Source organism: Vombatus ursinus, unplaced genomic scaffold (genome assembly GCF_900497805.2).
Source record: "Vombatus ursinus unplaced genomic scaffold, bare-nosed wombat genome assembly UNPS02014909.1, whole genome shotgun sequence".
Classification (NCBI taxonomy): domain Eukaryota; kingdom Metazoa; phylum Chordata; class Mammalia; order Diprotodontia; family Vombatidae; genus Vombatus; species Vombatus ursinus.
The window spans coordinates 6992284-7119215 of NW_020954687.1; the positions used below are offsets into that span (position 1 = coordinate 6992284).

The 126932-nt window shown below is 35.7% G+C and overlaps 2 protein-coding genes across 8 annotated transcripts; both read left to right on the forward strand.

Moving 5' to 3' along the window:
• The first annotated feature begins 12925 nt into the window (after positions 1 to 12925).
• ASPM (abnormal spindle microtubule assembly) lies at positions 12926 to 71341 on the forward strand. Of its 3 annotated transcripts, XM_027843438.1 has the most exons (28): positions 13151 to 13231; positions 17324 to 17440; positions 20181 to 20324; positions 20701 to 22222; positions 23796 to 23897; positions 26513 to 26674; positions 28862 to 29107; positions 29398 to 29465; positions 30053 to 30194; positions 30322 to 30452; positions 31796 to 31971; positions 36000 to 36145; positions 36230 to 36315; positions 40119 to 40340; positions 41420 to 41627; positions 41726 to 41871; positions 41969 to 42097; positions 46115 to 46309; positions 50100 to 54125; positions 59579 to 59745; positions 63124 to 63283; positions 64453 to 64662; positions 65918 to 66109; positions 66879 to 67071; positions 68814 to 68968; positions 69720 to 69896; positions 70814 to 70983; positions 71064 to 71337. In XM_027843438.1, the coding sequence occupies exons 3-28, from the start codon at positions 20244 to 20246 to the stop codon at positions 71164 to 71166; spliced, it is 9315 nt and encodes a 3104-aa protein (XP_027699239.1). In that variant the 5' UTR covers positions 13151 to 13231; positions 17324 to 17440; positions 20181 to 20243; the 3' UTR covers positions 71167 to 71337. The 3 variants fall into 3 exon arrangements, with proteins under 3 accessions (XP_027699238.1, XP_027699240.1, XP_027699239.1); XM_027843437.1 differs by lacking the exon at positions 17324 to 17440 and having other exon boundaries at positions 12926 to 13231; positions 26513 to 26659; positions 71064 to 71341; XM_027843439.1 differs by lacking the exons at positions 17324 to 17440; positions 50100 to 54125 and having other exon boundaries at positions 12926 to 13231; positions 26513 to 26659; positions 71064 to 71338.
• Positions 71342 to 84573: 13232 nt separating this feature from the next.
• F13B (coagulation factor XIII B chain) lies at positions 84574 to 120849 on the forward strand. 5 transcript variants are annotated; one of them, XM_027843380.1, is made up of 12 exons: positions 84574 to 84650; positions 87308 to 87508; positions 93844 to 94029; positions 95646 to 95822; positions 96348 to 96524; positions 102641 to 102820; positions 102915 to 103100; positions 103814 to 103996; positions 110400 to 110606; positions 113785 to 113967; positions 114982 to 115192; positions 120805 to 120849. In XM_027843380.1, the coding sequence occupies exons 1-12, from the start codon at positions 84587 to 84589 to the stop codon at positions 120818 to 120820; spliced, it is 1971 nt and encodes a 656-aa protein (XP_027699181.1). In that variant the 5' UTR covers positions 84574 to 84586; the 3' UTR covers positions 120821 to 120849. The 5 variants fall into 5 exon arrangements, with proteins under 5 accessions (XP_027699181.1, XP_027699182.1, XP_027699180.1 ...); XM_027843381.1 differs by lacking the exon at positions 120805 to 120849 and adding an exon at positions 120407 to 120798; XM_027843379.1 differs by lacking the exon at positions 120805 to 120849 and adding an exon at positions 116272 to 116423.
• The last annotated feature ends 6083 nt before the right edge of the window (positions 120850 to 126932 follow it).

A 126932-nucleotide genomic window follows, 5' to 3' on the forward strand; every position in this document is an offset into this window, starting at 1 on the left:
TGAGTGATTTTGTAATTGATATAGTATTTGAGGCTACTTGAAAAAATTTTGGTAGTTTAAAGTTTTTTTCTCACCAATATCATAGTAGTGACTTGCTAGCAAACTGCCAGATCTTGTATACTATTATACGTAAAATAATGCAATTTTTTTTATCACACTAGCAGGGCCAAGAACATCTTTGGTGAAGTACTCGAAAAACTGAGGTATTTTACCAGAGTGTTCATAGATAGATGTGCCTGCTCATGAAGATTAAGCAAAAAACAATAGAGAATTAAAGCAGAAAACGAAAACACTGCTTATATGCCCTTCTGTCCCCACCATCCCCAATCTTTCCTTCAGCAGGGTTTGGTGATAATTACATTAGACTATTTTTATTCATCCTGTTTTTAAAAGCTTTGTTTCCGACTATGAGGACAAATTTGTATTTGAGAATTGGATAATTGAGGTATTTTCGTTCTTTGAAGTTAAATTATAAGTTTGTTCCCAATTTCAGTTCCTTCGTTTATAAAATAAGGAATTTAGATTAGAGTCTAAAAGGTCCCTTCAAGCTTGAATAATATGTGATTTTGTGATTTAAGTAGACTTCTTAATATTAAAATTTTGACTCAATATAACAAAGATATTTGTTGATTTAACTAAAATACCAGTATCACAGAAACATATCACATCTGTAGATCTGCCCTTAATTTAAAGATATTTGAAGTTTTAGGTAATTTTTTTTTAATTTTACATTACAAAGGACTTTTTTGCTTCATAAAATTTTTGAAACAGGGTTCCTTTTAAATAATCACTTTCCCTGAATGCTTTAAAAACTATCATTTGGTTTACAATAATTTTATTTACATAAAACTTGTTTTGCAATGCATATATGTTGCAAATTGAAGTATATCTCTTTAGAATTTTGAGAAAATACCTTTTATTTGTGCAATGCTTTACAATTAATAGAGTTAACATTATCTCATTTAATTCTCACAAAAGCCCATATCATTAGGGGGGTTATACACACCCCTTCCTTTTATTTTGCTTTGGATAAACAAACTGGATCAGAGAGGTGAACTGATTGTCCAAAAACCTCTGTCAAGTGACTGAATGAGAACCCGTGTGTTCTGATGCCTTCTCTGGTTGGTTCTCTTTCCACTGTACCATGAAAAGATGTTCATTTTCTAATTTGCTGCCTCTTGTTCCCCACAGTTCTAAGGAATCCAAAAATCATTGAAAGCCTTACAGATTTGGACAAACTGAACAAACTCTCTAAGATGATCTCATGGCACAGAAGAAATGCAAGGAAGCTGGCATTTGTCAGCTGTCCTCCTCTTTCATATATTTGGAGGCTCTTTGGAGAAATGCTACATTAATATTACTGTAACCATGTCAAAATTTTTGACTCCTTCAACTGCTCAACTTCCTTCAGAAATTTGCATTCCAGAAACATAGCTTTGCTTTTAAATTCATTCATTCATCTGATAAGAGAAATTAGCACTTAATTAGCACTGTACATTGACTATTTTATCATATGGAAAAATTTGTCAACCTAGTTGATTCTGACTTTAAAACACCAAAGATCCTAGTAGATATTAAATAGAATGGAGAGACTTTAAATTCTACATTGTTTGAATAAGGACTTGTCCAAAGAAGCACAGTTGAAGTCCTAGTTTACTGACTTTTTTTTTTTATTGTTTGGTATAAGTAGTGAGCATTAGCATATTGTGTGTGTGTGTGTGTGTTTTATATGTGTGTATTCTATGAAAATAAGAGCAGAAGATACTTTGGGGATATACATATACAGATGCTAACATACTTTGCAAAATATATCAGATTAGAATGAGTAGAGGTTAATTAAAGTAATTTAATGTCTCTTAAATGGACACTATCAAATGCTAATTTACAAGTTTATTTTCTCTATTATACTGATGAAAAAAATGCCTTTTACTATTAGCTTAAAAATTTCAGTTGAAGCTATTTTCAGCTTTTTGACTAGAGTAAAATTAGGGTTTAAATTTGTGGGTTGTCTGTAGGCCAACAAGAGATTAGCAAGGCTGGTAACCAACAAAATAAAAAATGTACACTTGGAAGTTATCCAGAGGTTTAGTTCTGAATTAAATTGAAATGACAAAGGTAGATTTTAGAATAAGTCTGATTAGATTTTTAAATTCGTGTTTTCTTCATTGCTTTCTTTTTTAGTAGTAGATGGAGAGCCAATCTCTGAGCTAGGAAGACTCGGGTTGAATGCCTCTGACATATACAGGTGTGTTAACTTGGACAAATCACTTAATCTCTCAGTGTCGCAGGCAACTTGTTAGGACTATAATTTGCAGAACATTTGTGGATCTATGTTAGAGAGGGAGTTTTCTCACTGGAAGTTCCTCACAAATCCACATAGGGAATTTCTCCTGAAACCACAGGTCTAAACCAAAACAAAGATTGATAAGTCGTAAAATTGGTACGTTATATTCTTTGTCAATCCAGGAAAGATTCACAAATATCACTATAATGTGGCTATTTAATAGTGATTATTATAATAATCGGGCTATTTATAAATTGCTAGATAAAGGGATAAGGAATAGATAAGTAGCCTTGGCTTTCACAGAATTTTTATAAAACCTACAAAATTTTACTGCTTAGTATGTCACAGTTATATAAGCTTGTGCGTTTTTGCCACCAAGTTATTATATGTCACTTTCCATAGAAGTCAGATTTTGTATATAAGCTCTTCGATAGTGTCCTTTTAAACCTGACCTTTTCTTCATTGATTACTATGTGCCTTTTTGTGTGTTATACTTGCTGAATGTTCCTTCTGGTTGATAGATTGTGTTGGTGAATAAGAAATATATCAGTTATCTATCAATATTGTTATGTTTTAGTGAATTTTATGATTTAGCTTGTCTGCAGGTCAGGCAATGATTTTTGCAATTTATCTGAGGTTTATGTAGGTAGACTGGCACCAAGTGCTACTACTAAAATTCATTTTTATGATTTCAGCATCATAATTTCTATTTTCATTATAGCCTTATAGGTACCATGAATATACCTACTAGGCATATCTCTCAAAGGTAATCTTCCAAATAAGAAAAGTCCTTTTTAGTTTATCAGATGGTCTGTTTATCATAACTACATAGTTCTGAATTTAGCAACTGCCATACACACCATCTTGATGTAGTTGAAATGGAAAACGGAGTTATGTTTGGAAATTGTAGTGTTTTTTTAGATGTAGCAATATCCCATTGGTCAGACAACTTGAGTTGATAAGCTCAGGAAGAAATATAAATCTTTGTAAATGCCAGTTTCTGAATTATTTTATGATCAGTGCCAAATTTAGAATATTTCAAAAAATCACAGTGTTTATTCTGGAAAAGTAGCATTTTTCAAAAATATAAACTGTTTAAATAAATTTGTTACTTAGGTTGAATTATGGATGGTTTGTGGGAATTGTGCATATATACTACTAAGTATAGAAATTCTTATATTCTCATCTTTTTATTACATATTACTCATTTATTTCTTGGCATACATAGTTTTTTCTTAAGGTTGATTTTTTCTTTACTGTAAAATAATAACTACATTCTCTGCTTTTGCTCATTCAGAAATTTAGAAGCAAAAGAAAAAGAGTTGGGTTGTATTGGAGATGGGCAGTTCACATTTGGTGGAGATAAGTGAAATAATGTGTAGTGATTTTTAAGGCTTCAGCAAATCCAAAAATAATTTAAGATCATGTTCAATACACATACTAGTGGATATTGATTGCTTCATTTATTTTGGAAAGAGAAATTATGGATTACATTTAGAGCCAAGATGAATCAAAAGCAGTTGTAACTACAAAATTTGTTTTTTTCTATCTTAAAAATAATCCATTTTCAGGTACATGAATCTTTCTTGGGAAGCATGATTAAATTAAAATGGAATTTCGAGTGATTTCATTTAAATATAAAACTTTTTTAAAAATACAAGACACATACATATCTGATTATATCTCTTCCCTGATTGTTTAAAATGACAGAAAGAAATACTCTAATGTAGTCGTGGATCTATTTTTATCCTCCAGTAATAGGATGTTGTTTTGTTTTGTTTTGTTTTTTTTCTGTAGTAAAATATGTTTAAGGACTGGTGAGTACTACTGCCAAAAAAAAAAAAGTGTAGAGGTAGACCTAAGTTTAACTGCCTTGTCTCCATGTTTTATGGTGAATGTTGTCGTAAAAGGGATTTATGACTTGCATTTTTTAAAGTTGAAAATATTTGATAATTTCTAACTTAATTTGCAGACCTACATCATAAACTTTGTTTAGGATTCATTTAAATTTTTTTTTTTAAATAAAAGGCAAAGTCAAATTATAAGACCTATCTAAAGCCACTGTTTTATCAACTATGTAAAACATTGTGAATTTTGTAGATATTTAGATTGTCTTATGTTTTTAAGTGTCTTTAGCAAAAACTATTTGCCTTTCTCTGAAAAATAGCAAGTATACTGTACATTATAATCAGTCCTTTGTTTTACTTTGGAATTTAAGATAAATTTGGGATTATTTTATCCTAATTAAGCCTTTCCCAGGTTTTATTGCAGTATGAATTAAATTTTATTAACATGGAAATGCAGTACATTTGCATGACTTTAAAAAATTAATTTACAAGACCATGAAAAGTAGAAATCAAGTAAATTCTGCATAGTCGTGTTAATTTTCTCATAATTTACATTTTATTTTTATTAAAATTACTCAAAATATTATTTGACTTCTTCGATTGGCTTGTTAAATGCAAACTAGGTATACCTCATAAATGAAGAAACTAGAGTAAATTTTCTCCACTAGGAAGTACTAGTCCTTGGATGCTGAAGACTACAGGGAGCAGGAACTTTGGGGTTTAAACCTATGGATAGATTTTATATTGTGGAAGGTGGTAGGAAAAGGGCTGAGTGGAAATGGCTCAGTGGAATGAATTTTGAATCCTCAGAATTTGTGGTATAGATGGTTTATTTAATAGAGTAAGCAAAGAGAGTGAAAAATTTGGATGGGCAGATCTGTGCTGAGGTCTAGATTGGGAGACTATGACATATGACTAAATATGCTGGGCTCTAAAGAATTCAGTGACCCCCTAGAAATCCTTAACGCTGCTTTGGAGCTAACTTATGAGACTGGTTCTGATATACTCCCAGCTGGGCAAGCCTGATTCTTATGGTATCCGTTGTATTGTTTGTACAGTTCCCTTATTACTTAAGGCCAAAGCTTTAGAATGCAGTTAGGAGATGAGGGGCAATATTAGCCAGAGGTCATTTGAGGGAATTAGGTTTGCGTTTGATGTCAGGTTCTGGGGTGAGATGGAACTATACAACAGCAAGTATTCCCTGGTTAGTTGGGCCACTCCTTAATCATTTCTTCAAGCCCTACTTTTTCCAAGGCATCTTGGGGCTTTTATAATGTTTTTATAATTTAGCAAATAGACAAGGCTGTATCTGTGCCTTTGCCACCTCTTGTAGTCTTTAAATTGATAATTACTGAATGAACCTGAGAAAATCAAAAGATTTATTTTTGCTGTCAGTGTGCAGATCCATTCAGAGTCCAGAATTATTTCTTTTGGGTTGTAAGTACTACCCTCATCATCACCCCATTGACCTTTTAACCAGGATCTTAATATTGCATGCTTTAGTTGATGTTGACAAATTTGGGGCTTGTGTTTTTAACAATGGATATTCCTACAGCTCACCTCCCTGCATTGTATCAAAGCCTGCTCTACATGATTCTATATCTTTATATGAATCCCCATATAGTGTCCACTGAAAAGCAGGTAGGTGGCTTAATAAGCCAAGTGCCTGGCCTGGGGTTGGGAAGATCCAAGTTCAAATGTTATTAGCTGTGTGATCCTAGGCAAGTCACTCAACCCTTTTTGCCTCAGTTTCCTCATCTGTAAAATGAACAGAAGGAAACAGCAAACCACTTTAGTGTCTTTGCCAAGAAAACCTCAAATGGGGTCACAGAGTCAGACACGACTGAAATGCCTGAACAACAACAAAAGTGTCTACTGAAAACATTGGCTATCTTCTGGTGTCATTATATCCGATAGGTTACAATATGCCATAGGTCCATAGTCTCCTCACTATAAGACTGATTTTTCAATCCTTTTCCTGTCAAAAAAATGTTCTAAAAGTTTTCTTTAACATGATATTTTGAAATTTGCATTTGGTAATTTGTCTGCTATGCCCACTATGTCTCATCATTGCTTTTGGGTTACTTGTATAATCTTAATTCTTTAAAGATAGGTCCTTCCATGATTAGAATATTGATGTCAGAGATGGGCTTTCACAGCAGTGATCAATTTGGCATTGTTGAAAGCACCATAAAGTGTCCCAAATAAACTGCTGTCCTATTTCCTCCTACTCAGCTGTGACCTGAGAGCTGCAGCACCTACCTTACAGGCCACCAGTCTAGCCAGATGGCATAATCTGAACAACGTGTTTCCATACACTTTTCCTGGCATATGTGGTTGTACAATTTTCTGTCACCATGGATTGAATTGAGGAGGCTTTATTGGTGTATCCTATAAAACAAGCTTGTATATTCTCTGTTCTAATGTTTTCAGCAAAGTTGCTATTGATATGTTTATACACTGTATCAGTTTTGTTGGGACAGGAGAGTCGATAAGGGCTTGTAGTTGCTGATGGCTTTTTGTTGACCTTTTTGTTTTTGCTAAAAGCATCATCTGTGATTTTTTTTTTTGTAGTCTTTGACATATTTTGAAGATTGTTCCTAGGGTACTTTAAACATTTATCACTTCTGTAATTATTTGGCCAAGTACAGTCATAATGGTAATAATAGTGCCATTTTGACTTCCTCAGTTACATTTGGTGCTCACATGTTATAGTCCAGACCTGGTGGGTTCTGCCCTCTCAGATGTAAATAGTTGTCTAAAAATATCACTATATCTGTTCTGTTTTGCATTTGATTGTGCTCTATATGGTTTTATCTATAAATATTTTTAGAATGATTGATGCCAAACAAAATGTACTATGGCCTCCTTCTTTACTGACATGAGTATTTTGTGAGGTTATATGTTGCTGGTGGCCTTCCATTCTCTTTTTCTGTAATGTTTTGTAGATGAACTTGTTCTCTCAGCTATTATTGCCCCGGACTGCCGTATCTCCATTTGGTGAGATTGTACATGGCTGAATGGGCTTTTTTGGTCTCATTTTGATAGCTATTTTGCATTGGGAAAAACTCTGATGGTTTTTCCTTTTGTCATTTTTCCTAATTTTTCAAAGTCATCAGTCTTTTTTGGACTTGCTACCTTTATCCCTTTTTCCAATTTGGTGTTTAATTTAACCCTTGCTTTGTTCAGGTGAAGATATGACCCTACAATCATTGTTTTAGAGATAAATTCATCTGTACCAGTCTTTTTTTTTTTTTTTTTTTCAGAAAAAAATTAAAGAACTTTAGGGTTGGAAAGAACTTAAATGATGATCAAGTCCAACTTATACCTGAAAAGTAATCATCTGGTTTCAGTTTGAGAAGTTCCCATTAGAGAATCCACTGTCTCCCAAGGCACCTCATTTCCTTTTGGATAGCTCTTATTGTTAGGAAGATTTTCCTGACATCAAGCCTGAGTTTGCTTCTTTGCAACTTCCACCTCTTACTTTTCATTCTGCTCACTGGGTGAAATAGAAGCTTAATCTCTCTTCTATGTATCAGCCCTTCAGACACCTAGAAAGTTTTCACATACCCCCTGAGTCTTTTCTTCCCCAAGCTAAATACCCCTAGTTACTTTAGCCAGTCTTAATACAGCATGGGCTTAGTGCCCTTCACCATTGTGGTTCCCTGCCTCTGAATGCTTCCCAGATTATCAATGTGCTCCTTAAACTGTGGCATCCAGAACTGAGCACATTAATACAGGCAGAACACAGGGGAGCTATAATTATTTGTGCAACTCAGGATTGCATTAGCTTTTTACGTTGTCACCTCACACCACTGACTCGCTAAGCTTGTTGTCCACTAAAACCTCTAGGTTTTTTTCCACACAAACTGCTAACTTATGCTGCCTCTGTCTTGTAATGCTGTTTAAAAAAAAAAAGCCCAAATGTAATCATTTATATTTAGTCCTATTGAATTGTCATGTTCTTAGACTCAATCCAATGCTAACAACACCTATCAGGATCTTTTTGGATCCTTTTATTGTTGGTTGTGTTAGTTATCCCAGCCAGCTTTGTGCCATTTAATCTGGATGAGCATGCCATTTATTCCTTTATTCATTAAACACAAGGCCAAACAAAGATCTCTGTGGAACTCCACTGGAGACCTGCTTAGTGGATATTAAACTCTTAACAAATACTGTTTGAATCCATCCATCAAACCAGTTCTGAATCCCTCTAATTTTCTTTTTTTTTCACCCATCTTGTGCACATCTCTCTTTTCCAAAAGACTAGTATGCAATACCTTATCAAATGCTTCACTAAAAGCTTTGGTAAATTAAGTCTACAGCATTTTCATGATCTGATAGTTTAGAAAACCTCCCCCCCAAAAAGGAAATAGGTTTAGCATAACATGACCTGTTCGTTATGAAGTTACGTTGGCAGTTTGTAATCATTGCTTCTTTGTCTAAATAGTTACTATCTCTTTCATAATGCACACTAGAATTTCCCCAGGAATCTTGAGTCAAATTTACCGTCCAATAGCTTGTAAATTTTATTTTTCTCCTCTTTTTTTCTGAAAAACTCAACAACAGTTGCCTTTCTCTGGTTCTGCCATCCCTTTTCAATTTTCCAGAGTCTTTCAAATGCCATACATATTAGCTGAGTAATTACATTTGCCAGTTCTTAGAAGATTTAAGAATATAGTTCATCTGAGCCAGGTGATATGGGTTCATCAAGGGCATCCTTATTTATCTTGGGCATAAACTGTTAAAGTAACATCAAAAAAATGACATTGGCTTTGGCATTTCCACAATAGCCTGTGTCTGAAGAAGGTATTCATGTTGTGTAAGCAGAAGGCTGCAAAGTAGTTTTTTCAAGCCTTTGACATCTTTACTAATTTCTTCATCCTGGGTCATAGTTTCTAATGTAGTTTTCACTATTTCCCCCTATACCTAGTTTCACTGTGGGGTGATAAAGTTTCAGGACAGATATTTACTTATTTTGGAGGATCTTGTCAAGTTTGTAGAATTTCTTTACTTCAACTGCTGTAACAGATGTTGGTACCTAAATTATATTCATTTTCATGGTAGTTTGGTTTTGCTTTTGCTAGTCTTAAGCGCTGCAGAGTGGAATAATTAAGTATAAGGAATAGTTTCTTGTTGCCTTTGTGCACACATAGTGATACTAACTCCATTATTTATTTCTATTGGTACTTAAGAAGTTATCATTCTACTTAAGCTTATGCCTTCTCTATAGTTTTATTTATAATGGGTATATTACTATCATTGTGTTTCACTCTTTGCAGTAGTGTTAACTCACAGAATCTCAGTTGGAAGGAACCTTAGAAGCAATCCAATACAACTTGTACCCAAAGAATTCCCTCTGCAACATAGTCACTCAACCTTTGTTTGAAGACCTCCTATTATATTCCCCAAATCACCAATCTGTGTGTACACTTTGACCAAGCAATATCACTATTAGGCCTATACCCCCAAAGAGAAACGAAAAGACCTCTTTATATAGGAAGTTTTTGTTGTAGAAATCAATTGGGAACAAAGATGGTGTTCATCAACTGTGGAACGAATGCATGAACAAATTTTGATACACGAATGTAATGGAATGTTACTGTGTTCTAAGGAATGATGAAAGAGACAAGTTTCAGTGAAACCTGGAAAAAATGGGAAGACTGGTATGAACCAATTCAGAATGAATTGAGTAGAACCAGGAAAGCAATTTATGCAAAAACATCATTGTTACAAAAAACAGTTTTGAAAGACTCAAGAACTCTGATAAATGCAATGACTTAACCATAACTCTGCAGGACTGTTTGTGAAGCAAATCCCCATCCCCTGATAGAGAAGTGATAGGCTCAAGGTACAAAATGAGATGTAGATTTTTGGATGTCGCAGATGTGTGGATTTGTATGATTACTTATCTATTACAAGGTTTTTTTTTTCTTTTTTTTTTTCTTCAGTGGAAGGGACATTTGGGAAGGGGAGAGGGCTGGCAATAATTTTGCAAAAAAAGAAAAGAGTTATTGAACTATTTAAAAGGAAATGCACAAAAGAGAACAGAAGTTCAGAAGGAGGCAAAGACAAATAGGACAGCTTGGAAAGTAGCATGTTGAATGTATTATATACTTTAAAAAAGCAAGCTTTGCATAGAAGTTTGCTGTTTCATATCAACCATTTTCTGTTCTACTTTGTATATGGAAATGCTTTCTTTTTTTTTGGTGTTTAAATGGAGAATAAAAAAAAGTTAACAGACCTCTATTGAGGCAGAACCTATTACTATTGTTTTATTGGTTATTGGACATGGATCATATTAAAAACAGCCTCTTCCTCATTTTCTGCCACTTTGTCACTATCAAGAGTAGCAAGGAATACAAGAATTTGCATAGTCTCGAGGCACATTTTCTTTTTTTTTTTTTTTAATCTGTTTCATGGCCGGAAATTTCCATCACTGGGGGGCCCAATGTTTTAATTATAAGCTTCCTCATAGTCACTAAGGCTAATCCTTGGAGAAAAAACACATTGTTGCTTCTTGACCTGCTCTTATTTTGAATACTTGCTAGCTTGGTAGAACCTGTCAGAATTTGGACTATATTTTCATGTTAGAGAACACAAGTTCACCTCAGGGAAAGGCTTTTTTAGATGAACTTAAAGGTTGACATTTAAAAGTATGGTCAAAGTAGAGTGCCTTGAACAGTTCAGACATTCAAGTTCTGGGTGAATGAAATTTCTTTAGCTTTTAATTTTTTATTAGCTAATTATCTCTATCCTTTTTATTTTTTTGACTAGTTCCCTTATCAATTCCTTTTACCTATGATCTTTTAGTTTAATTTTTATCATATAACTGTTTAGGTTGGGGTCATCAAGATATGAGTATATCTCAGTAAATATTTTAAATTTGTCAGATACAAACTGTCAATTATTTTCTGTCATATTACTAATAAAATTTGTATAGTGCCTAACCTCTTTAGCATGAATGAATTTATCTGGGGTTAATACCTCCCAAAAGGTCAAAAGAAGCATCAGAAAAAATTTGGTTGCAGAAAGGAGTTGAAAGGGAGCTGGATGGAGGAGCTTGAGGAAAGGTTTGAGAGAAGCAGCTAGGTAGGTAGAGCACCTGGCCAGGAAGACTCATGTTGCTGTGTTCAAATCTGACCTCAGACACTTACTAGCTGTGTGAGTGTGGGCAAGTCACTTAATCATGTCTTTAGTTACTTGTAAATATTTACTGTCAGTATAGAGAGAATCCTTGTAATCAGTATGGGATATCTTGGTAGATGCTCAATCAGCATTGTATATCAGAATATTCGGAGTAGAGAACATTATATATTCAATGAAGGTAGGAAAGCTTCCAGAGGCCAAATAAACCTTATTTGTCACCAGATGATTGACATTGGAACGAAACCCAAAACATATATATATAATGGATAGAGCAGTGCCTTCATTTTAAACCATATTAGAGACCAGAACACAGAACACTTGTAAATGGAATATAAGTGGAAAAACATTCAGAAACATCACAAATTATTATTCATCTGAGAAGTCGTGCTGGTCATAAATATTAGACCTGTCATGATTGTGAGAAAACCTTCAGTCAATGTTAACCCATTATAGTACCTTAGATGGTTCATACTGGAGAGAAAACCCTGAAATGTAAACCCTATGGGAAGATCTTCAATCAGAGCTCTAACCTTATTAAACCATGAGAGAGTTCCTACTCTCCAGAAAACCTGTATAATGAATAAGGAGAAAGCATTTAGAGACTGATGATGAAACCTTATTCAACATCAAAAATCATATGGATGAAGCTTTTGTAATTGTGGAAAACACTTTGGGAATGGACATGCCTTAATCACCATTAGAGTAATTTTGCTGCAGAGGAAAGTCTCTATATTTAAGTTGACCTAGATGTATATTTTGGGGCAGCTAGGTGGCGCAGTGAAAAGAGTGACAGGCTTGGAGTCAGGAAGATTGATCTTTCCGAGATCAAATGTGGCCTCACACGCCTAGCTGTCTGTCCTTGGTCAGGTCTCTTAACCCTGTTTGCCTTAGTTTCCTCGTCTGGAAAATGAGCTGGAGAAGGAAATGGCAAGCTACTGCAGTGTCTTTGCCAGGAAAAGCAAGAAACGCAATAAGGTCACGAAGAGTCGGGCACGACTGAAAACGACTGGACAAGGATTAGAATTTGGGTTATTTGCGGGGTGGGGGTGGGGAGTGGTAGTTATTTTTTCCTATTCCCAGGGTTTAGCATAGTTGTACACAATAAGTGTTTAATAAATGCTCCACCCATTCATTCATTGAGAGAACAAATGGGAGAGGAAAGCAAGCTTCTGCTTGCCAGTATTACGTAGAGCTCGCCCTGGCAACGGCAATTTTTTGGAAGATGCGCCGTGGATACGCTTGCTAACGTTACTAAGCCTTCCCATCCACCCTTCCGGGAGTGCCCCCCTCCCTCCGGCGCGGGGCGGGCAACCATCAGTTTTAAAAAAGTCGCTGCCTCCCCATTGGCCGGAGGCTCTGCAGGCTCCTGTCGCCATTGGCCAGTGCCGCTCCCGGCTCCCGATTGGTGACCGTGGGATTTTTTGAAACTGGCCAGAGAGGGAGTTGTTTTGAGGTTATTCAGCGACTCGGGTGGAACTGGTCGCTCTGTGAGTCTTAGAAGACACCCCAGCAGAGGTGAAGGTGCCCTCCGTGGGTGTGCGGAGCAGGCGCGGGGGCCCCTCCGGCCTGCCCAAGCGTCTGCCTCCTCGCCCGAGGCCTGCGTGGCCGGCGCAGCGAGGCTCGGCGGAGGGTCTCCCGAGGAGCCATGGCTGCGAAGCACGCGGGGCGAGACGCCGCTGAGTGTGGCTGGGCGCCGGAGCTCGGCCCGGGTCTGCCTCTAGGGTCGCGGGCGCCGCGGGGCGAGGAGGCCGGCGGCTCGCCGGTGTTACTGAGGCTCAGCCACTTCTCTAGACCGCCTTTCCTCTGCTTCGGCGACGTCCGGGTGGGAGCCTCTCGGACCTTGGCCTTGGTCCTGGACAACCCGAACGAGGAGGTGGTGGAGGTGAGCGTGGCCCGGCTCCCGGCGGCGGACAAGGGCTTCAGCGTCTCCCCGCAGAGCTGCGTGCTGCAGGTAAGGCCGGCGGGCGGGCGGGGGTCTCCCGGAGCGACCATCCTTCCTCTCTGCGACCCCCCGCTGCGCCCCTTCGGAGTCCTCCCACAGTCACTGTTGGGGGATATTCCGAGAAACCTCTCTCTTAATGGGAGGTAAAGGAGAAAGCAAGAAACTGTCAACTGCTTCTTAAATGCCTGTTCGTGTTAGGCTTCTGGGCTGACTCACTCTGATTTCAATTCCTAATTAATAAAAGATAAGATTCGGTTCAATTCGTTGATTATCGATTTAAAGTACATCATTTACCATCTAGCTTTCTTTCAATCTCAGCTAAAATCCCACTGCAAGAAGCAGCTCTCATCCACCTTAATGTGAGTGCCTTGCCTTTGAGATTTCCTTTCATCTGCCCTGTAATAATCTTTTATGCACATAGTTGCCTGAAAATTGTCTCCCCCCAGTTCCCACCATCCTGTTGGAATGTGAACTCCTTGAAGGCTGGAACTCTTTGCTTTTTCTTTGTATCTCCAGTGCTTAGCATACTGCCTGGCACATAGTAAGTGCATAATAAATGCTTGTTGACTTACTGGCGGCAAAGCACCGTGGGAATACAAAGGGAGAAACAACCAGTCTTTGACCCTCGAGCTACTTATATTTAACATTTACACAAATAAGAATAACATAATTACTAATAAATAACATTGTTAGTACTAATTTGAGTACTTTTAATTAGTATTAGAATACTAATAACTATTACATATCATGCTATATGTAAACTAGCGTTTACACAAATATGAATAGCATAAGATAATTATTAGTAGTTAATGTTAGTTATTAGCATTAATCTTAGTACTAATTAATTGTCACTATTAACTAGTGCTAGTATTTGAACACTAATAGCTAAGTGACCAAGGAAGGGCTTTCCTGTAGAATCCAAGTACATCCTTGAAGAAAGCCAAAGATTCCACGAGGTGAGGCATGGAAGATAGCCTGGGAAAAGTTATGAAAATAGGAGATAGAACTCAAGTAGGCTGTTTCACTGGAATATAAAATCCATGAAGTACTGAATGTGTATTAAGTCTAGATTGGCTGGAAACAGGTTATTAAGGATTTTGAAAGCCATTCTTAGGAGTTATCATTTTTACCTCGAGGCAATAAGAGCTATTGGGAAGTGACATGGTCAGACCTCTGTTTTTTAGAAGATGGCTTTGGCAGCTATGAATGAACTGGAGAGGTGGGAGTCTCAAAACTGGAAGGCCAGTTAGGAGACAATGACAATAGAATGAATGGTGAAGGGTAATAGCCCAATGAGTTAGAGAAAAGAGAAGCCAGTACTAGCCCCACAAGCAACTGGCTATGGGAGATGACAGAGGGGGAAGAGTAGATTACTCCAAGATTATGAACCTAGGAGGCTGGAAAAATAATGGTGCCTCCAGTAGAAAAAGGAAATTCAGAGGAGGGGCAGATTTAGCAGGGAAGTTAGTGAGTTCTGCTTTGGACATGTTGAGTTTTATATGCCTAAGATGCATCTTTGAGGAGCTGTCCAGTAGTCATTAGGTGATGTGGGATTAAAACTCAGAAGAGAGATGAAGGTTGAGTATGTAGATATGGGAATCATCTAAAAAAAAAAAAGATGATAATTGAATCCATAGAAACTGATGAGATCATCAAGAAAGGAAGAAGAGAGCATGAAATAGAACCTGTGGAAACCCTATATGTATGATGATCCAGCAAAAGATACTGAGAAGGACAAATCAGATATGAGAAGAACCAGGAGATAGCAGTATCAGGAAAGTCAAGGAGGGGAGAGTAGCCAGGGAAAAGGTCCACAATGCTAAAGGTTGATGATATTGAATTGTATTTCAGCTTTAAAATTCCATGACACTATGAATGGCGTCACCAAAAAAAGAACTAATGAAACAGTATGTTTTAACATGTATCTCATATTTTAAACCAAACAAGTTGCTTTGAAAAGAAATTAACTTCTTTTTTGTGTTTTGTGTTTGACTTTTTCCTAACCCCTCTCAATCCTACATGTCCCCTTGGTAGAGACAATGTTACCCCTTTACCCCCACCTCCCACTGCAGCACATGTTATTTATCTTAAAAAAAAAAAAAGAACAAGCCTCATACTATCTTTCCTATTAAGATGCAGATGCATGGACTAAATCTTAATTATGGTATTACTTTTCTTAGTGTGCATCATTCTTTTTAAACCTTGTTTTAAATGTACCTATTAATATGTTAATATGTACTCTCCTTATTTAAGTCTTTGAGATCAAAGAGTTTTGGCGCTGAGCTGCTGATAAAATAATAATAGCTTACATTTATATTTTGCTTCAGTATTTACAAAGCACTTTACATCCTTTCATTTATTCTTTGTGACAATGTAAGAAAAGCAGTACAAGTGGTGTAGTAGGAAGAACGTTCGTTTTGGATTCAAAGGACCTGGGTCAAATCCTGGCTCTGCCATTTGTGTCCCCAGGATAAGTCATTTAATGTTTCTTGTCCTCAGTTTGTTCATCTGTAAAATCAGGGGGTTAGACTGGAGAACCTTTCCAGCTTGAAATCTATGATTTTGAGAATTCTTCACATTTTATAGTAACAACCCTGTCAGGGAGGTAGTACAAGTCCTACTGTTTACATTTTTCCAGATCATAAATCTAGAACTGGAAAAGACCTTCGAAGCCATCTAATCCAGTCCTTTCATTTTTCAGATGAACCTGAAAAAATAGCAGAGAGAGATTATACAGATTCTTGGCACTATCACTAGGCAAATGTGAGCTATTGTTGAAAAGAGTTGATATTTGTCTGCCTAGATGAGGTGAGGACAGGGAACCAAAACTGTAGTTGGAAGAGGAGCATTTATTAAGTGCCTCCTATGTGCCATGCACTGTGTTAAGTACTTTGCAAATATTTCATTTGAGAGAATATTTGTAAATAATTTGTAAATAAGTAAATATCAAGTATATACAAAGTCGCTTGGGATTAGGAGAGAACTAACAGTTGGGGGAATCAGGAAAAGGCTCTTGTAGGAGATGGCACTTGAATTTAGCTTTGAAAGGGTCTTGGGGGTGCAGCTAGGTGGTGCAGTGGATAGAGCACCGGCCCTGAAGTCAGGAGGACCTGAGTTCAAATTTGACTTCAGACTAAACACTTGACACTTACTAGCTGTGTGACCCTGGGCAAGCCACTTAACCCCAAATTGCCTAAAATTAAAAAAAAAAAAAAAGACTCAGAAAGGGTCTTGGGAATTCCAGGAAGCAGAGTTAAGCAAAAAAGTATTTGACGTACAACTGACAGCCTATGCAAAGGTATAGAGGCAGGAAACTCAAGACTGTAAGGAGAATAGCAAGTAGGCCTGTTTGGCTAGAAAGGAGAGTATGAGGAGGAGTTTAGGAGAAAAGAGAATAAATTCAGTTTTGTAAATGTTGAATTTGAGCTACCTGTGAGACATTCAGCATCATTGTGTAGATTTGGAAATTTGGAAAAGACATTTGGAAATATTGGACATGAGCTCAGGAGAGACATATGAGCTAAATAAGTAGATCTAGGGGTCATCTACATAGAGTTCATAATTGAACTCATGGGATCCAATGAGATTACTTATGAGAGATGAATACAAGGAGAGTATAGAGAGGGAGATGTCAAGAAAGATGAGGACTAAGAAAAGGTCACTGGATTTAGCAATTGAAAGATTATTTTCTTTGAGACAGAGGTTTTCATTGAATGGTAAAGACAGAAAACATCCAGGATGAAAAGTGAGTGGTAAACGAGAAATTAGAAGCAAGTTTAGACAGCTTTTTTTTTAGAAGTTTGACTGTGAAAGGAGATGAAAAGATTGATAACTTTAGGAATTGGTAGATTTTTGAAGATGGGAGGAATCTGGGCATATTGAGAAGGAGTGGATAAGGAGAGGTTGAAAATTAATTAGAGAGGAGATGATTTAAGAGCAAGCTCCTGGGAGAGGATAACAAGGCACAAGTAGAGAAGTTAGTCTTGTCAAGAAGGACCACCTCTTCCTCCAAAATGGGAGCATAGAGGAGACTATGAGATTCTTTTAGGGAGGAAAAGGGACTCAAAAGATGACTTTCTGGTTTTTTTGTTCTTTTTTTAGTGAATTGTATACTTCAGGGTTGTGTGCTGGGAGGAGGCAGGAGTGGTGTTTGTAGGTGGCTTGAGAGAAGAGAAGATTTGGAAAAGGCACAGTAAGGAGTATGAGAAAATCAGTCAGGTAAGCATAAATAAATTAATATGCACCACTGAGGGACCCCCAGTTGAGGGTCATAGCATAATTTGTATTGGACCTTGTCAGCATCATTGTGTTACTTCTTTCAGTTTTGAGCAAAATGAGTCCTTTTGGAAAGAGATGAGTGGCAATAGTACAAAGAGGTCCAGGGGCTTAAGGGTGGAGGGTAGTATAAAGTTGAATTGGTTTGTATATGATCAAGATCTTGAAGGGAAGAAATTGAAACAAGACCAAGAATTGGGAGTGTGTGTAGAGTGACTGGAGGTTGTTGTGAGGATAGAGAATAGGCTTAGGTATGTGAGGATAGAGAAGAGGGAAGGGCAGGTTATGGGCAGAGACATTTTAAAGTTATGGTTTGTGAAAGGGAATTTTCTAGGTAGTGATTAGATTAAGGATATGACCATCTCTCTGTGTGGCTGAGATGGCACATGAAGGTGCAGTTCATGGAAACTGAGGTGATAAACATTTGAGGGGGCATCATTGTGTAAATTAAGTTCCCAAGTGTGAAGGCAGGGGTTGATATGAAGAGAAATAGAGAAGTTCAAAAGAATAAGTTTTAGGGGAAAGATAATAACTTCTTTTTTGGACATGTTGAATTTGAGGTATCATGGGACAATCTATTTGAAATGTCTATTAGTCAGTTGGTATGTGGGATTGGAGCTCAGGAGAGAAACTGGAACTGGAATTGTAGATCTGGGAATCATCTGCATTCAGGTGCCACTTCAACTCATGAGACCTGATGAGATCACTAAGTGAGAGAATGTAGAGAGGACCACGGGTAGAACACTGGAGTACGTCTGAAGTGTAGGGGAGATGATATTGATGATAAGCTAACAAAGGAGACTGAAAAGAAGCAGTCAAATCAAGAAGAGGAGATGTAGAAAAGTGTAGTGTTATGCAAATCCAGAGAAGACAGAGTATTCAGGAATATTATGTTCAGGGGTGTCAAAGTTCTTAGAGAAGTCAAGAAGAATGAATGGTAAGAAAAACCCATCAGGTTTGGCAATTGAGAGATCATTGGTAATTTTTAGAGAGAGCAGTTTCAGCAGAGTGATGAAATTAGAAGCTACGTTGCCAGCAATTGAGAGTTGAGTCAGAGGAGAGTAAGTGGAGGTAATGAGTGGAGACAGTTTGTCTTTTGTAGCCCCAGGTTTACATTTAGGAATATATTAAGTAGGTACTTAATTTCTCGATTTGGAATCTTTGGCTTTGAAATTCCTAGTGAATGAATTTCCTTTTCCAATGAAGACCAGCAACTACTCTGGAACTTGTAGTCTTAGAGAATTTCCTGAGTTTATTGAAAGGTTAAGTGATTTGCCCAGGGTCGCATAGCTATATATATATGTCAGAAATGGGGCTTTAACACACCATACTGCCTCTTCTATACAGAAGTAAAATGTGATTTGGTAGTTGGGACTTGAGCTAAGTTTCGAAGAAAAGTAGAGATTCTAAGAAGTGGAAATGAGAAGGAAGGAAAGGGTGCATTCCAGGCTTGAAGGATACTCTTGCAAAAGCACAGATATGGAAGATGGAGTATTGTATTTAAGGTGATGCAGGGAGACTTGTTTGGCTGGACTGTAGAGTTTGGGGAAAGGACTATTATGTAATAAACCTAAAAAGGTAGATTGGGCCTAAGTTGTGAAAGGCTTTAAATTCCAAAAAGAGGAGTTTATGTTAGAATGTAAGCTCCTTTTTGGAAGGTGCTGTTTCATTTTTGTCTTTGTATCTCCTGCACCTAGTACACAGTAAGTGCTTAATAAGTGCTTATTGATTGATTTTAGAGGCATTAGGGAGCTATTACAGCATATTAAGTGGGAGTGGAGTGAGGGGGGAATGACATGATCAGAACTATCCTTCAGGAATATTTCTAGCACTGTGCACATAGTGGGCAATTAATGAATCTTTGAATAAAATTTATTGGTGAAAGGAAGATTGTTAAATTAGAGTTCTTTACCATTTCTCTTGACTTTTTATTTAATGAATTTGACTTAAAAAAGGTCATTACTGGCCTGAAAAAATAAGAAAAAGTTTATGAAAACTGTTATAATTTGTTTCAGAATTAGATTGCAGCAACAATTTTAAAAGAGCTCTTGAGACCTTTATTAAAAGCACTGAGATATATTTGAAGAGATTTGCCATATGCTAAGTACACAGGCTCTTCATAATTGCTCTAACATTGAAATGTTAGGCAGAAGAGAAGATGATAATCAGTCAAATGAATTGTGTAACACAACCCTAGATTTAGAAAAATTTATTTTTCTTAGGTAAAACTATTCAAGCTTCAGGCATTTAGTCTTACTAGATATCAGAATAACTCAATCTACTGAAAGCTGCAAATAGAATTAGAAGATGGCAAATTTCTTTTATTGTAACCTATTTTGCATGAATTTTCTTTGACATATTTTTCTTAACCATATATATTTATATATTCACCTAAAACTTAAAACAACTCTAAAATCTAATACAAATAATCTGATTATTGCTTCCATCATCAGTTTTAACACTTGATATTTATTATATTCCTGAATTTGTCACTAGTATCTGTAAAAGTATTTTTTCTTCTTCTCTATTGAAAATCGGCAACAGTGAAAGGAATCATAGCTTCTTTCATTACTTTAGAGAAAAGAGGGGATTGAAAAGGAAAGAAAGCAGTCTATTTAATTTTGAAATTCTATTCAGGTACAATATGTATCAATAGTGTTCTTTCTTTATTATCTTTTTGTAGTCTAAAGAAAGAATTTCTATTTCTGTAACTTGGACACCATTCAAAGAAGGCAGAGTACGAGAGATGGTAACTTTTCTTGTGAATGACATTCTGAAACATCAAGCAATATTATTAGGGAATGCAGAACAGTCGAAAAAGAAAAAGGTAACCATATTTTAAACTATGAAAATAGTGTTTGTTTTACTTTCAACTTATAAAAATTAACATACTAAGTTATTGAAATTATTAATAATTAATTTTATCTATAAATAATACCTCTTTATATAGTTTTATGTGTTCTGTTTATAATTATTTGTGTATGGCTTACCTCCCTGCTATCCTCCTCTTACTCTGGTAAACACACCTAAATTATCATCTTCTTGCCTTAAGTTCTTAAGGACTATCTAGTCTGTCTTTAGTATCTCCTACATATCCTAATATCTTTGCTTAATATAATTTTATTAGTTGCTTTATATGGTAGGTGTTTTATTAAAAATTAGCTTTCAACTATCAGCTAACTAATCTTTTGCTTTCTTTTCAGAGGAGTCTTTGGGATACTGTTAAAAAGAAGGATATTTCGTCTTCCTCGAAGCTTTCTAAAAGACGTTCAAATAGTCAAAATGTTAATGATGCCTTTAATGTGTCTCAAAAGGGTGTCAAATTAAGAAGCCCATTACAAGCTTGTGAAAATGTGGTTGCACTGGAAGACTGTTCCCTCTTGGGAAGTAATTCTTTAAATACAGAAGAGGATAAATTGCCAGTATCACCCGTTAGTCCTGTTTTTAAAAAAAGCCCCAATGAGATTGGCACTCCACTTTCTATTCTTCGATCTACCACCTATACCGTTCTTCATGCACCAGTAAACAGAGAATTGTTGGAGGAAGCACAAGATACTAGCCCTTTGAAAGATTTTCATTTGAATGAGGAAGTAATTTGTAAAAATATGTGTAATACTGTAACTAAATCAGTACAAGAAAATGGTATTAAGGGTCACCTGGACTTCAGTAATGTAAAATTACCTATTTTTACTCCAGATCATTCTTCAGCACCACATATGCCAAACCAAAGAACTTTTCTCAGTCCAGATTCTTTTGTAAGTGATAACTATTTGGCTAATAATGAACTAAAATCTATGGCAATTCTTTCACCTGATCAGTTAATGAAAGATGATTCAAAAGATACACATTTTGAGTCACAAAGAATATGTGAGATACACAAACCATTTTTTCAGAGGACGATTTTGAGTCCAGATTCCTTTGTAACTGATAGTTATGAGCTAAATGAAGATCTAGAACCAGTATCAGTTGATCCTATTCTCTCACCAGATCAGTTTGTAAGAAATAATATAGCAGAGTTACATACATCTCAGGAAACATCTGAATTTTCACAATTACCTTTACCAAATGAAAATTCTCCAATTTCAAAATTATCCCTTAATTGGAAGAACAGTAAAGTGTTACAGTTTGTGCCTGAGGATCAAGCCTTTCCAAATGGTATCCTCAAAGAAACCAAACTAGTAGAAATTAAATTAAATTACTCTGGCCCTTCAAATGAGAATCATCATAAGGTTCCTGCTTTTCAGAAAAATCCTTCCTGTAACATCAAGGAACAACGTAAGAGACGTCCAATACTTTCAACTACTGTTACTAAAAGTAAGCCAAAGTGTTCTGAAACAAAGAGAAATGGAACACATAATCCAAAGTCTAGACGGTGCCTTACTAGTACGATAACTGATTGTGAAAATACAGAAATATTTCATGCTTACCTTCCAAACATACATCCAGTTGTAAATGAATCTAAGATTTGTAAAGATAAAGTAAATTCATTTTCCTTTGGAAGTGTTTTTATTGGCCATAAAAGAAAAAGTGAAGGAAACTTGGAAGATGTAAATGCATTGGACTCAGCTAATGAACATATGGAAGTGAGAGAAACTAAAAGAATCCATTTTTCTTGTGCAAAATCCAAAGCATTGACTGTTGTGAAAACAAAAAAAGCAATTGTAAGATCGCCAGCCTCAAAACATGTTAGTATCAGAGAGAAACAAAACCGGAAGAAGAAAACTGGTGAGCTTAATTTATTTAGTGGAATAAAAACATACTTTAAAAAACTTTTCCAAAGAAAATTCCTTTGGATTTTGATTTTAAGGATTTTAGTAAAATTTGCTACTAGTTTCTATATTATACCTGTAAAAGTTGTGCTGTAATTCAGTCTTGTGTTTTTCTGCCCCACATATATTTAACTAAACCATTTGTTCCTTGCCAGATCTTGCTAACTTGACTTTAATTTTTTTTTGTTAAACTGTTAACTTATTAAGAATACATTTTCTCTTTTTCTTCACTGAATAAATCTAAGCTATCTATTGTTGAGCTAGAATTTTTTTTACTTCCATATTAATTCATAAATCTTTATTGGACACCAGCTAGAAGGGGCCGTAGAACTGAACTGATTGCACCTCTTCATTCTATAGGTGAGGGAAATGAGACACTAAGTGATTTAACTGAAGTCATACATGTATTAAGTATTAGAGTTAGGATTTAAATGCAGGTCCCCAGATTCAAGAGCAAACATTCTTATCACTATACCACATTGCTAATTCTGCTTCCACAATATCTTGTCTATGTTCTCTTGTTCAGTTCCTGGTTACTGATCGCCTAGTTTATGGCAAACCCTCCTAATTGATCTTGCTGGTTCCAGTCTCCCTGCAATCCATTTTCCCCACAGTGCCAAAATAACCTTCCTGATGTGTAGCTCTGACCCTGTCACTCCCCTGCTCAAGAAGCTTCAGTGGATCCCTGTTACCTCTAGTACAAAATACTAATTACTCTTTCCATAATTTAAAGTCCTTTTCAGTCTATCTTCAATCTGTCTTTCCAGGCTGATCACATCACCACCAGCACCATATGTTCCAGTTAAACTGACCTACTTACTGTTTTCTGCATCCTCTACTTCTATGCTTTTACGCAGGGTATACTCATGCCTGGAGTGTTCTCCCTTCTCACCTTCTCTTTATAGGGTCCTTAGCTTCCTTCTAAATGCACAGTTCAGGTGCTGTCTTTTATAAAAGGCATTTAATGATCTCCCAATTGTTAGAGTTCTCCCATTCTTAGAAATTGCTTTGAATTTACTTTATATATTTTTATATATTTATGTGCATGCGTTCAAAATGATGAGGTTGGACTAGAAGACCTCAGAAAGTTCCTTCAGTCTCTAAATCTATGATCCTAAGATTTTGTGATGTTTGTCCCTAGTAAAATGTAAACTTCAGAGCAGGGACCATTCATTTCTGTCTTTGTGTCTTTGGAGCCTAGCGCAGCGCAAAGGCCGATACATTGTAGGTAGGTGCTTAATAGATGTTTATTGTATTCAGGATTTGTGTATCTTTGGGATGTTGTTGCTAGTAGTCCTTATCATTGTTATTACCACTTAGTAGTCGTAGTGATAATAAGATTTTTGTCTGAATCTGCAAATGAGACATTGAACTGGAAAGGATATGGAATTATAAGTTTTACTACAAGAAACTGCAGAGTGTTGCATAATAATTGATTTTTTTAAGTGTTTATCACCTTACTAATCAAATACTTTGGAGTTTATTTTTTGATTATATCATTAACTTTGATTTTAAATTATATGTTTTAGATTCATTGGCACGTGGTACTTCTGGCTTTGTCAACAGAATAAATAAACCTGTTGTTGCTGTGGCACAGTCCCATTTGACTTTCATAAAACCATTAAAGACAGGTAATTTGATTGAAATCTTTTTTGGGAAGTATGGGAATTTAGACCTGTTGTTTCATCCATGTAAGAAAATCCAGGAGCAGCTAGGTGGCGCAGTGGATAGAGCACTGGCCCTGAAGTCAGGAGAACCTGAGTTCAAATTCGGCCTCACACCAAACACTTGACAGTTACTAGCTGTGTGACCCTGGGGAACTCATTTAACCCCAACTGCCTAAAAAAAAAAGAAAGAAAATTCAGATGTATCAGTCAATAAGTATTTATTAAGTGCTTAACAGGTGCCAAGTACTAGACTATGCTTGGGATATACAAAGAAAGGCAAAGACAGTTCTTGCCAAGGAGGAGCTTATAATCAAATGGGGAAGACAATATGCAAACAACTATATACACATGAGGCAAATGCATTGTAAATGGAAGGCAGTCTCAGAAGGAATGCACTAGGGAGCCCAGGAAAGGATCTGAGCTGAGTACTAAAGGCCAGGAAGAAGAGCTGAGGAGGGAGAGTATTCTGAGTAGGAAGGGCAGCGGGTGAAAAGGCACACAGTGGGGATTGATGTCCTAGGAGGGTCATTATTACTGGATTGTAGACTACAAGGAGGGGGAAGTATTTAAGGAGGCTGGAAAGGTAGGAAGGGGTCAGGTTGCGAAAGGTTTTAAAAGTCAAATAGAAAATTTTATATTTGATTCTTGACATAATGTGTAAAGTATAATGGGAGATAAGAGGATGTATCCAAGAGATGTTGTGAAGGTAGAAATAGTAAAATTTGGCCACAGATTGGGTATGTGGGGTGAATGCAAGTGATGACTTCAAGGTTGACTCCAAGGCTATAAGCCTGATTGTGTGGGAAAATGATGGTTCAACAGTAACAGGGAAACTGGGAAGAGGGGAGAATTTGAGAGGAAAGATAATAAGTTTTGTTTTGGCCATGTTGATATGAAATTTTTGTGGGACGTCTAGTTTGAGTTGTCTAATAGACAGCTGGTAGTGCGAAATTGGAGGTCAAGAGAGGTTAGGACTAAATAAATAGAAGAGAATCATCTGTATAAAGATGATTGAACCCATAGGAAGTGGGGAGGGAGGTAAGGAGAGAAGCATTCATTTATTAATTGCCTACTATGTGCCAGGCACAGTGCTAAGTGCTTTACTATTGTTATCTTGTGAGATAATAGGAGTTGATAAGATCACCAAGTGATATAGTGCAGAAGGAGAAGAGAAAAGGACCTAGGACAGAGTCTTGGGGGACACCCACAGTTAGTGGGTCTGACCTTTAGTACAGCAAGAGACTAAAAAGTAGTGGTCAGAAAGATAGGAGAACCAGTAGAGAGCAGTTTATGAATATCTAGAGAAGAGAAAGGTAATTATTAGTGTCAAAGGCTTCAGAGAAATAAAGAAGGATAAAGATAGATAAAAGGTCATTTTACAATTAAGTTATCACTGGTGACTTTGGAGAAAGTTATTTCAGGTAAATGATGAGGTTGGAAGCCAGGTTGTAGAGGATTTAGGAGTAGGAGCTGTTAGAGTTATAGAAACTTCTTCCTCTGATTTTTATTGTTTGGTCTTGTTTTCAGCCCTCTCTGACTCTTGCTGACCCCATCTGAGGTTTTCTTGGCAAAAATATTAGAATGGTTTTGCCATTTCCTTCCCTAGCTTGTTTTGAAGATGAGGAAACTTAGGCAGACAGGATTAAGTGACTTGCCAGGGTCACATACAGAGACTAGCATCTGAGGCCAGATTTGAACTCAGAAAAAGGAGGCTTTTTGACTCCAGGCCCAGTATTCTATCTACTGTGCCACTTAACTGCCCCCCTTTTGCTGAGCTGCTCATATAGTAATAATCTGTAATTTAGTCTTTGTTTCCTGAGAAATTGAGAAGTTAAGTAACTTGCCCGTGGTTACACAGGTAATATGCATTTGAAGCGGACTATGAACCTTGGTTTTTGTGACTCTAATATCAGCCCTCTAAACCATGTTGTCTCTAATTATTTATGAGGGGTTGTAGAAAATACTCATTTTTACAAGAAAGTTTCTCAAAATCATAATGATAAATTCACCGTTGAGGTAGGTTTTATCTTAAGTCATGAAAAGATTTAGGTGCATAGTAAAATTCCAGTTAAGGTTATTGTTTTCTATAGGCTACTAATCATTTATGAAGAAAATTACCCTAAATTGTGAAATCTGGCCATCTAACTGAAAAGTGTTGTTCCTACTGTCCCATTATATAACGATTAATATTGCTATCAGAAAAATGTGTAGTATACTGTATAGAGCATCAGCCTCAAATGGCAAGTCACAACCTCTCCCTGGCCCAGGCAATTCTAAAGCTCCTAGATGCAGAAAAGTTGTTGCTCTGCATTAGTAAAGGAAATTCTTTGTTTGGAGCTCTATACATGGATGAAATTACAAGTCTGATTTTAAAAAAACAAAACAAAACAAAAACTTACTACTGTTCTTAACATCAGCAATTTTTCTTGACATTCCTTTTTATTCTTTTCAGTGAATCAGATAATCCCATTAACAATTATTCTTGTTCCTTAATATAATGTCTTATGTCTCATTGCTTTTTTTATATGTATTATTTTGAACAAAAATGTTCATTTTATGAAATAAAGGTTTATTTTTAGTTATTCCTAGGCATCCTCTGCCATTTGCTGCCAGAAACATGTTTTATGATGAGCGCTGGAAGGAAAAACAGGAACAAGGCTTCACATGGTGGTTAAATTTCATTCTAACTCCTGATGACTTAACTGTAAAAGCAAATACTTCCCAAGGTAAAACAGTATCATGTATGTCTCTTTTTAAATATATCTTCTCTCTAATAATTGGTAATTTTTAATACAAATATGTAATTCATTAGATTTTTTTAATATTCCATTATAATTTAGTTTTGAATAGAAAATATATAACAAATTATGACACGTACTACAAAAGATGAATTTTAGTTGACTGAAGTTAAGAGAAATGTATCAGCACCAAAACACTCAGATGACCTAGATACAAAGAAAGGCAAAAATAGTTTCTACTTACAAGGAGCTTATGGTCTAATGAAGGAGACAACATGCAAACAACTATGTTCGAAGAAGATAATATACAGGACAAGTTGGAGATGATCTCAAAGGAAAGGCACTAGCATTAGGGGAGAATAGGAAGGGCTTCATTTAGAAGGCAGAATTTTAGTGTGTTCTTGGGGTGTGTTAGAAAGAACTTGTTCATCCTTTGTACTTGAAGAGGAACTAATGACAGCATGATGTTGGGGTCGAGGTACAGTGTGGTTGAGTGTGGCTGACTACAGAAGGCTCTGTCACAGGTTGAGCACAAATAGTTCTGTTTGAACATTTGTGATGGGGTTGCTCTGAATTTGCACATTTCACATTTCCTTTGTGTAAACTATGATTCTTCTTTGCCAGAAAACTCAACTATGACCTCAACAAACTGAACCCTGCTGTCATCTTTCTCCATCTCCCCCTTTCCCTTCCCCATCCTCATTGTATTTTCTCCTTCCTCCTCCCCTTTCCCACTTTCCTTTTTTCTTCTCCTCTCCTTCTCCCCCACCCAGTTATGATATTTCTTTGTTTTGTAGACCCTTGAGTTTGTTGGTATAGGGGGCACCAAATGAGAAACTTCCACCAGTGCAGATGGGCAACTTCGACTTGTAGAAAGTCACTTGGGACCCTGAGAGGTTAAGGAGCTAAGGTTAACCTGAGAGGTTAAGGTTATATGTCTAAGGTCACGTAGCCAGTATGTGTTGGAGGTGGTACTTGAGCCCAGTTCTTCCTGACTTCAATGTCACCCCCTATTCATGAAGCCACACTGATTTTCAATGCATCATAGTCTTTCTTAATAGAAGTATGGTATCTAGTTCATGGTAGATAATATTCTCCCTATCAAATCATATCTCTAATGTTAGGAGGTCTGTGGTGTTAATGTAAAAAGCACTGATTTTGGAATGAGAAGCAGCATGTGTTTGAATTTTGTCTTTGACGCTAGTTGCATGCCTATGGATATATCACTTAAGATTATATTATCACCTTAGCTTATATTTTGAGGTAACTTGAATGGTGGGATTCATATATCATGTCTTATGCAGAATGGTTGAGGGCAATTTCAGTGTTTAAACCTGAAAAAGAGAAGTGTTTGGGGGTACATGATGGTTGTCTTCAAATTTTTTAAGAGCTTTCATGTGGATAAGAGATTATATACTTAAACCTGAATTTCTATAAAGGTGAGATCTAGTTCTAATGGACATAACTTATAGGAAAGCAATTCAACGAAGCATGAAGAATGGTATCTTAATAATTAGAGCTGATATCCCTTCCCTCTTTGCAGAGGTAGGGACCTATGGGTGGGTAGTATTGCCTAACTATCAAATATGATTGAATTGTTGATTGGTTTTGTTGTCCTCCTTTTTCTTTTAAGAACTATTTGTTATAAGAGAAGACTTAGGAAATTAAGATGATGTAAAAGCAAAAGCTATTAATTAGACCTGAATAATAAAGAAATGGGCTTTTCTGAAAACGTGAGTTCCCTGTTACTGCAAATGTTCAAGCAAAGATATACTGACCATCTCTTAGGATTCTTATAGGAGATTGTGTGGTTCTGTTTTAGTAAATGTTTTTAAGTGTTTATAAATAACAGCAGAATTTAAAATTTGAAACTGTCTTCAGTTTTGATTAAACATATTCTCATAGTTCTTGCTGTATTAATTTTTGTTTTCCTAATTTTTATGCTTTTTATATAAAAACTGTAGAAACTATATGCTGCTACTGCTTGTAGTATATTAATCTTTATTTGTAAATTACTTTTTACTATATTACTCTATACATCTAAAAATTGACAAATTTTTGACAGATTGACAAAAATTTTGACAAATATTTTTAAAAGTATTTTAGTTTACTTAAAGGTTCAAACCCAAGTTCCACATAACTTTGTTATGACAAGCTAACCAGTCATGTGTTTCCTTTCTCTTTTGACAGTAAATGCTGTTACTCTTCTTTTGGGAGTAGAGAATCATTATAAAATAAGCGTTCCAAGAGCACCTACAAAAGATGAAATGTCTCTCAGAGCATATACCGCTCGTTGTAGATTGAATAGATTACGCCGTAAAGCTTGTCATTTATTTACATCAGAAAAAATGGTTAAAGCTATTAAAAAGCTAGAATTTGAGATTGAAGCTAGACGGTTACTTGTACGGAAAGATAAACATCTCTGGAAAGATGTGGGTAAGAAGACTGTAAAAACCTTGATTTAATATTTATGGATCATTAGTAATTAATGTTTTATGTTCATTTCATAGTTAAACATGCTATGTCTTTGCTGCTGAAAGCTGTATAGTTTTTTTTTTCTGAAGTGCTAAGCTCTGCAAGTATTTTATAACATATATATAATATATAAGTTCTTTTATTAATTTACTTTTCTTATAAAAGTTATAGTTGATTTCATTAATTAAACTGTGGTGCTAGTGGTCATCTTGGTGATTTATAAGCTTGTTTGCTTTTTTACAACATTTCAGGGGAACGACAGAAAATCCTCAACTGGCTGTTATCATATAATCCATTGTGGCTACGTATAGGTTTAGAGGTATGTTATTTTATCTGGGAGAGAAATTTTGTATTGAATTTTGTATTTTACTTACATTCATTATTTTGTATTTTATTTGTATCCATTATTGAATAGATCAGAAAATTTAATAATTTAAATATTTCAGTAGAGTTGAGGATAGAAATTATATACCCAGGAAGCAAAGTTATTATTTTGTAGAACATGAGGTTCATATTTTATTAGAAAGATCTATTCTATTTGTTAAGAAAAAGGAAAGTATAAAAAAAAGACACTTTGTATTTCACACTTTTAAAATTATTTTTTACCCAGACAAAGCTTATATTTTGTGGTTTGATTATATATTGTTGTCCTATGGCATAATTTGGTCTCCTATCTAAATACATACAATAAATCAGGGTATATAACTCAGTACTTGGATTTTTTTTTTAATGGAGATAGGAGGAATACATACATTTATTATGAAAATTTTAGGTTCTTTTAGCTAAAATGTGGATGAACTAAAAATTAGCTACAGATTAGGTAGCATGTTGTACTTTGAAGTACTTGGTGTGCAGAGAGGTAGAAAATTAAAAAGAACTTAAAAAAAAACTTCTTATTTATTTCAGACTGTTTTCGGAGAACTGATCTCTTTGGAAAATAACAGTGATGTTGCAGGTTTGGCCATATTTATTCTGAATCGTTTACTTTGGAACCCTGATATAGCAGCTGAATATAGACATCCTTCTGTACCTCATCTTTATGGGGATGGTAATTATTTTTATATTTAAAATGTTATTTCAGAGTTACCGCTTCATTAAATCAAAAATAATTTATTAAATACTTCCTTTACCAGGCATTGTATTAACAGATTTGTTAATTTTTGTTTCATTTTAAGGACACGAAGAAGCTTTGTCTAAGTTTACTTTGAAAAAGTTATTGCTACTGGTCTGTTTTCTTGATCATGCTAAACTATCTAGACTTATTGACCATGATCCTTGTCTCTTTTGTAAAGATGCAGAATTCAAGGTATGATTGTATTTATTTACCATTTTAACCCTCTTTGTCCTTTGTAATGCACTTAATTATTAGAAACAAATCAATTTTGATTTGAGGTCAAAATTCAACGAATTTGTACTGAATGCCTGTCTTGCTTGCAAGACACTGATTGGTGCTGACATTTAATTCTGGGGAATTATCGGTGGGAAAATTATTTTAACTTTTGACTGTTATTTTGTAGTTATATCTTATTTAGCAAAACTATACAGATCATTGTAGAGTATTTTTATTTTTTGTTTCACTTTTTAAAAAGTCCTGTTGTTATGTTTTTAATATTATAAACATTTAATTCTTCCAATTTTGTGACATCTCTTTTAGCAAAGTAAAATAGTTAAAACTAACCACACAGAGAGCTCAAAGTGCATGTAACATTTCACATCTGTGGAAACCTTCCACCTCTCTATTTGGAAAAAAAAATTAATAGAAACCCATTTTTCTCTTTCATTTCTCTTCTCACTGAAAACAGAAAGAAAAAAAATTCTTGTAACAACTATGCATTGCCAAATGAAACAGATTACTTCAGTGCAATACACAAAAATATATATGTCTCATTCTGCCCTCTAAACCTATTACCTTTCTTTAATGTGAACAACATATTTCATTATTGTCCTCTGGAATCATGAATAGTCATTGTATTGTACTGATCAGAGTTGTCCTAGCTTTCAAAGTTGTCTGTTTTTACAGTATTGTTGTTATTATATAAATTGTTCTCCGGTTCTGCTCATTTCATTCTTTATCAGCTCATAAAAGTCCTCAGAATTAGTCCCTTTTAAAATATTGATGTTATAGTATAAATTATTCTTCTGGTTCTTCTTACTTTATTCTGCATCAGTCCATACAAGGCTTTCCATGTGATTTTTTTTCTTACAGCACAATAGTATTCCACATTTGTATACCACAACTTATTCAGGCATTTCTCAATTATTAGACATCTTAGTTTCAGTTTTTTGCCACCACAAAAAGAGCTGCTATAAATATTTTTGTACATAAAAGACCTTGTGTTCTCTATTTGATCTCCTTTGGGTATAGGCCTACCTAGCAGTTTTTGTTAAACTGTTTATTTTTTCAAGTGATTTTAAAACCTAATTAATAGGCTACATTAAAAAAATGGTAATATTTCTGCTGCATGCAGTTTTGATTTGAACTGTGTGACAAATGGTTAGAATTTAAATGAGATAGCTAACCTTTTTCAAATTTTGCTTATATTGTTTATTTTTTTCCTTGCAATTTATTTTCAATAATTTTAAATTCAATATTATAATGCAAAAATATTTTAATTAGTAGATATAAATATTTGTATTTTTTCCCCTCAGGCTAGTAAAGAGATTCTTCTGGCTTTTTCGAGAGACTTCCTCAGTGGTGAAGGTGACCTTTCTCGCCACCTTGGCTTTTTGGGATTACCTGTTAGTCACATTCAAACACCACTTGATGAGTTTGAATTTGCTGTAACAAATCTTGCTGTAGACTTAAAATGTGGGATTCGTCTTGTGTAAGTTATGATTCTTATTAGCACAGAATAGAAATTTGGGGTAGCCAAGAAAAAAGTTCTGCCAGAAACTACCATTCCACTGTAGTACAGTTTCCTTCTATTTGTCTCCAACTTTTGTCTTAACATTCAGTGGTTTAACTTTGATTTTGGAATCATTCAAAAGTTAGAGGCATGCATGCTTTTAAAAAAATGGTGCATTGAGGTTCTTAACGGTCACCCATCTTTTTTTTTCTTTTCTTATAAAGCCCTTTAATGACAATACCTATTTTAAAAGAGTGGCTTCTTATAGGGTGTGAAGTTAAAAGATAGGCAGTACCTGGATGTTACCTTCCAAAGAATTCTCCATCCATAGCAGAGAATTGCTATGTCAGGGAAGAGTGCTTACCCTGGAGAATAATCTAGAGGTGAAAAAAAAACAGGATACAGATCTCAGCTGAACTATTTATTAAAGTAACTTTTTATATCTTTGTTTTTTTTTTAATAACTTTAGCTCTCTACAGAAGTTTAATCTTTGAAATATAGGAATACCGATGGTTACCTTATTTAATGCTTCTGACATTTGCCTTCTCAAGCTGAAGTAACTCTCCTTGATTTTAAAACACTTACCTGATATAATTTTAACTGTATAGTTTATCAAGAACCTCACATATATGAGTGTGGAAATTCACTTAACAGCACGGTATAATGGATAGAATGTTGGATTTGAAATCTCACATGTGAAGACCTGCATACAAACCCTGCCTCAGGCGCTTATTTGCTCTGTGACCTTGGGCAAGTCATTTACTCTTTAAGCTCCCCAAATCTCTAAAATGAGGGGTTTGGACTTGATGACTTGCAAGGATTATCCTCTCACCTCTGAATCATTAAATCCTATGTTTCTCTAGGTTTGTATAAGATCTTGGTTTAGCCTCTGCAGATTATATGTATATGTATATGTGTGTGTGTGTGTATATATATATATATATGTATGTATGTATACACACACACATATATAGTGTGTGTGTGTGTGTGTGTGTGTGTGTATATATATATATATATGTATATGGGAAGCTCTCTTCTGACATGAAAACTGAAATGTTGATGTTTCATCAAATAGTACCCTTAGTTACTTCTCTATTACCACATTCCAGGTTCGGTTCTGTTTTCATGTCCCTCTTCCCTAGTTCCCATATATACATACGTACATACATACATACAATATTTTAGGGGTATGTGTTAAACAATTATACCATTTAAATTCAACAAATCTATGTTAGGCACCTAGTATGCATAAAGTAGGTACTTCTACGTGTATACATGCATGGGGACACAGAGACAAAAGCAGGAAAACAATTCCTTCCCTTAAGGAACTTGTATTCTATTGGTCAGGTTGCAGTACAGCATGTAAATAAATGAATAAGAGATCATTTGAGCAGGCAAAGCGCATTAACAAACAAGGAGATTAGAAAAGGCATTATAGAGGATGTGACACATGAGCTAAACCTCTCATTTAGCTGAGAGAGCTAAGGTGTGGCTTGGCCTCTTGTGGATTTGGCTTTCTCAGAAGGCATTGAAGACTTCCTCAGAAGTCCATTAAGACTTGATTGGCCCAGGGCTGTAAGGTTTAAGTTGCATCTTTTGCAACTGACCAAGCATCCTGATAGCATTAGGTTATGTTGACTTGACTTCCTTTTCACCCAAGGGTATAAAAGGGGTCCTTCAAAAGTTTTTTTCTTATAAAGTATAATGTATGGTAAAATATGTATTCTATATAACATAGAATGTATGATGCAGAGAGGTAAATAATGTGAATTAAGGCTGGAAATGCAGACTGGTTCTATATTGTGAAATGCTTTATCCTTGAGACAATGGGAAGCCACCAAAGATTTTTGACTGGAAAGTGATATGCAAACCTGTGCTTTCAGAAGATTATTTCAGCTGCTTTATGGAAGATGTTTTGTTGTTGTTGTTCAGTAGTTTCAGTCATGTCCAACTTTTCGTGACCTTATTCAGAGTCCACTGAAGTGGTTTTCCATTTCCTTCTCCAGTTCATTTGACAGATGAGGAAACTGAGGCAAACAGGTTAAGTGATTTGCTCAGGGTGACACAGCTAGTTAATGTCTGAGGCCAGGTTTGAACTCATGAAGATGAGTCTTCCTGACTCCAGGCCCAGCACTCTATCCACTGTGCCACCTAGTTATTCTTTTATACAGAACAGCTAGAAAAACTAGAAACTGGAATACCAATTAATAATCCAGAGACACACTAAAGAGGGCACTGAATCCCATCCAATTCACCAAGTATTTATTTAAATGCCTACTGTATGATAGACATTGTGCTAGGTGCCAGAGATACATAGACAAAAATGAAACAGACCTTGCCCTCAAAAAGTTTGTTATACTGGCAGTGGGAACAGCATATACGCATAGAAGTTAGTAACGAATGGATGTAGAACACTAGGGAAGGGAAAAGCATTTGATAGGTGCCTACTCTGTGCCTGGCTGTGGACTAAGAGCTTTAGAAATATTATCTCATTTGATCCTCACAACAACCCTGGGAAGTAGATAGTAGTATTATTTCCGTTTAGCAGTTGAGGAAACTGAGGCAAAGGTGAAGTGATTTGTTTGGGGTTTCTCAGCTAGCAAGTGTGGAGGCTGGATTTGAATTCAAGGCTTTTGGACTCAAGGCCCTGTGTTCTATCCACTGTGCCAAACAACAGCGTTATGCCTCCCAGATGGGGGAGTCAAAAAGAGCCTATTGAGTTGAGACCCTTAAAGAAAGGTATAGGGGGTTTCTGACTGGGAGCTGAGAGAGCAGAGAATTTCAAGCCTTAGGCTTCCAACCTCAATGCATGGAAATCAGGAGGAGGGAGTGTTTGGCTGGAATGTACAGTTCAGGGAGTAATGTGAACTTACCTTGGAAGATGTGATGAAGCCAGATTGCTTATGGCTCTAAGTATGAAATAGAGTTCAGTAGAATTTGTATCTTAAGCTAGAGTTAATGAGGAGCCACATAAGCTTTTTTAACAGGAAAGAGATATAGTTATATGCTGAAGGGGACAGATTAGAGAAATTTTGTGAATATGTACATGAGTACTCGAGAGAAGGAAGACCATATTTATTAAATGCCTACTATGTGCCAGGAACTATGCTAAGCACTTTACAAATATCTTTTTTGATCCTCACAACAACCCTGGCATTTAGGTGTTATTATTATCCCCATTTTATAGGAAACTGAAACAGAGGTTAAGTGACTTTCCCAGGGCTACACAGCTAGTAAGTGCCTGAGTCTGGATTTGAACTCAGATTTTCCTAACTCCAAATCTAGTGCCCTATCAACTGTGTCACCTAGATACCTCTAAGGGTCTTTGATTTTGTCAAAGTGGGGAAATCTCTCCATCAGTGATGGAAATTGAGGACATGTCATGACTTAGTCCCATCTATGACTTAGTAGATAAGTAACATCATAGATTGAAAGCTGAAAGGGTCCTGAGATGCCATCTAGCCTCCTCTTAGAGATGAAGAGTCTGAGGCTCAGAGGATAAAAGTGATTTTCCCCAAAGCATGCCTGTAGTTGGCAACGAAAGTGGGTTTTGAACCCTGGTCCTCCAGCTTCAGAGTCTCCAATGACCTCTTTCATGAAGAAAATAGGACTTAAGTGATTTGCCTAGAGTGTTCAGGATGTGGCAGAGGTGAACCTGAACCTAGCTCCATCCATCATCAAGCTTAGCACTCTGCATCCCAGGCCATTATCAGTTAGCTCGACTTTTGTCTTGCCATTGGACTTTGATGACTGGAGGGCAGAGTGAAGCTGACAGCTTTGGAACTGCCTCATTTAAATCCAATTCATGTATAAGTCAAGACATCATCCTTGAGATGTCATTGGTCCTCTTTAAGAACAAAGGACAAACAACAACAAACAGCACTCTATCCATTTTCTGATACTTTCTCTCATATGTGGAAGTATGTATTAAAAAACTACAACATAGCCTGCCTTTAAAAAGAAAAAAGCTACAGTTTGATGTTGAACCTCCTTTTCATCATTGATAGGAGAGCCATGGAGCTTCTCACAAAGAACTGGAACCTTTCAAAGAAACTCAGGATTCCTGCAATAAGTCGCCTTCAGAAGATTCACAATGTTGATATTGTTCTTCAAGTGCTGAAAGAATACGGAGTTCCTTTGAATGATGAACAAGGTAATAGCTAAATAGAATTCAGGTTGGAATTTTCCTTCAGGAAAAATTTATGCATAACTTTTCTGGCTGTCTCATCATTTACAGGTAATACAATTCAGTCTAAGGATATTGTGGATAGTCACAGAGAACGAACTCTAACATTGCTTTGGAAAATAGCACTTACTTTTCAGGTACTGTGGATTTAATACATTTTTGTAGTACTTTAGAAACAACTTTTAAAATTTATCATTCAATTTAACTAATATTTAGCATTGTAAGAGTAATAAAGCACACAGTCTAGAATGGAAGGGATCCCTGTGGTCATTTAACTAATACCTGAAAAGGATCCTTTCTATAGCAGTATTAACGTGTAGTCTTCCATCATCTACTGGAAAAAACTGCAATAAGGAGGTAACTCACTACTTTCATGAGGCAGCACATTCCACTTTTGGACCACTTTAATTGTTAGGAAATAGTCTGTAGATCAAAGTAAATCCGATTATCTATTATTCCACCCATTGTTCAACAAATCTAATCTTCCTTCACTTGAAACATTTTCCAATACTTGAAGACAATTGCTAGTTTCCCCCTCAAAAAACCCAGCAATACTTCCTCAGTTTCTTTCCCTGCCATTCCCCCCAATTATCAAGCATTTATTTCTGCCTTCCTCTCTCCCCTCTTCCCACTGGTAAGAGGAAGAAGAAAAACAAAAACAAAACTCATGTGATATAGGCATAGTTAAGCAAACTAAATCCCTACATTCTGCAAGTTGCCTTTTGATGTTTTTAGCTCCCTCCACATTTCTGCTCAAGAGCCATTTCCTACTCAAGTCCTTTCTTGATTTGCCCTAGTGTTTAATGCTTTCTTTCCCTCAAACTTACTTTTATTATTTATCCTTTTCAATAATTTATTTTAATTTTTATTAATTTGCCCCTTCCAGTGTCCTTTCAACTTCACTTCCTTGAATAAAAAAAAATGAGCGAGTCACAATACAGAGTTGCATTGTCGACTTCAGAGTTATGAGTTGGAAGAAGTATGGCTAGGAATTAGTTTGAAAATGATTTGGGAGTTTTGGTAGAATATAAACTCAATAAAAAGCAAAATGTTCAAGACTAGTGGGTGATAGTCCTACTGTACTCTATCTTTTAAAGACCCCACCAGATTATTGTGTTTGAGTCTGGATTGCATTTGATAGGAGATGGAGAGTGACCGGGGGTGGGGGGGTCAGCTCTGTCAGAGAAGGATCCCATGTTCATGTTATGAGTATCAGTTGAATGAACTGGGGTTGTTTAGCTTCAAGAAGAGAACACTTCCTGGGGGACATGATAGCTTTCTGTTTTCAAGGATCTGAAGGACCCTTACCTGGAAGTGTAAATAAACTTGTTCTGTTTGGCCCCAGAGGACAGAACTAGGTACAATTGGTGGAAATGACAAAGAGCTGAATTTAGGTTTGATGTAAAGAGATAGCACCTCATAATTAGAGCTGTATATGAAATATGACTCCTGTGGCTATCACAGGAGGTAGTAGGTACCCCTTTATTGAAGGTCTTCAAGCAAAGGAAGGAAATAAGCAATAATTAAGCACTTACTATGTGCTGAGCACTGTACTGGCACTTTTCAGATATCTCATTTGATCCTCACAACAACTTTTATAAGGCAAGTGCTATTATTATCCCCATTTTATAGTTGAGGAAACTAGAGCAAATAGAGGTTTAGATTAGTGACTTGTCCAGGGACACACAACAGGCTGGATTTGAACTCAGATCTTCCTGATTCCCTTGTGCCACCTAGCTGCCTCAGTCAAAGACTTATTCATTGTAAAGTAGAATCTTCTTTTGGTATGAGTTGGAATGGATGATTTCCAATCAAACAGCCTTACCAACTTTGAGATTCTTTGACTTCATTCTAAAGTGTAGCTCTTCTGTTACTATTCTTACAGGACCATGCCATGCTTTTGTATTTATCCTTCATTGTCTGCCCTATCTCCTATTTTCTGTATGTGGATTTTTTTTTTTAGGCAAAATCAGTTTGTGGTTGAGTTTCCTATAATATAGCTCCTTAGAAAAGTCTCCCTTTTCCTCTCTTTGGAATTGTTATTACAGAATTTCATTTTTTGAGAGCTCTTCTTTCCTCTTGGTTTACCTGACTCTTTGGAATTTTAGTACTCTGAACCCTTTGAAATCTGTTATTCCCCTCAGTCTAGATTTTAGATCATTCCTGGTTTTGCTTTCCTTTATCGAAAGTTCCAAAATAGAGTGATTATTTCCCTTCATCACCTAAGCTTACCATTGTTTACTGCCCTGAATGAAACTAATGAAAATCAGATCTAGAATATGCCTTTTGAAGAATCAAATAACCATTAAGACAGGTCAAGTAAGTGATAAATTTTTCTGGTTTGAGCAGAATGAGTCCTCTGGCAGACACCCATGTAACTGAAACTCCCATCCCTCCTGTGCCATGTTTCTATGCCAGGCTTAGGATCTTGATCTGTTTTCTTTTCTGTGTCCAATTGGTCTGCAGTATATACCAATGACATTGCTTATGCCTCTGCTGATTTTTTTTTCTAAAATGATCTTCATTGTATTTCTTTCCTAGATCACATGAATATATGCCTTGCTATTCTCCCTCCCTTACATCTTTCTCCATTTGAGTGGATGTACCTTTCTAGAGACTTATTCTAGTAAAAGTTCTCATCCCACGATGTGTCAGTGTTATTAATGATGTCATCTTTGCCTGATACCATTAAAATATCTGGTTCACCTTGCCTGTCATTTCTACTTTGTACTCTTTGTATGTATGCATCAGAGGTCAAGGGGTTTGAAAAAAGTTGGATTTGGAATCAGTCCTCCTGGGTTAAAATTCTCACTCCAATACTTACTACATGTGTGACCATGGACAGTTCGTTTAACTTTTATGATGTCAATTTCTCCTTTTGTGTGAGTTATTTGGACTAGATGACCTCTAAGATCCTTTATGAATCTAAATTGATGGCCCTGTGATGATTTTAGTGATTTCACTGATTTTGTGTCCTGTGAATTTTTGGTCAGTCTCTGCTGTTGTACGTCCTACGTTGTTAATCTCTGTTGCAGTTAGCTTCTTGACTAGTCCAATATCTCCTTTGCTTTTTTAGATTAAAGCCATTTTATTAGATGTTCAAGACTACAGACAAGTACATTACTACTAACTCTTTTTAAGAACACTCATCCCTGGCCAGGAGCCTATCATTCCTAGATTTAAACTGTGGTTCAACTATCTTCTCCAATGCAACGTTAAAAAAAAATCCTTTCTACTCTTTCTGCTTGTCATTCTTTCTGCCTGTATTTTTTCTCTTGGTGTCTTAACTTCTGTTGAAATCTTCCTTCAATTAAAATATGTCTTCTACTTGACTTCATTGATACAACCTTTTGTGGCAACCTGAAATAGAATGTCCTTACTACAGCTCCTCCTAGCCCAGCCTGGCTCATTCCTCACTAATTGCTGTTTGACTCCCAGGTCTCTATTAATATTAATATTAATATTAAATTTTTGTGCTTCAAATTTTAGGACTATGGGAAAATAATTTCTGTTTAGTACTGTACTGCTGTAAAATTAGCTAACTTCTACAGTACGATTTCACTTATGAACTTATATACTGTTTCACTTAAAACTGTGTTTTCCTGGAGCTAGTTAACTGTGTGTATGGGAAAGAGAGCAGCGGAAAGGGGGGTGTGTGGGATGGAAGTGTAATGCTATGCTTGCATGTTAATAATTTATCTTTTTCTTTTGGAACATATCAATCTTTTCTGGCCACTTATATTTGATATAATTTCAAGAGATGGTTGCGAGGATATTCTTAGGTTAAGATATCTATTCAATTTAGGGCATTGCAAGTTCATTATATTTTGTGTAACTTTTCTTTAGGTAGATGTCAGAATTTTTAGTTTCTATATTAAAAAATTATAGATTACCATAATATGTAATTAAGCCTTTTTTGTTGGTTTGTTCTCTCTTTCAGGTGGACATTTTGCTTAATTTAGACCAATTAAAGGAAGAAATTGCATTTTTAAGGCATTCACTAAATATAAAAAGAAAAATTACTACACTATCATCATATTCTAATGGCCTGACCTGTGTGAAAAAAAGTAAGCGGAATAGTTTTTCCTTGGAACACCATAGCGAAAATGTAAAGTTGCTGATGGATTGGGTGAATGCTGTTTGTGCATTTTATAACAACAAAGTAAGTTAATTTGTGTATTCACCTAAAATTTTCATTTCTTTTTAAAGTATAAACTTTCTCTTTGTTTAAGGTATGCTTAAGAGTAGTATTTAAAAATTTTAATCCTCAAATAAGATTTTGTTTCTAAGGTCGAGCCATGTTTATACATTGATGTATACAATTATATTTCTCTTTTTCTTTATTTGGGCACTTTTCCTTAGTGGATTATAACTTATATGCATTCACATATATAAACACATGCAGAGATTTTGTGCAAGGGCCATGTGTCCTATTACCCAAAAAGCAAAATCATGGCATTTTTATGATGTTTTAGAGGACAAGATGCTTAGTTATTCTTGTCTCTAATTAGTTTTCATTTTAAACTATGGCAAGATAGTAATAAAGTTTAGCATTTTTTCTAGTTACCTATTGTAGATGTTGTTTGTTTGTTTCTTTAAATATATCTTTTAAAAGTTAAAGTAATTATTTTTTTTAAGTCCTGCTGAATAGGAAAGGCAGTATGCTATTATAGATGCAGGGAGTTGGGAAGATCTGGGCATGGATTCAGTAAGACCAGGACAGAAGTGTTGCCTTTTGAATATAATATGCTTGTGACCATGAGCAAGTGATTTAATCTGTTATTGTCCTGTACAAACTCTAACTTTAAATTGTAAAACGAATATACGTTTCAGTGGAGAGACTTCTTTTTGGAGAGCTTAGCTCTAGTGAAATCACAGGTCTGCATTTACCAAAAGAAAAAAAAAACAATATATATTTGGATATATACGTACAGTAAAGAAAATATGATGAGTTAAAGAGAATGTGAATAAGAATAAATGTTGAAATTACAATTTTTTATTAAATAATTTCAGTTTTAGTTTCTACAAAATAACATTTAAAACTTGTCAATCATTTCCCACTTTTTTTCTAAATATTAGAGCTCCAGAGGCAATGTTGTTATCAAATCCATCTTTCTCAAGCAACAATTTTCCTTTAGCTTTTAAAAATTACCTTCAAAGCCAGTTAAAATATGTAATTGATAATACATTTTCAATAACTGAGAAAAGTAAACTGAATTTTTTTTTTAAATTTTCAATCAGGTGGAAAACTTTACAGTGTCATTCTCCGACGGACGAGTATTATGTTATCTGATTCATTACTATCATCCTTGCTATGTACCTTTTGAAGCGATATGTCAGCGTACCACTCAAACAGTGGAATATACAAAAACTGATTCAGTGGCACTAAATTCATCTTCTGAATCTGATGGAAGTGGTTTGGATATTTGTTTTGGAGTATTTGATCGTGGTTAGTCATTTTTTGACAAGCTTTTATGTGATTTCTTTGCTATTTCAAACTGTTTTGTATTGTGGTCATTCTAATTTGCCTCTTTTTGGACTACCTAGCAACAGACAGCTCAGTGTTATACAAAGAGCTCCTAGACAATGAGAAAAAAAACTTTCAGTTGGTCAGCACTGGAGTGAGAGATCTTGGTGGAATACCTGCCATGATTCATCATGCAGACATGTCTAATACAATTCCTGATGAGAGAGTAAGTAAATGAGTTTTTCAATACTAATTAAATTTTCAGCAGTTAATATTCTGTAATCTCTATGCTCCTTTGATCATCTCTCATGTTTTCTTTTTAGGTTGTTATTACCTATTTGTCATTTCTTTGTGCAAGGCTTTTAGATCTTCGCAAAGAAACACGAGCTGCTCGAGTTATTCAGACAACTTGGAGAAAATACAAAATAAGAGCAAATCTAAAACTCTATCAGGTATACATAAATAAAAATGGGATATGCTGATTGGTAAATTGGAAGATAGCAGGAAATTGGTTTATGGGATGGCACATAAATATTATATTCTCACAAAAATAACTGATAAACTTTCCTGATAATGAGTTTTCAGTGGCTTCCAACTACCTCTAGGGTAAAATACTAATTTTTCAGCTTGATATTTAAAGTCCCCCACAGTCTGAAATCAGCCTATTCTTTCAAGCTTGTTTTACATGACTCTCCTTCACATAATCTATATTCCAGTTAAAAGGGTTGCTGCCTAGACTTGACATTCGATCTCTTACCTAAGCAAGGTCCCTTTACACACATTGCCCTGTATCTCTGGAATGGGTTTGCTTCTCACTTCAACCTTAGAGAAGCTTTCAGTTCCTTCAAGGCTCAAATTTGGTGCTCTCTCCAACAGGAAGTCTTTCGTGATTCCTGTTGTTTTTAGTATTCTCTTCTCCATAAATCATCTTGCACTTTTCCATGTAAGTGCTTGTCCTTCCAGTATAATCCAAACTTCATGGTGGCAAGGACTGATTGTCATTTTGTCTTTGTATCCTCTGTCCTTAGCTCATGAGATATCTATCATTTCCTGAATAGATTAAATATGATAGATAGATTAAAATGATTTAAAATGAGTTTGAATACTTTGTGGGAAGTTTTTAAAGTTCTAATGCTCTGATTTAATACTCATTGTGAAAGACATGTCTTTGTTGGTGGCACCACACATGTCACCCACATACATGCCACTCAAATTGTGATTAAAATTTTTGTTTCTTTTCATTTATGACTAGAAGCTACTAGGCAAAAATATTACTCTACTGGGTACCATTTCTCAGTTTTGTAGTGTACACTTTGTGCATTTCACCAGAATTGTGCTCCTGTAAAATGATGGAATTTGTGTAGCTAGAAGCTACAAGGTAACTGGATTTCTTTTACCATATGACCCCATAAATTTTTGTTGAAATAAGTTTGTCCTCTTGAAGAATAATCTTTTTTTAAAATTAAATTAAAATTTTTTGTTACATTTTAAATTTCAAGCTGTCTCCCTGCCTATTGCATCTTCCTTTATAGGTCCTTTGTAGTTGATTTGAATATTTATAATACTTAGAATAGCTTAGTCATTCACAGTTACTCTTTGAACAATATTACTGTTACTATATCAGTGTTCTCTTGGTACTACTTGTCTCACTCTTTATTATTTCATGCAAGTTTTCCCTTTTATTCTAAAATCAACCTCCTCATCATTTCTTACAACACAGTAGTATTCTATCACTATCATATATTACAACTTGTTTAGCCATTCCCCAATTGATGGACATCCCTTCAATTTCCAGTTCTTTGCTACCACAAAGACAGCTGCCATAAACATTTAAGAACATATGGGTTCTTTTCTTTTTTCACTTACCACCTTGGGAAACAGACCTAATTAGTGATATTGTTGGGTCAAAGGGTATTCACAGTTTATAACTCTTTGGGCATAATTCCAGATTGATCTCCAAAATGGTTGGATCACTTCTCAGTTCCACCAACAGTGAATTAGTGTCCCAGTATTTTTATATCTCCTTCAATATTTGTCATTTTCCCCTTTTATCATTTTACCCAATCTTATAGGTATGAGATGATATCTCAAAGTTGTTTTAATTTGCTTTTGTCTAATCAATGGGGTTGAACATTTTTTCATATGACTATGTAGCTTTGATTTCTTCATCAGAAAACTGCCTGTTCATATCCTTTGACCATTTATCAATTGGGGAATGACTCATATTCTTATATATTTGACAAAATTCTGCATATATTTGAGATACAAGACTTTTGTCTGAGAAATTGTCTAGAAACACCCCCTCACTCCTGCAGTTTTTTGCTTTCCTTCTTATCTTGGCTACATTGGATTTATTTGTACAAAATCCTTTTAATTTAATGTAATCAAAATCATCCTTTTTACATCTCACAATGCTTTCTCTTGTTCATAAATTCTTCTATTCACATGTCTGAGAGTTAATACATTCCATGTTCTTCTAATTTACTTGTGATATCTTCTTTTATGTCTAGGTCATATATCCATTTTGACCTTATTTTGGTAAATAATGTAAGATATTGCTCTTTATCTAGTTTCTGCCAGACTACTTTCCAGTTTTTCCAACAAGTTTTACCAAATAGTGAATTCTTATCCCAAAAGCTGTTGCTATCATTTCTAAATCAGTATTGAATAATATTGGTGATAATGGGCATCCTTGTTTCACTTCTGATCTTACTGGGAAGGCTTCTAGCTTATCCCTGTTACAAATAATACTTGCTGGTGATTTTAGGTAGATGCTTATCATTTTAAGGACAACTCCATTCAAACCTATGCTTTTAAGTGTTTCTGATAGGAATGAGTATTGTATTTTGTCAAAAGCTTTTTCTGAGTATCGATATGATCGTGTGATTTTTTTTGTTCCTTTTTTTATTGATATAATCAATTATGTTAGCAGTCTTCCTTATATTAAACCATCCCTGCATTCTTAGTATAAATCTCCTTGGTCACAATGTATAATTTTTGTGATATTGTAGTATCCTAGCTAATATTTTATTTAGGATTTTTGCATCCATATTTATTAGTAAAATCGGTATATAATTCTCTTTCTCTGTTTTCTCACTTTTTGATGTAGATATCAGTACCATATTTATTTTATAAAAGGATTTTTTATTATTTTTTATTTTTGTACTAATTTAGTAATTATACTAATAATTAGTAATTATACTAAAACTACTGTAGTTTTACAATCTATTTCCACCTATAATTTATTTAGCTTTACCTTTAAAAAATTGAATACCATAGCATTTGGTGCAAATAGGCTTAGTATTGATATTATTTCATTCTCTATGGTACCTTTTAACAGATGTATGCTATTCCCTCTTTAACACAGTTATGAGAATAAGGTTCTAGCACTACCAGTCCTCCACCCCCTCCTGCCCTCCCTTTTAACAGTTCTTCCATTCACGCCTCCTTTATATGAGATAATTGCTCCACTTTACCTCTCCTTACCCAATTTTATTTTTTAGGACTATCCTATCATAAATCAATTCAACCTCAGAAATGACTTGATTTTCTGTACCACCACCCTATGCTATGACATGACTGAGTGCATTATATTTCCCGCCACTCTTCATCCCTCTCCTCCCCCCAATACAACTCTCTTCTGAAATTCTCAGTTTCAGTAGTAGATGCTACTGTGCTTCATCATCTAGGTTTACAGCTTAGGGTGTTATATGGAACTCCTTACTATCCCTTACTCCATGTACATGCAATCAGTTGCCAAATTATGTTACTTCTACTTTCATTACATCTCTTGCACTGCTTTTTTCCTGGACTATCTTCCTGATTTGTTTCCTTGCCTCAAGTTTCTCTCTTTTCCAGTTTGTTCTCCATGTAACTGTCAAAGTGATTTTCCTAAAATGAGGTCTGAACATGTCACCTTTCTACTCAGTGAATTGAAATGACTCCACATATTGCTTCTATGATTAAATATAAGCTCTTTTTGTCTTTTAAAGGCTTTTACAACCTGGCCCTAACCTACCTTTCTTGCTATAGTATTCCCCTTGTCATACTCTGCAATTCAACCCTGCTGGCATATGTGCTATTATACTAAACATTTTATCTCCCATTATCATGCCTTTGCACTGACTTTTCCAGAATTTATTACCAGAATATATCCCTTCCTCATCTCCTCTTGGAATTCTTTTTTTTTTTCTCTTCAGAACCCTGCTCAAGCATCAAATTTTACATGAAGCTTTGTTTTCTCCTTCTCCCTGCCCTGAAACCAACCCAGTTTACTTTCTATTTTGTATATGCTTATTTATGTACAGGATGTTTATTTTGCAAAGATATGAGTTTCTTGAGAATAGGGACTATTTCATTTTTTGTCTTTGTATCACCCATGCTTAGCACAGTGCCTGTTATGTAGTAGGTGCTAAATAAATGCTTGTTAATTGATTATAATATGGTTATCTTTTGTAATCTATTTTCAGGAGAAAGATAAAGCTGCTAAAGTAATTCAGGCAGCTGTAATCAAATTCCTGGCCAGAAAACAAATGAAGAAACTTTTTAATGCAACAGTAATTATTCAGAAATACTGGCGAAGATGCTTAGCACAGAGGAAAATGTTGATGTTAAGGAAAGCAAAACTGGAAAAAATTCAAAATCAATCAGCAGTTGTTATTCAGGTACAGTAAAGTATTTTGGACTGGTATTGTAACATTTAAATCATCTTTTTGCAGTGCCTTTGAAGGAGGAAGTTAAAATTATACTTCGATTTAAGTTTAGGTTATTGAATTGCTATATTTCTTGTTATATCCATTGGAATTTCTTAAACATCTAGGAGTGGTTTCATTCTTATAGAACTTACTCCTGGAGTAACTGAGGTTGGTGGACTGCTTGAGTGTGGTAGTTCTGAAATGAAATAGGGCTAAAGCCCATAGGGCAGTAGAGTATTTGTACTAAATCACATGATCTTCTGGGAGTGGAGAGCCACCAGGCTGCAGGAAGGGGATCTGTTTTGGGTTGGAAAAGCAGCAAGTTAAAAGTTCTGTGCCAGTCAGTATTGGGGTGTGTATGTGTGTGTGTGTGTATATGTCTCTGTGTGTGTACACAAGTATGTGTATATTTGCACATGCATGTGTGTGTGTGTGTGTGTCTAAATCATACTAGGGATTCCTGTAGGTGCGTATTTATTTAGAAAAGCACATTAACATTTTTATGTCCTATTGTATTTTTATTTTCTTAGATACTTCTCAGTTACGTTTTAATCTGTTTTGGACCACTTCGATGCTTAGGAGTAATTCAGGTTATATTTGGCCTGCTGTCTGTTTGTTTGACACCTCTGGCCTATAATTCATAGCCATTTACCATTACTGGGAAAATCTTGATAATAAAATTTTTTTCTTTTGGTTGGGGTTGAGGATGGAGTAGGGATGTACTTGAAATTAGCTTGGGATTACTGAAAAGTGAACTATTTCCCAGATGCAATCTAGCCTGCTCTCTTTTTGCTATTTAGTTTTGAGACAAGGATACTATATGGCTTTGAATTATGAAACACTACAAGCTCTGAAGAATAAAAGTTTTGGAAGAGGGAGTCACCCAACTGGCACTGGAAAGATCTATGATTGGCATAAGGGTGTAGCATTATTTTCCAGCACTTTATGAGTCTTGTGGTATAAGAGATGTAATCAAAGAAATGCATAACTGGAAAAGAGATGGGCCTATTATGTGGTGAGAGTAAGGGATATGACAACCTGATTACTAGACTGATACACATGGGATGTTAAAAGACGTAGAGAACTACCTTCAGTGTTTTAGGTAGATTCTTCATGGAGATGCTGTGGAAGGGGATGTAAGAATCCTGCAGAATGAGCAAGCATAGGTGGGTTGCTGTTTGCATTGTTGGAGGTAGTGCCTACATTGACCTCAGATTTATTGAAGTATTGAATGTTTTAGTCATACAACATGATTGGAGAAATGTAGTATATTTCAGATAAGTATAGTTTACCACTTGAAGTAAAGTAATATAGCTAAGCTAACTTATTTCTATCATAAAAGGTTGAAATAACTTTTCAATGTAAACGAAGTATACTAAATATAATTTTAACTTTTTCTTGATGACACAAAATATCTGTTTCGCAGCATTATGTTGTAATAAAGTGACAACCCCAGGGATTACGGAGGAATATAGGATTATTTACCAGGAGCCAAATAATCCCAGAGGACTATGATTTTCTAGCTTTATTTTCTCTCCCCTTTCTTCCTTTCTTCCTCTCTGTCTCTATCTCTGTGTCTTTTTCTTTGTTCCTGTTTATCTGGGGAGACTAGATAAGAAAGTTTGTTAAATCAGTTATCTAAATTTTCCATATGCAAAGGGCTCCATAAAGTAACCTCCATGGAAGTGCATAAATTTTCTTGTAAGTACTTTACTCCCCATTTAGAAAAGGTCTTTTTTGTTTGTTTAGTGTCTTATATTGTTTTTGCTCGCTGCAAATATAGAAGTTCTATCCTAAAAGACTGAGGTACTAGGGAGTTTGATGGATCTGTTTTCAGTTTTTGTAAGGTGGGACACACTGCAGACTGTTGTGATGAGTAATAATTATACCCTGGAAAAAGATTGATGGAATATTCTTTGGAATAGAAATGAGAAAATTTTTAGATTTAATACCATAGGGTTTGCTTTACAACCTTTTCAAGTATGAGTATCCTTTTTTGACATCAGAATTTTGCAGACCTTGAAGTGATTGCTGTTTTTGCTGGGGCTGTGTTGACTGAGAATTAATTTATATTTTATAATCAAAATAGTATCCACAGATATCTGAAGAAGAGTTACACATATAAATGGTGTGTACCTGAGACATTCAGTTTACACAAAGTATATTAAATTGTCGCTTGAAATGTCCAGGTGTGTGCTCATGGATTGGTAGACTTCATACTAATGAAGTCTATGCAGTGTGCATTGGTGTGTGGCCCATAGGTTCTGAATTATTGGGTTAGAACAAAGAAACTAATAGAATCATGGACCTTTAGAGATGAAACAGGGCTTGCCCCTTCATTTTGAAAATGAGGAAGCTAGGATTGAAGCCTTAAAGCTTCCCTTGCTCATTTTAAATCTGGGTTGAGTTGGAATGTTTAAAGTTGCTGTTACAATACTGGGTATCCTGAGGCTAGTCCATAGATACTTGATTAATGTAATGGTGATGATGACTGTGACTTTAGGGGAAAGAAATAATCTTATCTCATATTGATGATCAGTTATCAAATCCTTAGATTTGCAGAGAGAACTACTATAGCAGGCTTCCACAAAAGTTTCTTATATCAGTACATATTGGCTCATTTAGGTTACCCTAGAATTTCCCAAAGTCATTTTTCTAAGGAAAGTAACATGAATGAAAACATTTTATCTTTATGATACTCTTATTGCCATTTATACTTGTGTCTTTCTACTTCTGATATGAGGTTGAGGTGAAAGTGATAGACAGCTAGAAAAGTGTTTATTTTAGTTATTATTGCAAGCTTTCTTATTCACTTTGGAATTCACCTGAAAGGCAAATGATGAGACATACTTAACTCTTACCAGTTGCATTTTAAATAGAAACATTTATAATCTTGAGGAAGATTGAAGGGAAGATACTTATTTCTAGAGTAAAGTCAGCAATTTAGACTTTGATTAAGTTAATGATATGATACTTATTTCCAAAGTATTGGAAAATATTAATGTTCTACCATGATGGCATAGTGCATCCTCATATCACGTGGTAAGGTGTTGTTGAAAGTTGACTATTCTTGCATTTATATTTGTATCCCCCACACCTGTCATGGTGACTGGCATGAATGAAAGAAAAGCATTTGTTAAGTCCTTTATATGAGCCAAGCAATGTATTAAAGACCGGGGATACAAAAACAAGCAAGGAAGGACAGCACTTGCCCTCAAGGAACTTACATTTTAGTAGGGAAGACAGTAGATATAGTAGAGTTAGCCAAAGAGGAGTGTTTTGAACCAGGAATTCAGAAGGCTGTTTATTGGAATAGGGCAATTGCTTGACATAACAATTCCAGGAATGATAGTATTGATTATAAGTGATAGTTTATTATTGGAACATAGAAGACACTTATTACGTGCTTATTATTATTTGATTAAAAATATATTTACGAGGAGTCATAATCATTATTCCATACCATCCAGAGTTAAAAAAACATTTCTAGATCTTGCATTATACTTTTTGACATTATATGAGAAATAAATTTACATTTTCTTATAGTTTTGAAGTTAGGCATAGTGAAAAGAAAGAGAATCCACTAATAGTTCACGATGTCATTACGACATTTTGATATAGGTTAGAGAGATGAATGTCTTTGCTTATTTGGATTATTACTTTAAAATTTGCCTTTCAGAAAGTAGGAAAAGGTAGCTATTTAGAAATAATAAAAATGAAAATGTGGTACATATTTACTTTACTTTGTTTTCTCTTTTAGGCTTTTTGGAGAAGATATTCTATTAGAAAAAGGTTTCTGAAATTAAAATATTACACCACCATTCTTCAAGCTAGAATAAGAATGTCGGTGGCTATGGCTGCTTTTAAACAGCATCGTTGGGCTGCTATTATAATTCAGGGACATTGGCGAGCTTATTTGAGAAGAAAAGAAGACCAACAAAGGTACAAAATGCTCAAATCTTCATCATTGGTAATTCAGTCTGCTTTCAGAAGATGGAAAAGACATAAAATAGAACTGCAAACCAAAGCCATCATAGTGTTGCAAAGAACTTTCAGAAAATGGAAAGTCAGGAAACTAGCTAAGGAGGAAAAAGCAGCTATTATAATTCAATCATGGTATCGAATGCAGAAACAGATGAAGAAATATAGACACATCAGATTGTCTGTAATCGTCATCCAGAGCAGATTCAGATGCATACAGGCCCAAAACTTATATACTGAAAAGAAGAAATGCATATTGACTATCCAGAAGCATTATAGAGCTTATCAGAAAGGAAGGACTGAAAGGACAAACTATTTACAAACACGCAAGGCAGTTACACATCTTCAAGCAGCTTTCAGGGGAATGAAAGCTCGTCAGTTATGTAGAGAAATAAGAGCTGCTTGTGTTATTCAGTCATATTATCGTGCTTACATTATGAAAAAGAAGTTTCTAAGAGTGAAACATGCCATAATAACATTGCAGGCATTTATCAAGATGCAACAAGCACGTAAACAATATTTAACTTTAAGAAAATCTACGCTGTGTATCCAGCGACGGTACCGTTCCAAAATATATGCTGCACAATACAGAGATGAATATCAGCTATTATGGGAATCTTGCATTAAATTACAAGCCATTGTGAGAGGACACCTGGTTCGTAAGCGGTTATGTTTACAGAGAAAAGCTGCTACTTTGCTGCAGTCTTACTTTAGAATGAGAAAAGAGCAACAACACTATCTTCGCGTTTATAGAGCTACAGTTTCTATTCAGAATCATTACCGTACATACAAAGTACAAGTCTATGAGAGAGAAAAATTCTTAGAAATAAAAAAGGCAGTTGTTTGCTTGCAAGCAGCTTATAGAGGTTATAAAATCCGTAAAATGTTCAAGCAGAGATCTGCTGCTGCTCTTAAAATTCAAACTGCTTTTAGAGGTCACAGCAAAAGATTGAAATATCAAGCCATACTTAAGGCTTCTGTCAAGATTCAACAGTGGTATAGAGCACATAAGACTGGTTATGAACTAAGAATGAAATTCTTAAAAACAAGAGCAGCTGTGATTTTTCTTCAGTCAATTTATCGTGGTTGGAAAGTTCGGAAGTGGGTCCAAAGGGAAAACAATGCTGCAGTCGTCATTCAGTGTGCTTTTAGAAGGGTCAAAGCTCAGAAGAAATTCAGGTTGATGAGACATGCTGCATTGACCATCCAACAACATTTTAGAGCAAAAATTTTAGAAAAGAAGCAGTGCAAAGAATACACTGACCTTTATTGTGCTGTTTTGAGGCTTCAAGCAGCTTGGAGGGGAAAAGCAGTAAGAAGACAAATTAAAAGACAAAACCAATCTGCTGTCATCATACAGTCATGCTTTAGAATGTATATATACCAAAAGAAGTGGAAAACCATGAAAACAGCTGCTCTTCAGATCCAAAGGTATTACAAGGCTTACAAGAGTGGAAAGAAACAGTATTCTCTATATTTAAAAACAAAAACAGCTACGATCATTTTACAATCTGCTTATCGTGGTATGAGAGTAAGAAAACAAATGAAAGAGCTCCACAAGGCGGCTATAATTATTCAGGCTAAATATAAGTCTTATAGTGCCAGGAAGAAATATTCATCCCTTCGAGCCGCAGCTGTCACAACACAGAGACGGTATCGTGCTCTTTTCAAAGCAAACCGCCAACGCTGGGAATACCTTATTTTAAGGAATACGACTATTAAAATGCAAGCTGTTTATAAGGGTGTACGAGTAAGAAGACAAATTCAACACATGCACAAGGCAGCCACTTATATTAAAGCTGTGTTTAAAATGCATCAGTTAAAAACAAAATATAGAACTATGAGAATGGCTGCTATTGTGATTCAGGTGAGATACAGAGCTTATCGTCAAGGTAAAGTACAGCGTGGAAACTACTTGACACTTCTGCATTCTACCATTATTCTTCAAGCAGCTTTCAGAGGCACAAGAGTACGCCAGAAATTAAGAAAGATGAAGGCTGCAGCAACAGTGATACAGTCATACTATCGGAAGTACACACAACGAAAGTATTTGAGTGAGTTATGCAAGACGACTAAACTTTTACAGCAGCAGCATTGTGCTATCAAGGAAAGAAACATATGTGTTTGTAAATACAGTGTTATGAGACATTCAGTGGTCTGCATTCAGGCAGCGTTTCGGGGGATGAAAACAAGGCAACACTTGAGAGTAATGCAGTTAGCTGCAACTGTCATTCAGAAGAGGTTCAGGTCTTCAATGATAAGAAAAAGATACCTTTCTCTGAAGAAGGCAACAATTTTAATTCAGCGAAAGTATCGGGCAACAGTTTGTGCCAGGCATGAATTTCAAGAATATTTGTGTTTACGTAAGGCAGTTATTGTTCTTCAGTCACATTATAGACGATATATGGTAAAGAAAAAGATGAAGGAGATGCACTGGGCTGCTACTACTATCCAAGCTGCATTCAGAAGGCACAGAGCATATGTTTCATATCAAACCATGAAACGTACTTGTATCATAAGTCAGCAGCTTTCCTGTGTGTACAGGGAGAGAAAACTACAAATGGAAAATTATCTAAAGCAACACAACTCTGTTGTGGTAATCCAGGCTGCATATACAGGAATGAAAGCTCGTCAGCTTTTACAGAAAAAGCACCATGCAGCAGCCATAATACAAAGCTCTTATAGAATGTATAAACAGTATTGTTACTATCAAGATATACAGTGGGCTACTAAGATAATACAGAAGAGATACAGAGCAAATAAAGTGAGAAAGAAAGCACTTCAGCATTGTTTCATCATGAAGAAAGAAGCAGCTTGCATTCAGGCAGCTTTGGGGGCCACAATGACTAGTAAAGAAAGACAGGAACAACATCAATCTCTTGTTGATGTCCAAAAACATTTTAAAGTACACCATAGCGATCTCTCCCTTAGGGAAGCAACAGTTCTTCAGAGAGACAGAGCATCCATTGTGACATCTGCACCCACCAAAGGACTTACTTATATACAGCCTATTTACAAAGGCCTCTACCTACAAAGGAATTTTCTCCATATGCATCAGGCTGCTATACTAATTCAGGCCACCTTCCGAATGTACAAAGCCAGAGTTGCCTATCAGACCATGAGAACTGCAGCTATTGTCATACAGACTCATTATAGGTTATATTCCAAAACAAAAATTGAGCAAAACACATTTTTAATGACGCGAAAATCTATCCTAACTATTCAGGCTGCTTTCAGAGGCATGAAAGCTCGACAGGAATTTAAAAAAATGCTAGAGAGAGAGATGGCGGCAATTGTAATACAGTCAGCATTTCGTCATTATAGGACAAAGATTCAATTTAAAGTGGCTCAAGGTGCCTCAGCTGTGTTTCAGAGTTGGCAAAAACCCTGTCAAAATACTCCTTTACAAAAAGTGGCATATCCACAAAGAATAGCTGAAAGGACAACTCATCATACTTTTCATGAAATGATTGCAAGAAATTTAGTAAAGCAAAATGATGACAACCAAAGAATTAGGTCTTTCCTTTGTATGACCATGTATCAGAGAAAATTTTTCCAGCAAATAAGATCTGCTATCATATTACAGGCATATTTGAGGAAGTGGCAAACCAGAAGGCAGTTTATATTGTATAGAAAATCAGCACTGATTTTAGAGAATCATTATAGAGCATATTTGTCTGCAAAATACCAAAGGAAAGTTGATTTACAAACCCAGAACAATATTATAAGAATTCAAGCTAGAGTGAAAGGATTTATTCAACGGCAAAAGTTTCAGAAAATTAAGGAGAGCACCATAAAAATTCAGGTATTTATAAATGGCATTTCAGAAAATACTATCATTTTTTTCTCCTGTGATAGGGTTATATCTGCTTCATTAGAAACCTAGGGATAATTGTTTCATCCATGTATCTCTTTCAGTGACTTAATATGATTTGTGATAATGTGGCTTGAATGCCTGGGAAGGTTTTCTCTTTCAAGACAGAGTTCCAACTAATCTATATAGTTATACTACATGCTTATAGGTCAAATAGGATTGTTACCACTCCTTTACTAGTTTTCACTAGACTTCTGCTACTGAAAGGCAAATGATAGGGTAGATAGAGAGCTATCCTTGAAATGTGGAAGACCTGGATCTGGTTCCTGCCTCAGCCTTTGGCTTTGTGACTCAAGATAAGTCGCTCAGTGCTCTAGGCAACTTTCTAAGACTTTTAAGTTTCAGAGACTTTGCTTACTTGCATTTGTAGAAAGACCTTCCTCATCTAGGACTTTTCTATACTGATGAGATCACAGGTCTAGTCTCTATTCCTATCTCAGTTCACCTACACTGATCAGAAATATTTTTTTTTTTCAGGACAGTGTGAATCTCTAGCATTCCACTGAACCTTCTATTTAAAGTAACTCTTTATATTATTCTAATTTTACTTTTAAATTTAACTTCCTTAAAAAAAATAAACTGGACCATAGGATTTAAAGCTAGAAGGTAGGAATTTGACTAGGTGATTTTTGAAGTAATTTTATAGGTGATAACTAAGGTTCAGAGAAGTAAATAACTTATTCAGGGTCATATAGGTATTAAGTAGCAGAATTGAGGTTTGTAGCTAGGTTCTTAGACCTAAAATGCACTGTTCTTTCTCTACGAAAAAGTAGAAATGTATTAGAGGTGTAATAGTTGGGTACATTTAATGTTTCAAATAAATAAGATATGCTAATGTAATTAGTATTAAATCAGAAATCAGGATACAGATTTTAGAAACTATTGTGCCACAGATGTTATCAAATCAACAAGCATTTGTTAAGCACCTACCAGGCACTGTACTAAACACTCAGAATGCAAAGAAAGGCAAAAGATGGTTCTTTCTCTAAAGGAGCTCACAGGCTAATGGGGGAGGTAATATGCACACAACTATGTGCAAAAAGATTATACAGGATAAAGTGGAACTAATCTCTGAGGGAAGGCACCAAGGTTAAGGAAGATCGAGAAAAACTTCTTTCAGAAGATCAAACTTTAGCTGAAATTTGAAGGAAATCAGAGAGGTCAGGAGGCAGAGATAAAGAGGCAGTCAGTTCTAGGTATGAGGACCAGTCAGTGAAAATACATGCAGTTGAAAGATGGGAATATTGTGTGCAAGGAAGGGACAATGTTAAGGGAGAGAAAGGTATAAAGAAACTGGAACAGTCACTTAACTTTGGGAGAGTTGTAATGTCCCCATCGTCCCTTCCACGTCTCTTCCCTCTTGAACAAAAATCCTTAAAACAAATAGTCATAGTCCAGAAAAATAAATTCCTGTGTTGGCCATGATCAAAATTGCCTCTCCATCAGGAGATGGGTAGTGTATTTCATCTTTAGTCCTCTGGTATGAGATTTATCATTGTGTTGATCAGAATTCCAAAATCTTTCTAAGTTGTTTTCTTTTTAATATTGTCTTTATATAAAATTCTTCTCATTTCACTTTACATCGGTTCATAGTCCTCTGAAACTATCCATTTCATCATTTCATATGTCTCATTAATATTACATTGCAGTTATATACTATAAATTGTTTAGCCGTTCCTCAATAGGTGTGGGCCCCTTTAATTTCCAATTTTGTCTACTATGAAAGAGTTGCTATTAATATTTTTGGATGTAAAGGTCATATTCTTCCTCTAAGCCAAGAGCCTATGATCCAAATAAAATCAGATTATAGTAAAATTTAACAAAACCTTTGGTTAAGTACAACAGTTCTATTTTGGCATATAGGATTGGGTAGATGCCTCTTATGCTTAAAAATGTTCCAATTTCCAAGATGACTTCTTTCCTCCTGCTTAATCAAACTACCATTCCCACAATACAGATTATCCCAGCCAAATGTTAGGAAGAAAGCAGTCATAGAATCGTGAATTAAAGTTAGAGGGCAATTATGCCTTAGACACCATCAAATTCTGTCCCCTTTATTTATGAGAAGATGGAGGTCCGGAGAGACTTGTCTCAGAGTCACATAGTAAGTTATTGAAAGTTGGGCAAGAGGCAGTGGGGTTAGGGTTAAAAGAACTACAACCTAGGTTCCCTGATCCCAGTCCATTTCTCTTTTATGATAACACACTGGCTCCCAAATACTACCGCCTCTCATTACGTTAATTTATGCTAGAATATCAATGGCTGACATTTCATCAACCCTTCTAAATGTATTTTATATTCTTCTTACCCTAAATAAATATCTGATTGGATGACATTTCAGTGGACTATTTGAACTGGAACTCTAATAGGTTGATGAGTCCTTCCTGAGAATGACCCAAGTGTGTTATCAAAGATTCTTATCAGTGATTTAAATGAAGGCATTGATGGCAGGAATAAGGATGTCAACCAGAAATTGGATAACAGGAAGAGAAGGTGGGCAAATCATGTGACAAGAAAGAGGGATGATTTGTGAAAAGCCGGAAATATCCTCCTGATGTCAGGAAAAAGTGAGGAAGGCCTCCAGTGCTTTGGGTTGAACCTCCTCCCTTTCCCTCCCAACTCTAGTAAACTTCTGGGAGACATGAACAAGCAAGCACATATGGTTTATGATCTTCAACACTAGAGTGATCTCCCAAACTGACAAGATCTCAGATCTATTTAAATATAGGTGGAATATTGATGAAATTTACAGATGTCATAAAGCTGGGAGGAATAGCTAATAAAGGATTATAGAGTCTGCATGTAAAACTTTCTACAGGTTAGAGCAGTGGACTTAAATCTTTAAAAAAAAATTATCATACTCTAGGCTCAAGGTGGGTGATGCATAACTAGACCACAGTTTATCTGAAAAATACCTTGCATTTTGGTAGACTGCAAGTTCATAAGTCAACAGTGTCTCCTGACAGTCAAAAAAACCAAAGTAATCTTAGGTTGCGTTAACAGAAGCAATTTCAACAGCCCTATACTCAGCTAGGTAACATAGTGGATAGAGCATTGGGCTTGAAATCGGGAAGACTTGAGTTCAAATCCAGCTAGACACTTATTAGCTATAGAACCCTGGACAAGTCACTTCACCGCTTCCTGCCTCAGTTTCCTCAACTGTAAAATGAGAGTAATAATATCACCTCCTGGGTTTATTTTGAGGATTTAATGAGAAAATATTTTTAAAGTGCTTTGCACAGTGTTTGGCACATAGCTGGCCCTTAATAAACGTTTGTCCTTCCCTGATCCTCCCCCAACTTTTCCTCCCCAACATATCCAAAATAGAATTCTTATTTTTCCCCACCAAAACTTAACTCTCTTCATAACTTCTCTATTTCTGTTGAGGGCATGATCATTCTTCCAATTACCAAGGTTTGAGTCATCCTCAACTCTTCTTTATCCCTTCTCCAGGCCCTTTATTCTCTCCCTTGTATCTCCCCTCTTTTCTTCACTCACAAAACTGCCAACTTCTTGCCTGTACTATTGCAGTATTTTCCTTATTTGTGTCCGTGCATTAATTCTCTCTCTTCCATCTATCACATCTCTACCAGACTAATAATCTTAAAGCACAGATTGTACTGTCATTTGCCTGCTTAAGATACCCCAATATCTCCCTGTTGCCTCTAGAATAAAATCCAAACTCCTCTATTTGGCATTTGAAGTCCTTCATATTCAGGCTTCAGCCTCCTTTTCCAGACTTATCCCTATTACCACTCCCTTTCTCAAGCTCTGTAACAGCCAAACTGGCCTTCATTGCTTTTCCCTCTTTACAACATTCTAGTTCCTGTGCTAACTTGCCTTAGATCTCTTTAAGGGCCACTTACGTGCCATCTCCTATATACTGTCTGTCCTTATCCCTACCTCCCCAGCTCAAGTTACTAGTGCCTTTGCCCCCATTATTTACTCTGTATTGCCTTAGAGTCAGCTGGTGGAAGAGTGGGTGGGACCCTAGGCTTGGAGGCAGGAAGACCTGAGTTTAAATTCTGTCTCAGACACTTAATAGCTGTATGACTGTGGGTAAGTCAACCTCACTCAGTCACGGTTTCTTTGTGCAAAATGGGGATAGTAGTAGCATCTATCTGGCAGGTTTGTTATGAGAATGAAATGAATGGGTGAAAGTGTAAAGTGCTTTGAAAACCTTAAAGCACTATATGTTAGCTATTATTATTATGATGATGATATATTTTGTAGTTATTTATCTGTACATGTTTTGATTTCTATTGTTTTCTCTCACTAAAATTTAAATTTCTTAAAGCAATAGATGATCATTTTTGTTTTTTATCTGTAGTGACTAACACAGAGTACATACTTAATAAATTCTTGTTGAATCAGTGGCCAGATTGAGAAGCAGAGGGGAGGAAGGGAGGGAACAAGCATTTATTAAACTATTATGTGCCAGGCATTTTTCTAAGTGCTTTACTATTATTATATCATTTGATCCTCACAACAACTTTGGGAGGTAGTGGTATTATTACCCCCATTTTACAGTTGAGAAAACTGAGACAGACAGGCAAAAAGGGTCACACAGCTAGTTAAGCATCTGAGGCAGTATTTCAACGCAAGTCTTCCAGATTCCAGGCTTGTTGCTCTCTGCCTGGCATTACTTGCTGCCTTTCTCATCAGAAGAAGGCAATAGCCCCTTAGAACTCATGTAGTTTTAGCAAGAGTGCTGGCTTTGAGAGCAGGAGGACCTGGGTACTAACTTCTACCTCTAACAAACTGTCTGTCACTGAACCTCTCTGATGATCTCTACAAAGCACTCCACAAATGTTCCAAATGTGTTGTGTAAATGTTGTCATCATTACTCAGTTCTGCATGTGTTTGTAATGTTGCCTTGAGTTCTGGGCATCATATTTTAGAAAGGATGTTGGCAAATTTAAGAAGAGAAACCGTAATTCAAGAGCACTGGAAACCCTACTGTATTGTCTGAAGAAGCTGGAAATGCTTAGTTTGGAGAAATAATGGGTAGCTGTGTTCAAGTATTTGAATAACTGTCATGTGGAATACTGTTTCTGTTGACTTCAGAAAACAAAACTGTGAAGCGTGGGTAGAAGTTGCAGAGGCCAATTTCAATTTCACATAAGGAAAATTTCCTCATAAATAGGGTATCCAAGAGTGGAATGGGCTGCTGCAGAAAGTAATGGGTTCTCACTATCACAGGTCTTTAAGCAGGGGCTAGATGACCATTTGTTAGGATGTTCTAAAGGGAATTCTAGGTCAGATAAAAGTGGGATCATGTATGATACAGATGATTTATTTGCTTTATTGTCATCTGTGTATTATACTATTTTTTCCATGAAATGAGTTGAAAAATTGATCATGTATTCCATTTTTTTTAATAGGCTGTATGGAGAGGATATAAAGCCAGGCAATTCTTGTGTAAAGTGAGAGCTGCCCAGAAAATCCAAGCCAGTTTCAGATGCTACAAAGCCCGCAAAGAATATCTAGCTTTGAAAAAAGCTGTTCATATCATTCAAAATTTCCTCTATACTAAATTACAGAGGATCTGGTAAAGTATCATTTACTCATTCATACGTGAGGATGTATATATGTTTGTATGAGAATATTTAAGATAATAATTGATCTTCTTTTGGTCTGTTTTACATTGATTGTTGTTTATACGCCATATTTCATTATTCCTGTGCCAGAATGTTCTTCTCTCAAAGAGTAAAGGCTGATCAGTTTCTGTTTCATGGTAGCACTTCTTTCATTATAAAAAAATTATATAAAATTCAACAAGCGATTATCAAAATGCACTGTGTTCAGAGACTTGTAGGTATTAGACTTAAAGGGTTGGGGGTGGAGTATGTAATTTATAATGAGTCTAAGGAATGCTTCCTGGAGGAGGTTGTTGCAACTTGAGTTGGGATGTAAAAGATGGGCAAGATTTCAAAGGGAGCAGCTAGGTGGCAGAGTAGATAGAGGACTGGCCCTGGAATCAGGAGGTCCCGAGTTTAAATCTGGCCTCAGACACTTGACGCTAGCTGTGTGACCCTAGGCAAGTCACTTAACCTCAACTGCCTCACCAAAAAATTAAAAAAACAAAACAAAAAAATATATATAAATTTGCTGTGTGGCTCTAGGCAAGTCACTGAACCCCAATTGCCTCACTAAAATAAATAAATAAATAAATAAATAAATACATACATACATAAATAAATACATAAATAAATGAATGAATGAATGAATGAAATATTTCAAAGGGAAAGATAGGTAGTCTCTCCTATTAGATGTCAGCTCCTTGAGGACAGGGACTATCTTTTGCCTCCTTTTGTATACCCAGCACTTAACGCAGTGCCTGGCACATAGTAAGTGCTAATAATTGTTTATTGATGTATCAATATTCTCTCTCTCTTTTTCTTTCTTTCCTTTTCACACACACACACACACACACACACACACACACACACACCCCTCCCTTGAGCCAAATCCCATATCTCTAGCTGCCTGTTGAATGTTTCAAATTAGGTGTCCTGGACCCTGATTTGTAAATTTATAATTTACTTTCCTGTACTCCCAAGATGCAGCAAAACTTTCCTTCTCTTCGTTCTTCACACATGATGTCCTATTTTCCATCTCCATGCCTTGGCTTCAGCCATCCCCATGCTTGCAATACGCTTGTTGCTCTCCTCATAGAATCCTTCCTTCCCTACAAGATGCAGCTTAAGTATCATTTTCTACATATATAATATATGCTATAAATATACTATATACTATACTATAAATCTTTACAAGTAGGGATTGTTTCATTCTTTGTATTTGTATTTGTATGCTCTTTATAAGTAAGAATTAGCTTCATAAAATTGCTAAATTAGTATATCCTTTGGACCTCTTCTTCTGTTCCCCTAACGAATTTCTCTATTCTTTTTTTTAATGCCTTTATTCAATTCAATAAACATTTATTAAGTGCCTACTATGTGCCAGGCACTATGCTAAGTTCAGTGATAAATGAACAATAATCATTAGATATGCTTTTTTTGAAAAAATGCAAAAATATTTGACATGTACAAACATTATCTTTTGATTCAAAATCCAGATTTGAAGTGTGTGTGTGTGTGTGTGTTCATAAATTAAATCAGCTGATTTGGCCACCCTCCTAAAATTTATTTTGTCTGTTCTTCTCACTCTGTGATGCCACCTCATTTAAAGCAGCTCTGAAAGATAATAATGCCTCCAGTTTCCAAAAGCTTTCACAGAAGAAAATTCTTCTTTATACCTAAGTTAAAACCTCCTACATTGTTGGTTGAACCTTTTTTTTTTCTTGTTTACCATATCTATAAACACTTGAGGAGCTTATCCACTCTAAGTTTCAACTATCACTTCTATGAAAATAACTTACCATATGCATCTCTAATTCTGATCTCTCAGCTTCTTTCTTGTTGTTGTTCATCCTTCGTTTTTGAGAAGGACCGATGACATCATGGGGTGTTGTCTTGACTTGCATATGAATTGGATTTAAGTGAGACAGAATTGCACAGAGTTGTCAGTCAGCCATTGAAGTCTAGTTGCAGGACAAAAGTCAAGATGACTGGCAATGAGGGACAGCTAGGTGGCACAGTGGATAGAGCACCAGCCCTAGTCAGGAGGACCTGCGTTCAAATCTGGCCTCAGACCAAACACTTGACACTAGCTGTGTGACCCTGGGCAAGTCACTTAACCCCAATTGCCTTTAAAAAAAAAAAATTGACTGGCAGTGGCCCAGGATTCAGCAGATGATCTGCTGAGTGTTCCATAGCTCCTGCTTCAGCTGCCTTCATGGCCATTGGGGCAAATTGTTCTTATCCATCCATTCTGCTGGGGAAAGTGTTCTTGTGCCTAGGGTAGACATCCTCTTAACTCACCAACAGGTTTGAGGCCTGTTGGTGACCCTCAACCTGGTTTAACCCATCTGTTTAGATGGTTTATTGGGGAGTGATCACTGAGTATGCTACAGTTTCTTGGAGTCACAGGTGAAAGTTGGGTAAAGGTAGACACTAACAGTGGATGAGCAGCCCTGAAAAGGGTTCAGCAAGCCCTCACATCAGAGGTGCTAGGACTCCTTGAACATTCCATACACTCTTTCTAGTCTCTAGCTACCTATAGTATACGTTCATTAGACTTCCTAACAATACTTAAAACTTTTATGTCAAACTTGTATCTTCTTTTCCAAGCTAGCAGTCTTTCCCCATTTGCCTATTATTATTACACCATCACACCTATAATCTAAGAATTATCCTTGACCTCTTTTTCTTTCTAGGTTCATGTAAATCCTATTTTTTCCTTTGAAATACTTCACACATTTTTGATCTTTACTTCCTAATTTCTTTAGCCACTTACTTTGTCCAACCTCTCATTATTGGATTTCTGGATTGGATGACTACAGTAATTTCTTTGGTGGTCTCCCTACCTGTCAGCCCTCCTTGCTTCATTCAGTCCAATCTATCCATAGCTGCCAAAATAATATTTCTCGTGTTCTGTTTTATCAGATCATTAATGTCAGAAATCTATAATGCTCCTTACCTGAAGTGCTCTCTTGCTTTTTCTTTCTCTGGTTCAATAAATCATCCTCCAAGATCTGGTTCAAGATTTATCTTGTGTAAAAGCTTTCCCCTATTGACCTTCCACAGACTGTTATTCCCTTGATCTATATACTCCTCTCAGCACTATATATAATTTAGCTACCATGTTAGTTTTAATTTTCTTTCATTCTCTAGTTCCTTCTGTGTTATTTGTCTATTTCGGCCAACTCCATTGTAGGTTCCTCAAGAGATAATATTTTCTCCTTTTTAAATCCCCCGTAGTCATACTGTGCTGTCCATATAGCAAGCCCTTATTAACAAATACTAATCAAATGGCTGAAGTTCAGTTTGAGGAGGAGGAATTTAATAATCACTGTAGCTTATTTTAGGTTTTTGAACGTGAGACTTTCAACAATTACTATTCAGAGAAGGTGGAGAGCTACTGTTGTTGCAAAGAAGACTCGTGAATGCTTCCTATGTATCAGAGAAGCTACAATCAAAATTCAGTCAGCTTATAGAGGATGTTGCATTAGAAATCAGATGATAAAAGTAAGTGTTCAACATAAGTCTGTGCTTTAATTTTCACACCTCTGAAGTGCAATTTAAAATTCTCTTTATACACAGAATCACTATGTATATAAATGTAGTTGTCTTGAAAGACATGCTCACATTATATAAAGGTATCCAAAATTCAGAAATGGCTCACTGGAACCTAAGCTTGAAGTTATTTCTGGAGTCAGTCAACATTTGTTTTAGAAGAGCAAATAATAAATCAGATGTATATAAGTTAGATGCTAAAGGTATACAAGTAAAATACCTTTGCAAAATATAACAAAAATATTTCTCTCCATAGTCAATGGTCTCATTATTTCATTATCAAATTATTTATTTTTTAGACTTTAAAAATTTGTTTCTTTGGACACAACAGTTTTTGACAAATACACAAGTAATTTCTCTCCCTACAAATTAGAATGCTTCAAAATTTAATTAGTTGACAGAATTAAAAGATGCTGTTTTCTACTTATTTTAAGCAGTAATTAACAAAACAAAAATGCAATCCTCTAAGGATAGTAACTTCCTAAACTAATTTCATTTCATTTCATTATATTGTTCCTGGTACTTTTGTAATTTCTTGAGAAGATATTCCTGTAATGTTTACTTTGAAGAACTAAATTTAAAAAAAAAAAATTAACACTTTGTAGCAGAAATTGACTTGATTTCTAGAATTTTATCTGTACTGTCATATATGATCAGGAAGGATCTGAGGTATTGGAAAACTGAGCCAGTTGCTCAGCATACTGTGATCAGAATTAGCTTCTCATAGCTATTTACAGGCCATTCTAATCTTTTGTCTTTAGCAGTCCTATTCAATATTTCTCATATGTATTTTAAGTCCATTCCTCTGCTTTCTTCTCAAACCTCCTTCCTTATATTAGTATAAGAGTGATAGAGAAAGAATAGTTGAGGGCCTGGTCACCCTGTGATTCAGTTGTCATAGACTATTGATTCTGAACCAATCTTAGTTTTTAACTGCGGACATAGTTGAAAACAAAAGTGCTGTTACTTTTCCATAGATAGAAATAAATGTTACTCTTAAGTCACAGCTCTACGTCCCTCAGTCAATTTTTTTTAATTTTTAATTTTAATAACTTATTGAGGTTGAAAATCTTCAGTTATATTGACATATGCCTACTAATGTCATTATTTGCCTAATGTAGAGACATAGAGCAGCCTGTTTGATCCAGGCAGTTTATCAAGGCTATAAAAGAAGACAGAACTTTCTTCAGCTGAAAATTGCCTCTGTGATCTTACAAAGACATTTTCGAGCTAGGAAGGCTGGAAAATGTGAAAGAATAAAATATATAAGAATGAAAAAAGCTATCATCATGATACAAGCTCTTGTTCGTGGTTGGTTAGTGAGGAAGAAGGTAAGTATTTTAAGATAAAATATCCCACTGATGTAATTTTTAGGAAATATTGAATTATTTAATATATCTGTAGCTATCACAAACATGAATTTAAATTCACTCACTGTCCCCCATATCACTCAGAGCAAATCTTATACACACACACACACACACACATATGTATGCACACACGTTTCCTTTTACTGTTACAGCAAGTCTTAAAACTCAATAAGAAAAACAAGGAAATTGGTACATACTATTTATGTAGCTTGTTGATGGCCAGTCCCTTTGAAAAACAGATAGCTCATTAGAATTCTACCTATACAGACCCTGTGGCATTGCCCTTGTTCCTTGTAAAAATAGCTTTGTTGGGAACCCAGAAACATTGGCTTTCAATTTGTGAAACGCTTCCCTGGGAAAGGAATAATTACTTGAGAAAATACTAGTTAGAAGCTATTTTCATTTCAGACTAAGGGGGGAAAAATCATAGGACCCCACAAGACTACAAGGCAACAAACATATGGTATAATCAGAATATTGAACTGTTCTTCATAGTAAATTGTAGGAATTAAAATATTGATACTATTCCATTAGAATTTCTTAAATTATGTGCTGTATATTCATATTAAAATTCTTAGAAGTGTTATTATTAGATGTGAGCATATCGCCAGAAATATTTCACAACAAATCTATCAATATCTGATTAAAATTTTTTTTTATTATTGCATGTAAATTAAATTACTGAGCTAAGTGATTAATTTTATTTAATCTCCAAGCCAATTGTGATTTCTTGTTATTTTGGCATAACTGATTCTAGATTGAAGCAGTATAGGAAAAAAAACCCAAAATATGTATTAATTTTCAAAATATGTTAATACTTTCTTCTTTCCTAGACTTTAAGAGTAGAAAGCCCAAAATAGGATACTTTCCTTTTCAGCTACAGCATACTTACTATCACTTCTGCTTTTAAAATTCAGAAAGCATACAACTTCATGTAGCATTGAAGGAAACTAGAAAGAGTATCAATTCAGTCATTTATATCCATGTTAGTCTTCACGTAAAAGAGAAATTATGTAATTTGTTTAATGTTTCTTTTAAAGTCAATCAACACTTAAATGTTTCCAAAGGCTGATGCTGAGACAAAATCTTTAATGTTTCGCTGTCAATGTAATGATCAGCATTATTTGGGAAACAAATAGCTCTTAATGTTGTTTAGACACATGTACATGTGAATCTGTGTGTGTGTGTTCCAAAAAATTTTTTTAATGCAAAACAGAGATGCTTCCAAGCAAGAGCACAACAAAAGATACATATTCAGAACTGTCAGAATATCGTAAAAGGGCAAGAGGCAACTGAAGAGTATTGTATTCGAAGAAATAGAGCTGCAGCAGTGATTCAGAGAGCAGCACGTAATTTCCTCTTCCGTAGACGAGAAGAAAAACTTAAAAATGGAATTTCTAAAATTCAGGTAACTCCAGATTTTGGTGGGTTTTTTAGTTGAAGATACTTCAAATTTCTTTAATACCTCTGAAATTTTAAAAACACACATGAAAATAACATAATTGAAAGATTAAACAGTTTTGTGAAAAGTGAAAATCTATTTTCATACCTCTAAATGAATAGTAGGTAGGAAATTAAATGAGCAAAGGAATTTCTAAAAGCATTAGACGTTTTAAAGAGTGTGTCTTCCTTATCTCTTCTAGCCTGGAAGTGTGAGTAATTCTCAAAGGCATGATTCAACTACTGAATAGATCAGGTGCATTGACCTGCTCTGTTTCTGCCTGGTCCTATCCTCCCCCCTTTAGGCAACCTGGTGGTTCCCCGTTCCCAGAAGTTCGCCATATTAATTTCAAATTTAGGATAGACATCCACTCAGCATAGCCCACTTCAGCTCAGAACTGTGAGCTCGAGAGACCTGCCAGCCTCCGCCTCCCAGTGTAGATTGCAGGTGTGTGCTACCGTGCTCGCCAGCATTCTTGAATTATACTCTTACAGTGTCACATCTATCCTTTAGAGTAATTGGACTTCTTATTTCCAAAAGAGGGGGTTATTAAATGGATTATTTTCTTAGTAACATAGACTGAATTGAGATCTTAGAATAAGAGTGAATTGACAAGCAGTTTCTAGATTCACTGTGTTTCCTTTTTGTGAGTATGTATCTAGATGTAAACTTTTAACTTTAGAAGAACAATTTGATACTATTAATCTTTTCCCCCCCTACCTCAAATCTCTTTAAGGCATTATGGAGGGGATATTCTTGGAGGAAGAAAAACGACTTTTCAGAGATTAAAGCCATCCGACTAAGCCTACAAGAAGTAAATAGAAAGAGCCGAGAAGAAAATAAGCTGTATAAAAGAACTGCACTGGCAATTCATTACCTTTTAAAATACAAGCATCTGTCATACATTCTTGAAGCCTTAAAGCATCTAGGTTAATTATTTTTGTTTTTGTAATAGATAATGCATTATAACAACATTTGTCTCTTATGGATAAGTAGACATTTTCTCTTTTCAAGAAATGGTTGTAGAATTTCAGATTTGGGGGGGCAGCTAGGTGGTGTAGTGGATAGAGCACCGGCGCTGGAGTCAGGAGGACCTGAGTTCAAATCCGGTTTCAGACCAGACACTTGACACTTACTAGCTGTGTGACCCTGGGCAAGTTACTTAACCCCAATTGCCTCACTAAGAAAAAAAAAAAGAATTTCAGATTGGGAGGTACCTCAGAAGCAATATAATCCAACCCCTCTCTGAAGAAGGGATTCCATTCAACCATCATTATCATTACCATCATCATTATTGCTGACATTTATAAAGCATCTGCTATGTGCTGGGCGCTGTGCTAAGTGCTTTACAAATATCATCTCATTTGATCTATGAAAACCTAGCTGGCTGCTAAGTGATCTTACACTCCTTGCTGGAGGACCTCCAATGAGAAGGAACCTACTGCCTCCTCAGATGGCCCACTCCCCTTCTATATAACTCTAACTGATAGGAAGTTTTTCCTTAGATTAAAATAAAATTTGCCTCTCACCCATATTTCTTAGTTTAGCCTTCTGGGACCAAGCAGAACAATTCCAATCCCTTTTTCCACATGACAGCTCTTCAGGTACTGCATGCGAGCTATCATTTACCACCATCTTCTCTAGGTTAAACATTACTAGTTCCTTCATCCAGTTCTCAGGTATCATGAACTTAAAGTCCTTCATGTCAATATCCTGGTTGCTTTCTTTTGGATACTTTTCATCTTGCTGTTACCATAGTGCCCGGGAGTAAACACAAATCTCCAGACGTGGTCTGTCCAGGACATAGTACAGTACCATTTATCCCTTCCCTGCTCTAATGAAGTGTAAGATTTAATTAGTCTTTTTTTGGTGGGTGGGATTTGGGGGATGGAGGGGGTTGGGGTTTCTATATCACACAGTTTTCTCATTGACATTATAGTGCTTTTTTTCCCCCATGCAAAGTGCTGTCTAGCCATATCTGCCTCATCTTATGTAGCATCTACCCCCAGAGTTGTAAGGGTCAAATGAAATAATATTGTAAAGTGTTTAGCATATTGCCTGGCACATAGTAGGCAGGTGCTTAATAATTGCTTGTTTCCTTCCTTCTTTCTTGTACTTAGGAAGTTGATTCTTTTGAAATGGAAGTACTTCTGCTTTTGACTTTGAGTGTTATTATACTTATATTTATATAGCACTCTAAAGTTAACAAAACACTTACTCAGAGTAATCCCATGAAGGAAGCAAAGGAAATATTATTGTCTCCATTATGCACATGAGGTAACTGAGGTACAAAGAGTTTAACCAACATGTGCATGATCATAGAATCTGTTTAAATTTAGTTTAGAGCCCATATCTTCTGAGTTCCAGTCTCACAATCTACTATAATAAACACACTATATTTTTCCTGAATATAATGTTACGATGCAGCTAGGTGGTGCAGAGGATAGAGCTCCAGCCTTGGAGTCAGACCCGAGTTCAAATCTGGCCTCAAACACATAAGACTTACTAACTGTGTGACCCTGGGCAAGTCACTTATCCCCATTGCCTAGCCAAAAAGCAAAAAAAAAAAAAAAAGAATATAATGTTTGAAAATCTCAGTACTTAAGTAATTGTTAGTGTGAATTTTCTTGTATTCTGCTTTAAATACAAATGTATTCTATTTCCTTTTTAGAGGTTGTTACCAGATTGTCCCCTCTTTGTTGTGAAAATATGGCTCAGAGTGGAGCAATTGCCAAAATATTTGTTTTGATTCTAAGTTGCAACCGTAGCATCCCATGTATGGAAGTCATCACGTATGCAGTGCAAGTTTTACTTAATGTCGCTAAGGTACTTTTATCTTACATGACGTTAGTGAAATGTTTCTAAGTTGAGCAATCTACCTATTAAAGTACTTTTGTTTGATTGCCTTTTGGCATTTTTCTCAGATTCCCCTTAAAACATTTCAATGGAACTTAAATTTCATTACTAAATAACTAATTTTGCTTAAAATTATTAGAAAATACTTTCCCTGTTTTGGCCTAAATTTGAGCATTTTTCTGCTTAAGAATCTTATAGTGTGTGTGTGTGTGTGTGTGTGTGTGTGTGTTTTCCATTTTGGGGTAGGATTATATCTGTAAATTGTATTAAAAATAAGATATTCATGTCTCGTAAAGCATGCTGACCTGAATACCACAACACAAAAAGCCTGAAAATTGCTAACTCATAAAACATATTAAATATTATATTAATAATAGTTATGATATTTATATTATATAATAATTATAAATATTAAAACTATATTATGGTCTTCTAGATAATAGAAATTATGTATTCTTTCTTATTAAAGCTAACACTTCCTAATGTAGTATTCCTGATAATAGGCAATATTAATTTTTTGAAAATTTGCCTCAAAAAGTACTAAATATTCTTTGCTTTAAAAGCTTGTTCTTTATTACTTCCAAGTTCTTATTTCCACATATTTTAACATTTTATTTTTTTATCTTAAAGCCTGATAATTTATTTCAGTTTTACTTGACTTAATGTAAATATTTCTGAAGTTGACTAATGTGACTGCTAATGTCTTTTACTTTTCTTCAAGTATGAAAAAACAGCCCCAGCAGTTTATGAGGTAGAAAATTGCATAGATACATTATTGGAGCTTTTGCAAACATATCGGGAAAAATCTGGTGACAAAGTTGCAGATAAAGGTGGAAGTATTTTCACCAAGACTTGCTGTTTGTTGGCTATTTTGTTGAAGACCTCCAGGCGGGCTTCTGTAAGTCTTGTCTACTTCCCCCACTAATGTGTTTCCTGGGGGGTTTTTTGCTTGCTTTTTTTTTTTTAACGTGTGTGTGTGTGTGTGTAAAAATTAAATAAGCATCTCCTAAGTGGCTAGTCTTCTATAAGAAATTGTACTACAAACTTGAGTTTTAGATGTTAAAAAATGACATTACAGCCATTACAAAGTTTATATTCTACTAGTTGGGTATATCCCAAATAAGTATAATAAAAGGAAAACTGTGACCTTATTACTCTCCTGCTCAAAAATCCCCAGTGGCTCCCAGTTTTGTAAAAATAAAATAAAAACTCCTTGGTTTGACACTGGAAAACCTTTACACTATGATGCCAACCTACTTCTGCAGGCTTATTATATATGTAATATTTCTTGTATTCTATGTTCTAGCCAGAGACAATGTAAAAGATTTCTTGCACATGTTTTCATTTTCTGTTCGGTTTATTACTAGTGGTAAGACCACTATCTAAAAAGGTTACTCCTGAAATATAGGTTAGTCTAGTTTTACCCTGAAGAATAACAATTCTGTCCCTGGAATTTGATTGTCCCAGGGGACTGAGGCTTAAGTTACACTTCCTTGGATGCAGCTATCTGATAGCCTCTGGCCTTATGGATCTGTCTTCGTGGTCCTCTAAGGCCTATGAATTAGACTCAAAGACCTTCTAACTTGGTTCAATTCTGAGATCACTCAAGTTACCACACCTTGCCCCACTAACCTGACACATTTTCCATATGGAAACAAGTGGGCCCATTGTTATTGAATATCCTTTCTCTGTTATAGCTAAGTAAATCTTTTGTTAACTGGTGAATGATCCGTGAAAAATGTTGCAGAACATATTGTTTAATTATTACTGTTTCATTCTGAATCAATATAAATTTTGTTTGCTAATTTTTTTTAGGATAGCCGAAGCAGACCTAAAGTTGTTAACCGCATTTGTAGTCTCTATAAACTTACAGCACGTAAGCATAAAATGTGTGCTGAAAGGATAATCACTAAACAAAAGATGAATACCACAAATGGACACTTCTTTATTCCACCAACGCCTGTAAGAACCAAAGTAGTTTCAAGGTAAGAATTTAAATTTGATCTGAATTTTTCTACCTTTTATGATATTTCTTTGTTAATACCTGATTCTCGTTTCCCCACAGATTAAAGCCAGATTGGGTTTTGAGAAAAGATAATATGCAAGAAATTGTGAATCCTCTGCAAGCTATTCAAATGGTGATGGATACACTTGGTATTCCTTATTAATAAATCTGTAAAAAAAAATTTTTCCTAACTGTACAGTAAAGAGAAATCTTAAAGCTTTTTCACTTTGTTCTGTATCTGTTTTTTAAAAATCTCACTTTTATATTAAAATTAGAAAAATTGATATATATATTGCAGCTGAAAACTTTGAATTATTTTACTTCATTTGTTGTAATATTGTTGAGAATGTAATGTCAAATTACTATTACACAGTAATAAATCATAGTCTGTGATTCTATAGTAGCATGTTATGTCTTGTTTCTACTCTCAAGCACAATACCAATATGAACTTCAGTTCCTTTGGAATGTGGATAAGATAAAGTATGATCTCCCTATTTCATTGGCAATCATAGACATATTCATTTTCTAAATCTGCTTAGTGTTCTCAGTAAAGAAAGAAGAACAATGATAATGATCTTTCTGGATGTATACATTCCCATACTATTCCTATCCATAGCTCACTTGAATGTGAGTGCTGAACAACCTTTATTGCTTGCTAATGATTTCCAAAGCTGAGTCAGTACCATTTAGCAGAGTTTTGGATATGTGCCTTTAAGCAGCAGGCACTTTTTTATCCACTTTTTTAGTCTTTGCTAGCAGAGCTTCTGGACTCTTCTGCTCAGCCAGTAGAGCCATCAGACCAAGATAGTCAAGATGTATCAACTTGCCTCTTATGTGCTCTAAAATTTTTTCCTGATATATTGAAATTCTCATGACTATTTCATCTTTCTTGCAACTCTATCAACATTTATTCCCCCCCCTCTTTTTTTCTCTACAACATGATGAGTGTGAGATGGAATCTCAGTTAATTTGAATTTCTCTGATTATTAGTGATTTTGAGCATATTTCATATGATTGTTGATAGCATGGATTTTTTCCTTTGAAAACTGTTCATATCCTTTTACCATTTATTTATTAATTGGGAAATGTCTCTTATTCTTGTACCTTTGAATCATTTCCTTATATGTCTGGGAAATGAGAACTTTATCAAGGAAACTTAGTTTGAAGATTTCCCCCCACCCACCCCAATTAACTATTTCTATTCTGCTCTTAGCTTCATTGTTTTCATTTGTGTAAAATTTTTTAAATTATACATGATCAAAAATTGTCTACTTAATCTTGTGTGATTCTCTCTGTCCTTTATTCGATCATGAACTCTTCCCCTATTCAAAGATCTGAAAGTTAATTTCTTAGTTGAGTCTCCTCCATTTTGTTTATTTAAGTCATGTATCTATTTGGTGCTATTCTTTGGTATATGGTGTTGTCCTAAATCTAATATCTGCCAGACTGCTACTGTCCAGTTTTCCTGGCAGTTTTTGTTGTTTAGTGAGGTCTTCCCTTAGTATTTGGGATATTTGGTGTATCAAACCCTAGGCTACTAGATTTATTTGTTTATGTATGTTATATGCCTAATTTGTTTCACTGATCAATCTCTCTTTCTTAACTAGTGCCAAACTGAATGATTATTACTTTGTAATATTGCTTGAAATCTGGTACTTGTTTGTCCTTTGTTCTTGAAGAGTACCATTGACATCATGAGACTTCAACATGAGTTGGATTTTGAGTGAGGCAGAGCTGTGTAAAGTTGTCAGCCTTGGCTCTCTCCTCCAGAGTCATTGGAGTCCAGTGATAAGACAAAGGTCAAGACGACTGGTGATGGCCCAGGATGCAGTGCGTGACTTTGGCCTGTTTAAATTAAGCTCTTTCCCTGGTCTCAGTTTCTCTGAGACCGCACCCATTAATGACTAAGGGTTAGGTAAAAATTGAGAAAAAAAGATGGCTCAATTTACCATCCTAAAGATATTAATCTTAGTGGGAAAGACCCTCTGAATTTCTTGCCAGAATAGAAAACAGTTGCTATTTACACTCATTCTGAGTCATCCATACCAAAACAATGTGCCATGGAGGTGTAGGCTGGACCTGTTATTAGCCATTCTATGAAAGCCAGAATGATTTTGGGCTTAAAGGCCTAGTAGTTAAGTAGTTCCTTATAAAACACAATGGGCTTTTTAAAAAAATAACCTTTGTTTCAGAGCTGTATTTCAAGAAGTCCAGAAGATCAGGTGCTAATAAACCATCTTTCTTGGATGAATTTCATTATTATTTTTTTCTATCATTGTAAAGTAATCCTTAAATAGTTTGACTGGCTTGGCATTATATTGCTATATTTATTATATTGGCTCTACCTCCCCATGAGCAATTAATATTTCTCCATTTATTTAGGTCTGTCTTTATATCTGCAAAGAATGTTTCATAATTAGTAGTCATAGTTTCAATGTGAATTGGTAAATTGCCTTCCAAGTATTTTATACGTTTTGTAATTATTTTAAATGACTAATTAACATTTATAAGTACAACACTCAATGATGCTAAACATCCTAAAGAGTTTGGCATGGACCGTTTTTAAATATGATTTTAACAATTTATCTAAAACCAATAGCTAACAGTATTACAATGGAAAACCACTACAAGCTTTTCTAATAAATATAGGAATAAAGTAAAGATGCCATCTCTCTTCATTGTTACCTGACATAGTTCTAGAATGGCAAGCCATAGCAATAAGATAATTAAAAGAAATTAAAGTTGTAAACATTGGAAAAGGAATATGAAATTATCCCTATTTGATAAAAAAAATTATACTTAAAAATTCTAAGAAAATTGGCAAAGAAAATAACTGAGACAATGTTTTCAGTATAATAACAGTATATAAAATCTGCAAAATCACTAATATTTCTAAATTGCAAAAAAATTCAGGAAGAAATCATAGTTAAATACATTCAAAATAACCACATAATGTAGATGCATAAATATGAGAACCAATCCAAGGCACGCTTACATTATGTATAATTATGTATATTATGTATAATTATGTATAATTAAAACCATTTAAAAAAAAAAAAAGAATGACTTAAATGAAGGCATATCCCTTAAGCACAATACACTAGATGAGATCTGACGAGGACAGAGTATAATGGGATTATCACCTCCTCATTCCTTGATGCCCCTTTTACTGTAGGTGAAGATTGCATGAGGCTGCCACATCATACTGTTAACTCATATAGAACTTGCCATCCACTAAAAATTCCAGATCTTTTTAAGAATAATTGTTATCTATTCATGCTCCATCTTATATATGTGAAGTTCATTTTTTTGAACGTTCATGACATCCTATTTCATTTTATGAGATTCAGCCCAATTCTCTACATTGTCAAATCTATTTTGGATTCTGGCTTTTGTCATCCCCTGTATTAGTTATTCTTCTAAGTTTTATATGATCTGGAAATTTCGTGAGGAAATTCTTTTATCCAAATGATTGATAACAATGTTAAACAAGAAAAGGCCTACCACAGATTTCTTTGGGATTGTTCACTGGAGACCTCCTACCATGCTGACTTTGACCCATTTACTTCTTTGAGTCTACCTATCCAGACTGTTCTTAATCCATCTGGTTGCATTATTTTCTGATTCGCATCTCTCCATCTCCTCTGCAGTAATAGTATGCAATATTTTATCAGAAGTTGCTAAAATCTAGGCAAAGGGAATTTTGAACAAGATGGCTGCCTGAACAGAAGCAGACACCAAGCTTCCACATACCTATTCCAGCAAAAACCTTAAGTTTGCATTAGACTGAATAACAACCAGGAATTCCAATGAGAAATTACAGGAAGTGACTTCCACAAAAAAAAATCGATCATAGTCATAATCACCTTATCCTGTAAGATCCCATCAGCCTTGGTACTCTGTCTCATTACCCTCTACTTCTCTGATTGAAGGGTAAGGCCAGACATTCCAAAACCTCCATTTAAGGAAGAAATACAGTTCAGTAAATCTCATTTCTCACATGGCTGCACTATTCTGGGACATCTCTGATTTCACTGTGCTCCTGGATTGGATACCTTTGGAGGCCCTTTTCCCCGCTTTTCAGAGTGTTGTCATTAGATTAATCTCCTTGAGGGCAGAGAATGTCTTTCTTTATATTTGCACTACCCCCCTCTGTGCTTAGAGTTCCTGGCACATAGATGCTTAATAAATATGCCTGTGCCTATGAACGAAAGTGAATAGCTGTCTGAGAAAGCCTAAGGTGGAGACCTTGGAAGTGCTGGGAAACAGCAGAAACCATACTGAGTTAATCCAGACCCAGGGGCTCTAATATCCCTAAAAACTCTATAGAGCCTAAAGAGGACCCTGGAGTTCCACTGCTCAGAACTTCAAACATTATAAAGGGGTCCTAAGCTTGCAAGGTATAGAGGTCAGTATAATGACCAAATAACCCAAGTAAGAGCAGTAGGGCTTACTATGCCAACCAAAAGCGCAGCAAAGGTGGAGCGTGGTCCTTGCACAAGCCTGAATTTGAGGAACAAAACTGGAGAGATAAGTCAAAGAACAACCAGTATCAAAAAATTACTGTCAATCTAGAGATCCCCCAAAGTGGGAAGATAACTACTTCGCAATAGAAAGCAGAGGCTCAAGGGGAAAAGTGGATTTTCCACAATGACTATGTGAATAGGACTATATACCCTGCCCCAACCCTCACTCCACCATTTGGTAGCAATAAATAGGCATACCTCAACTCTATCCAGCTGCTCCATCAGGAGGGGAAAGTTTAGGAGGCTGGGGTCAAGCTCTGCCTGGGGTGGCTGCACTCATCCAGAAAACTAAAGAAGTGGGGCAGGAGAGACTTTGGCAGTGTGGCAGCTTATGGGGATAACGCAGAATGGAAGTTTGTGTCTAGGTAGGACTAATTTTGGCCCCAGAAGCCACGTGGGGCAGGGTCTGAGGCTGGAAAATGTGAATTCTCAGATATGAGAAGAGGTTGAGAAAGTTTTTAGTTTCAACCTCTAGATGCAAGCCTATCACCATAGAGAATGGAGAGAGAAAGTGAGTGATAGAGGAATATAAGGAGAAAAAAACCCTAAAACCATCAAAGATCTCAAATAAAACTCAGGTAAAATCCTAGGGAACAGGCAGATAAATGAAAACTGAAGAGAAAATGGCTGTCAAGACATCTAAATGACTATAAACATATCTAAATATATTGCAAGAAAAATAAAATGAACCAACACCTGATGAAACAGGGCCTTCTGTATTCCCAGGATAGCACAGAAACACAGCAGAATGTTCCCAAATAATTCAAGAGAGAAATAAGAATCTTTAAAGAAGTGAGAAGGAAACAAATGGCAGAATTTATGACCTACCTAGTAGAAATAAGTAGCAGGATAGAAGAACTTGAATCCATGGTGGTGAATCTGTCAAAGAAGAGAACAACTGGGAATATGAATATTATGGAGTTAAGAACAGTCTGGAAGAGAAGCAAAAATCAATAACAAAAGGATATGTGATTTCTATTCAAGCAATACATTTATCTCAAAGACAGGCTGTGTAGAGATAATGTAGGGATCATAGGGCTCCCAGATTAACACAAGTCAAAAACCTGAACACAATGACACAGGAAATAATGAAACTGCCCAAACCTTTTGAATATTGGAAACAAAATTTTGCGATCAGAAGGAAAAGGAAGGGAAATTTGAAAAATGCTAGACTTCTGCACCCACCAGAAATCACAGAAAGGTATGGAATATTTTCCAAAAAACAACAGAGCTCAAGACGAAACCCCAAATGGCCAACTCTGCAAACCTGAGCTTAATCATCAATGAAAAAAAAAAGACATTCAATAGAGAGGCATTCTTACAAACACATATTAAAACACACACACGACTATTGACTTGCAGACATCCCCCCACCAAAAAACAAAACAAAACAACACAGAAAGGTAAATACAACTGTCAAGAAAACTGTAAGTAGCAAAATAAATTACCTCTACTCTAGAGACCGTTTAAAAAACCTAGAAAGACACAAAGGGTTAAAAGAATAACAAAAAAAAGAATCATTAAGAGAAGTAATTTTAAACACATGCAAGGGCAGAAAGATGAAAAAGGAACTTTTTCATAGAAGAGGTAACAGTGGAATAATATACTTGAAACACTATAGCCTGAATCTCTCAACCATCTCCTCTAGGTGAATGAATGTATTTTGTGGGAGTAAACTGCAGAATGGGAAGATGACTAAAAGGGGAGAGAGGAGGAAGAAGATAGAGGAGAATGTGTGATGTATACTGGTCATGTCAGCGGTACACAATGAAGAGAAATAACTCCTGTAGTCATTCTGTAAAAAAAGGGGGGAAAGGAGGCTACAAAATAGGGGAAGTGGCAAAAGGGATTGAAATAGGGAAATAAAAGAAGAAAACTCAAATCATTGGTGGGAGGGGGTCCCACTCCCATAGCAGAAAATATGTATTTTTTAATGGGAGATAATGACCTTACAATGGGTCTAATCAATGATTTGGAAAACCATTTCTTTTGAAATAGTGTTGTGCCTTGATCAACAACAACACAGTAAAAGGAAATCAGAGCTACTGGGAGGCAACTGGTGTCTGGGTTATGGAACCAGAGGGGAGATTTCATGGCAAAATAGAAGGAAAGTGAAATTGAAAATGGCTGGGGTAGAATTGATCTGCACAATCTACAATCTATGACATAGGGTAATTTCTACCATGAGGCAGTAATTCTTTCTTCACTGCCTCCCACAGGAATTGACTTCTAAGGCACAACAAAAAAAGGTGGGTGCGGAGGGAGAGGATAATATCTACAATCCAAAAATATGAAAACTTTTAGAAGATAGTACTTAGTGCTTTAGAAACTTTTGTTCCATGAGGACCACAAAGAACCTAAAGAACTATATAAATATAATGGCTATGAATTTTAAAAATGTTTAAAATAAAAAGGAAAGTGGATTAGTGAAGAAAACAAGGTAATGAAATCTTTTTTTAGAAAAAGTTGCAGAAAATTGTAAAAAAAAATTAAAAACAAGTTTTGAAGGGTTGGAGAAGAGGAAGGAATTTTTTATTAGACTACTTTACAGAGAGAAAAAAGAAGGGAAGAATTAGGTAACTAAATAACAAGAAGATAGAGAGGAAATAAATTAAGTAAAACTCCAAACCTAAGGAAAGAGGTGAAAAATGGGAATGGGAGGGTGAGTGGAGGGTAAAAGGAAGAAAGCCCATGGGAACAGGGTTGCCTGAAGTTGGATTAAGCAAAAATAATTTTAGGGACAAAGAATTATGTTAAAAGAGGAAGAAGAACAAAAATTTACAATTTAGGGGGAAAAACCAATACTGAAGGCAAATGAAGTGAAATATAAACTTAATGCATAAATTTAAATGTGAATGAATGGGTAAAATAATCCAATATATGAGAATGACAGATGGCAGAAAGAAAACCAAATCTCATGTTTACAATGAAAACATTCTTTAAAAAGTAAAGATATACAGAAAATAAAAATCAGAGACTAGAACAAAATTTACTACGTATCAGGTAAATCCAAGAAAAGCAGGAATTTCAATTACATCATCAGACAAAGTAAAGACAAAAATTCACAATGTAATAGAGACAAATTATGTAACGCTAAAAGAAACCATAGATAATAAAAAAGTCAATATAAAACATTCCAAATTCATCTAAATTCATAAAGGAAAAATTAACAGGAGATAAAACTCTCCTTTTTTGATGATATGACAAAAATTGTAGCAATGAACAAAATTGAGATCATTGTTTAATCTAAGTTATGAGTTACAAAATAAACCCCAAAACTCAGGATCTTTGAAAGAGAATGACAAAAGGCAATAAAAGAAAGGGAAATCAATCCCATTCAAAAGAATTACAAGATGAAATTGAGGAGGGAGGTCAATCTACCAAAGCACATGAAATACTTGCATAAATTCAATTACAAAGTACTCCTTAAATAAAGAAAACTTAAATGGCTAGAAGAATATTCAATGCTCATGGCTGGATGGTACCAATGTAATAAAAATGGTAAGACTACTAAAGTAATATACAAAATTAATGCTATACCAAACCATCAAAGGAATACTTTTCAGAACTCCATAAAATAATTATAAAATTCATTTGGAAAAACAAAAGAAGTAGAATATCAAGGGAAATAATGGGAAAAAAGTAGGAATGAAAGGGGAATAGTTAGATCTCAAACTATATTATAAAGCAGATGTCATTAGAATACATTTTATTTCCCACTTCTATTCTTTTGCTTAGGATGTCTCCCATGCCTAGAGTCTTCTCCCTTTCCCATTTATCCCACCTTGGCACCAGAAGTTCTCTTAAAGGATCAGCTCAAGTGCCAACTTCTTCAAGTGGCCTTCCCGATTCCTTCGGTTGTTAGTCCTGTCCTAAATTCCTCATCACTTTGTATAGATTTTGTATATATCCTGAATTTACTTACCTGTGAATATGTCATTGCTTCAGTAGAATTTAATTTCTCTGATTTAAGAGACAGACACTTTTTCATTTGTATCTTCAGTGCCTAGCATGGGGCCATTTAATAAATGTTTTCTGATTGATTGATTGATTAAAATCCTTCTGTCTAGCTAGTTTAATAGTCTAATAGGTGATATGGCACAAGTGAGGGGCCCAGGTCTTATAATTTTATGGTCAAATCTATTGTATGGTCAAACTAGAATTTGTAGCTTTTTTATGTAACAAAGAACTGGCACACTTCCACAATGTCTCCGTGTGCTTGGCTTAGGCAACTTCCATATGTAGATTCAATTCAATTTAATTCAATAAACATTTAGTAAGCACTTACTATGTGCCAAGCCCTATGCTTAAGGGCTGGGGATGCAAAAAGAGGCAGAAGAAAGTCCCTGCCTTCAAGGATTTTATAATCTAGCGGGGGAGACAACCTGCAACCAAATGTGTACCCAAAAAATAATATATAGGAAATAAGGGAAGAATTAAGAGGAGTTAGGGGAGGCTTCCTATAGAAGGTGAGATTTTAGTTAGAATTTAAAGGAAACCAGGGAGGTCAGTAGTTGGAATGGAGGAGGGAGAGCATTCCAGGCATGTGGGAAAACCAGACAAAATGCCTGAAGCCAAGAGATGGAGTGTCTTGTTCATGAAAAAGCCAGGAGGCCATTGTCACTGGATTGAAGAGTATATGTTGGGAAGTAAGGTGTAATAAGCCTGGAAAGTAGGAGAGAGTTAGGTTATAAAGGGCTTTGAATGCCAAAGAGAGCATTTTGTATTTGCTCTTGGAGGCAATAGGAAGCCCTGGAGTTTATTGAGTAGGGGAACAACATGATCAGACCTGAGGCTTAGGAAAATCCCTGTACTGACTAAATAGAGAACGAATTGGAGTGGAGAGGGACTCGAGGCAGACAGACCCATTAGCAGGCTATTCCAACAATCAAGGTGTTAGTTGATGTGGGTGTCAGAGAAGAGCAGGGAGCATCTTTGAGAAATGTTGCAAAAGTGAAATCATCAGGCCTTGGCAATAGATTGGATACGGTGGGTGAGAGATAGGAAGGAGTCCAGGATGACACCTCTTTTGGGAGCCTGAGCATCTGTTGCCCTCTATAATAATATGGAAGGTAGAAGGTAGGGGAGGTTTAGGGGGAAAGGTAATGAGTTCTCTTTTGTACATATTGAGTCTAAGATGTCTACTGGACATCCGGTCTGAGATGGTCTGAAAGATAGAGATGTGAGATTGGAGGTCAGCAGAGAGATTGGGGCGGATAAGGTAGATTTGAGAATCATCACCATAAAGGTGGTAATTAAACCATGGGAGCTGATGAGATCACCAACTGAAGTAACAGAGGAAGAAGAGAAGAGGACTAGGGAGCCTACTATTTCTGGTAGAGTCAGGAGGATATAGAATAGAAGGGCTTTGAAGAAATGTTGAAATGTAGACAGTCTATAACCAGTTCCATTCTGCCAACCCTGTGGTTAGAAGTCTTTTTTTTTTTTGATTGGCTGTACAACCAGAACCTAAGCCTAAAGGTCTGAGTCAGTCACACTCTGATAATTTGACTTCTTTGCTGACAGCAATCAGTGAGAAAGAGAGAGAGACAGTGCTGTAAGGGAGAAAAACCTGGGGCCTTCTCTGTATCAAAGCCTTGTGGTCCCAAAAAGGAGACCTTAGTCATTGGTTTCTGCATTCCTTCTTTTCTGTTCCAAGTGAAGGAAATGGGACCTTCTATCTTATGAGTTTCCAAAGGTCAGGTGACCAAGTGTCCAGGATTCTTAGCATCTGGGTTTTGTGCCAGCTCAGCATTGATGCCCTAAAGAATATGGACTGACTGGCATGAGTGATCTTCAAGTTCTAACTCAGTGGTAACTGAATTGAGGACCCATCCAAGCAGTCACGCCACATCTGGATTTGAACTTTGTGGAAAAAAAGGTAAAAACTGAGGTAAGAGTGAGATCACTCTCCCCAGAGACTAAGGTAAGGTCAGGTAAGGAAGAGTGTTTCCCTGAGGTTTTTTTCTCCTTGTTATATCTTTGAAGTTAATATCCCTTTGTAAAAGCTAATTGATGTAAATGGTTAAACGGAACTGGAACCTTAGTTACTGACACCTAATGCAATAAAAACTATTCAGATAATTGACATACAAGGACTACTGAGAACTTGAAAACAGTTGACAAAATGCAAAGCACTTGAAGCAGATTTAAGAACAACATTTACCAAATGATTACTAACACAGCACTAACAAAGTCTGTTACACATTGGGATTTTCAGTGCACGACTGAACATGCAAGAACCTGTCCCATTCTGCACCAAAGCTAGGATTTCACAGAGCAAACTAATGAAATTTATGTAGCTTCCCCACCCCATGACAACTAGAGTTTTTTGCTTCATATTGCATAATTGATATCAAAATTCATGTCATTCAGTGGTGAAAGAGCTACAAGAAAACACATACACTAATTCATTGTTGGTGGAACTTTGGAAAGCAATTTGAAACTTTGCTCAAAAAGTTATTAAATTGCATACCCTTGACTTAGCCATGCCACTACTAGGTCTATACCCCAAAGAGATCAAAGAAAGAAGAAAAGGACCCATGTATACCAAATATTTATAGTAGCTCTTTTCACAGTAGCAAAAAATTAAAAACTGACTGAATTCCCATCAATTGGAGAATGCTAAACAAGTAATGACATACAAATATGATGGAATGCTACTGTGATATGAGAAATTATGAAATAGTTTCAGAGAAACCTGAGAGGACTTCTGTGAACTGATACAAAATGAAGTGAACAGAACCTGGAGAACAACTTATACAATAACAATAATATTGTAAAGACAAACTACTTTGAAAGGTCTATGTATTCTGATCACTACAATGACCAACCATAATTCCAGAGGACTCATGAAGAAGCATGTTATCCACCTCTAGACAGAGAGGTGATAGATTCACAGAACAAGCTAAGGCATATATTTTATTTTTTGGACATGGGTAATTCTGGATTTTGTTTTGCTTGACTATACATGTTGTAATAGGTTTTATTTTCTTTTTCTCCACAAGGATGGGGGGAAAAAAGAAAATGTCAACCTTAAAATAAAATTGGATTAAAAAAATAAAATAACAATTAAAAATTCCTGTCACTCAATGGCCATAGATGATAAAGAAATTTTGTTTCCATTTCAAAGTTCAGCATGAAGAATATATGTGAAATGCCAGGAATCCTGATGAACAAATGTGTAATTAGTGCTATCATATGCTTTTCCGCTGTCTTTAGCAGTTCCTTTGTTTTTGTTGACCCCTTCTTAGCCAATATCTGGATTCAGTGACTGAAAGAGTCTTTATATACATATGCCTAAAAGAATGATAGCTGCATAGAATCATAGAGCTGAAAGGTACCTTGGAAATCTCTCTCTGTCTCTCTGTCTTTTTGTCTCTGTCTCTGTCTGGTTCGTAAAAAACAAAACAAAACACTTTCTATTCCCATAGATTCTTCTCCCTTGTAGCAAAGTCTAAAAAAATGTTAGATAGTTTGACTGATTTTTAGGAATCTCCTAATATTTGAAATACATTGATTGAAGTAAGTTTTTTTTTTGCCTTTCTTTTTAGGTAGTATTTGAATTATTTGGGAAAGTGGCCACAAATATATAACTTATCCTAACTGAAATTTAATGTGTTTGGAGGTAAAGAATGTCAAAGAATTTTACTGTAGGCAGTATGTATGTCTAACAAAAAATGAAATAATTTTCTATAATTCGTTTTGTTTAAAATGAATTTTTTTTTTAAAAGTAACTTGGCAGAGGTGTTCTGATTGTTGACTGTAACTAATCGAAATTACCACTAGATGTCATCATGACTCTGTACACTATATTTTTTAGCTCAATTTAATATGTGTACGTATGTGTAATATATTAAATTATATAGTTCTTACAAATACATTTAAACTGTATTTTCACATTTCCATAGAGAATTATAACCACCCACAGCGGAACCACTTTACATAAATTCTTAGTTTTGTTTTGTTGTTTTTTTTTATTGTTCAGACCATTGATTTCATCAGTTAGGGAATTTCCAATGAGGAAATTTTTTTCAATAGTGCAAATCACCAACTTTCTATACTTTATTGGCTTAGAAAAATACTTGGAGGTATTGAGAAGTTAAATAACTTTCACATAGTTACATGGCCAATGTACATTTGAGGCAAGACTTGAACCCAGATTTTCATGATCCCAAAGTCTACCCTCAGATTGTCTCTAATTTTTACTTTTAAAAGAGGTTAATTGGCATCTAATGAACATTTGTAGGCTTTATTTTGTTCATCTCATTCAAGCATGTGTTTTTATTGTTCTACTGCTTGCTTAAGTCAGACTTACTTTTTAATCTTTTTTTTTTAAGTGAATTGTCCCCTTCACAGTTCTCTGGTAGGTTGCTCCTTTCATGGCCTTTGCTTGTCTAATAACCAAGCTGTCCCAGGATTATGACATTACCTGTTGCTCACTTATGGACCTACCTCCTAAAATGTCTCTTTCCCATCACCTCTTTTCATAGCTCTTTCTTAGTTTTTATCTTTCATTATTCGCAGCTCAGTTAATTCTACCTTAGGCAAATTTTTGCCATGCATTATACACAAATACTCTTTAACTATCCCACCTCCTTCTAGCTCTTGCCAAGGTACCTCAGGAAAGCAATCTTTTCTTTCTCCTCTCCAACTCAACCCTTTTTACATCTGTAAGACCTCCCACTCTCCAATAATAGACCTGAAGAAAAAGTCAACTATCCAGACCTTCTTAGAAACATTTTTATAGTCATTAGTCCTTTGTCCAAATGCCAAATTGCTTAATAATAGTAAGAGAAATTGGTAGCACCAGTGGACTTTACTCTATGGACTTAGTTTTTACTCAAATTTAGGATGTTAATTTTTTCCCTTCTTTTTAAGGCTGCCAAAGTTATTTGTTAAATGATTTAAATGAAATATGTAACCTGTGTTTAAAAAGAGACATAGACAACCTTTGTAAATGATTAACTTTTTTCCAGAGAAATGCTACATGTATTCACTAAGGAAAACTTCATGGTACGTTCAGCGTAGCTCATGGCTTTATTAAACCATTGAAGATGAAGCTAAAAGGATTGGCTTTTACCATGATACTGATTTTTTCAGAAGAAGTCTTTGCAGAAGGTAAAATTATACCCTTTTAAATATAAATCTAAAGTATCATCTAACCTATATGTTTATGTGCTTTTATTGTCATTTTGCCTTCTGAAAAACATTATTGTGTTTTCCATAAATATTATTTTCCCTGCTTTTTAACATAAATTTTTCCTTGGATGAAAAAGGTAATTTTTCTTTACAAAAGATTACCTCATTTAAAAAAAATCTATTCAAAATTAGGAATAATAAAAAGATCAGACATTGAAGTAGTTGACAATATCATATAAAGTTGAATCTATTCTTGTTTCCAAATGTCATTTTAGAGATTTCAGTATTTTTACCTTGTATTCTAGTGTCATATCACACAGAGATTTATATTACAAAAAAGTTCAGAAGAATAGAAATTTTAAACTCACCTAGCCTCATGACAACCCAAGAAGATAGTATTGCTAGTATTATTATTATCCTCATTCTACAAAAGAAGAAACATGCTATTAAGGTTCAAGTGACTTGACTGAGATAACACAATTAGTAAGTACTGGAGCTACCTCTTGGAACCAATTTCTATATTATTACTTTTATGTATCTTGCCCTTTCTTCCCTCCCCCCCTTTTTTTCTGTTGTTCTTCACTCTTGGAAGTATCAATTTATGAGAGAGGAACTCTAGATAGAGTTATATGGCAGAAATTACCCTGTGTACCAATTCATACAATCCAATTCTATCATTTAACTTCCCCATGATGATTCTCTTTATTATTAGTCTCACCATCTCATTCCTGGGTTTACAATCACCACAAACCCTTCTGAGTGCCAGTTTCTTTTAGCAGCTGTCATTTCCAGTCTCCTGAAGCACTTTTTTTTCCTTACAGAGACAAAATTCTCTCAGAAATTGAGAAAAAAAATTCTACCAAACTCTTGCTTATAAGACAAATATAATCCTACTACATAAACCAGGGAAGGGTAGAGAAAAGAGAGAAAGAACTATAGATCAATATTATTAATGAATATTGATTAAAATTTTTAAATAAAATCCTGGCAAAAAAGGACCATAGCAATATATCCCCAAAACATTCATTATGATCAAGATAGACCTAAATTCCTTATCTATAGGGGAATAACTTTTGGTCTTATATTTTTGTATTAGTTGTTTGCATGTCTTGGATATAAAATTCTTATCAGAGATATTTGATACAAAGGTTTTTTTTTTCCCAGTCAACTACTGTTCTTTGTTCATGCTAAAGTTTTTCAATTTCATGTAATCAAAATTATCTGTATTATTATCTGTAATTGCTTCCATTCCTTCTTGTTTTGTTAAAAAAAATTCACCCTTTTTCTGATTTTTCTTTCACAATATGACTAATGTGGAAATATGTTTAATATGATTGTACAAGTATAGCCTATATAAGATTGCATGTTGTCATGGGAAGGGGTAAAGGGAGGGAGGGGGAAAATTTGGAACTTATAATCTTATAAAAATGAATATTGAAAAGTAAAAATGAATAAAATAAAATAAAAATTTACCCTTACACAGAGCTGTGAAAGATATATAATCTCCTTCCCTTCTAATTTTTTTATGACAAAATCTTTAAATATTTAAGTCAGTTATTCATTTGCAATTTGTTGTGAAATATGCAGTAATATGTTGGTCTGAACCTAATTTTTGCCTAGCTGTTTTCCTGTTTTTGCAGTATTTTGTTTGTTTGGGTTTTTTTTTTGGGGGGGGGCATATTTTGTGTTCTTTTTTTTTATCTTAACTAAGTTTTTATTATCTTTTGGGGTTTTTTTTTACATCACTAAAATTTTCCCAAAATTTCAGTTCTCCCACACCTCTCCTTCTGAAATCCTCCAAATGATTTAGAAAATGCAACAAACCAAATCCTGATGGGGGAAATTCCAGAAAATTCACAGACAATCATTTTTCTAATCTAGGTCAACACAGGGAATCAGACAGAGAAGTCTGTGGACACTAAGGAAGGGATGTGTCCAGGAACCTGCAGTGCACACCAGTGAAGAGAGAGGGTAGGCAATAGGACAAGAGCAGGTCCTAGATCCATACAGCGCCTGTCTCATGTTGGGTACTGGAACAGATGCCAACTGGCAGCTTTTTCACTCACTACCAAGTCCTGAGTCATAGATATAGGCCAGAATCAGAAGAGATATGCCCTCAGAGGTGAAGGGGTGAGGGTGTTCAAGAATAAAAAGTGGTAGAGGGTATTGTGCAAGGAGATTCATAATCTTATAGCAGTATGTGGTTTAGACCCCAGGAGCAGAGTGTCTTAGTTTCAGACCAGTCTGAAGCCTTCAGGGTTATTAAGATCATTAAGATATAACAGAATGATTCTCAGACTTTCTGTCTAATTAAACTTTCTCTATTACTCCAGATGATGGTAGGGTTCAGAGTAGAGACATATATATGTCTCCATATTAGAATGTATTATTTAGTCATGACCAATGTTGAAATTTGTTTTGGTTAATTGCAAATATTTGTAAAAGGCTTTTGTTTTTCTTTCATTCTCAATTGGGCAGAGGGTGGGGATGGGATGGAATTGGAGAAAGAAAGGTGCATTTTTGCTGATTAAAAATAAAATATCTCTCCTCCACCTCCACTTTTTTTTAGATAATAAAAAAACTTTCAACAATATAAAAATAAAATATCTGTCCCCCACCTCCACTTTTTTTTTTAGATAAATCCTGTGATATGCCTGATATTGAACATGGAAGGATTGCTCCATATTACTATATTTTTAAAAATCATTATTTTCCAATGGACCTAAACAAAAAACTTTCATTTTCTTGCTTGGCTGGATATACAACCAAGACTGGGAAACAAGAAGATATAACTACATGTACATCAGAAGGATGGTCCCCAGAGCCAGAGTGTTTCAGTAAGTCCACTCACATTTCCCAGTGAAATGTCTTTGATTGTGAATGCAATTAATTTGAACATGTCAGGTACAAAATAAAACCTTGTGAATTGCTTAATTTAAAAAAAATACATGTAACACAGGGAATAAAGTGCTAGGCTTAGAATTAGGAAGAGCTAGCTTCAAATACTTCCTCTGACACATACCTGTGTGACAATGAGTATCATTTACTCTCTAGGTGCTCTCAAGCAACTCTTTAGGATTTATCCAGTAAGTCAAAGATGAGTTGTAGGGGTTGACCTCTGTATTGGTGGAAAGAGTTTCCATACCAGAATTTCCCCTCTAGAAAATAACCAATAGTCATAAAGCAAGTCTGAGGACTTGTCACAAAACGTATAATGGTTATTGATAGTTTAGATATCTTCCTCCAAAAACTACCTATTTATATCCCTTGACAATTTATCAGTTGGGGAATGGCTCTTAATCTCATTAATTTGAGTGAGTTCCCTATATCTTTCAAAATTGAGATATTTATCAGAGAAATTTGTGACAAAGATTTGGATATAATTAAGATAAGGGGCTAGAACAGAATCTGTTATGCTTCAGCTAAAGAAAAAAAAAATCAGTACTAGCAAATATGACCTAAGCAAAGCAACAGCTTCAGCTAGTTTTGTTGTTCCTTTTCTTTATTTCCTGTTCTCTCTTTAAGAGTTTAATTTGTTCTAACTAATCCCTTCTTTAATCTACCATCCCTCTTACTTCACCCCTCCCTTTTCCCTTATCTTAATTTCATTTTGGTATCAGTTTCATTAAGTTTTTAATTGTGGAATTTTAATCTGATGGTTTTCTAGGATTTTTTTTAGTTGCATGGCCAATTCATTGATTTGCCTTTTCTTTAGTCTATTAATAAAAATGTTTAGAGATATAAATTTACCCCTAAACACTACTTTCTTTGCATCCCAAAAGTTTAAGTGTGTTTTTTTTGTTTCTATCATCTTTAATGAAATTATTGATTGTTTCTATGATTTGTTCTTTCACATAACCATTCTTTAGGATTAAGTTATTTAGTTTCTAATTAGTTTTTAATCTTTGCTTCAAAGGGTCTTTGTTGAATATAATTTTTTGTTGTATTTGGTAAAAAAAATACATTTAGTAGTTTTACTTTTCTTCATTTGTCTGTCAAGTTTTTTATGCCATAATACAGAGTAAATTTTTGTGAAGGTACAATACACAGCTTAGAAATAGATATATTTCTTTCTATTCCCATTTAGTATTCTCCAGAGGACTATCATATATTTTTTTTAAAGTTCTATTCAGTTCCTTCCTTTATTTATTTATTTTGGGGGGTTAAGATTCACCTAAGAGTGAGAGGGATAAATTAAGGTACTCTGCTATTATAGTTTTACAGTCTATTTCTTCTTATAACTATTTTAATTTTTCCTTTAAGAATTTAGATGCTATGCCATTTGTTGCATAAGTGTTTAGTATTGATGTTAATTTATTATCCATGGTACCTTTCAGGAAAATATAGCTTCCCTGTTTTTCTCTTTTAATTAGGTCTATTTTTGCTGTTGCTTTGCTTAGGTCATACTTGCTAGTACTGATTTTTTTTTCCTTTAGCTGAAGCATAACAGATTCTGTTCTAGCCCCTTATCTTAATTCCATGTATATTTCTGTTGCAAGGATGTTTCTTATAAAATACATAGTTAGCACTGACCCTGGAGTCAGGAGGACCTGAGTTCAAATCTGGCCTCAGACCAAACACTTGATACGTAATAGCTGTGTGACCCTGGGCAAGTCACTTAACCCCAATTGCCTAAAAAAAAAAAAAGAAAAAGTTAGATTCTGATTTATAGTCCATTCTGCTATTCTCTTCTGTTTTATGGATGAGTATATCCAATTCACATTCACAGTTATAATTGTTAATTGTGAGTTACCATCCATCTCATTCTCTTATGTTGTTCCTTTTCTTTATTTCCTGCTCTCTCTTAAAGAGTTTAAGTTGTTCTGACTAATCTCTTCTTTAATCTGCCATCCCTCTTACTTCACCCTTCCCCTTTCCCTTAATACTTTTTGCTTCTTTATCTCTGTTGGCTGAAATGTATTTCTGAATCCAATTGTGTGCGTCTATATATGTATTCTTCATTCCTTTGACCAGTTAGATGAGAGAGAAGATCAAGTTTTTTTTTAATTAATTAATTTATTTTTAGTTTTCAGCATTCACTTCCATAAGATTTTGAGTTCCAAATTTTCTCCCTATCTCTTTCCTCCACCTACCCCAAGATGTGCAATTTGATATAGGCTCTACACATACATTCATATTGAATCTATTTTCACATTAGTCATGTTGTAAAGAAGAATTAGAACCAATGAGAGAAACCATGAGAAAGAAGAAACCAAAAAAAAAAAAAAAAGGGAGAAAGCAACCAATATGCTTTGATCTGCATTCAGACTCCATAGTTCTTTTTCTGTATGTGGACAGCATTTTCCATCATGAGTCCTTTGAAGTTGTCTTGGATCCTTGCATTGCTAAAAGATGAGTCTATCAAAGTTAGTCATTGTACATTGTGACTGCTACTGTGTGCGATGTTCTCCTGGTTCTGCTCATTTCACTCAACATCAGTTCATTCAAGCCTTTCTGGGTTTTTCTGAAGTCTGCCTACTCATCATTTTTTATGGTGCAATAGTATTCCATTACATTCATATACTACAACTTGTTCAGCCATTCCCCAACTGATGGGCATCCCCTGAATTTCCAATTCTTTGCCAGAGAGGTTCAAATTTTGTCTGCATTCCCTACAACTTCCTTCTTATATACACTTCTACTTGCATACCTCATTTATGTGAAATAACTTTCCCCATTCCTCCTCTCCCTTCACCACCCTCCCAGTGTATTCTTCTTCCACTACCTTTCCATTCTTTTTATAATTATCAAAACATTATCAGTCTTTGGTCTTCTCTCTAATTGGACTCCCTCTGTGACCACTGATAATGATAATTCTGAGGGGATACATGTACCATCTTCCCATATAAGAATGTAAAGTAATAACCTTGAGCCCCATATCTGCTCGCTTATAATTACCATTTTAACGTTTCTCTTGAATCTTGTGTTTGAATGTCAAAATTTCTACCCAAAGTTGGCCTTTTTTTTTAAAAATCAAGTATGCTTAGAAGTGCTCTTTTTCATTAGAAATCCACCTCCCTATCCCTCATAGTATTAATACTGTTTTGTTGGTTAAGGTATTTTTGTCCGTAAGCCTAGGTCTTTTGCCTTCTGGAATCATATTCCAAGCTCTCTGCTCTTTTGAAGTAGTGGTTGCTAAGTCATTCATGACCTTGATTGTGGCTCCTTGGTACTTAAATTCTTTCTTTCTGGCTTCTTGCAGTATTTTTTTTTTTTGGTGTGGAAACTCTGAATTTTGGCTATAATTTTTCTGAAAGCTTTCATTTATGGGTTTCTTTTGGTATGTGACCAGTGGATGATTTAATTTCTACTTTTCCCTCTGGTCTTCTGAGATCTGGGCAGCTTTTTTGAATTATGATATTCAGACTCCTTTTTGGGTCATGGCTTTCAGATAATCCAGTGATTCTTCTTCTTTCCTTTTTTTGAAGCAATTAGGATTAAGTGACTTGCCCAAGGTCACACAGCTAGTAAGTGTCTGAGGCTGGATTTGACTCAGGTCCTCCTGACTCCAAGGCTGATTCTCTAACCATTATGCCACCTTGCTGCTCCTTCAGTGATTCTTAAATTATCTCTCCTTGATCTTGTTTTCCAGGTGTGTTTTTGCTATGCAATACTTCATATTTTTTTCTGTCTTTTAAATTTGTTTTTAATATTTCTTGAAGTCTCACAGAGTCATTAACTTCTATTTGGTTGATACTAATTTTCAGGGAGTTATTTTCATGGGTAAAGTTGCCTAGTTCTGTACTCTTTTTCCATTGTTTCCTCTACTGACCTCATTAGGTTTTTAAAATCATTTTAAAACTCTTTTAAAACTCTTAAAACTCTTTTAAAAAGTCTTGCTTTTACTATTCTGAGAATTCTGGTTGGACTTGTGTGCAAGTTGCATTTTCCTTCGAAATTTTGCTTGTACGTGTTTTTATGTTATTCTCTTCTTCTGGGTATGTGTCTACAGCTTTCCTGTCATGTCTTTATGGTGCAATTCTTTTTGTGTTTTCTTGTTTTTCCAGACTCCTTCTTAACTTTAGACTTTATGCTAATGCTGATCTCTGTATACTTCTTTTTCTTTTGTTTCCACTTAATAGTATTTTATTTTTTTCCCTATTACATGTGAAGATAGTTTTCAACATTCACTTTCATAAAATTTTGAGTTCCAATTTTTTTTCTCCCTCCCTCTCTCACCTTCCCTCTCCCCAAGACATATAGGCTATATATGTACAATCATTTTAAACATATTTCCAAATTAATCATGTTCTGAAAGAAGAATCAGAACAAAAGGGGAAAACCACAAGAAAAAAAAGAGAAAGAAAATTCAGACTGCATAGTTCTTTCTCTGGATGTGGATAGCATTTTCCATCATGAGTCTTTTGGAATTAGATTATTATATTGCTGAGAAAACCTAAGTCTATCAAAGCTGATCATAGCATAATGTTGCTGTTAGTACAATGTTCTCCTGGTTCTGCTCAGTATCAGCCCAAGTAAGTTTTTCTAGGTTTTTCTGAAATCTGCCTGCTCATCATTTCTTATAGCACAATAATATTCCATTACATTCATATACCACAACTTGTTTAGCCATTCCCCAATTGATGGGCATACCCTCAATTTCCAATTCTTTGCCACCACAAAAAGAGCTGCTGTAAATATTTTTGTACATGTAGGTCCTTTCCTCTTGTATGACCTCTTTGGGATACAGACCTAGTAATGGTATTGTGGGACCAAAAGGTAAGCACAGTTTGATCACCTTTCGAACATAGTTCCAAATTGTTCTCCAGAATGGCTGAATCAGTTCACAACTCCACCGTGTGTTAGTGTCCTAATTTTCCCACATCTTCTCCAACATTTGTCACTTCCCTTTTCTGGCCTGCTGTGTCACTGGCCTGTTAAGCCAGGGCCATGGGGCCTCTTGGTTGCTGATCTTTGCTGTGGCTAATAGCCTCCCTATGGCTTGCCCCAGCACCACCTGCACTGGGCTATGCTCTCTTTTTACCCAAGTGAGACAGACCTTTCCTGAAGTCCTTCTAAGTTATCTTGAGCTGGAAAATGGTTTCGCTCCATCTTTTTGTGAGTTCTGTCACTCCAGAATTGTTTCAGAGGCTTGATTTAACATTATTTCTGAGAGAAACTGGGGATAGCTCAGGCAACTTCCTGGTTTCTCTCCACCATCTTGGCTCTGCCCTGCAGACTCCCCTTTATTCTGAGACTTTCGCCATAGTTATTCCACTGTAGGCTTCAGCTTGGGTTGCAGGCTAGAATGGAGTCTCTTCTCCACTCCTGGGATCAGAACCATGGAACCACTTTTTCTTTCTGAACTTGTTCTTTGTTCAGTTCACAGCCAGGATCACATACTGCAACTAATCCCCTCAGCACCCCTATGTGCAGGTTCCCTTTGCCCTCCCGCCTCCCCAGTCCAATTCAGAACTGAGTAGTAGATGACAGGGCTGCCAGAAGGCACCTGTTCTGCACCTGCACTATTTTAGTGACCCTTCCCTGCTCTCCCCCCTGATATCTTCCTGCCTTAGTCTTTCTTGCCCTGGTGCCTAGTCTTGGCTCTCTTTCAAGTCTTTGGCCACTGAAATGCTCCACCAGCCATGCACTCCTGGTCAGAGCCTGTCCTCAGCATCTACCAACCTCTGTATCTGTCTCCCTAATCTGACCTGGGCTGGAAAAATCACTCATTATGACTTTTTCTTAGATTCCTCAATCAGAATTTGTTCTGGTGCATTTTCTAGATCTTTGTGGAAGAGATTTTTTTGGGGGGGGGGTAGCTAGGATATACTTCTTTCTGATACTCTGATATCTTAGGACAATATTATATAAAGCTTATCTATATTTGCTAAGGGCAGATGCTTTACTTATCTTCAGTGACATGGCAGAAGGAAGTGGAATTTGTAAATATAGAGATAGGAAATGCAAAATTTACAAATTAAAAATATTTTTGCATGTCCAATTGGTTTTGAAAAGCATTCAATAGGTTATTTTTTTCCTTTGTTAGAAAAGATATTTTAATTTCTTACAATATAGAATTTTTCAAAGTTTAATTTAAACCTAAGAAGTCTAAAAGAATGAAATTCAAATTCAGTATAACTTCCTCCACTTGTTTAAATTCACCATTTAAGTGCAAAAGAGCTTAATTGCATTATTAAAACTGAGGTAGAATTTTTTTTTTTAACTACAGAAAAATGTAAGAAACCAGTCTTGCATAATGGCTTCTTTTCTGACCAGAAGATGTTATACAAAATTCAAGAAACTCTGCATTACACATGTGCTTTAGGATATAAAACTACTGGAGGAAAGGATGAAGAAGTACTACAATGTCTTGCCAAGGGATGGTCTTCTCAACCAAGCTGTAACAAGGAACTTGGTATGCATCTCTGAATTGCTTCCAATATTTCTAGATAAGCACCTTTGTGGTACTTTTTTTTGGAATGGCTGTGTGTGTGTGTGTGTGTGTGTGTGTGTTCAAAGTTGCTGTATACTCTTCCCCTGAGACTATAACCATATAAGGCATATTATGAAAACTTTTGTTGAAGAGGCAGGTGTTCAGTTGAAAACACACAGAGATTAAGGAATTACGACTTTTGGGATCATTTAAGTTTTTGACCTTGGGTAAATATTTTAATCTCTCTGTTTCTCTGACAGCATGATATGGTAGAAAAAAACACTGAACTTGAAGTTGTAATATCTGGGTTTGAATCCTGGCTTTTCTTCTTACTACTTGTATGATCTATGTAACATGTGGGAGTTGACCTTGGATTCTATGGCCCTCTTAAAATCTCAATCTCACTATCCTATACTTTTAGAGATTAGGAGGGCAGCAATTTACATTTATGTGTGAATGTTTGATAGCCCCTAACCTTCCCAAACAAATTTGCAGTTTAAAAGAGAGCACCTTTTTTTTCAATCCAAATGGACTTATAAATGATTAATTTTAAGTTTATTGGGATGAAAAATGAAGTGAATATGGAGGATGTATTTGAACAATAATATCAATAGCAGAGCTAAGATTTGAACCCAGAGCCTTTGATTACAGGTCCAATGATTTTTAAAAAATTATATTGAGTCTCAATTGGGACGGAAGGGAGAGAAAAGAAAAATATGTTTAGGATATGGTACACTTTGGGAAGAGACTAGTATGGTCTATGTGGCTTTTTGGAGCCACAGGTAAAGATTGGGTAACAGGTGGACACCAAAGGTGTATGAGCACCCCTGAAAAAGGCTCATGCTAGAGGTGATAGTCCTTAGAGCTTGGTCAGACATTGAAGATCAAGGTTATCTACTGCATTCCTGGTCACTGACCATTTTGAATTTTGTCTTGCTATTGGACTTTGATGACTCTGGACGAGAGAGTGAGGCTGATGACTTTTTGCAACTTTGCCTCACTTAAATCCAATTCACATGTAAGTCAAGACGTTACCCAGCAATGTCATCAGTCTTCTTTGAAAACAAAGGATGTAGGGGCAGCTAGGTGGCACAGTACATAGAGCACTGGCTCTGGAGTCAAGAGGACCCGAGTTCAAATCTGGTCTCAGACACTTGACACTTACTAGCTGTGTGACCCTGGGCAAGTCACTTAACCCCATTGCCTAGCTGAAAAAAAAAAAAGAAAACAAAGGATGAACAACAACAAGAACAAGATGAAGGAACAGGAAAAAAGATGGAGGGGACTTTGGGCAGTAGAAAGGAGCACCATGAGCAAAAGAGTAGAGTGGAAGAGTGAAGAAAGAGAGGAAAGTGGATGTTGAAGATTTATTTTAAGTGCTTTGAAGTATTTCCAAGCTTAGCCTCGCCAAGTATTATTATTCTATATTTAGTGATCCTGGACTTTGAGGTTTCTTAGTATTCTACAATAAAAATGTTGATACATTTGAAGGTCTATGTATGTGTGTGTGTGTGTGTGTGTGTGTGTGTGTTATAGGTTTTTTTTTTTTTTCAGTAAGTGACCTGAATATGAATTTTTTTGGGGAAAATTTTTATTAGAAACTTGCCTGGCCCCTGAGTTATATCATGGGAATTACTCCACAAGCCAGAAGGTCTTCAGAGTAAAAGAGAAACTGCGCTATACATGTGATGATGGATACTTCACTACCGGGGGAAAGATATCTGAAGAAGCAGAATGTCATCTATATGGGTGGTCTCTTACTCCAAAATGTACCAGTAGGTGGTGACTTTGAAAATAATTTCCTTCCATTAAAAAAAAAAGTTCCTTTAGTTCTATTTCATTTGATATAATCTATTTTATTGATATACTCTAGGTTTCATAGACTTTGTTTTTAGCTATAGTGAAAAGATATGGCTATCAAAAATTCCAATGCAGTTGGGGGGAGCACCTTTAAATCCTATTTTTAAAATTACATTAAGGAACCTAGTTTGCCAACTTTAGTATATGAATTTTTAAACACAATCAAGTTTCATACATTTTTATGATTTTAAATACCTGAGTAATTATTGCCTTGTCTTATTGAAATAGTCAGCCAGTAAACATTTATTAAGTGCCTAGTATGTATCAGGCATAATGCTAAGAGCTGGTGATACAAATAAAGGCAAAAAACCATCTCTGCTCTCAAGGAACTCACAGTCTAATGGGGAAAACAATATCTGAACAATTACATGTACAAACATTAAGCAAATTTTCTTTGCTGCAGACATTAACTTCTTGATGTTTTCATTCATTGTTTTCAGAATTAACCTGCTCTCCTTTAAGAGTAGTAGAAAATGGACACTTTAATCCCATGAAGAAAACCTATGAAGAGGGAGATGTAGTTCAGTTTTCCTGCCTTAGAAATTACTATCTCAGTGGTTCAGATTTAATTCAGTGCTATCATTTTGGATGGTACCCAGAGCCCCCAGTGTGTGAAGGTAATTTTGTTTTTAACGTCATTCTTATAAACACTAAAATATAATTCCTCTATCAGTTTGAGTCCCTAGCAGCTTTCACAACTCTGAAATAAATTCTTAATAATCTCTAAATCTTGATTTAGTCACATAAAAGTATAGATGTTTCCAAACAGACATGTGCGATACATAATAACTTTATAGATATCATATATAATCTAGATAGTAACTATATAGACATAAACATATATATGCACATATATTCATATTTATATGCCAGACCTGTGATTTCATTAGTGCAGGGAGCTCCTAATGAGAATCTTTCTCTATCAATATGGACCACTATCGGCAATTTGTCATCCTAGTTGCCTGGGACTCTCACAGTTTAAGTGACTTGCCTAGGATCACAAAGTCAATACTGTGTTGGAAACAAGATTTGAATTCAGGTCTTCCCAACTCTGAGCCCAGCTCTATATCCATGTTGCCTTTCTAAATTTTGGATAGAATCTTGAAATATCGAACCCTTATGACTGTAAGAAAGTATAAATCAAGATCTCAACTTGGAGACAAACTAAGTGTTGAAGCAATATTTAGTCTTTCACCTCAAGAGTACTAGACATTTTTATTACTGTGTAGAACACCAGAATTACTATTTTCAAATGATTTTGTTCCTAAACCATGGTTATGGTTAAATGTAGTAGTTGTCTTTATGAGGTGATGCTATGTTTTTGAGTCTCCAAAAACTGACAGTTTCCAAGAAATCGTGTCTTACTTTGACCCCTATGTTTTCCCAAAAGAGGAGTAAAATAGGAATCAGTAAAGTGTGCTCAAATTCATGAGAGAAAGTTTCTTAACCTGTTCAGGGCATCACCAGTCACATGGACCATTGGAAACAGGATGGGTCAGTTTATAATTATACAGAGACATCTGCATAGAAGTTCTCTCTATTTTTTCTTGGTTCCTTTCAATGATCTGTCTTTGCACCAGAATTTAATGAGGCTGGAGAAAAAAGATATTCTTTCTTCTTCTCTCCCCTCCTCTGCCCAGCCAATCAAGCTCTACTTTCTTCAGGAAAAAAGCCTCATTACACCATCAGTGGATGCTATTCACTTCACCCAGCTCTAAAATTATGGTCACCCTCCCTTCAACCCTCCCCCCCCATTTCCCTCTAAACGTCTGGTCATTTTGTGACTGTAACACCTATAATGAGCCCAATTTCCTCCACTTTTAAAAGTTAACCTGGCTTTGTTCTGGTTAATATTAGGTTGAGAAGGCTATCTAGGAATATCATCTATAGTAATCCTTATGTAGTAATCCTTGAATAAGTATCTACTGATAGCATGCATGATGATAAATCTTTGATCCCAAGAAACTGTCAAAAAACAAACAAATAAACTCATAATAAGATTAACACCATGCTAGACAGCAAGCTTCATGGAATCAAAGGCCATGTACTTAATATTCTATTTTCTACAAGACAGCACAGTGGTCTACACTTAGCAAGTCCCTAGTATATCCTCTTTGAATTGAATGAATTAGTTACCAAGCCGTTCTGAACAACTAATACCATCTCTTCCAGCAGTGCGTTAGCTGTGTTTGGTTTCAGGGCATCTAAACCTACAAAGAAAAAGCCTTCCATATTAATTATTTCAACTAAGATAATCAAACTTTACTTAAAAGAACCTCTTGGTTGATGCAGAAGACATACGGTGCCCTAAGGATTAAGAGAACATTAATGTTGCTTTTCCAGTACTTTGTGAAACCCCAGCTGTAACCTGAAAGGCATCCTAAAGTCCTTTCCCCCTTATCTTGAACCTGTATCAAAACAATTACTTTTGTATCCCTTATCCCATGTTCCTTCTGTCCTTTAATTTTTAACCTGTACCCTCATGCTCTGTCCTTAAATCTTTAAACCATAAAGAATTCCCTGTCTCCTTCATCCTATGTCATAAAATCATTCCTTTATCTGTCTCTAATCTTTAACTCCCACAAAAACTTCTAAAATGATCTTGTAAGCAGCAATCTTCCTCATCCTGTTCTTACATGACAAGCTTCTGACTCTCTTTAAGTTGCTAGTCCTTTTTCCAGAGCTAGTCTGCTGCTTTTGTGATAATAAAGTTCCCAATGGTTACAGAGAAGGTCTAAGTGAATTCTTTCACACCTGAACCAGCTCTCCCAACTCTAAACCTCAACGTGTTGACTACTGATAAATTGGGTCATCAGGCAGTCAGTTACAAAATCCACAAACAAGGAACTACTTATTTATTATATTTTAAAATAAAACCTAGTAATTTTTGAGGGAGGAGGGGGCAGACCCCTCCTCTTTTGGATAATTCAAATTGTTGGGAATTTTTTTCCTGACACCAAACTGAAATTTACCTCTTGGCAACTTTTATCCTTTGCTTTAGGTTCTGCATTCTGGGATTAAATAGAGCAAGTCCCTTCTCCATGTGGCATCTCTTCAAATACTCAAAGACAGTTTTTATGTCCCTCTTGAGTCCTCTCTAATTTAATCATGAATTCAAAGTCCTTCACCATGCTGATGATCCTTCCTAAACTGTGGTGCTCAGTTCAGATGTAGCTTGACCACAAAGTAGCCCATTTCATTGTCAGTTCTAATTGTATAAAAAATCCTTCTTATATTGAATATTAAATTCATCTGTCTTGATCTTCCATCCTTTGATCCTCCCCCTAAAGCCTCAAAGAATAAGTTGTAGGCTTATTTTACATTGTATTTTTTCCAATATTTGAAGACAGCTCTTTTTTCTCCCTTAACTTTCCTCTTTCCAGACTAAACTTTCAATTCTTTCAGTCATTTCTGCCCTGGAACTACTTATGTAACTGTAGGACGCGGGCCCAAGTTATGGAACTTCTAGGATTATGTAACAAAGGGTTATAATTTTCACATAAAAATTTAATTCTGCAGGAGTAGAAATCTCTTTTGCTTTCATATATATCTAATTAATATTGTACTTATCCTACAAATATTAATTTAACCTTAATCATCATTGAAAAGTTGAAATCTAGTCTTTGTTTTTAACTTTGAAGAAGATTGCATTAGACTGTATAAATATTTTAATTATTTATTTTATATTCCTGATTAAGATGAAAAATTTGTATTATATTCTGATGGCAAAAAGTATTTATGCCCTAGTAATTTAGTCACTTTGTTGTCTCCCAAATACATAGTTTATTATTGTAATATAGACTCACTTAAAGTTTGTTCGATGAGGTCTAGAGATTTAGGGGTGCTGGGACCCCAAGATCACGACTCGCTGGTCTTGCCTGAAAGAACTTGACCCAAGCCTTTTTTTAGCCAAAGATAAAGTTTATTAAAGATCCACCATATTAGCCAGACTCTGAAGGAATCTGAACACCTGTGAGCTGTTGATTATGTTGTAAGAATGTGAGCTATCGGCTAGATTATAAGAATCTGAGCATCTTAATGGAGACAAGATGGACCTTATATACAGAAAGATTGTGGGAGGGATCTAGGAGTGGCCAAGTAGTTTGCTGGGACAGTGAGGTAATAGAATGCCAGGGACCTGGACCATGTGGCCAAGGGAGAATAGAGCCTAGCTAGGATTAAGGGTGGGAAGTGGCTGGGGCGGGGAGGTAAGACAATGGAGGGCTAGGCTAGGTTAAGGGTAACACAGAATTGGGAGATTGGACCAGTTGATGGGATTATAGCCTCAGGTGACTGCCAGAGATTTGGCCTTGTGGGAAAGTCCAGGGTTTTTCCTTTCTGGGGTCCAGATCCAACCCCATCAGTTCTACCTGTCCAAACCAGTGGTCTTGCCTGTTATGTAGCATAGTAAGAAATGCATAATAGTGATGGGGGTATAGGCCCTGGAAACCCCCCCCCCCCCCAACTTTCCCCTAAACTCTCCTTGAATTTTCCCACTTGATCAAATCTCTGGCATTTGCCTGAGGCATCGACCCTTCCCAGTTAATTAACTGCCCTTTCATTGTCTACACCTGTTCCCACCCTAGACCCCCACCCTTGATCCTATCTAGACCACAGTCTCCCTTGGCCTCATGGTCCAGGTCCCTGGTTCCAGGTCCTTCTCTGTAACCTCCCAGTTGCCCCAGCCTACTGGCCACTCTCATCAAGATCTTCCCTAGACCTCTTCTCCCAGTCACCCCAGACTACTTGGTTACTCCTAGATCCCTCCCACAGTCTTTTTGCATATAAGATCCATCTTGGCCTCCATTAAGGGGCTCAGATTCTTAAAACCTAGCCAATAGTGCAGACTAACTAGGAATCTTCCCCCTTCCCTCATTGATGTTCTAAAAAACCTTGCCTTTAGCTGAAAGAAGGCTTGGGTCCAATTCATTCAGACAGGACCCACGTGTCACTATTTTGGTGTCCTAGTACCCCTAAAAATCAACAACAGTAAGAATTTTTTTTTTGGTCTTAACATATGGTTTTGTTGGTGTAGGAAACTTTGTCAATTGCTCTGTCTATGCAGATCTTCAACTGTTCATTAACTTATTTTTTAGCACGGGTTTTTAATCTGGGGCCCATGAATTTGTTTTAAAATCATTTTGATTTATTTCCTTTTTAAACAAATTTTATGCATTTAAAAATATCATTATGAGGATTCCATAGGCCTCATCCGGCTACCAAAAGTGATAATTTTCTTCTAGAAAATTTTTGGGTACACTGAAAAATTAGGTGACTTATTCAGGCAAACAATACCATTTTGTATAAGAGGTGGGATCTAATCATAGCTTTTTCTCCAAAGCCATTCCTCTATCCACTATTAGCTCATAATAATGATAGCTCACATTTGTATATTAAGCAAGCAAGGATTTGTCAATCTCTACTATGTGCTAGGCACTGTTAGCCACATACAAAAGCAAAAGGTTTTATTTTATAAACAACAAAACAAAAGGGGGATCCCCTTTTGGAATGTAAGTTCCATGAGGGCAGAGACCACAAACACATACACAACTGCACATAAAACACACGTGTATATATAATCACACATATATACATGTGCATACACATATTTGTCTTGGTGTATATACACAAAAATGTAGTAGTGTTAAGGGATGGTGTGATGTTCAAGGTTTTTCAACCCCTCCTATTTGCCCCTCACCCTAATTTTGAGTCATTACCCAGATGGATTTCCTGGTAAAAAAACTCTACTTCCACTCAGGGAAATAGTAACAAAAGATAATTCTCTTTATCTTTTTCTTTTTTTTTTCTCAGCTCTAAGCCTTCAGTCAAAGAGAGTGTTCTGGCAAAACGTCTTCTTGTTAGGTCTATTTTAATGTCCTCTGGAAGATAATACCTTTTCAGTTGCCTCTTACCAACTTTATTTTCAGCAAGTATATCTCAATAATCAGATACCAATAATTAGCTGTTTACAAAGACAAAGTTAACAGTTAAGACAAAGAAAGATAAACATGCTTTTCTCATGCCTTAGCTCCTAAAAAGGAGAATCAGAATCAAGGAGAGAAAGATCTCAGATCATTGCCTTGGGGCAATAATGTAGTTTTAGAGGTTTCAGTAACAAAACTTCCCCAAACACCACACCTCATGCCTTAAGAAGCCTCCCTGCAAGAGTCCTGGATTGTGGCTTTTTTTTTTTTTTTTTTTTTTTTTTTTTGCTTTTTGGAGAGGCAATCAGGGTTAAGTGACTTGCCCAGGGTCACACAGCTAGTAAGTGTCAAGTGTTAAGGCTGCGTTTGAACTTAGGTCCTCCTGACTCCAAGCCCACACCTCTATCCACTGCACCACCTAGCTGCCGGGGATTGTGGCTTTGTGTCAGCTTTGGATCTACTCTCCCAGATCCAAGTGGCTTCCTACGGCTTCTCTTTCTCCAGTTCCATTCTTTTCTATTGGTCTTGTCAGGAATTAAGTACATCTTTAAGTCTGTCTCCTATACTAACAGAATTAACTTTTAAACTACTTTCCTCACAATTACTTTGAAGTAGCCAGTGCAAGAATCATCCCCATTTTTTATATGAGGAAACTGAGAGTTGGAGAGGTTAAGTATGACTTTACTGGGGTCCCACAACTAGTAAATGTAGCAGCGAGCAGTAGGACCCAATTCTGATACTAGAACTAGAGCTCTTTTTTTTTCATACCAAGTCTTATATAACTAAATGTACAAGTTTCTTTTCTCAAGAAAGAAGAAATAGATGTTCTCCACCACCACTGCCTCCAAATGCCAAAATGCAAACTCATCCCAATACCTTCTGGCATGGAAAAGTTATTCACGTAGAATGTGAGCTTAACTTTCAGATTGAAGGATCAGAAGAAATACGCTGTGAAAATGGGAAATGGACGACACCTCCAAAGTGCATTGGTTAGTAATATATGAGTCAATGTTCGGCCAGTAAAATCTGTCACGTAAATATAAACGGTCTTTTCTCTTTTATTTGTGGTGATTTTTTTTTCAGAAATAAAGGAGAAAATACCATGTGAGGAGCCACCTGCCATCATGAATGGCACAGCAAACATCTTTTCTAAGATCTATTACAATGGAGATAAAGTGACATATACTTGTGAAAATGGCTACCATCTTAAGGGATCTGATGAGATAATTTGTAAAAATGGAAAATGGACTCCACCTCCCAAATGCATTGGTAAGTATTCTATATTTAGGATAAATGGTATGGCTGATTAGATCAGCCATATGCCTTCTGATTTAGTAAATTTATGTACCTCTAGCAAGCATATACTGATTGAGTTAGTTATGAATAAATTACCTGCCCTGGCATCTCTTATGCTTGGGACACCTCTGTTGAAGTTATGCTGAGACTAGAAGTAATACTGTGTTTTAAGAACAGCAGGAAATAATAGTCTGGAAGAGAAACATTTGACTAGAAATGTTCTTGTGATCTATGTGATTGATGTCTGTCCTCATTGAAACAAGTTTTAACTGGAGAGACCCTTAGAGCAGGGCTATCCAAGGTTTTTCAATAGCAATCTCCATGATCAGAAATTCACATGTGTGAATCTCATAAGTTTTGTGAATGAGGACCATTTTTCCTATTTTTCTGTTTATGGCAAAATCTAGCATAGCACCTTGCATATCATAGTGACTTAATAAAGGGCTGTTGAGTTGCCTTGAATGAAATAGTGAAGTATTCATTGAAATGTTAGCTATTTAAATACGTATTTTTTTTTTTAGTAGTAATACAAAATCTGCCTAGGTATTCCTGATTTCAAGACCTGTTCTCTATGCAGCACAACAAATGATTGTGCTCTGAATATATTGATATAAAAAATAAACATGGGAGATTATGCATTTATGAATGCATGTTATCTTATTTCAACAATTAACTTTTTTTCTTAGAAAACAATGAAAACTGTAAACCACCACCTGAGATTGAACATGGGACTATTGTTAATGAATTATTGCCAAGCTATGTAACAGGGTCCTCAGTGGAATACCGATGCAATATATATTACTTGTTGAACGGATCTCAAAAATCACAGTGTGTGCAAGGAAAGTGGTCGACTCCACCTATTTGCTTAGGTAAGACCTCTCCCTATTGTGTGTATTTTAAGTAACATTCTTCTTGTATCTTTCATGTTATGATAGAAAATAAGTATTTAAATCTTCCTCCTATACATTTTCCTCATCATTTCTTCTAGATGAAAATTCCCAAAAGTTTTGCTCAATGTATTCTGTTTTTCTTCTTTTATAAATAGATTTTTGATCTTTTGCTTTTATGTTGTCTAGATTTCCCTATCCATCCCTTTCTCTCCCTCCTCCCAGTATGATAATTTTTTTAAAAGAGAGAAAATAAGGAAGAGAAGAAAATTTCAGCAAGATTTTGACAAAAAGGTCAATACCTCAAAAATATATTTTCCATTTTTATAGTTTATATCCATCAGCCTTTTTCCTCATCTCTGCAAAGGAGTAGAGGGGAGGGCGGGGGAGATGTCTCCTCATAGTTCTTCTTTGGGCCTAACTTTGTTTTGTGTAGTTTTGCAACATTCATTTTTACTGTTTTGTGGTGATTATTTCCATTTAAATTGTTTTAGTCATTGAGTATATTATTTCTTGTCTCTGTTCACTTTGCTGTGAGGCTTTCAAGTCACATCAACCAGCATTTATTAAATGCCTATTCAGTTCCAGGCACTGTGCTAAGTGCTGAGAATGAAGAGAAAGGCAAAAATAATCCCTGCCTTCAAGCAACTCATAATTATTCTCATAATTTCTTATAGCATGGTAAATTTCATTATTTTCATGTTCCAAAATTCATTTATCCCATCCCCAATCAATAGATATCATCTTTGTTTCTAGTTATTTTTCTTATTTTATTTTGGTGAGGCAATCAGGTTTAAGTGACTTGCCCAGGGTCACACAGCCAGGAAGTGTCAAGTGCCTGAGGTCAGATTTGAACTCAGGTTCTCCTGACTCCAGGGCCAGTGCTCCATCCACTGCATCACCTACCCACCCCTATTTTGAGCTATTGCTAAAACAAAAAGTACTACTATAAATAGTTTGTTGTATATGGAGCCTTTCTCTTTGCCGGTGTCTTCCTTGGAGCACAGGCCTAACAGTGGAATTTCTAGATAAAAGGATATGGACATTTCAACTACTTTATTTACATAACTCCAAATTGTTTTCCAGAATGGTTGTTCATATTCTCAGATTCATCAACAGTGAATCAGTGTGTCTGTCTTTTCACAGCCCCTCCATCTTTTGTCATCTTTGACAATTTGCTGGGTATAAGGTAAACCTTAGGGCTATTTATGATTTTTATTTCTTTTCTTATTGGTGATATAAAACATTCCTTCATATGGTTGAGAAAAGTTTACAATTCTTCATTTGAGAACTTTTGGTTCATATTCATTGCCCGCTTGTCTACTAGAAAAAGACTTTTGGGTCTTATAAAATTCAATATATCTTGAATGTCAAATCTTTGTCATAGATATCTAAGTCAGATACCCTGAAATGCCTTCAATCCTTTCTGAAAGGGAACTCTTCTGACTAATGAAAATTAACCCTGGATTGTAGACATTTAATGGGGAGGTGGGCTAAAAGTCTTCACCTTTTCCTGCTGAGAATGTGGTTTGATCATGAGATTCAGTAGCCTCAAGGCGTCTGAGCAGGGGAAGCTATCTCCATCTGGACCTCTCTGGTTAGTTTTCTCTTTCTTGAGCTGGATTGCCCTAAACTCTAGTGGAGGGAACCAAGGACATGGTGTTCTTCCCCCAGGCAAAGGTTCATTCAAATTAGGTCTCTAGTTGGCTGGTGTCCCACCCAACTAACTAGCATGAGGTTAGGAGCAGATCTCTTCACTCAGTCATGCCCTTCAGAGGCTGACTGACCTTTTTAGGAATTAGATTTTAACAAAAATGAAAGGAAAAGGATAGATCACAAGTTAATTAATTAGTTATTAATATAATAGTACAATATTAATGTCTCTTATCCCCTCCAGCATTTATCATTTCTGATAGATGTGAGGTAGTACCTTAGAGTTGTTTTAATTTGTATTCTCTAATCAATAGTGATTTAAAGCATTTTTTCATAGGGCCATAGATAGCTTTGATTTTTTTCAAAAATTGCTTGTTATATCCTTTGACCATTTATAAATTGGGGAATGGCTCTTGTTTTTATAAATCTGACTTAATTTCCTACATATTGGAGAAATGAGGCCTTTATCAGAGAAATTGGTGTAAAATTTTTTGATATTATTTCATTTTCTGTGGTATTGATGGGGGATGGGATCCCTAAAAGGATCCCAAAGCCCCTGAACCAAGTCTCTAGCATTTGCCTGAGGCACCTGGTCCATCCCAGTATAATCCTTTTAACTGTCCTTTCATTATGGCCCTGATAGTCTGCACTTGGCCCCACCCCAGGCTATTCACTACTCCTTAATCCCATCTAGACCCTTCTCTGTTACCTCCCACTCTATTGGACCACTCCTTGATCACATCCAGATCTTCCCACAGTCTTTCTGCATATAAGGTCCATCTTGCCCCCCCATTAAAATGCTCAGATTCTTTAAGAGTCTGGCCTACTTGCCAATACAAGTGTCATAAATCGCTCAGATTCTTAAAATCTCACCCACCTCAAGTGATGTTTTAATAAACCCTGTCTCTTACTGAAAGAAGGTTGTACTCAAATTCTTTCAAAGCAGAGCCCATATCTTCTGCCCTTGAATTTCAGAACCCCTAGACCACAACTGTACTTTTTAGCAAAATGTAGTTTCCCTGATTATCTCTTTTAATTAGGTCTATTTTACTTTTGCTTTGTCTGAGATCATGATTGCTACCCTCTGCCATTTTTACTTTAGCAGAAGTGTAACAGATTTTGCTCAAGTTCCTTATTTTGACTCTCTGTGTGTCTTTCTGTTTCAAGTATGTCTCTTATTAACAACATATTGTTGGATTCAGGTTTCTAATCCATTCTGCTGTCTGCTTCACATTTACAGTTAAGATTCCTAACTGTGCATTTCCTTCCATCCTGCTTACTTCTGTTTATCCTTCTCTCTTTTTATCCTGGCCCTCCTCTGAAGTCTGTCTTGTTTCTAACCAATGCTTCCCTTAATCTGCTCTCCCTTTTATCATTCTTCCTCCCACCCCCATATCTCTTACCACTTCCCTTCCTATTTCCCTATTGGGTAAGATAGATTTTATACTCAACTGAATGTGTGTATGTATTTTTTCTCTTTGAGCCAGTTCCATGAGTAAAGTTAAAGCATTGATTGTCATCCCACCCCCAACCTTCTCTTCCACGTGAAAGTTCTACCTTGCACTCTTCTTTTATGAGAGAAAATTTTCCCTAATTCACCTCTTCCTTTTCCTTCTCCCAGTCCACCCCTCTTTCTCACCAATTTATTTATTTATTTTTAAAGACTTCATTCCAACATAATTGACTCACACTCATGCTCTCTCTGGGTAGACTCCTTCTAACTGCCCTAAGAATAAAATTTTTTTTAGGAGTTACATGTATCATCTTTCCATAAAGAAATGTAAACAGTTTATTGAGTCTCTTATGATTACTCTTTCATCTTTGCCTTTTTATGCTTCTTGAGTCTTGTGTTTAAATATCACATTTTCTATTAAGCTCTGGTCTTTTCATCAGGAATGCTTGAAAGTCCTCTATTTTGTTAAATGCCCATTTTCTACCACAAGGATTATACTCAGTTTTGCTGGGTAGGTTATTCTTCATTGTAATCCTAGCTCCTTTGCCTGCTGGAATATCATATTCCAAGCCTTCTGCTTCTTTAATGTAGAAGCTGTTAAAGCTTGTGTGATCTTGAGTTTGGCTTGATGATATTTGAATTGTTTCTTTCTGACTGCTTGCAATAGTTTCTCCTTGATCTGGGAGCTCTGAAATTTGGCTATAATATTCCTGGGAGTTTTAATGTTGGGATCTCTTTCAGGTGGTGATTAATTCTTTCAATTTCTACTTTACCCTCTGGATCTAAGATGTTGGTGCAGTTTTCCTTTATAAATTCTTGAAATAGGATGTCTAGGTGATTTTTTTTTATTACAGTTTTCAGGGATTCCAATAATTCTTAAATTATTTCCCCGGGATCTATTTTTCAGGTAAATTGTTTTTCTGATGAGATATTTCACATTTTCTTCTATTTTTTCATTCTTTTAAGTTTGTTTCTTGATGTCCCATGGAATCATTAGCTTCTACTAGCCCAATTTTATTTTTAAAGAATTATTTTTTTTCAGCTAGCTTTTGTACCTCTTTTTCCATTTGGCCAATTCTGCTTTTTAAGGAGTTCTTTTCATCAAGTGAATTTTTGTACCTCCTTTGACATTTGGCATATTCTACTTTTTTAAAATTCTTTTATTATTATTATTATTAATTTATTTTTAGTTTTCAACAATCAATTCCACAAGCTTGAGTTTTACATTTTTCTCCCCCTCCCTCCCCACCTTCCTTCCCAAGACAGTGCACAATCTGATATAGACTCTACATATACATTCCTATTAAACATATTTTCACATTAGTCATGTTGTAAGGAAGAATTAGAACCAATAGCAGGAACCACAAGAAATAAGAAATAAAACAAAACAGAAGGAAAAAAAGAGCAAATAGTATGCTTGATCTGCATTCAGACTCCACAGTTCTTTCTCTGGATGTTGATAGCATTTTCCATCATGGGACCTTTGGAGATGTCTTAGATCCTTGCATTGCTGAGAAGGGCTAAATCCATCAATCTTAGTCATAGCACAATGTGGCTGTTACTGTGTACAATGTTCTCCTGCTTCTGCTCACTTCACTCACTTCAGTGCATACAAGTCTTTCCAGGTTTTTCTGAAGTCCACCTGTTCATCATTTCTTATAGCACAATAGGACTATTCTACTTTTTATTTTTGTTTCAGTGAATTTTTGTGCCAATTCTGGTTTTTAATATATAGTTTTCTTTAAAAGTTTTTGTGTCTCTTTTACTAAGCTGTTAATTCTCTCTTTATAATTCTCTTGTATAACTCTCACTTCTTTTTCCTCTACGGCTATCTCTTTCTTTAACTCTTCCAAGTGATGAAGTCAGGTTGTGTTGTAATGGGATGTCTCTAAAGAATTTCAAAGACTCAGGCCAACTTCAAGACAGAGAGATTTATTATGGGTTTGAGGTTTCATGCTCTGATGAATAGCTGAGTTCCTTAGAGGAACTGGCAATTTTAGTAAGAGAAAAAAGACAATGTATTATAGATTATATGATACTGATTACACAATCAAAATTTACATAGAATATAGGAAAATGATTAATATTAAAAAGGCAGGAGGGGTTTGTTAAAGGATTAGGTAATGGGGAGGGGTCCCAGCCTCAGTAGAATTGCACATACAGTTACCCACAATGCATACAGAAAAACCCAAAAGGAGGGCATTTATATATGATAATGATATTATAATAAGCCTCTCTATGTCATAAGTTTACTCTAGGTCAGTTCTTTACTATTACTGCTCAGGTGTTATTTTGAGGGGGGGTGGCTTCTATGGTTTAGTGTTCAAGCATCCTGGTTTGTATCCTGGTGATGCTGCTTTCTGATTGGCTAGCTATTGTGATCCTGTCTGGTCAAGACAGATAGGCATTGTGGTCCTGTCTTTGGTTAAATAGATGATGTGGTTGTGGTTGAGTACATGGATACACCTATTTATGTGGGAAATATATGAATTGGTTCTGGAGGCAGAGGCTAGCTAGAGGATTGAGTGTGGGACAGTGATAGCTAGTGGCAGTGGGCCTGCTGTTCAATGAGGCCTATGCTTGAGTTTGGGGGCCTGTGGTATTGTTAAAACCTGTTTGTGTGGCCAAATCAAGGCATGCCTGCTGTTCACTGGGGTCCATAAGAAAGTTAGAATATTGGGGCTGGGAGCAGCTTTATTAGGATTCCATCACAGGAATTCTTGCTGACCTTGGGTCAATTAGCATTTTTACTCTGAGACTTTGCTTGTAGCTGTTTTTTGCATTGTAGTCTTCCCTGCCACCACAGTAGTTTTTTATGATCAAGTTTTTTGTTTTGTTGTTGTTGTTGTTATTATCGTTTGCTCATTTTTCCCCTTCTAAAAGCTAATTCATCAAATGCTTTCATGAATTTACCATCACCAAAAATTTGGTTAAAATTTAATCTGAACAATTGTTTTTTTGTCTACTAGTCCTGCGGTTTTTGTGTTCTTGCCTCCCACCTCCCCCTTCCATTTCTCCTTGTTTAGATTGTAAGCTCTCCAAACAGAACCATTTATTCCTTTGTCTTTAATTATACAGCCCATAATGGTGCCATTATGAGCTCTAAAAGATAAATGGTTTTTGTGTGGGATGGGTTCCAGCTAGACTCACTTGCCAGTATGATAACAAAAATGCCCATCATTTTTGGGAAGACTTTTTAACATATGACATAAATTAAAATATTATGTCAATGGGGGGAAAAGTATGTGAAGTATGTAAAGACTTTTTTTTGTTTTGCAGAGCCATGCATTGTTAATGCTGATCATATGAACAATAACAACATAGAAATGAAATGGAATATTGAAGGAGAGAGATACTTTTTACATGGTGATAATATAGATTTTATATGTAAACAGGGATATGATTTATCCCCATCAACAAGACCTTCTGAACTGGTAGTGCAGTGTAACAGAGGAGAACTGAAATATCCAACATGCATTAGAAAAGGTAGGAGTAAATTCTGACAGTTTCCTATTAACCCAAATATCCCCAGCTTTATTTAAAGAATATGACCTTGCATGAATTATTCAATTTCTCTGGGCCTCAGTTACATCCATAAAACCAAGGGTTTGGACTAGATCAATCAGTACTTACCTATCAGAACTATAGTAATCTCACATCTGGGCCAAATGAGAATAGGGGTGAAGGGGATGGGCAAGACCTTAGGGAGAAAAATCAGACATCAGAGCACAAGACCCACAGAGGTGTGTGTGTGTGTGTGTGTGTGTGTGTGTGTGTAGAAACACTGGGATATCACTCCTTTGGGAAGTTTATGAAGTTCTGTTTTAGGGGTGGGCCAGATACCAGCACCCTAATAGTTCAGGTTCAATGTTGGGACAAAATAAAGTACCGGTAAGTCACTGAAGACCTAACAAAAAGAAAGATTACTTAGCTCTATATAGCAAGAATGTGCAACAAGGATACAATGGCAATATGACAGAATTTTTGGAGAATACACTGACTAGGTACAGCTATCAATCATCAATCAATAACACAAAGATAGGAGAGAAAAATTGTAGTTTATTACATTCAGAGCAACATGGTGGGCTTCACTGAATACTAACCAATGAATCAGTGAGCCCTGAGCATAAGTTTTGCAACCATATATATAATTTGAATACAAAAGCAGGATGGGTACAGTGGGATTTTACAGAAAGCAGAAGGGGAATGTAAAGATTTCCACATCAGAAAATAGACAACAGAGGGGGAAGATAAGTATGAATGCATCAGAAAGAGTAGGGAACTAGCTGGTTAAAACTAGAGCTATGGCTGATGTCTCAAGCTTGATTTTTGCTAGCAGCAGGGTACATAACCTTTTTGCTTCAAGCAAACAGTATTAGGAAGTTAAAGATTAGAGTTTGAGGCAGAGATCAGTTTTTTTGTTTTGTTTTGTTTTGTTTTGGTTTGGTTTTTAGTGTAATGGAAACAAGAAGCCTAAGACAGAAATTCTTTTATCACAGCACTTAGCTTCTTACACGTGGCCCCTTTCATCTCCATATGGAAACTCATCTGTTCAGCAGTTCAGGGTATGGTGTTCAGATATCCACCAAGTTGAAAGGCCCTCAACCCTCTTATGGTAGGACCTTTTATGACTAAAGGTAACTAGGAATCTGGGTCAACAGAGCCAGAGGCCACCAGGAAGCTGTGATAAGGGAGCTTGATCCTTTCAATACCTTCTGTTGATTTTGTCCTAACCGGTGTAAGGCAAGAGATAAATGGAACCTTGATAGAAACTGGTCACATACACACCATAGAACACAGAAAGGATGTTGAGGGAGGGAGCAAGGTAGGACTGGATAGGAGTGAGGAGGCCTTGGGATCACATCTTGGCAAGTGCCCATAATTTTGTGTGTGTGTTTGTGTGTTGTGACTTTTCCGCAGGAGGGAAAAAGGGAAGGAATCAAGAAGCATATATTAAGTATCCACCAGGAGCCAGGTACTGGGCTATGTTCTTTACAAACATCACCTCATTGAACTATGCATGGGGGAGAAGAACCTGCCTTAGTTAATTAAACATTGTTTTGGTTTCGGATATTGAAAAAAATGGGTAGATTCACTTTCTAATTCTTAAGTTTTTTTTTTCTATTAAGATCCCCAAAACATATCTATATAAATGGGCTCATAGTAAATAACAAGTATATTGGTGGTATTGGAAAACTATTGCTGTAACAAAGATGGGTTATAGTAGAAAAAGTGTGTAAATGTACCTTTTGTGATTATTGAGAAGTTATCAATAGAGGGAGTTACAGTAAAATAAGTATACCAGCCATGTGGTATTGAGTTGAGTCAGATCAATAAGGATTTATTCAGTACTTACTATGTTTCAGGTACTGTGCTAAGCACTAGTTAAGAAAGCTAGCAATAAAGGGGACTACAAAAAAACAAGCCTACAGTTGATAAGCTTTAGAAAGATACTGTTAAGTGCTATTGTAAGGCAGGCACTCTCAAGTTTTACCTCTCAAATTGTTCTTAGCTGAAGTATGGTGGTTCTAAGGCTGGGTAAAGGCATAGAGATGATTTTGTCACAGATAAAAAGGGACTATGATGTGGGGATGGAAGAGGGCTGCAGCTACCTTCATGATGTTAGGTGCCATAGGATGAAATCCTGGGTGTCTCTGCCCTACCTATAACTATGTACCTACTGTAAGATTCCTTCCAGTTCTGAAAAGAGTCTTCTTCCCATGAGGATAAATATGCACCAGCATAACCAGAGATTTATTCCTGTGTATGAGTTAAGCAGTTCTGCAAGTGATTACATTTCCTGAGTATGTCCTACTGGGCATGGTCTGCAAAGGATCAAAGACTAGGATGGGGCAGAGGGAAGGTCAAGGGCAGTAGCACACTTTTTTTGTTAATTTTGTTTTTAATTTATAGAATAAAACAAGCATTTCCATAACATAGTACATTAAAAAAGATGATTGCACAGAAAACTGCCAATCTACTATGTACAATTTACTATTCCTTTCAAATATACAACAAAATTATCTTATAAATTTATTTCTTTTTTTCCTTCCCCCAATTTAGCCATGACTACCATTAGACACAAATTGGTATATTTGTATATGTGTGTGTGTGTGTGTGTGTGTATATATATGTATATATATATATACATATATACACACATATTTACACACATATGTAGAATTATTCAATACATGCTTCTATTTATCAGCTCTAAAACATGTAATTCTGTAGGTGACACATTTCAGCTTTATTTTCTCCCTAGGTATTGGCCTTATGAGCTTAAAAAAAAAAGAGAAAGAAAAAAAAGAGAAAATATCTTCCTAGAGAATAATTTCAAAGTAGAAACTAGTGGATTTTCTTTTTTGAACCAATTGTGAATAAGAAAATACAGCCATAAATATTAAATTTTGTATGCATAAAAGCTTATTTGAATGTTAGGAGATGGAATTTTAAAGTTAATATTAAATTTAAAAGTAAGACATTATTTTGATGATATACTTGGAAACTTTAATACAGTGTTTGAGTTTCATACTTAAAAAAAAAAGCCTAAATGATTTAAAGGCCATCTATCTTTTAACTGCCTAACAATTTGAAGAGCAATAATATTTCTTTACTGTTTGTCCTCTCAATTTGATATAAAAACTTATTTTTTTTTTTGCAGAATTTGGAGGAAAGTGTGGATCTCCTCCAATTATTAGATATGGCAATGTTATTGGCTTATCACAAATGAGTTATGAAAATGGTTCCTTAGTAGAGTATAGATGTCCAGATTATCATGTCTTGCAAGGGTCTAAGACAGCCTATTGCTTGCAGGGACAATGGACTACACCACCATCATGTGTAGGTATGTATTTTTTGAAATATTTTTATTCCAATACACAAGTTGTACTTTATTTGGGTTAGTGTTAAAAACAAACAAAACTCCTATCAGCTTCTTTTTGGCATTTGTGTCATTCTATCTGCCAAGAACATTTTAACTTGTTTTCCTACTTAGAATAACTGTATACAGCTACATACCTCATCATTTCTATATTAGATATCATTTGGAGTACATTGGAAATCCATAAATATTAACATCTTAGCAGGATGTAATTGAACTTCAATTCAGAAGTACCTAAATAGATCCTTTTGCTTCCTACTTCTTCCACTTGACACTGTCATAACTCTCAGCAGCTGTCTCTTCCTCACTAAAAATCAAAGATGGAAAATTGTCCAGCATCTGATGTAGGACTAGGGTCTGAGCAGTTAATTTTAGCTGCCCTCAATTGCCTTAGAAAAGGAGTACCTCTCTGCCAACAGCAGTCTTCAATGATCCTTTTCCTCCTTGGATTTTCTAAAGAAGGAATAAAGAAACTTCTTTTTAAATGGATATTAACAGTTTATCTACTCTGCTGGGCAGGAGCTATAGGGCTATAAGACAGCAAGTTCTGACCATTTTATGCCATGTACCTGAAAACCAACTAAGGTACCCTTGTTAGTGGACTAAAACAAAAAGCCTTTGTTCTGGATTTCTAGGCCGTAGGGTCCAGCTTTAAAATTTTTTTTCCCCTTGAGGTTAGTATTGGTAACCATAAGATATACCACTGACTTACTCTTGCCTGTGTAATTTTTGAGATTATGCTATACATATTTGTAATGAAATTTGTTTTCTTACTTTCTCAATGAGGAATGGAGGAGAAGGAGGTGAGAGGGAGAGAATGCAGATGTTAAAATTAAATAAAATTCCATTTTAACATGTTAAGCTCATGGTATGTAAGAAAATGCCAGTTTCTATAATTGCTTTAAATTTTTTTCTTGCTGTTATATTGGTACAACTTTTTACTTTTGCTGTTTCCTTCCCATCCTTTCCCCTCTGCAGAACCTTGCCTGTTATCTTCCACTGAGATGGAAAATAACAATTTGATTTTGCAATGGAATTTTGACAACAGGCCCTATTTTTTCCATGGCGAATACATTTCATTTCTCTGTAAAAGGAACAGTTTTCTAGCTGCATCTTTTACAGAATCTGAATTGAGAGTGCAGTGCCACAGAGGGCAACTCAAATATCCTCGGTGCATTGAAAAAGGAAGGTAAGATGAGATCTATTTCTATGTTCACATAATCATTTTTTCAGTCAAGGAAGGCCACCATGTATAATGAGAAGGGCTCTGCACTTGGAGTCAGGAGATCTGGGTTTCATCCCACTTCTGTCATTTACTAGCTGCGTGACCTGAGGCAAGTCTCCTCATCTTTTGGACTCTTGGTTTCTCCATAGGTGAATTAGGAGTCAGAATGCTTGCACTCTCATACTTGAAAAGGTTATTTTGAAGAGAACACTCTTTCCCACAGTCAATGTTCCATCTTCTACCTCTACATCTTTTCTCAGATTATTCCCCCTAGCCTCCATTATTTCTGACTTTCAGAATCCTTATCTTTCTTCAAGGCTCAGTACAGAAACTACCTTCTCCATGAAATCTCACTGTTCTCCCCGGTTGTTAATGCTCCCTCTCTCCTTAAATTACCTCGCATTTAATTATCTTGGTAAATGTTTTTTCCCTCCAGTAAGATGCCTTCTGTAAGGGCAGGAGTGTTTAATTTTATTTTGTACTAGTGCCTTTTACTGTTTAGTTGAATTGAAATATGTTTCATGTAGGTTGCTAAAACTACAAAGTAGTTTAATTCCACACCCAACCCAATTTATAGATGAGGAAATGGAGTTTAAAGAACCTAAGTACTTGCTTATGGTTAGGGTCAGACATTAGTGACAATGATAAGACTTTTACTTAGGTATTCTGACTTTATCTAGTCAGTGCTGTTTCAAGTATACCATACTTTCTTTTCTTGAGTAATGTGTGAAAAAAAAATCAGGGTTTAGATGACTAGAAATCATGGACAGCATTAACGCATCTTGCAGAAAAAGCAAAATTCTTAGTGGCTAAACTTTGTCATCTCAATAAAGAAAGTAGATGGTTACCACAAGAACTAATGAATTTTTAAAGCAGTTCTTTGAAATTAATAAGCATTTTAAACCATGTATGACCACCTGCCTATGTTATTGCATCATTAAGAAAAAGTAATTCTTTGAACAGAAGATTGATGTTTAAATATCAATAGGTAGTGGGAACAAAGCTCATATATATATATATATATATTCTTTTTCTTTTTAAAGGATTCAATACAGCCATTAAGGATATGAAAAAATGATGGAAAGAAGAGGAATATTTGAGAGCATCATAAAACACTTTATACTTAAGAAGAATAAAAATATCACTTAAAATAATAAATACCATTTGAGCTGTTTACAACTTTCAACCAAAATTACATATGCTGAACATTTTCTCATTGTTTATAAAAAGTTCATAGTATCATAGATTTAGAGCTAGAAGGGAACTTAGAGCACACTTAGTCTAACCCCCTCATTTTATAGATGACGGTATGCTTAGCTGCTGAAAACCTATACCTTTAGTGCACAGGGCAACCAAGTAATGCCCTGACCAACAGTTTTTGTGTATTATATCCTTGCACTTTGTGAAAGTAAAATATAGCAGGGAAAATATTTTCTACTATGCAAACGGATACATATAAACTTACATGCATACATTACACACATTTGTACATGTAAACCTTTTTTCATATGATATTCAAAAATTTTGAACTTCACATTTATTATGAACTTGAAATAAAGGCTAAACAGTGTTTTGCTCATTCTGGAAAGATTGAAAGATGGAAAGCTCTGTCAATAATATAATCCTAGAAACTATCCAGAGGTTGTAGCAATATCTTTCTTCTAAATCAGAGGTTCCCAAACTTCTTTGGCCAATTGCTCCCTTTTAAAAAAAATTACTCAGTGCCCCCCCTGGGAATCTACTTTCTTTAACTCTTTAATAGATTTTTTTTTTTTGCTTAGGCAGTTGGGGTTAAGTGACTTGCCCAGGGTCACACAGCTAGTAAGTGTCAAGTGTTTGGTCTGAGGCCAGATTTGAACTCAGGTCCTCCTGACTTCAGGGCCAGTGCTCTATCCACTGTGCCACCTAGCTGTCCCTCTTTAATAGATTTTTAAAAAAATTTTGCATCATTTAAAAAAAAATCAAAATGATGCATCTTAAATTTAATAATTTATTGTATATCTGTGGATTTTTTTCTTACATTGAAATTTTGAAGATGCAAGTCATGTAACCATATAGTATTGTATTGTAAACAAGTCTTTACATGCACATATTCCTGCTGATGCATGCTGGACTTCCCAACAATGTGTGACACCTCACCTGCCAACACTTGCTTGTTAAGACCTGTTAATGGACCTGACCATTGATCGTTTTAACTTGCATTTTGTTTGTTTATTTGGAAAATGTAATCACTATGACTTTAGCTCTGTTACACAACACATGAAGCATGAATGGTTTTTCAAAATTTTCTTATCTTTTCTTCTTTCGTTATACTTCCACTGCCCCCTTATTTTTATTCAGTGCCCCCCAATTGCATCCGAGACTACTACTGCCCCCTGGATCATTCTAGTGCCCCCCAGGGGGACAGTATCTCCCACTTTAATGGTCAGGTACTCTTGCATTAAACTCAACAAAAATTTACTTTAAAAATACATAAGGGAAGAAAATGAAGGAAGAGAACCTTGTGCATCTTTCCAAATGAAATATGAGAAGGATCTAAAATTGCCAATAGTGTGACAATGAACAATGCAGATTTTTATTCTACTTTGGTGGGATTCTTGTTTTGCTTTGTTTTATTACCTTTAACCATTTGTTGCCATCATGTTAAAGAGTCCTTCAAATATTATTTCTACTATTGAGAACTTTCTTCAATTTAAAGAGAAAAAAAGATTTGTTTACCTAACATCTGAAGATTATTCTTGTTTATCTAACATCTGTAGAAAATAGTACAGAATAAAATACTTGTTACATGAAACAATATTTTATTGGATATGCCAAGATGAGTTTCTAATGTGAAAGAGACCTTCTTTTGAGAAGGGATAAAAAAGAACAAGATGGAGAAGAAGTGTTTATTGAAGTAGTTCATCTGTTTAATTCATTATATTTTATTTTCCCTATTTAATGGTCATAAAAAGTCTACTTAAAAAAGTCATCCACACACCAAAACCTACGAATTCTAACAGTCTCCTCCTAGGTGGTCATGTCAAAGTTACCGAGAACCAATAAAGTCCAAGGCAAGCAGCTAGACCAAAACATTAGAAATGATAAAAGTGTGACAATTTCGTTTGATTTGATAATTAACTCTTTCATTTGTGTAGACATAATATGTTCTATTGTGTAGGACAATCAACTTCTAATTGCAGTGTTTGGATGCAAAATAGTCTCACCTCTTATAATGGTTTAAAGCCACACTTACTTCCCATGGGGGCTTTGTTTAACTGGCTCTGGGCCACACTTTCAAGATGCCTGGCACCCAGCTCTGTTCTCAGAGGTACCTTTCTTTATCACTAGGTTATAGAACATTCTATCATTAAGAATAAGACTTCAACTCGATACATTTGGATTGATCAATTACTGATTCATTTGGTACTCAACAAATCATTTGCAACTTTGTACTTAGAACTGGACTATGCTTGATTTATGTGTAGTCCAAACAAGTGCAGACAGATTTAATCTGGTCCAACGTAGTTCAATCTGGTCCAATTTGGTTCAATCTGGTCTGGTCCTAACTGGTTCAATCCACTTCAATCTGATTTAGACCAATTTAATTAAGTTCAATCCAGTCCAAACCAGTAAAATCCAGTTCAATCTAGTCCATATTGGTATAATCTTGTTTAATCCAGTACAGACTATTGTCCATGTCTCTCCCATCCTCAGTAAATCATCACTTGGTCTGTCTATCTCTAGCTCTTTCTTCTCTTTAAGAAAACTGTCTACAATAGAAGCTTCTACTTTCTTTTCTTTCCTTAATTCTTTAAGGTAGTCTGGCTTTCAGCCTCATCTTTTAACTGAAACTTCTCTCTCCAGAGTTACCAATGATATCTTAATCACCAAATCTAATGGCATTTTTCTAATCCTCATCCTTCTTTACCTTTCTGCTGTCTTTAAAACTGTCACCCTCTACTCCTTGATACTTTTTTTACTCTATGTTTTTATAATACAGTCTATTCCAATGATCTCCTCCTACCTGCTTGACTATTCCTTCTCTGTCTCCTTTGCTAGATATTCATCCAGGTCACACCCACTAAAGGTAGGTTCACCCTAGGACTCTGTACTGAGCCTTCTTCTCTTCTCCATCTTTACAATTTCAATTGATTATTTCATTGGCTCCCATGATTTCAATCATCATCTCTATGCAGCTGACTCTTAGATCTATTTTTCCATCCCTAACCTCTCTCCTGACCTCTAGTCTCTCATTTCCAAATTCCTATTGGATATCTTGAACTGAATGTCCTGTAGACATTTTCTACTCAATATACACAAAACTGAACATACTATTTTCCCCTCAAGCCCTCCCCTCTTCTATTACTTCCTTATGATTGTCAAGGGTACCACCAACCTCCCAGTTCCCCAAACTCACAATTTAGGTATCATCCTTGATTCCTCACTCTTTCTCACCTTTCATACCCAATCATTCACCAAGTCTTGATATTTGTACATTTGCAAAATCTATTTCATAAAACCCCTTGTCTCCTTTGACACTGTCACCACCCTAGTAACAACTCCCCACCTCATACCTATATTATTGGACTAGCCTGTTGGTTGATCTCCCTGCCTTAAGTCTCTCCCTACTCCAGTTTATTCTCCATTGGGCTATCAAAGTGATCTTCCTAAAGCACAGATCTGACTATGACACTTCCCTATTCAACAAGCTTCAATGGCTCCCTGTTTCCCCCAGGATCAAATATAAAATTCTCTGACTTTCAAACCCCTTTGAAACCTATCTCCATATCTTTCCAATCTTCTTACATCTTACCTTCTTTCCGTCAAGTACTCTGCTATCCAGTGACACACTAGCTTCTATGCTACTTCTTGCACATGACACTCCATTTCCCCATTCCAAGCATTTTCATTGTCTCTTCCTCATATCTTGAATACTCTCCATCTCCTATCTACCTTCAAGTCTCTGCCAAAGTCCCAGTTTCTGTAAGAAGTTTTTCCCCAATCTTCCTTAATCTCATACTTTTTTTGAGACTTCTTTCAATCTATTATACATGTATATATGTATAAATATATGAATAAATGTAAGTCTTACATATTTAATATATATTTATTTTCTTGCACATAGTTGTTTGCATGTTGTATTCTCCATTAGACTGTGAACTCCTTGAATGTTTTTGCCTTTCTTTCTAAACCTAGTGCTTAGGGTCAAAAAGATTGCTCCCTTTTCCTTGAGGCATTGATGATGTCTTGGCTTCAAAATCTGGCTTGGAACATCTGAACACAGAAATGTTCTTAATACTCTGGAATGTTGGAATGCTAAGATACCCTTTGGACTTTTTAAACTCATAAATTATGAAGGCTTCATTCCTTTTATCTAAAATGGAAATGAACAAAAGCGGAAGCCCATTTCTTCGGGACCTCATGGCCTTGGGGGAGAAAGTCCCAAGGCCTTCTCCTTACAGCACTACCCTCACCAAGCTCCATGAATGAAGAGGTCACTGAATGAGGCTAAGGCCAATATTCTATGGCTGAAACTGATAGGCCTTTTTGAATGCCTCTGCAGTTCCTTGATTATCATTCATGAACTGTTGCAGGGTCATCAAACAGTAATGTTCCAAGAAGAGAGAAGTTGGGAATGAGAAAAAAAAATAAAAGTCATTGGAGACCTCTGCCTCGGAAGTCAACCAGTGTGACACCAGGGACTCTGAGTCAGAGATCGCAGTTACCCACATGATTTTTGCCCTGGATGATCCAAAACCTTTTGATTTTTCTGCCCAGCTCTTCACAAAAGAGCTTAAAAATTTCAAGGAGAAATGAAGAATTCATAGATGTCTCTCTGTCATCTGTGAAAAAAAGTAAGATCAAAACATTTGAGCACATTATACATTAAGCTGACCTCAGGGGAAATCAAGCATGGTTGCTAATAGGAATTGTTTAAAAAAATAATAAAAAACTCATGGTTACTATGTTTAATTCAGTTCCACTGAGCAAACATTAATTAAGCATATGCTATATGTAAAATACAATACACAGTGCAGGTGCTTTCTATCCACTGATACAAAAAAAAAATGACATTATATCATGATCAATAAGTTTATGTTCTGCTGGAGACAATACCTAGTAAATCTGTAGATTTAATCATTTCCTTGAGATAAAGTTTGGGAAATCCATGTACTCATTGATACTCTTCCTCTACTTGGGGATGTGAACCTTCACTACAGGACAATTACTGACATTAGTCATTGGAAATTAGCACTGTATGTGTTGTCATTTGTTGGAGTCTGTTATCTCTTCCTACTATTGCTTTATGTGGTGCTAGAAGAAAAAAAATGAAAATATACTGCAATTCTGTGAAAATCTTAAAACATTGTCCAACTTTGCAAGAGTGGTGGAGAAAATGAAAGGGTAATGTTTATGTTTATTATGTTGCTCTCATGTAACCTGGAGGAATCAAATAATCACATTTAATAAAAAAAAAAAACAACAACCACACTTATTTGTATGGATCAATGAGCTCATGGATGTGGATGCTCTCTCCATTGGTGTAAACATAAATTCTCCATGCCTTCCAATTTTCCCCATGTCTTTATAGAAATTCTCCATCAAGGATAGACCCAAACAGCTGAATTATCTACTCTTGTACTTTTAAAATCTCAGTTGGGTAACAATGCTTTACTGTGGTGTCTTTCTGTTGTTTCTTATAGTGTCACTAGCCCACTTCCATCATATTTATTTTTTATTTTGATGACTCAACAATTCATTGAAGAAAGAGAATTCAGGAGGAAGGGTGGTCAACAAAGTCAAAAATTGAAGAAAGGTCAAGATGGTACTGATTTTAAAGAAAATCTTTAGGGCATGGGTGCTTTGTTATTTTAACATATATAGGAAGAATAGTTTATGTGAAATGACTCTTTAAGCCTGAAGTTTGTTTTGCTGAATTTAAGTGTATTTCATCAACAAATGATAGACAGTAAGACTTTGAATTCTCTTTCCTCTAAGTCTGTCATCATTTGGCAAAACAATATTCATTTAGAAGAAATGACATAAAGAAGAATATGTTATATGCAATTACAAAACCATGAACCTAATCTATCTAAACTATCAACTTCAAAAAATGGGAAATGGATAAAACAATAGACATTGGCTTTGACTATCACCATTTCTTAGAGATGTTTAGACAATGTAAACCAATTGCCACAACAAAGAAACCAAAAAAAGAATCTAGTATGCACCATAACCCACAAATTCTTGACCTCCTTGCCAGAATAAGTGATTTAGAAGCTGAGGGCAATGATACCTGAGAATATAAGCTCATTTGCAGTGGTAGGATAAAATAAGTTTTTCCTGACAAAACAGTGAAAAGCAGTATAAGGAAAAAGAAGACTATAGAAAGCTGAACCTGGGACCCTTTTAAACCAGATCATCTTGAGACCATTAATAGATGAAATTGTGAGGACAATAAATAGCCGTGAAATTGAATAGAGCTGCCTGAATTTACATAATAATCTATTCTCACCATCAGTTATTATAGAACCATCACAAATGGACTCTATTGCTAAGTTTGATAACATGGATAGTAGAAATTGCACCACATTTAGAGTTCTGCTACTTCTTAACTTGTATGTCCTCAGGAAAGTAATTTATCTTTCTGGGCTTCATTTTCTACATCTATAAAATGAAGGAGTTAGAATAGATATGCTTTCTAGCTCTAAAATATATTATCCTACAACTCTGAAAGAGTGGCTGGACTTGACCCAATATTTACAGAAAAAATGTCCATGTTGGATGTGACATAATTTAAAGGTATAAGAAATCTGAATTTCAAGACATCCCAAAGAAAAAGATTCTAGAATAGAAAAGATCTTAATGCTATTGTAATGGGATCTGGCACATGCCTGGAGTACCTCTGATGGTGTTTCTCTAAATGGAGATGCTGGGTGTCCTCATCCCAGGTGAGTTGATGCTGCATAATGATAGCACCCAAGAGAGACTATGAACCATGGATAGATTTTTTGGTAGCAGGTTCCAGTCACTAACCATGTAGTTGGAAGAGGCTTTTTTTTGAGCAAAGAATATTTGGAACTGTTGGAGGCATTCAAAAAGCTTGAGTCAGCCTCGGCCTGGTTTCCTGTCTCAGTCCTTTTGGCTTCCATGTTTGTAGTTAGACTCCTTAACTCATAGTGTCCAATGAGACACTGTACTATAAGGGGAAAAAACCTTGAGGCCTTCTCCTTGCTGAAGCACTGTGGCCCCTAGAAAAAGTCTCAGTTGTGGTGGGATAAACAGCTTAACTCCTCCTTCCATGTAAGTTTGGCTAACTATTATTATTTTTTTTTTTGGTGAGCCAATCAGGGTTAAGTGACTTTCCCAGGGTCACACACCTAGTAACTAGTAAGTATCAAGTGTCTGAGGTTGGATTTGAACTTGGGTCCTCCTGACTCCAAGGCAAGAGCTCTATCCACTGTGCCACCTAACTGCCCCTGGCTAATTATTCTTTAAATAGTATTGAGATCTTCATCAAGACTGGGTTGGTACAGGGGTCTAAAAGATCAGACTGCTGATGTCACTTCCTCACTGACTGAGTAGTAAGTAACCAGAGTTCTCCAAAACTTAGCTGGTAGATCATGATTGTACCTAACAAATGTGTAATCAATACACTAAAGGAATTAAAGAAATGAAATTAGAACTATATCATGAAATGAAATAAAGAAGAAATTGAATGTTATTAAGAAAAGCCAGGACAGTATTTCATAGTGGAGAAAACAATGAGTTTGTTTTTTTTTTTCAATTCAGCAAAATCAACCAAAAAATTAACCATACCTGACAGTGTATAAATGTTTTCATTAAGAATAGAGTTTGAAGGGACTAGATGTGGTGAGCACCTACTGATACACACACACACACACACAATTTTATTACTGAATTAAAAGAAAGTAAAAATATTAGAACTCACTGCACATGAATATAGTAGTTCAAATGACCTATGTTCATATTCCAATTATTTTACTTAATACCTTACAAGACTTGGGTATGTGTCTTAACCTCTCTGATCCTCAGTTTCTTCGTCATTTAACAATAAAAGTATTGGAATAGATGATTGTTAATATACTTTACAGCTCTCAATCCTAATATCTTATGATGAAACTCAACAGGTTAGACTATCTATAGAACTTTCTTGTGGTTCTTCCTATTGGTTCTAATTTTTCTTTACAACATGACTAATATAAAAATATGTTTAATAGGAATGTATATGTAGAACCTATATATGTCAGATTGCACTCTGTCTTGAGGAGGGAGGCACGGAGGGAAGGGAAGAAAATTTAAAACTCAAAAGCTTATGGAAGTGACTGTTGAAAACTAAAAATAAATTAATTAATAAAAAAATCTATAGAAAATATTAACAAAACAATAGATACCTTAACAATAGGTTAAAAAAAAGAATTACAGAAGAAACAATAAGAAAATAGAGAGGAATAAGAAAAATAATTAGAGAAAATTGTTTATCTGGAAAATATTTGGATTTTATGCAAATGAAAGTAATGGATAAAGAAGACAAAGAAGGGAAAGAAAATTTAAGAATTATTGGGCTGCCTGAAAACTATGAAGAAGTAAATAATCTAACTAGTGTATTTCAGAAAATTGTACAAAAAATTTTTCCAGCCATATTTGTGAATGTAGGACAAGTTGCAAGTTGATAGAATTCACAAGATGCCGATAATGAGAAACCCCAAATTCAATGACTCCAGCATGTAAACTTTAAGATAATACTAATAAGGAAATGATTTTATAAGTAGTCAAAAATAAAGACATTATACCTCAAAGAATCATTGAATTTTAGTGTTGGAAGAAACCTCAGTGGCCATCTAAGTCTAACCTATATCCAAAAATTGAATCTCCAGTGCTATGCACCTAAGAGGTCCTTCAGTTTCTACTTGAAGACTAACAGAGAAAGTAAGGAAGTGAACTCTTGAGGCAGCCCTTTTAGATAGCCTTAATTGATAGAAAGATTTTCCTATCATCAAACCTAAATTTGTCTCTTTACAGCATCTACCTATTGCTCTTAGTGATACCCTCTGGGACCAATCAGAATAAGTTGAATCTCTTTGCCTTAAGGCAGCTGCTAAAATACTTGAGGAGTGATAATATGAGTTATCTGAGCCTTCTCCACTTCAGGTTGAACTTTTTTAAGTACTTCAATTTCATATGACATAAACTCTAGGACCTTCACCATGTCACTTGCCCTCTTCTGAATATTCTTGGATGGAGGAGCGAGTGAGGCTGATGGCTTTGTGCAGGCCTAACTCACTGAAATCCAATTCACTTACCAGTCAAGAAGTCACCTTCCCGATGTTATTGGTCCTCTTCTAGAACAAAGGACAAACAACAATCTGCAAGTAGTTCCAGTTGGGCAATGCTTCTTCCTTCCTTCCTTCCTTCTTTCCTTCCTTCTTTCCTTCCTTCTTCTTTCCTTCCTTCTTTCCTTCCTTCCTTCTTTCCCTCCCTCTTTCCTTCCTACGTTCCTTCTTCCTTCCTTCCTTCCTTCTTCTCTTCCTCTGCTCTCTCTGTCCACACAGGAAATCATACCCTTATGTGTGGGTGCTCTGCTCAAATGAATATAAATTTTGATCACTGAAATCTAGTGAGATATCTTGGAGTCTGGATGATAGATTTTTTTCTCTTCCCTATTTATTTATTCATCATTTAAAAAAAAAAACTGGGACAATGAACTCTTTTGTCCCATGTAGTTTAATTTATGATTTCTTGAAATAGAACTCTGGAAAACCAGGCTTTGATAAAGCCCATTGAGATTCAAATGGACCTACTTGACCATGCCTTAAATCCAAATCCATTGTGCCTCTCACTGATAGGCCAATAATAGGTCCCATCCCAAGTCTCACTGGGTCATTGTTGGGGTTTTGATGGCTTAGAGTGAGTGTAAATAGCAATTGTTTCTATTCTGGCCAGAAACCCTCAGGGTCTTCCCCTCCCAGTTTGATTTTTTTTTTGAAGTAGACAAACCAGGCCATCTTTTGCCTCATTTCTTACCTAGCCTTAAATCCCTGAATGTGTGTTGCCTCAGACAAACAGACCTGGGAAAGATCTTAGCTTAAAAAGGCCAAAGTCTCCCACTGCCTCTGGGGTCATCTCCAGTCATCCTGACCTATGTCTTGCTACTGGACTCAGATGACCCTGGAGGAGAGAATGAGGCTGATGACTCTGAACCACCCTGAATCACTTAAATGTAATTCACTTGCTAGTCAGGACATCACCCTCCTGATGTCATTTGTCCTCTTTGAGAACAATGCACAAACTACAACAACATTCTTCCTAGTCTGTGGTGTCTAGAATAGACACAATTGTCCACATGTAATCTGACCAGAGAAGATTATAGTGGGACTATCTTTTCCTTATTTCTAGGAGTTATGCCTTCTTTTTTATGTAACCCAAGATCACACGGTCTATTTTGCTGTTAAATCATATTGATGAGTGTTCCTTAGCTTGATATCCTGTGATTTCTTCACCTTATAATATAAAGCTTTCATTGAAGCTGTGTAAAATTTCATATCTTTCCCTACTAAATATCAACTTATTTGATTTAACCCAATGTTCTAGACTAAAAAGACATTTTTAGATCCTGAATCAGTCATCTAGTATGTTAGCTATCACTACCAACTTTGTATCATCTGATTTGAGAAACAGCTTCTTGTTTGTGAGAAACTTC

Coding starts and splice junctions, on each gene's coding strand:
- F13B (XM_027843379.1), top strand. CDS start 84,587: ATGAAGCTAAAAGGATTGGCTTTTACCATGATACTGATTTTTTCAGAA. Junction 87,509..93,843: donor CCCAGAGCCAGAGTGTTTCA/GTAAGTCCACTC, acceptor TTTTAACTACAG/AAAAATGTAAGAAACCAGTC. Junction 113,968..114,981: donor TACACCACCATCATGTGTAG/GTATGTATTTTT, acceptor TCCCCTCTGCAG/AACCTTGCCTGTTATCTTCC.
- ASPM (XM_027843437.1), top strand. CDS start 12,926: ATGGCTGCGAAGCACGCGGGGCGAGACGCCGCTGAGTGTGGCTGGGCG. Junction 36,316..40,118: donor AAATAGCACTTACTTTTCAG/GTACTGTGGATT, acceptor TCTCTCTTTCAG/GTGGACATTTTGCTTAATTT. Junction 59,746..63,123: donor ACTAAATTACAGAGGATCTG/GTAAAGTATCAT, acceptor AGCTTATTTTAG/GTTTTTGAACGTGAGACTTT.